Source organism: Heterodontus francisci, chromosome 4 (genome assembly GCF_036365525.1).
Source record: "Heterodontus francisci isolate sHetFra1 chromosome 4, sHetFra1.hap1, whole genome shotgun sequence".
Classification (NCBI taxonomy): domain Eukaryota; kingdom Metazoa; phylum Chordata; class Chondrichthyes; order Heterodontiformes; family Heterodontidae; genus Heterodontus; species Heterodontus francisci.
In genome coordinates, this window is record NC_090374.1 from 167,117,776 (window position 1) to 167,239,671 (window position 121,896).

Below are 121,896 nucleotides of genomic sequence, written 5' to 3' on the forward strand. Positions count from 1 at the left end.
GTTCAACCTCTAAAACAGAGTTGTTTTATGAGGTTGGGATCACTTTCTACCAAAGTGCGCCAGCGGACCTATCAGCAGGCTGTGGCTAAAGTTCGCAGTGCAAAGCAACATAGTCAAGAGGCAGTTTCTCAGCTCTGCCATACCATCGATCTGGTGAGTATGCAAGTCACCAGTCACTGAACACTTTGACCAAGGCACGCACGATGGGCAAATGACTTTTTTTTTTGATTCTACATTCATTTCTAGGTTTATGGTAACATTTTAATTTTAAATTAACTGTAGTGTAGAATGTTGCGTTTCTCTAACTTAAAATAGATTTCAATTGCTGTTTCCTATATTCATTTTTTGTGTACCCTACTATATACTACAAGGCATAGCAATATCCAAATTCAGTTGTGCACCTAACTGCAGATGCAGTGTGCACATACACTGGAAAAAGGTGCTAAACTGTCCTTCATGTTCCAGATAGAGTACACGAGAGGAAACTTGGGCACAGCAAACCAAAAAATCCATGATGTCCAGGATAAGCTGTACCAGACATGGGTAGAATGGAGAAAATCTAATTTGGAATGTGAAGACGACGAATCTCATGCAGCGGAGGTGAGTTTGAATGATGTTGCAGTCTTATGTTTGTGGTGTTAGTCTTCTGTTGAGGGCCAGTCATTCGTTCGTTCGGTTTTGGCCTTATTGAGAAGGGAGAGCTAGAAGGGGAAAATGCAGTGAGGAAGAGACAGGCAAAGGGCTTTTGAACATAGCAAGGTTAAATGGCAAAACTGATGTTGGAATTCAAGGGCTGTAGACTCCATCAATTATGCAGCAGTGCTCGAGAACTGGGTCTGTTTTGGAGCACAAAGTTGGATCTATAGTTGGAGGATACCCATGGCAGGCTATTCCATGGAGGGATTTGAAGGTGAAAATGAGAACTGATACTGAGAACTAGCTACATTACATGTTGGATTAGCAGCAATGTGCTATGACTGACTAGATTGGAAGAGAAGACGGGAGGGATTTATGCATTCTAATTCCTATTATTTTGAGGTTATTTCCCCACCCTTCATCACTGTCCATGGGAGAGGTCCTCACTCATGTACTTGTCCCCAAAGTTACTAATTCATTTCACCAGCTGATCAGGATATTCCAAAATCCAGGCTTTTGATAACCTATGGCACTATTGACCGTCCTGCATGCAAATTTAAAAATTACTTTTTTACTACAACCACCTCTTCCACATCTTCATTACATTTTTGTACAATACTCATGTTTCCATATATTAATGACTGGGTTTTATATGGAAAACTTTTTAATAAAGCACTTAAATATACAAGATTGACTAGAAGGAAAAGACCAGCTGATATATCAAACCTACCCCATCTGTTGCTGGAGGAATGTGACTAGACACTTTTCATCCTGCAGCTACCATCAAAACTGCCTATACATAATGGCTGGACCATTTGCGATAGACACTTTTCACCACCCCAGCTGTCGTGTAATCTGGGTATAGGGGGAAATTCCTCAAACATTGGGCGATCTGAACCAGTCCAGGAGATTGCATGCACCAAGTGTTCTCAGACACTCTCCTTTCATATGTGATTTCTGCCTCTGTTCAGCTCCATCATGAAGGCAAAGCTGGTAACACATTCCAGAGGCTCATTGCTATCTGGGAAAAGAATCGCCCAACATCCAGTCTGTTCCTGTTCTTGCACAGTTTAAACTAGTGTCCCCTGTTGCTCAGTAATCTAAGTTGGATTATTCCAATCATTAGGAATGCTGTCCAGCCCTTTAATTTTTTTTTAGTAGGCCTCTTAAGTTTACACTACTGTAAGTAAATAGACAAAGGTTCTCTTTGGAAAAATCCAAGAAGTTAAGGTTCTTAAGCTGGGATTCATTCTTGTGGCTGTCCTCCAGACCTTTTCCAAGGTCACTATTTCCATGGTTGGGGTGGGGGGGTGGTGGGGGTGGTGAAGGAGGAGACTAGAATTGGGCACAAGACTCCAGATACAATCAGATGGGCATAATGAAGATGTTCACTGAACCAGGAATGAACAGACTGAGGGATAACCAAATATTTAAGTATGTTGAGATGGGTAAAGAAGAAAGTTGCTTTTCTAAAGGAGGACTGTAGCAGCTGAAGGCCCAAAGTAATGGTCATGAAAGCCAAGCAGTTGTTGGAGGGGATACAATAGGATGTTTGCAGGCCTCTGGGATTTGTCGATGAATTCAAGCCTTTTGTGAATTCTGCATTGGGTGACTCAAACTCCCATAATTGGGAAGCCAGACCAGGTATGTGCAGCACCTTTTTTAGTTCATGGGGTAGTGACAGGGTGAGGGCTAGAGGTGAGTGTTTATGGTGGGAGTTCAGCATGAAGAGTAAGTGATTGTGGATGTAACCTAGATTCTCCCAACTGAACATTTTAAAGCTGGAACTCCATTCCTAGTCTAAAGCTACTTCTTGTGACAAGCTTAAACCTCCACTTTTATTTTTATGGGTTAGCTTGTATTTGCTAACTGGGTAAAACTGAACCAGTTGAATGTGCTCTCTGGAGAACATGATGTAAAAATATATTTATTCTGGCTAAGTCTAGCAGGAAGATCTGGTCTCTTCAAATATAACTTTTTTTTATGTAGCGAATTGAATCCCGTACTCTAGCCATTGCTCGGAATCTAAGTCAACAACTGCAGACAACCTGTCTCGTGCTTGTAAGCAGCATTCAAGGTTTACCACACAATATTCAAGAACCAATCCACCGCATAAATGTTTTAGCAAGAGAGATGTACTGTACGTTCAAGTCTAAAACATCCTTCAAAGAACTTCCTAGCCACATCCTCTCCACAAGCAAAGATCAACTCACTAAAATGAAGGACTCGCTGGATAGTGTGATGGATTATCTGGTCAATAACACTCCTCTGAATTGGCTGGTAGGTCCCTTTTACCCACAAATGACTGCTTCCCAGCAGGAAGGGGAGACCGAGACCATGGAAGAGAAACAATTTGAGCAATTGCATAATAATCATGATGCTTGACTTTTTTTTTTAGCTTGATTGCAATATCTTTGTTTAACCACTTTCTATGCATGCAAGTTTTTTTTTCTTTTAGTTGGAAATGGTTTGAAATAAAATCCATGATTAATAGTGGCATTTCTCTTGCTATGGACAGCTTTTCAAATTTGTATTTCACTTATGTATGTACTGAATAAATTCTTGAGCAACCATGGTTATCTAACTCTTAATCTTTTTGGATATCAATTGGCCTCTCCTGAACGGGCAGAGCTTATGTTTTTTTTTGCAAGAAATTTAATATTCTAGATTTAAGGCTGAAGATAGAACTGAGATGTTGATCTAAAATAACTGTTAATTAGGGTTTGATATTTGCAAGATGTTAAACCACTAAGAACTGTAAAGACTCCAAGGGAATTTATATTCTGACCAAGGCATTTAAATAGCCTCCAATTGGGTTTAGAAATGTGGTAATGTCTGATAGACCCCCTCTTATTTCGTATCCTGATTGCAACATTGCCCATCTGGTGCTGAACCTCTTACCCATGCTTTCATTACTCTAGATTCTGCTATGCTAATAGCAGCATAACTGGCTGGCCTCTCTTTCCATCTTTTCTAAAGCTGAACTAGTGTTCAATTCTGCTGTTTGTATCTGACTTATAAAGTCCCATTCACCTATCACCTATGCTTGCTGACTTAATATTCAATCCTGGTTCCCTAATGTCTTTTAAATTCTTATCCTTGTGGCCTTTGCCTCTTCCTACCTCTCTAACCTCCTCCAGCTCTTGAATATCCTGGCTCTGGAGAATGACGTGGGTCAAGTGACGGTAGGGAAACATTTAGGGGACAGTGACTGTAGCATGATAAGATTTAACTATGGACAAGGAGCAATCCAGAGTAAAGTTAATTGGGGGACAGACAACTTCAATGGAGTGAGAACCGGTCTGGCCAAACTAAACAGAAATCTGATTGGAAGGTAAAACTAATTTAACAATGGGCTGCTTTTTGAGGAGGTAGGTAGCATATGTTCAAGGTATGTTCCCACAAGGGGAACAGTTAGCAAACCAATCCAGAGCAACTTGGATGATGAGAGTAAAATGAAGCATAAAAGGATGCATATGACAGATGTCAGGTGGATAATACAATTGAGAACCAGGCTGAATATTGAACCTTCAGAGGAGGAAGTGCAGGGGAAAAACAAATGAGAAGCAAAGAGTAGGAGAGGAGATTCATGGCTGACAAAAGGGAATCCAAAAGTCTTCTGTAGGCACATAAATAGTAAAAGGAGGGGTGGGGCTGCTTGGGGACCTAAAAGGGGATTTTTTGCATGGCTGAGGTACTGAAGTATTTTGCATCCCTTTTTAGCAAGGAAGATGATGCTGCCTGGCTCATGGTGAAAGAGGAGGTAATTGAGTTACTGGTTGAGCTAAAAATTATTCAAAAGGAGTGGGATGTATCCAAGGATACTTGGGGAAGGAAGGTTGGAAATTGCAGAGGCACTGGCTGTAATCCTCCAATCCTTAATACTTTTTTAAAGTGCCAGAGGACTGAAGAATTGCAGATGGTGTGCCCTTTTTCAAAAAAAGGTGCAAGGACAACCTCTGCAACTGCAGGCCAGTCAGTTTATCCTCTGCGATAGTTTCTAGAAATTTTGTCCTGGATTAATTGTCACTTAGTCAAATTGGGATTAATTTATTAAGGGCAAATCATGTTTAACGTACTTGAGTATTTTGATGAGGTAACAGAGGGTTGAGGGCAATGCAGTTGATGTGGTGTACACTGACTTCTAAAGCCATTTGATAAAGTGCTACATAACAAAAGAGTCACAAGAATGGTTCTCGGGATGAGGAACTTCAGATATGTGGAGAGGTTGGGTCTGTTCTGCTTGGATAAGAGGAGATTTGGTGGAGGTATTTAAAATGACAAGGGATAGGGCAAAATTGTTCCTATTGGCCAAAGGATCCAGAACCAGCAGACATTGATTTAAGGTGATTGGCAAAAGAAGCAGCAGAACCATGAGGGAAAAACTTTTTTTCACCCAGTGAGTGGTTAGGATCTAGAATTCACTATCTGAATCTACCTCCACCACACTTAATTGGGGCCTTCAAATGAGAACTTGAACTTTAGAGCGGGTGCAGAGGAGATTTACCAGGATGCTGCCTGGACTGGAGGGCATATCCTACGAAGAAAGGTTGAGGGAGCTAGGGCTTTTCTCATTGGAGTGAAGAAGGATGAGAGGTGACTTGATAGAGGGGTACAAGATGATGAGAGGCATAGATAGAGTGGATAGTCAGAGACTTTTTCCCAGGGTGGAAAGGGCTATCACCAGGGGGCATAATTTTAAGGTGATTGGAGGAAGGTTTCGGGGAGATGTCAGAGGTAGGTTCTTTACACAGAGAGTGGTGGGTGCGTGGAATGCGCTGCCAGCGGTGGTAGTAGAAGCAGATACATTAAGGGCATTTAAGCGACTCTTGGATAGGTACATGGATGATAGTAGAATGAAGGGTTGGTAGTTAGTTTGATCTTAGAGTAGGGTAAAGGTTCGGCACAACATCGTGGGCCGAAGGGCCTGTGCTGTACTGTTCTATGTTAACTGGATAATTATCTGAAGATAAATATGCAGGACTGCAGGGAAAAGGCAAGGGAGTGGGATTGGGTGAGTTGCTCTTGCAGAGAGCTGGCACTGACACAGTCGGTTGAATGGTCTGTGCTGCAAAAATTCTCAAATCATAGAATCAGTCCTCTGTTCTACCATTGCTGATTTGTGCTCTTTTGATCTCTATAATAAGTATTTTAAAACCTGCCTGTTTAACCAAGAATTTAACCAAGCTTTTGATCACTAGACCTATCAAATTTTTTCTGCTCGCCTGTGAAGCATCTTGGCATATTTTCCTACATGAAAAACACTATATAAATGCATGTTGTTGCTAGTGATTTCAAATCCCTACAGGTGCAACACTTGCCTAAGCCGCTGAGTTAAACTTCATGTCTAACCACTAACAGTAACCTCTTTACCAGCTTTGTGCTGTATACATTTTAATGGGTTTTTTTTTGTACAAGAAATCTGCACAATACACTCCTAAATGCAAATTTGAGCAACACGTGGAAAATGGCCTGTAGCAGCTCCAATTTTGGACACCTTGGCTGAAGAAACTTTGCTCCATAGCACTACTTGAGCTGGTGCTACAGAAGCCAGAGTTGCTAAAAATGGCCAGGGCACTGCTTTTGCCATTTCTTGCTACATGCCATGCTTGTAATGGAGTTAACATGAGCATGCTGTATGTTCAGTGGAAGCTTTCATAATGGGCAGATTGTGACTTCAACTAGCCTCTTGGGTTAATTTGGACTTTGCTGATCCAAACATGCCTTCAATGCTATAATAGAGCCCCTCCCACCTCTTGGCCCTATTTACCAAGGCTTTTCAGGGAGCATTTCTATCTACCTCCGCCAGGAGCAGTGTGGAAGGTGCCGACAATTCAGCAAGGTGGTGGTTACTGAACTATATCATCACCTTCAACCAAACCTACAGCTGCAGAGCAAGGACAGCACTGCCCTCACCTTCTACCCAAGTGGATCCTTTCACCTGGGATCAGGTAACATAGCCAACATTTCACAGTTTGTTGTCTGTCCCTGGATGAGGTCCTGTACTAAAATAATAGAAAATGCTGGAAATACTCAGCACGTCAGGCAGCATCTGTGAGGGAGAAACTGAGTTAACATTTCACATCAATAACCTTTTATTAGAACCTGTTTTTCATAGAATGGTTACAGCACAGAAGGAGGCCATTTGGCCTGTTGTATCCATGCTGGCTCTGCAAGAGCACCTCACCTAGTCCCACTCTCCTGCCTTTTCACCGTTTTTGTAGATATTTCCATAAATGTTCTAGGCTTTTAAAGAACTTAAGTTTTTTTTAAATCTTTAAATGAACATCCTTCCTAACCATTCTATATAGTAAACATTAATTTGGCTTCTTGATGTGAAAGCTTTCCTCAATTAAGAGCTAGACAGTTAATTTTTCTTCCTATTTGGTTGGTGCATACTGATATCTCACCCAAGTTGCTGCAAACTGCGTACGAGCCTTTGGTTTGGCATTGAATGCCTGCATCACAGCCAACCCCAATCCTGTCACTGCCCAACATTCATGCTCTCATTTCCAGTGTGGATCACGGGCCCTGCATGGACATGACAGGCTGAATGGCCTCCTTCTGTGCTGTAATTTTTCTACGGTTCTATGTTAACAATCTGAAGCAGCCCCTTGCCTAATTAGCCCTATCACTTACCAAGCTGACATCAGCTAATTCACCACAGACTGTGTATCAAACCTGTGACTTGGGGTCTCCGTGGCTGAGAGCTACAACAGGCTGTAGCTTTACCCACTGGCTTGTAAAAGAAACATAGGGCTGTATTTTAACTTATTGACCTACTGGGAGCAGAGGAGAGAAGGTGGTCAGAAAGGCGCGGGGCTAGTTGATCTGAGGGGGAGCAGGGCAATCTCTGTGGGGGGTAGAGGGAAATCTTAAGCCAGAGCAGGTGATTGGAGGCCTGGAGAGGGGGAGGGGGGAAGGTTGAGGCGGATGGTGGTGGTGTCTGATTGCAGGGGTTTGTCCAGGCAGTGTCTCTGTGTTTCTTTCTCTCTTTCTCCCCGCCCCCACACCCAAACTCCAATTGAGGCTGTGGCTAGCTCAACAGAAACAATCAGACTTGAATAATTGCACTGTTAGAAATCTAAAGCAAGTACCTAAGATACAGAATGTACAGGATGGCATTATTCAAATAATTGACTTGTTTGTCCAATAAACCTCATTCCACTATTTTAGCCTAGGTGTTTGCCTATTGTTTTAAACAAGGGGCCAACCTCCACTAAATAACCAAAGGAAAACTTTAGAGGAACGTATTAAACATGTATGCTAGAATTACATGTTGTAATTTCAGGACCATGGTGATTTTAATTTAGAAACCTTTTTTCCTTATCCTTTAGCTAAACTTTAATTTGATGCTTCCAAGCATTTGAGTGTAATAGTCTTTTGTTTCATCAATGGTTTAACCCCTCTCCTATGCTGTATGTTATATTTGTAATCTCTGAAACTGTTAAATAATGGTTCCATCACAATGCCATTTCAACATTATTGAAAAAACATATTCTTTATTGTGAGATTAATTCATAGGACACGTTTGACCTTTATTGATCTCTGTTTGCAGTCAGCCGGCATTTTTTGCATGTTAATAAGGCAATGTTTCCCTGACAACAAACATGGCAACTAGCAAATAGCCAATACAAATGCTGAAACACCAACAACATTGAACTCTCCTAAACTGAGGCCAACTTTCCTTCAAAGCTGTCTAGCTCAAAGGTGCCAACTATTCCTATTCGAAGAAATAGCTCCATGTTTCAGCTGCTGGAATAATTTCATCACACATTTTAAAAGTGATTCTACAACTTGAATTTTCAGAAATCTCACACACACAAACAACCTTGAGGCAATAATCTCAAGGTGGATATTAAATTAATTACCATGCATTTCCCTCTCACTTCTTCAAATCGGGATCAGCCTGGGAATTTTGTAGAGTTTGACTGCATAGATTTAAGATGGAAAGGGAGGAGATAATTTTTAAAAATGAGACAACCTTAGAGAGGATAAAATCCCTGCTCTGGGTGGATTTCATCTGTACAAACTAAAAGTAGCAAGGGTAGAGCTAGCAGGGGCACTATTATAAATAAATAAAATCATTAAAAAAGCACTGCAGGAAGCTAATGCAATTCCTACATTTAAAAAGGGAGATGGAGTATGTTCCAGGAACTATAGACTAGTTAGCTTAATGTAGGAACGGTGATGGTATCCTTACTCAAAGCTGTAATAGGAAAAAAAACCTAGCACATGAAAATACATAAGGAATAGTCAATGCAGATTCCAAAAGGCAAGTAAAAACAAGAAATGCTGGAAATACTCAGCAGGTCTGGCAGCATCTGTGGAGAGAGAAGCAGAGTTAACATTTCGGGTCTTCGGAACTGGCAAATATTACAAATGTCAAAGCTTATAAGCAAGTAAAGCGGGGGTGGGGAAAGAGATAACAAAGGAGAAGGTGTAGATTGGACAAGGCCACTGAATAGCTGACCAAAAGGTCATGGAGCAAAGGCAAAGCATTAGTACAAATAGGGTGTTAACGGACTGAAGATCTTCAGTCGTTAACACCCTATCTGTACTAATGCTTTGTCTTTCAACACACCATTAACATATTGTTTGCCTTTGCTCCATGACCTTTTGGTCAGCTATTCTGTGGCCTTGTCCAATCTACACCTTCTCCTTTGTTATCTCTTGCCCCACCCCCGCTTTACTTGCTTATAACCTTTGATGTTTCTAATATTTGCCAGTTCCGAAGAAGGTTTCACTGACCCGAAATGTTAACTCTGCTTCTCTCCACAGATGCTGCCAGACCAGCTGAGTATTTCCAGCATTTCTTGTTTTTATTTCAGATTTCCAGCATCTGCAGTATTTTGCTTTTATTCCAAAAGGCAAGGTTGTGCTTGGGCAATATTATTGTAGTAGTAATAGAAAGAGTAGATAAGGGCAATGCAGCAGATATAATATATTTTAATTTTCAAAAGGCATTTGATAAGTTGCCACATAAAAGGTTACCATGTTCATGGATTGGGATAATATATTAGCATGGATGGTGTAGGGATGGTGCAGAGAGTAGGGATAAATGGAGCATTTTCAATCAAGGTGGCAGGCTATAACTAGTGGAGTCCTGCAAGGATCAGTGCTGGGGCCTCAGCTATTTACAATCTATATTAATGACTTAGATGAAGGGACCAAGAGTAACGTATCCAAATTTGGTGCGGATACAAAGCTAGTTGGGAATGTAAGCTGTGAGGAGGACACAAAGAGGCTGCAGAGATATAGGTAGGTTAAGTGTTTGGGTAACAAGGTGGCCAACGGTGTATAAAGTGGGAAAGTATGAGGTTATTCACTTTGGTAATAAGTGTTGTTACAATCAAGGCGGGAGGAGTGCACTGTTTATTCTAGTTCCACTTCTCCATACGTCACAACATATATTAAAATTTTTTCCCACTTACCGATACGGTCAGTCATCGACTCAATTTTTATCCCAGAATAAAACACACCAACCAGGTTTCTTTAATAAACAAAATTATTAGTTTATTATAAAACAAGTCTTAACCAGTAATGAAGTAAAATATAAACACACAGATCAAAATATAAAAGTTCTCTTTTTACCTTAGCCCCTCACACACGTAGACACATGAACACACACATACACATACCGACCGGTTAACCGAAAAAATAGAGATTTACTCTTTAGCACTCTAGTACAAAAAAAATACATTGGCCAAAATACTTGCTAATTCTTGAAGAAATAAACATAAGATATGAAAATATGTCAGAAGTCCTTTTTGGTTTGACGTCCCAAATATGTACAGACAGCTGCATTGGGATTTTCCTAGAACAGTTTTTGTCAGGTGACGTTGAAAATCAGTTTTGGCAGGCTTTCCAGGAAAAAAAGCAGCAACAGAGGTTTCAGGCAGTTTCTTACACTTGCTTCTCAGCTTCTCAAGGAGGGAAAACTGGAAGGCTTTTTTCAAAGAACTGGAACAGACGGACGTGTTTTTGCCCCCAGGCAAGTTTTCTCCAACTGTCTTTTCAAACCATTGTCCATATTCCAACTCATTATCCAAGGCGAAAGCAAAACCAATATCACAAGAATCAAGCCTCCTTATCCCTATAAATCTTGACCTGTCACTTCTCTGTAAACATCCTTCCCCAAGTCAAAAACAACTCCTGCAAGGTAATTATTTGAGGACAGGTGCCTTCCAGTAACTGTTTACAGTCCAGACCTCTCAGTGATCCTTGTAAAAGAAAACATCCATGGACTGCTTTTCAGTTTTAAACCACAAATCTTCAAAATTTTTTTTTTTTTAAATTGAAGCATTTGAAATAGAATAGAAAAGCATAATATTGTTTAAAAGGTGTGAAACTTTTGAATGCTGCTGTTCAGGGAGACTTGGATGTACTTGTACAAGGACCACAGAAAGTTAACGTGAAAGTACAGGAAGCCATTAGGAAGTCAAATGGCATGTTGGCCTTTATTGCAAGGGGATTGGAGAACAAGAATAAGGCAGTCTTGCTATAATTGCACAGGGCTTTCACAAAACCACACCTGGAATACTGTGCACAGTTTTGGTCTCCATATCGAAGGAAGAGATACTTGCGTTGGAGGCAGTAAAGCAAAGGTTCACTAGATTAGTTCCTGGGATGAGAGGGCTGTCCTATGATGAAAAGCTCAGTAAATTGGGCCTATACTCTCTGGGGTTTAGAAGAATGGGAGGTATTCTTATTGAGACATACAAGATTCTGAAGGGACTTGACAGGGTAAACACTGAGAGGTTGTTTGCCTTGGCTGGGGAATCTAGAACCGGGGGCACAGTCCCAGGATAAGGGGTTGATTGTTTACGACTGACAGAGAGTTGTGAATCTTTGGAATTCCCTGCTGCAGAGGGTTGTGGATGCTGCATCATTGAGTAAATTCAAAGCTGGGATACATAGATTTTTGATATTGTGGAGAATCAAGGGATATGAGGAGCAGGCAGGAAAGTGGACTTGAGGCAGATAATCTGCCATGATCCTATTGAATGGTGCAGCAGGCTTGAGGGGCCATATGGTCTACTCCCGCTCCGATTTATGTTCCTATATAATCATAGACTGATATGGCACAGAGACTATTCAGTCCAGTGCGCAAGCTATACATTTAGTTTCACTCTCCTATCCCCATAGCTGCAAATTTTCCGTTCAATATTTATCCAACTGCCTTTTGAAAGTTATTATTGAATCTGATTCCATAATTTTTTCAGGCAGCGCATTTCAGATCATAACAATTCACTCAAACCAAAACCAACATAAAATTAAACATGAACCCAGCATACATGGCACCAATTTACAGTCACACAGTTCTTCACAACTCAAGTTCCTGAGGTAGATATTCAGCTCCTTTCTTCAAAGATTTAGCTGCTGTTCTTCTGACAGCAGTTCCCTCAATCTGAACTTCATTGGTGCGGTCTTCACCACAAGGCGCACTTCTCCAGAACCTCCTCAGTTCTGCCCACAACAGTCTTGATGGCGTGGATTTACCAATCTTCCCTATATCTGAGTTCTTTGGTGACAACCTGTGCACTGTATGGCCGGGTCTGGTTAATCGGCTACTTTAAGCAGCGAACAGCTCCTGGATTCAGTGTTCACTTTCTTCTGCCTTGCCGACGCTTCACTCCTGCCTGGTCTGCCTGATCTGGGGAGGACTTTGTCTCCTTTTATCTGGTTCTAACCGGTGTCAGTTTCCCCGGAAACCTGAAGTTGTTTTTCCAGCTTCTGTTTCAGTTCTAGTTTCTGTTTCACTTCTAGTTTTGCTCTCAGGGTGAAAAAACAAACTTTGCAACCACAGATTCTATCACACTTCCCCCACCCCACCCCCTTGGGGTAAATAAAAGCTTTATTGTAGTTTTCTTTACAATAGTCTAGAAATACAGCAAGTTCTTATCATAAACATTTTAACAAATAGCTTATGGCAAACCATACAGGTAACATTTTCATATTCCAAAATTATGCATAACATATTTTCAAAATCATAAGGGCTTAACCAATAATAAAACCCAAATAAATGTGACAATTAGGATTCAAATATCAGAATTATCATAACTCAGAGCCTTCCTTCCCTCTTACACCCCTTCTTTAAACTCTGGATAGAGCATCAGCAATTATATTGCTTTCCCCTGCAACATGCACAATTTTCAAGGTAAATGGCTGTAACAACAAACTCCAATGAATCAGCCAGAGGTTCTTTGTTCTGAAGTTTTCTAGAAACACAAGTGGGTTGTGGTCGGCATAAACTAGTACTTCCCCTTGATTATTGGTTACATATAACTCAAACTATTGAAAAACCAGTACAAGACTGAAAGCCTCTTTCTCAATGTGTAGGGGCTTGAATGTTGCTGCGGAGTCTCACTTAGGTTCGGAGCTATACTCTAGACGTAACAGGAATGAGTGACTCAACAACAAAAAATGTGTTGAAACAGTAATTTTATTGAGTAATTATTATGTAATTATTAAACAATTATTAATGATAAAAAGGAGAGAAAGATAACTTGATTAAAAAGAAAGAAAGGAAAAGAGTATAGAAAGACATAGAAACTTATAGCACACTGCTATAACCCCAAATTAGTCTGTTCACGACAGCTCCCTAAAATGGTACAGTGTTCGCCTTGATTATACACCACCAAGTGGTACCATTCCCCCTTGGTACATACATCACCAAGTATCTGGAGACCCTTGCACAGGGGTGGACTCTCAGGTCAGTAACTCCGTAATCTTCAGTGGTTGACTGGTCCACTCTGGCTGCAGCCCCAATCGTTGAATGCTGTGCCCCTTTAAGTCCAATTTCTGTATCCATTCCAGTTTTCTGAGGCCTTTCTCAAAACAAGAGTCTTACAACCATGAGTCCTTATCAAATTCTTCTCACAGGAACTATGAGGCTGTTCATGCTGTTTGGACATCCTTTGATGGTGTTTCTTACCTGCCATCGATTAGGTTATACTGTCCATCAATTCGACTCCATCTTCTGACATCACACCATAGTGGACTACCCCTTACACATTGCCGTGGCTTGTAGTTCAAGGGTCATCGGATATCGTAAGAACTGGAGTGCTGGGAGAGGCTTCATTGAAAAGAGCGCAGAGAACAGGGAGAGGCTTCATTGAAAAGAGTGAGGAGAGTGGGAAGAGGCTTCATTGAAAAGAGGGAGGAGAGTGGGGAGAGGCTTCATTGAAAAGAGTGGGGAGAGGCTATCCTCTATCCTGTTGGATCGTCTGTTCATGGAATGAGCTCATTCAAGAAAATCAAGTGTGACATCACAGGAAAGCAGGTAGGTGATTGATTGGAGAAGGAGCTATCTATTTGGTGAGTATCTGGTAAGTGGTTAAGGTCTAATCTATTCCTAACGTTCAAAGTAGTGAAGGAACTCATGGTAAACTTAATCAAATAGATTAAAAATAAATAATTGAATAAAGTAATTAAGTAGTTGGTTAAAACACATTAAGGATGGCAGGACAGGTGATGTGTCATGGCTGCAGCATGTGGGAGCTCCTGGATGCCAGTGTGATCCAGGGCAAACACATCTGCAGTAAGTGTATGCAGCACGAAGAGCTTAGGCTCAGAGTCATTGAATTGGAGGCCAAGCTGCAGACACAGTGACACATCAAGGAGGGGGAAAATTACCTGGACACTGTACCAGGAGGCGGTCACAATCCTTAGGATAGGGTCTTCTGATTGGTCAGTGGGCAGAGACAGGAGAGTGTGGCTGCAGCTGAGGCAGGTAAGGGGACCCAGAGCGCAGGAGTGCAGGAGCCGCAGCCTTTGTGATTATCCAACAGGTTTGAGGTTCTTTCAGCTTGTTTGGATAAGAGTGGTGGCTGCAGAGTGGATGAGCAACCTGACCATGGCACCATGGTACAAGAAGCCATTCAAGTGGAGGGAGAAAAAAGGAATGTAGTGATAGTAGGGGACAGTATAGTTAGGAGGATTGACACTGTTCTCTGCAGCAAAGAGCGAGAGTCCAAATGGCTGTCTTGCCTGCCTGGTGACAGGGTTCGGGACATCTGCTCAAGGCTGGAGAGGAACCTACTGTGGGAGGGGGAGGACCCAGTCATTGTGGTCCACGTAGGTACCAATGATATAGGCAGGACAAGGGAAGAGGTTCTGCATAGTAAGTATGAGGAACTCGGCACCAAATCAAGAGGCAGAACTTCAAAGGTAATAATCTCTGGATTATTACCTGAGTCTCATGCAAATTAGCATATGTAAATTAAGATTAGAGAAATTAATGTGTGGCTCAAAGACTGGTGTGGTAGAAGTGGGTTCTGGTTTGTGGGGCACAGGCACCAGTACAGGGAAAGTGGGGGCTGTACCGTTGGGACGGTCTGCACCTGAACTGTGCTGGGGCCAGTGTTCTAGTGAGCCACGTAACTAGAGAAGTAGAGAGGGTTTTAAACTGAATACTGGGGGTAAGGGATCAAATTTGGGAAGATATGGTAAATCAAGGAGTAGAGACCAGGCAAGAGAGAAAGGTATTAATATGGGAAATGATAAACAGACTATGAGAGGAAGGGACAGAGTGTACAAACCTAAGAATAAATCAACAGATAAGGCTAGAGGTTACAAAAATAATAAAAGGACAAAACTAAAGGCTATGTATTTGAATGCACGTAGCATTCGAAATGAAGCAGATGAACTGAGAGCGCAAATAGAAATAAATAAGTACGATGTGATAGCCATTACAAAGATATGGCTACAGGATGACATAGATTGGGACCTGAATATTGAAAGGTACATTGCATTTAGGAAGGACAGGAAGCTATGAAAAGGTGGAGGGGTAGCTCTGTTAATTAGTGATGGTATTAGTGCAATAGAGAGGGATGACCTAAGTTCAGGAAACCAGAATGTAGAAACAGCTTGGGTAGAGTGGTGTACAGCCACCTAACATTAACCATACTGTAGGATGAGGTATAAAGGAAGAAATAATGGTAGCTTTCAGATAATTATGAGGGATTTTAACCCATATATAGACTGGAGAAATCAGATGGGCAGAGGTAGACTAGACGAGGTGTACATGGAATGCTTTTGGGATAATTTGGAACAGTACATTCTGGAGCCAACCAGAGAACAGACTATACTAGACCTGGTATTGTGCAACGAGATATGATTAATTAATGATCTCATAGTTATGGCACCCCTGGGTAGCAGCAATTATAATATGATTGAATTTTAAATTCAGTTTGAGGGGGAGAAGAGTGGGTGCAAGACTAGTATTTTAAACTTAAATAAGGGTAATTATGAGGGCATGAAAGCAGAGCTAGCTAAGTGAACTGGCAAATTGGGTTAAACGATAGGTCAGTAGAGATGCAGTGGCAGACATTTAAGGAAATATTTCAGAATACACAGAATAGATACATTTCAACGAGAAAGAAAATTTCCAAGGGTAGGAACCGCCATCCGTGGTTAACTAAAACAGTTAAAGATAGTGTCAAACTTAAAGAAAAAGCACAAAGATGGGAGGCAGGTCAGAAATTTGGACAGAATACAAAAAACAGCAAAGAATGACTAAAAGATTGATAAAGAAGGTAAAATTAGAGTACGAGAGAAAGCTAGCTAGAAATATAAAGACAGATAGTAAGAGTTTCTATAGATATTTAATAAAGAGAGTTAACAAATAGGAGCATTGGTCTATAGAAAGTGAGTCTGGGGAATTAATAATGGATAATAAGGAGATGGCAGATGAACTGAACAGGTATTTTTCATTGGTCTTCACTATTGAGGATACAAGTAACATCCCAGTATTAGCTGTAATTCAGGAAATGGGAGTGAGGGAGGAACTCAAGAAAATTACAATCACCAGGAAAGTGGTACTGAACAAGTTGTTGGAGCTGCGGGCTGACAAGTCCCCGGGTCCTAGGGTGTTAAAAGAAGCAGCTAGTGAGATAGTTGATGCATAAGTTTTAATTGTCCAAAACTCCCTAGATTCGGGGAAGGTTCCATTAGATTGAAAAATAGTGAATGTAACTCCTTTATTGAAAAAGGGAGACAGAAAGCAGGAAACTACAGGCCAGTTAACTTATCATCTGTCTTAGGGAAAATGTTAGAAGCTATTATTAAAGACATTATAGCAGGGCGTTTAGAAAAATTCAAGGTAATCAGGGCAGAGTCAACCTGGTTTTGTAAAAGGGAAATCATGTTGAACCAATTTATTGGAGTTCTTTGAGGGAGTTACATGTGCTGTGGATAAAGGGGAACTGGTGGATGTATTGTACTTAGATTTCCAGAAGGCATTTGATAAGGTGCCACATCAAAGGTTATTGTGGAAAATAAAAGCTCATGGTGTAGGGGGTAACATTTTGGCATGGATAGAAGATTGGCTTGCTAACAAGAAACAGAGAGTAGGCAAAGGGTCATTTTCTGGCTGGCAAGATGTAACAAGTGGTGTGCCACAGGGATCTGTGCTGGGGCCTCAACTTTTTACAATTTATATCAATGACTTAGATGAAGGGACCGAAGGCATGGTTGCTAAGTTTGCTGATGACACAAAGATAGGTAGGAAAGTAACTTGTGAAGAGGACATAAGGGGACTACAAAGGGATAAAGATAGGTTAAGTGATTGGGCAAACACTTGGCAAATGGTGTATAATGTAGGAAAGTGTGAAATTGTCCATTTTGGCAGGAAGAATAAAAAGAAGCATATTATCTAAATGGTGAGTGTTACGACCAGGTGAGAAGTCTTTCTAGGAGTTTTTTGCTGTCTTCACCTGATCTTATTGCAACAGGGTTTAATTTTAAACACACTGTGTTTTGAGCATTCCCTTTGTGAATCCTTATTCACAGCTTTCCAATTATAAGGCAAAGAAATGATCACACCAGATTTTCTCAGGTTGAAAGAAGAAAAGATTTAATTTAATGAACCTTAAACTCTAATACAGTTAATGCCTACGGATATACAATGCGCCCATGCTAGCATGCACATGCAATACACACATGCAAATAGGGACAGAAGAGAGGAGGGGAAAGTATAGTAGAGAGAGATTTCAGGCAATTTAAGAAGAGTTTCTTGTTTACTGTGCTTCGAGCTCACTTGATTGTAGGTAGTCTTGCTTTTTGTTAGGGCCCAGTATTCTTAAACCTTGTTCACATAGGAGACTTTTCTCTCTTTGAGGTTCATGTGTTTTCACAAGACTCAGTTCCCTGAGAGATGAGCAGGCAGGAGAGAGGTCTTCTCAAACCAGGAGCTTTCTGAGTTCAAATTCTCTGTTGGAAGTTCAAATTCAAAATCGCCAACAGTCAGTCAGTCATGTGACCAAAACTGATCTGACCACTTCTTCTGTGTATTGGGGAAGCAATGACTGGGTCCCCATTGTTCCAACGCTGTCTGTTACTATTCAAATGTCTTTCCAGTCAGGGGCCGGCAATTTTAATTTTTAATGTTAATGTGGTGAAATAATGCATGCCTCAGTCTTGGTAGGTGGCAGGTTTGCCTGACACCTCCACACCCAGGGGAATGAAATGTGATTTGAGGAAAACCAGCGCATTTCATTGCAGGGTTTGAGAGAAATATAAGATACAGAAAGGAAAACCATACTCTCATTCATTTCCATTCATTCACCAATCTTAATGCTTATTAAAATTGGTCTGTTCTGGGTGCCAGGGCTGCTTTACAAAGACTTTTTACTTCAGGGGATGGGTGGTTCCCTTTTCCTTTGTCTTCAGGGGACGGGTGGTTCCCTTTTCCTTTCTCTTCAGGGGATGGGTGGTTCCCTTTTCCTTTGTCTTCAGGGGATGGGTGGTTCCCTTTTCCTTTGACTGTGGGGGAGGAGTCTTTGTTACTCTCCCCTTTGTTCTCTGGGACACTCCTACATGCAAGTATTTGGGCAGACCTGGCTGCATTTTCCTGTGGCACTTTGATTAGGTGAGGCATCATCTTCACGGTTTCTCTGCGCTCAAGAGATCTCTCTTTGTCTCTGCAGGTTTCAGTAAATGGCGTTAGCAACTCTGGTGGGGTGCTTCTGGAATCTGCATTTATATAGGAGGATGTGGTGTCTAACCTTTCACATTTTTCACATTAAAACAAAAGGTCACTTCGGGAACAGGGCATAGCTTTTCATTTCCATATTATATTCCTTTTCTATTGTGGTAACACAGTACTCCCCTTCTCCTACGTATGCAGTTTTAGGTCAGCTCTAACAGCCTTCATTGTGCAATTTACTCGTGTTTGTTTAAAGCCACATGTTGCTTCAGGATGGTCCCTTATCTTGTACGGGACAAATCTACATTTTGTTTTCGTAAGCTGTTTTTCACTGTCTGCTCTCAAGATATACTGCAAGTAAGCATTTTAAAACTTGACATAATCTCCCAGAATCCCTCTACCTTGACATCTTGTCCATACTGTCCCCTATTTCCTAAGTTTTCCCACTTTATCATACTATAAAGAAGGGTTCTAATAAAGCTAAATGTTAGTTTATAATAGCTAAATACAATTAGTGTTTACCCCTCATTAACTACTTTACTATTTTCAAGAAAAGCCGTGAGCTCTAAGGTTCGTGTCTTGTAACACACTTGTCACAAGTAGCAAATAGCAAAGCATAAAGAGTCCTACTACTAATACTATGGCCTGCGTTAATATCATAAACATGGACAGAGTCCAGAGACATGGGTGTTGGCTTATATTATATACAGTTTCTCACCTAGCTGTTGTATTTCCTGCATTCAATAGTCATTATTCTGCATTATTTTTGCTAAGTGTTTCTGAGTGGTGGTGATCCTTTCTATTTCAGGCTGCAGTGCTGACTGACTGCAACCATTCCCCTTCCTTGGTTCTAACCTGCCTAATCGTGATGGCAACATCCATGGCCCAACCACACTGGTCACAAAAACGTCATATTACATTCATCACAAGTGTTTCTCTACATCCTGCCCATTTGTGTCCTTCTCTCAGATCAATCACTCCGACAACGTCCCTTCCTCCATAATCTTCAGTGATTGACTAGTCCACTCCAGCTGCAGCCCCCAACATTGGATGCTGTGCCCCTTTAAGCCAAATTTCTGGCTCCATTCCACTTTTCCGAGGCCTCCATCAGACTTTCTCAAAACAAGAGTCTGAGAACCAGTGAGATCTTATCAAATTCTTCTCACAGGCGCTACAAGGCTGTTCAGGCTGTTTACACACCCTATGATGGTATCTCTCACCTGCCATCGATTAGATTATACTGTCCATCAATTCGACTCCATCTTCTGACCTTACACCATTGTGGACTACCCCATGTGCAAGGTTGTCCATTGTCCTGGTTCAAGGGTCATCGGATGCCGTAAGAGCTGACTTCTGTTTAAACAATAGGAAACAACCATTATTTACAAGAAGAGAAAAACAGTAGTTTAGACAAAACAACAGCTTGCAAAGCAATAGCATGAAAACAAAAGGAAGGCGTTCTCGGGAAAATACAAGTTCACAATTAATAACATACCATTGATTACATAATTGGTTACATAATTGATTAATTACTTGATTCACACTTAGTTTTAAATCAATGTCATCAAAGTAACCTTTAAAAATTCACTACAGGTTTAATACAGTTATTTAAAAATCAAATGCAAAGCAAAAGCAAGGCAGAAGTAAAATGTGAAAACATTCAAAAGGTAGTGGCTGCAGGCCTCAGGCCTACAGATGGTCGAGTACTTTCTCTGATGCTTATTAAGCTTCCTAGAGAAGTAGCTGATGGGCTGCTCCATAGCAGCACTGCTCCATAGCAGCACTGCTCCTACCCCCTACATCATTGGCGTCAATTGCCACCTTGAAAGGTTTATTAAAATATTTGGGGCGGCACAGTGGCGCAGTGGTTAGCACCGCAGCCTCACAGGTCCAGCACCCAGGTTCAGTTCTGGGTCCTGCTTGTGCGGAGTTTGCAAGTTCTCCCTGCGACCGCGTGGGTTTCCGCCGGGTGCTCCAGTTTCCTCCCACAGCCAAAGTCTTGCGGGATAGGTAAATAGGCCATTGTAAATTGCCCCTAGTGTAGGTAGGTGGTAGGAGAATGGTGGGAATGTGGTAGGGAATATGGGATTAATGTAGGATTAGTATAAATGGGTGGTTGTTGGTCAGCACAGACTTGGTGCGCCAAAGGGCCTGTTTCAGTGCTGTATCTCTAAATAAAAATAAAATAAAAAAATAAATAAAATCTGGGGCTGCAAGAACTGTTTTTTTTTATTAAAATGGCCTTTAACTTCTCAAATGCTGTTTGGCCTGACTCTGACCATTTGAACTTCACGTTCTTCATTAACAGATTTATCAATGGGGTGACCACTGTGCTGAAATTAGGGACACACTTCCTGTAGAACCCACACATACACAGAATCCCTAACATTTCTCTCTTTGTGTTGGGTACAGGAAAATCTATTATCGCCTGAACCTTGGCCTTTCTTGGTAATACTTGACCTCGACCCACAATATGTCCTAAATAAGTAACCTTGACCTTGACAAACTTGCTCTTTGCCAGGTTTAAAACAAGGCTAGCTTTGGCCAGCCTGTCAAATAGAGCTCTTAAATGTCAGATATGATCACTCTAAATGTCGCTGTACACCAAAAGGTCATCGATGTACACAACACAATTACTCAACTTGGCAATCACTTGATTGGTCAATCTTTGAAATGTGGCCATGCAGTTTTCACACCAAAGGACATAACTTTAAACTGGACAGACCATCTAGTGTCACAAAAACAGATATTTCTTTGGCTTGATCAGATAAGGGGACTTGCCAATATCCTTTAAGTAAATCGATCTTGCTAACAAAGGCCAAGTTACCCACCCTATCAATACAATCCTCAAGCCTTGAGATTGGATAGGAGTCTGTCTTAGTTACCGCATTAACCTTTTGGTAATCTATACAAACTCTTTCAGAACCGTCTGGTTTTGGTTCTAAAACAACAGAGCTCCAACTACTTTGACTAAGTTCAATTATATCATTACTGAACATGTATTGAACCTCCTCCCTGACTTTGGCCAATTCATTGGGATTGAGTCTGTAGGTGTTGTGTTTAATTAGTTTAGCTTCCCCTGCATCAACCTCATAAATCGCCAGAGAAATATGACCTGGCTTATCTGCACATACCTGCTTATACTCCCTCAATAGGTCAGCTATGTCTTTTCTCTGGTGCTCAGGTAGATGTTGGAGCATCTCATCCAGACCCTATAATAATTCTGTGTTCACCAGCTTGACTGCAGGAGGCTCAATCTGGGAACACTCAGTCTCAGACTCATCCTCTGGTTTATCACAGGCACCAGTATTACCATTTACATTCTCTACCACCTGTGCCACACCAACTGGCTGACTATGCTCATGGTGATAAAATCTCTTCAGCATAATCACATGACACACCCTTTGAATTTTCCGTCTGTCTGGGGTACTAACCAAATAGTTCACCTCACTGAGTTTCCTTTTGATGAAGTAAGGTCCACTGAACCTAGCTTTCAATGGTTCACAAGGCAAAGGCAGCAAAACTAGCACCTTATCTCCAGGTTGAAAACTGTGCCGTTGCTGTTCTATCTGTTTGGGTTTTCATCACCTGCTGAGAAACCCTCTGGATCTCTTCCCATCTCACAAGCTTTTGCCACACTATGTGTCAGAGTTTTTAGGGAGATTAAGAGGTAGTTTCCTCCTCCTGTGCCAAAAATCTCTCCTTACTGAGTTTAAGAGAACCCCTAACTTCATGCCTATAGATCAATTCAAATGGACTGAAGTCAGTAAACTGATCTGGTGTGTCCCTGGTTGCAAACAATAGAAATGATATTCCTTTATCCCAATCATGGGGATACTCAAAGCAATAAGCCGTAATCATACCCTTCAGGGTTTGGTGATATCTTTCCAAAGCACCTTGACTGCAAATGATAAGCTACACATACCCTCTTGGAATACACCTGACATGAAATTGGACCGCTGGTCCAACTGAATTTCTTCCGGCAACCCATATCGAGTGAAAAACTGAATCAACCCCTCAATCCCAACTTTTGCTGTGATCTTTTTCAAAGATATTGCCTCTGGAAACTGAGTGTACAATTCCATAATGGTAAGGAGATAATTGCGACTTAACATGGTCGTGGCTAAGGGACCAACACAATCCACAAGAACCCTACTAAAAGATTTATTAAATGCAGGTGTCGGTATTAATGGGGCTGGCTTAAATGAAGACTGTGGCTTCCCACTCATCTGACATGGATTACAGAAGTCAACCACATCCCTGTGCAGCTTTGGCCAGTAAAAATGCATCATTAGCCTAGCCTGAGTCTTCCGAATACCCAAATGTCCTGCAACTGGAATCTCATGGGCAATTCTCAAAATTTCACTGAAGGAGTAAGAAGGGACTACAATATGATGATCTACAGCTCAATCCTCATCAGCAGTCTTCTGGGGAGGTCTCCAATTCCTCACCAAAATGTCATTATTCACATAATAACACTCAGGGACCTTTTCAGCCTCTGGCCCAGAACATGCTGTCCGAGACAAGCTTTTTAAGTCAGGGTCTGCCTGTTTATCTGTTAAACAATTCACCATTGCTAGCCATACACCCTTTATCACCAACATCCCCATCTAATTCCTTATGCTAATTACCTTTAACTCCCAAAACATCTCTTTGTTCTGGGAAATCATATGAATAATTTAAACACCTGATTCAGGTCGCTGCAGACACACAGGCCGGACTTTTATGCCATCCCAACGAGCCAGATGGTGGTGGTGGGGTGGTGTAAAATGGAATGGGAGGCTCCGGGAGGCCTTCCCCACCCGTTCCCGCCTCCGCCCCACTTTATGTACACCGTTGGCGGGGGGGGGGGGGGCGAAAAACAGACCGCCTGCCCCAGGCCAATCAAGGCCCTTAAGTTGCCAATTAACGGCCACTTAAGGGCCTTCGCCTGCTTCCACGTGGATTTTACGCATGGCAAGTGGGCGTTCTGGAGCTGGGAAAGGATGGTGGCCTCTCAGTGCCCCAGGGGTGGGCCCTGACAATCGGGCCCCCCTTTGCCACAAATGATCACCCTTGCCTCGCCGGGGCCTGACTGATTACCCCCGGCGAGGCAACCAAAACTCACCTTGGATCCCGGCAACCTGGCATCCTCTTTGGTCAGCTGGGCTGCAGTCCCCGCAGTGGCCACCGGTGGCGTTGTTGGCCCGCTGATTGGCCGGCAGCTCGATGAGCGGGCCTTCCTCCCTCAAGCGGGTGGAAGTCCCGCCTCGGAATAATTAAAGTCTGGGGACCCGTAAAATGGATCCCCAGGCGAGGCGGAAGCGGGTTCGCCATCGACTTTTAAGTCAGTGGCCAGCTCCCATCCGCCCAACGTAAAATCTAGCCCACAGTCTCCATCAAGAAGTTCAGAGAGGTTCCCATTGTTTAGGGTCTCCACACTTCCCATTGCAACCTTATTAAATAAACATGGGCCACCCTTTGATTTGTAACCATCCTAGGTTTGTTTGCCAGCTTCTCAAACCAAGTGTTTTCATTTGTCTTGCATTAAAACAAATCAATTCCCAGATTAAAAGTTACCTCCAGAAAATTTAAAAAAACCATGAACTAGGTGATTGAAACACCTTGCCCCTTGGAAAAAATGAAAATGTGTCACCATGACACGTTTTCATTTACACCATGAATAAAATAACTTATAACATGCTAAACACTTAAACAACTACCTTATCACCTGCAATACCCATAACAATCATCCCCATTGTCCACAAGATAGTCCATCTTGACAATATTCTTTTGCTGACTGCGTAACCAGAAATCATGTCCTTGACCAAAAGATGATGGCAGTTAAATAGATGGAAAGGACACTGTGGTATGCCAATGAACTTTGTAAGTCTCTTCCAGGCCAGTTGTAAGTCATTTAAAAAAACCAATTACACTCTAGATAGAGCATCGACAATTGTGTTCCTCTTCACTGTAACATGAATACATTTTTTTAAGTTAAAAGGCGCAGCATCAAACTCCAGCTAAACAACCCAAGATTCTTCATGTGAGACTTTTCCAAAAACACTAGTGGATTATGATCAGTGTAAATTAATGTTTCTCTGGGATTATTCGAAACATATACTTCACACTGTTGAAGAGCCAAGACAAGACTTAATGTTTCTTTTTGTGCTGTTTCCTGAAAGTTGTCTTCTTCTGTATATGAAAATTTTTACCATGTCCCTGAATAAACAATGATTCTGATAGAGTAAATTAAAAGCAAACTACTGTGGATGCTGGAAATCTGAAATAAAAACAGAAAGTGCTAGAAATACACAGCAGGTCTGGCAGCATCTGTGGAGAAACAGAGTTAATGTCTGTGATCTTTCATGAGAACTGATAGTCCCTTTGCTTTTGCATACCAGTAGACATGAATGCTGTAAGTGAAGATTCCTTATGGTTATCCACATGTGAATTTTTAAACTCAGTCTTTGAATCAGTTTGTATAAATTTCACCGTCTGAACTTTATTCTCTTCCACATTTCCAGATTCTCTATTGTTTAAGTTCGAAAAGAATGTCCCAATTAGTTTCACAGTTAAATCATCTTCCTTCTGCTTAACTGCAGGCGATTCTTATTCTCAAGTCCGTTCCCTAGACTCAAACATTTTGAACTCTCTTTTTGAGATAGCATGTTTAAAATTGCTTCTTTCTGTGTTAACTCATTATTTTGTTGGTCAACATTTTTTTTAGCTCCTTTAAGCAGATTGTTCAAATTGTCCTGATGTTTAAATAAAAATGCATGATATTCCTGTTTATTTTGATCCTTAAACATTTTATAATCTTTCAGTTTTTCTTGATCCCACTCAGAACGAGCCTTATCCAATTTCTTGCGAGCAACAGCGATGGTGTCCTCGTTCTGGGATCTCATTTTCTGCTCTAAAACTGTGATTCTTCCTCTCAACTTCTGAATAATATTATCCTATTCACTTTGGGGTTTCAGTGATCTTTTGTAACCTATCGATTTGCCTGGATTCCTGCTGCTGTACCTTGTGTTGTTACAGCATTGGTAGACACGTTTGATTCAGTGTCAGGCCTCATTAACCCTTCAGGATTAGTCTGAAGTTTCAGTCTTTTTTGGGGAGTACTTTTAATTTGAAATTCTTTCGGTACTTTTGCTGCCTCTGTTAAGTTCATTAGTGGGGTACATACAATGGCATCTTTTACATCAGTATCTTTACTTAATTTACCCTCTGGCCCAAGGAGATTAAAAATAGGTGAGAGATCTTTACCCACAGGAACAGTTCTCGTACTCATGCCCACGTTCCAGAAAATGGCAAAAGCATATTCTCCGCGAGATCATTTCCTAATATAAAATCAACCTGATTAATGGGTAATTTAGGCACAACACCAATAATAACAGATCCCTTCACCAAATCACAGTTTAACTTCACTCTACACAATGGGATGGGGACACAACCCTTCATCCATACCCCGTATCAATACATTTTTATTCGGTGAACTCTTTGAAGAAAAGCCTAAATCTTTTTCTAACGTTAAGCTCTGAGCTGAACCAGTATCTCTCAGGATAACAATCTTTTTGGCTTTTTCCTTAGACAGAAAAGTAGTGACTTCCCCTTCAAATATAAAACCTTCATAAACTTTAACGCCCTTATTTACCCCAACGGTAAGTACACTGGACAGTACTGATTTTTCACCAGCCTCACTCTTTGGTGCAGTATCCATTGGAAAAACATTACCCATGATGCTCACTAAAGCTATGGCTTTTGGTTTTAACTTCCAACACTTTGCTTTCACGTGTCCAACCTTATGACATTGAAAACAAGTTGGTCTTTTTGACTCACTCCTATCCTCTATACAAATTTCTTACCACTTTGGGAGGCATCTGTTTCATCATTTCTGCCATCTCCTTCTTTGTACTCAGAAACTCATTCTGCCTATCTCTCCAACTCTTGTGTGGATTGGCAAATGGAGATCTACTGCCCGCTAGCCGCTTATGGGAAAAATCATAACTATCAGCTAAAACAGCAGCTTGTCTTATATTAGAAATGTTACAGTCTTCTAGGAGTGTCCTAATACCTGCTGGAACACTATTTTTAAATTTCTCCATTAACAGCACCTCTCTCACATTATCAAAATTCTGTTCAAGTTTCATTGAACGATATCAACAATCAAAAATCATTTCTTTTTCTCGAGCAAATTCTTCAAAAGTTTGATTCTGTCTCTTCCTCAAATTTCAAAATTTTAATCAATAAGCTTCTGGAACCAACTCGTCCGCATTAATTACCACATTTTTAACTGTCTCAATCTGCAGACTGTTCCTCGGAAAAACTTGAATAGACAGCCAATGCTTTTCCTATTAAAATACTTTGCAAAAGAAGGGTCCAAGTTTCTCATGGCCAAGCTAACCTTGGAGCAATTTTCTCAAATAAGACAAAATACCTTTCAAACCTTCCTCACTGAATTTAGGCACTAGGCAAATATTCCTCATCAAATCAAAACCAGTTGAACTCAAATCATTGTCCAAACTACCAGTTATTCCCTGTCCACATAAACAAAGCCTTTCTCTTTCCAATTCAAATTGGCTCGCTTCCCTTTCTCATTGAACCTCTAATTCAAGTTTTTGTTTTTCTCTATTTCTTTCCAATTTGAGTTGCTTCATTTCTTTTTCAAATTCAAGTTGCTTGATTTGTAATTGATTCCTAGCTAACTTAATCTGTGTCTTGTCTGGGTCAACCTTTACCTCTTCAAATTCCAAATGCTGTACTAAAGTCTCCACTATTTCTGCTTTTTTAGCCCCTGCTTTTAACTCTATCTTCAACTTTTCTGCTAACGCCATCAACCTAACCTGTGTTGATTGTTGCAAAACACTCAGGAATAAAGCTTCCCATCCCAGAAAAATCTTAGCAATTGACAAAGCCATTCTACTTTTCAATAAATACAGTAAAATTCACCGTGAAATCTTGTTCGCTTAAACTTTAGCAAATCCCAGCATATCTGTCTTAGTCTGTGGATTTAAAATCCCACCAATTTGATATGATCCTATTAGGGACCATTAACTTTTAAAAAGAGGAAGTGGAATTCACAGTAATTACTGAAAGAATTACACCACAAGATTTCACGCTTTAAACAAAAAACTTTGCTGTACAAAAGTTAAACAAAGCAAAACACTATTATCTTAACACTACAACTTGAAACATTTATATATTAAACTTAAAATCTTAACAGAACACTCCTGTTTGACTTTTACTTCCACCCCAAGAGTTCCCCTATACTTTACAGGATCTTGGTGGTTTGTTGACTTCTCCTGCGGCCAATCCAAAGTGTATCACAGCTCTTAGGAATTCACTTTGATTCCTTAGTTTCTCAGCTATCTTCTGAGATGTGATATCTCCTGAATCTGGACTTCGAGATTGAGCACAGGCCTACCTCAAAAGAGAAACACCTCAGGTTCCTGATGGCCTCTTTGCTCCTGAGTTCAACTGACTTCCAAAAGCCAACTGCTTTCTCTGAAGCCAACTGCTTTCCCAAAAGCCAACTGCTTGTCTGTTAGCAGGCACACGGATCAAAACACCAACAGGCACCCACTGCATCGTCTATCTCCATAGCAATGTGGTACATGTGGGATGTCCCAGATAGCAATTTAAGCTAATCACCTCAAACTCCTAAAACATCTCTTTGTTCTGGGAAATCATATTAATTATTTAAACACCTGATTGAGGTAGCTACAGACACACTGTAGAACCCATAGAAAAATTACAGCACAGAAGGAGGCCATTCAGCCCATCATGTCTGTGCCAGCCGAAAACTAGCCGCCCAATCTAATTCCACCTTCCAGCACCTGGTCCATAGCCTTGCAGGTTACAGCACTTCAGGTGCATGTCCAGGTACATTTTAAAAGAATTGAGGGTTTCTGCCTCCACCACCATTCCTGGCAGTGAATTCCAGACACCCACCACCGCCTGGGTGAAAAAGTTTTCCCTCATGTCCTCTCTAATCCTTCTACCAATGATCTTAAATCTCTGCCCCTGGTAATTGACCTCTCTGCTAGGGGAAACAGGTCCTTCTTGTCTACTCTATCGAGGCCCCTCATAATTTTGTACACCTCAATTAATTCACCCCTCAGCCTCCTCTGTTCTAAGGAGACAATCCTGGCCTATCCAATCTTTCCTCATAGCTGCAACTTTCAAGCCCTGGCAACATTCTTGTAAATCTCCTCTGTACTGTCTCCAGAGAAATGATGTCCTTCCTGTAATGTGGTGACCAGAACTGTACACAATACTCCAACTGTGGCCGAACCAGCGTTTTATACTGTTCCAGCATTACATCCCTGCTTTTGTATTCTATACCTCGGCCAATAAAGGAAAGCATTCCATATGCCTTCTTCACCACTTTATCTACCTGTCCTGCCACCTTTAGGGACCTGTGAACATGCACTCCAAGGTCTTTCACTTCTTCTACCCCTCTCAATATCCTCCCGTTTATTGTGTATTCCCTCACTTTATCTGCCTTCCCCAAATGCATTAGCTCACACTTCTCTGGATTGAATTCCATTTGCCACTTTTCCGCCCATTCAACCAAACCATTGATATCATTCTGGAGTCTACAGTCATCCTCTTCACAATCAACTACATGACCAATTTTTGTGTCATCAGCAAATTTCCCAATTATGCCTCCCACATTTAAGTCCAAATCATTAATATATACCACAAACAGCAAGGGATCCAACACTGAGCCCTGTGGAATGCCACTGGAAACCCAGCTTTCCATTCACAAAAACATTCGTTGACTACTACCCTTTGCTTCCTGTCACTGAGCCAATTTTGGATCCAACCTGCCACATTCCCTGTATCCCAGGAGCTTTCATTTTACTGACCAGTCTGCGTAGCGGGATCTTGTCAACTGCCTTACTAAAATCCATATAGACCACATCCACTGCACTACCCTCATCAATCCTCCTTGTTACTTCCTCAAAGAATTCAATTGTTAGTAAGACATGACCTTCCCTTAACAAATCCATGCTGACTATCCCTGATCAGTGCGTGCCTTTCTAAGTGGCAGTTTATCCTGTCCCTCAGAATTGATTCTAATAATTTACCCACCACCGAGCTCGCACCCATTTTAAACAATGGTATAACATTCGCAGACCTCCAATCCTCTGGCACCTCACCCGTATCCAGTGAGGATTTGAAGATGATCCTCAGCGCATCTGCTATTTCCTCCCTGGCTTCCTTTAACAACCTGGGATGCAATCCATCTGGCCCTGGTGATTTATCCACTTTCAAGGATGTCAGACCCTCTAGTACTTCCTCTCTCATTATGCTAATCGTATCTAATATTTCACACTCCTTTTTTACTACAATGTCTGCATCATCCCTCTCCTTTGTGAAGACAGAGGCAAAAACTCATTAAGAACCCTGACCACATCATCGGCATCTGCATGTAAGCTCCCTTGTACATCTCTGATAGGCCCTACCCTTTACTTAGTTATCCTCTTCCTCTTAATGTACGGATAAAACATCTTTGGGTTTTCCTTGATTTTATTTGCCAATATTTTTTCATGTCCTCTCTTGGCTTTTCTAATTTCCTTTTTTACTTCACCCCTGTACTTTCTATACTCCTCTAGGCTTTCTAAAGTATTAAGTTTTTTGTGATCATCATAAGCTTTCTTTTACTGCTTCAACATACCCTGTAAGCCTCTAGATAACCAGGGGGCTCTAGATTTGGCCATACAACCCTTTATCTTTGTGGGGACATGCCTACACTGTGCCTGTACAATCTCGCTTTTGAATGCCTTCCACTGGTTTGCCACTGATTTTCCTTCCAGTAGCTGTGTCCAGTCCACTTTCGCCAGATCACTTCTCAGTTTTGTAAAATTTGCCTTCCCCAATTTAGAACTTTAACTCCTGTCTTATCTTTGTCCTTTTCCATGATTATACTAAAACTAACTGTATTATGATTGCTATCTCCAAAATGGTCACCCACAGCTACTTGTTACGACCAGGTGAGAACTGTGTCTAGGGGTCTTTTGCTATCTTTACCTGGTCTTAGTCTAACAGGGTTTAATTTTAAACACACTGTGGTTTGAGCTCCCCTTTTGTGAATCCTTGTTTACAACTTTCCAATTATTAGGCAAAGAAATGAGCACAAACAGGCTTTCTTTGGTTTAAAGATTATATTTATTAAACCTTAAACTTAAGCTCTAATACGGTTCACGCCTATGAATCTATGACCCGCCCTCACTAGCATGCATACGAGATATACACATACAGATAGGAACAGAAAAGATAAGAGGAAAATATAGCAGAGAGGGGTTTGAGACAATATCTTGTTCCGGTGCTTTGAGCTCACTGTAGTCCTTTCATAAGTAGTCTTGCTTTTCATTGGGGCCCAGTAGTCTTCTTAAAACCTTGTTCACATTGAAAACTTTTCTCTCTTTGATTTTCACGTGTTTTCACAAGATTCAGTTCCATGGGAAGGAGATGAGCAGGCAGACAGGAGAGGCTGTAATTCTTGCTTCAGTTCCAGGAGACATCTTTACTCCACGAGCACATGGCTTTGTCTCCATTCAAATCCTCTGTTGGAAGTTCAAATTCAAAAAAACTCCAGCCAGCTAGTCATGTGACTAAAACTGATTTGACCACTTCTTCTGTGCATTGGGGAAGCAACGACTGGGTCCCTTTTGTTCCAACACTGCTAGTTACTATATAAAAATGTCTTTCCAGTCAGGGGCTTACAATTTTATGTTTTAATGTTCATGTGGCGAAATAATGGGTGCCTCAGTGTTGGCAGGTGGGGGGCTTTCCTGACATATTTCATCTACTTGCCCAGCTTCATTACCGAAGACTAAATATAGAATTGTGCCCCCTCTCGTTGGGCTTGTTACGTGCTGGCTAAAAATGTTCTCTAGAATGCAGTTCAAGAATTTTATGCCCTCTATGCCCTTCACACTGTCTCCATCAAGTTCAGAGAAGTCCCCATTGTTTAGGGTCCACACTTCCCATTATGACCTTACTAAATAAACATGGTCCACCCTTTGATTTGTAACCACCCTAGGTTTGTTTGTCAGCTTCTCAAACCAGGTGTTTTCATTTGTCTTGCTTTAAAAAAATCAAATTCCCAAATTAAAAGTTACCTCCAGAAAATTAATACAAACCATGAACCAGGTGATCATAACACAAGTTAGTCAAAAATGATTTTCCTGCATCAAATGCATGCTGACTTTCATTTAGTAGCCCATATTTTTCCATAAGCCAATTAATTATTGTCTCTAAAACTTTCCCCACCTCTGACATTAGGCAGACTGGCCTAGAATTTCTGGATTTATCCCTCTGCCCTTTTTAAAATTCGGGATGTAATATTTACAATCCTCTAGTCCTCTGGCACCACCCTCATAGCTGAGGAGGATTGAAAGATTGTGGCCAGAGCCTCTGCAGCCACATTTACTGCCCTCAGTAACCTAGGATGCATCCCATTCGAACTGGGTAACTTTTCCATGTTGAGGACTGCCAACCTCTTAAGTACCTCCTCTTTATCATTTTTATCCTATCCAATTTCTCGACAAACTCCTTTACTGTGAGATTGACAGCATTCTTTTCTTTAGTGAGGACAGATGCTAAGTACTCATTTAGTAACTCAGCCTCCACAAGATCTTACTTTTGGTCCTTAATCGGGCTCACTCTTCTTTTGGCTATCCTTTTACTTTATTTATACATTTTTACAACTTTTGGATTCTCTGTTGTGTTAGCTGTTAATTTATTTCATACTCTTTCTTTCCCCCCCTTCTTCCCTTTCTTAGATCTTTTTGTACTTTGGCTATTCACCTCGGTTCCCTACTCAGTAACCTAGGATGCATCTTAAAATGTACCTTACAATTGTTATAAACCTCCTTATTTGGCATCACTTAAATTTCTATATCTTTTATCATCCAGGGAACTCTAGTTTTGGATGTCCTTTCTTTTCCCCTTTACATAAACAATTCTGGACTCAGGTGAGGTGAGAGTGACTGCGTTTGACATCAAGGTAGCATTTGACTGAGTGTGGCATCAAGAAACCCTAGCAAAATTGAAGTCAATGGGAATCAGGGGGAAAATTCCCCACCGGTTGGAGTCATACCCAGCACAAAGGAAGATGACTGTGGTTGTTGGAGGCCAATCATCTCAGCCCCAGGACATCACTGCAGGAGTTCCTCAGGGAAGTGTCCTAGGCCCAACTATCTTCAGCTGCTTCATCAATGATTTTCATAAGGTCAGAAGTTGGGACGTTTGCTGATGATTACAATGTTCAATACCATTCGTATTTCCTCAGATAATGAAGCAGTCCATGCCTGCATGCAGCAAGACCTGGGCAACATTCAGGCTTGGACTGATAAGTGGCAAGCAACATTCGTGCCACACAAGTGCTTGGCAATGACCGTCTCCAACAAGAGAGAATTTAGCCATCTTCCCTTGACATTCAATAGCATTACAATCACTGAATCCCCCACTATCAACATCCTATGGGTTATCATTGACCAGAAACTGAACTGGACCAGCCATATAAATACTGTGGCTACAAGAGCAGGTCAGAGGCTGGGAATTCTGCAGCGAGTAACTCACCTCCTGACTCCCCAAAGCCTGTCCACCATCTACAAGGCACAAGTCAGGCGTGTGATGGAATACTCTCCACTTGCCTGGATGAGTGCAGCATTTGCCCCATATCCCTTATTACCTTTGGTTAACAAAACTCTATCAATCTCAGATTTAAAATTAACAACTGATCTAGCATCAAAAGCCATTTGCAGAAGGCAGTTCCAAATGTCTACCAGCCTTTGTGTGAAGAAGTGTTTCCTAATTTCACTGTTGCTGCTCCTGTTGTTCCTCATCAGAGGGCCATGCTATAGCTGCATAAGCTCCTCTCATGCTGCACTGAAGGCTGGCAACAGGGGAGTTCAGATCAAAATGGACAAAATCCAAGATAAGTGAAATGACTTCCAAAAAGTTGGAAATCACCTATAAAGCAGTGAGATCAGACACTGAGATGAAGTCCTGTGAGTACAAGCCTTCCTCATTGGCAGGGCAGCAGCTATGCAATTTTCACTGTTTAAAGGCTTTCCAGCCTGTCAGTTTCATTGATCAATGACTCCCCACTGTGCTCTCACCTTATTGGTCCTGGCAGGTTCCACACAGCTTGGAAAACCTGTGCACTGTCTGTTAAAGCTGGAATCCTGGGTTAAAGCCACAATAAATTAATTGGTTGACCGGGGGTTTTCCTGCTTGCCGCTGAACGCGCTGCACCGAAACCCAGAAGTGGGCGGGATCATGTTGGCTTCCAACATGCCAACGTTGTTCGAGGAACTAATTCCCGCCCGCATCCTAACCCACCCCTCATGCCAGTTAAAATTCTGTCTAGAGGGAGAGAGATAGACACAGATAAATTGGATGAATCAGATTCGCAAAGGTATCCTGGAAGATGAGTTCATAGAGTGTATTCGGAACAATTTCTTAGAGCGGTACATTCTAGTGCCAACCAGGGAGCATGCCATTCTAGACCTTGTAATGTGCAATGAGACAGAATTAATTAATGACCTCACAGTAAAGGAGCTTTGTGGCAACAGTGTTCATAATAGAATTTCACATTCAGTTTGAAAGTGAGAAGTGTGGGTCTAAGACTAGTGTTTTAAACTTAAATAAAGGCAACTACAAGGGTATGAAGACAGAGTTGGCCAAAGTGAACTGTGAAATTAAGTTAAAAGATAGGACAGTAGAGAAGCACTGGCAGACATTGAAGGAGATATCTCACATCTCTCAACAAAGATATGTTCCATTGAGAAAGAAAGATTCTAGGAGAAGGGTGCACCATCCATTGCTAACTAAGGAAGTTAAAGATAGTATCAAATTGAAAGAAAAAGTGCACAATTCTGTGAAGATTAGTGGTAGATCAGAAGATTGGACAGATTTTAAAAAACAGCGAAGAGTGACTAAAAAAATAAGAAGGGAGAAATTAGAGTGAGAGAGAAAGCTAGGTAGAAATATAAAAACAGATCGTAAGAGTTTCTACAAGTATTTAAAAAGGAAAAGAATAACTAAAGTCAGCATTAGTCCTCTAGAGAGTGAGTCTGAGGAATTAACATGGGTAACAAGAATAACGGAAGCGTTGAACAAGAATTTTGTGTTGTTCTTCACTGTCGAAGACACAAAAAACATTCCAAAGATACTTGAAAAACAAGAGATAAAAGGGAGGGAAAAACTTAAAACAATCACAACCACCAGGAAAAAGATACTTGGATAACTATTAGAGCTAAAGGCTGACAAGTCTCCAGGATCTCTAGGCCTGTATCCTAGAATCTTAAACCAAGTGTCTACAGAGATCGTATATGCATTTGTTGTGATCTTCCAAAGTTCTCTATATTCTGTAAAGGACTCAGTGGACTGGAAATAGCTAATGTAACATCTCTATTCAGAAAGGAGGGAGTCAGAAAGCAGGAAACAATAGGCCAGCTAGTCTAACATCTGTCATAGGGAAAATGCTACAATCCACTATTAAGGAAGTTATAGCAGGACATTTAGAAAATCACAATGTGATCAGGCAAAGTCAACATGGTTTTGTGAAAAGGAAATTGTGTTTGACTAATTTATTGGTCAATTTATTACAAAGACTCATGGCCTGTCTCTCCTGTGCCTGTAACTTGTTCTCCTTGACTATAAGTGTCAAGAAAAATGTGGTCATGGGACACGATGTTGCATCTCTGCCCTGATCGCATTAAATAACACTCCATTGGAAGTGGTTAGCAAATTCTGCTACCTTGGGTCCACGGTGACAGACAGTCTGTCCCTTGATGCAAAGCTCGATACAGCTAAGGGAAAGCAGCTACCACCTTTGGCCTACTTGCGAAATGCGCATGGAATAACACCATGCTGACCCTTAGGACCAAGTTCACGGTTTATAAGGCCTGTGTTCTCAGCACCTTGCTGTATGGTTGTGAAACATGGGTGACTACCAGGAAAAGAAGCTCAATAATTTCCTTCTTCGCTGTCTGTGGCGCATGAGGGTATATTCCGGCAGGACAAAATCACAAATGTGGCAGTTCTCTTAAAGGCAGAGCTCCCAAGGGTGTTGGCACTAATCAAAGGCGGCTTCGGTGGATCGGACATATCCACAAGATGGAAGATGGTCGCATGCCCAAGGACCTTCTGTACGATGAGGTAGCCGGGGCTGGACAAACAGTGGGTCGCCCAAAGTTCCGCTTCAAGATGCTTGCAAGAGTGACATGAAGGCCCTAAATGTCAACTATCGCACTTATGAGTCACGAGCTGGCCAAAGAGGGAAATGGCAACATATCCTGTGAACTGGTGTGCACTAACACGATGGCCAGTTGCTACAGCAGCTTGGCAACAGGTGCCAAAGTCAAAAACAACAACTCACAGCGTCACTTGGCAGCTTCACGTGCAGCACTTGTGGCACAACCTGCCTCTCAAGGATTGGTCTTCACAGCCACCAGCAAAGGTGCACCAAGAGAAGACACTCCACTTAAATGATTGTTTGCTGCATGTCTATCATCTTTCATAGATGTAAGGATGCCAACCAACCATAATTTAAGTGCCTTCTTTGAGGAAGTAACAAGCAACGTGAAGGGGAATCTGGAGATGTGGTGTATTTGGATTTCAGAAAGGCATTTGATAATGTGCCCTTTCAAAGGGGCAAAATAAGAATTCATGGTGTAGGGGGTAACATATTAGTGTCAGAGAATTATGCAGCACAGAAACTGGTCCTTTGGTCCATCGTGTCCATGCCGGCCATCAAGCACCTATCTATTCTAATCCCATTTTCCAGCACTTGGCCCTTAGCCTTGTATGCTATGGCGTTTCAAGTGCTCATCTAAATACTTATTAAATGTGGTGAGGGTTCCTGCCTCTACCACCCCTTCAAGCATGTGTGTTCCAGATTCCAACCACACTTGGGGTGAAATTCTTTTTCCTCAAATCCTCTCTAAACCTCCTGCCCCTTACCTTAAATCTCATGGAAAGAGGATTGGTTAGTAAACAGGAAGCAGAGAGTAGGGATAAATGGGTCATTTTTGGGTTGGCAGGATGTAACTAGTGGAGTGCCACAGGGAGTGCCACAGGGAGCAGTACCGGAGCCTCAACTATTTGCAGTCTACATCAATGACTTCGATGAAGGGACCGAATGTATTGTAGCTACATTTGCAGATGACACAAAGATAGGTAGGAAGGTAAGTTGTCAAGAGGACATAAAGAATCTACAAAGGGATATAGATAGGTTAAGTGAGTGGGAAAACATTTGGCAGGTGGAGTATAATGTGGGAAAATGTGAACTGTCTACTTTGGCAGGAAGAATGGAAAAGCAAAATATTGTTTTAACAGAGAGTCTGCAGAGTACAGAGAGCAGTCTGGGTGTCCTGGTACATGAATCATAAAAAGTTAGTATGCAGGTACAGCAAGTGATTAGGAAGGCAAATGGAATGTTGTCATTTACTGCAAAGGAAATAGGATGTAAAAATAGGGAGGTTTTGCTACAGCTGTACAGGGCCTTAGTGAGACCATATCTGGAGTACTATGTACAGTTTTGGTCTCCTTCCTTAAGAAAGGATAAAATTGCATTAGCAGTTCAGAGAAGGATCACTAGACAGATTCCTGGGATGAAGAAGTTATCTTGTGAGGAAAGGTTGAAGAGGTTGGGGCTATACCAATTGGAGTTTAGAAGAATGAGAGGTGATCTTATGGAAACATACAAGATCCTGAAGGGACTTGACAGGGTGGATGCTTTTAGATTTAGATTTAGAGATACAGCACTGAAACAGGCCCTTCGGCCCACCGAGTCTGTGCCGACCATTAACCACCCATTTATACTAATCCTACACTAATCCCATATTTCTACCACATCCTCACCTGTTCCTATATTCCCCTACCACCTACCTATACTAGGGGCAATTTATAATGGCCAATTTACCTGTCAACCTGCAAGTCTTTTGGCTGTGGGAGGAAACCGGAGCACCCAGAGAAAACCCACGCAGTCACAGGGAGAACTTGCAAACTCCACACAGGCAGTACCCAGAATTGAACCTGGGTCGCTGGAGCTGTGAGGCTGCGGTGCTAACCACTGCGCCACTGTGCTGGAAGGATGCTTCCACATATGGGCGAAACTAGAACTAGGGGATAGAGATGAGGAGAAATTTCTACTCTGAGGGTCATTCGTCTGTGGAATTCACCTCCTCAGAGAGCAGTAGACACTGGGATTGTTGAATATATTCCAAGGCTGAGTTAGATAGGTTCTTGATAGACAAGGAAGTCAAGGATTATGGGGGGGGTGCAGACAGGAAAGTGGAGTTGAAGCCACATTCAGGTCAGCCATGATGTAACTAAATGGTGGAGCAGGATTGTCCGAATGGCCTACTCCTGCTCCTAATTCACATGCTTGTATGTCCGCAGCAGGAGAGCGGGGCAGCCTCAGAGTCAGGCAAAGCAATAGAGAGAGATCGAGAGACAAAGAGAGACTGAGTGGCAGATACAGATTTAATGGGTGGCACAGTGGCGCAGTGGTTAGGACTGCAGCCTCACAGCTCCAGCGACCCGGGTTCGATTCTGGGTACTGCCTGTGTGGAGTTTGCAAGTTCTCCCTGTGACTGCGTGGGTTTTCGCCGGGTGCTCCGGTTTCCTCCCACAGCCAAAGACTTGCAGGTTGATAGGTAAATTGGCCATTATAAATTGCCCCTAGTATAGGTAGGTGGTAGGGGAATATAGAGGTGGGGATGTGGTAGGAATATGGGATTAGTGTAGGGTCAGCGAGGCCTGGACAACGTATGTCAGCCAAGAGCGACGTCTCAATTCATTCCATCTTCGCTGCCTCCGGAGAATACTTGGCATCAGGTGGCAGGACCGTATCTCCAACACAGAAGTCCTCGAGGCAGCCAACATCCCCAGCTTGTACACACTACTGAGTCAGCAGCGCCTGAGATGGCTTGGCCATGTGAGCCGCATGGAAGATGGCAGGATCCCCAAAGACACATTGTACAGCGAGCTCGCCACTGGTATCAGATCCACCGGCCGTCCATGTCTCCGCTTTAAAGACGTCTGCAAACGCGACATGAAATCCTGTGACATTGATCACAAGTCGTGGGAGTCAGTTGCCAGCGTTCGCCAGAGCTGGCGGGCAGCCATAAAGGCGGGGCTAAAGTGTAGCGAGTCAAAGAGACTTAGTGGTTGGCAGGAAAAACGACAGAGGCGCAAGGGGAGAGCCAACTGTGTAACAGCCCCGACAAACAAATTTCTCTGCAGCACCTGTGGAAGAGCCTGTCACTCTAGAATTGGCCTTTATAGCCACTCCAGGCGCTGCTCCACAAACCACTGACCACCTCCAGGCGCTTACCCATTGTCTCTCGAGATAAGGAGGCCAAACAGTAGGGTTAGTATAAATGGGTGGCTGATGGTCCTGTTTCAGTGCTGTATCTCTAAATAAAAAAAATATAGAAAAAGAGACACCAACTCAGAGACACAAACTCTGTCTCCTCACTGCCCCCACTCACCATCTTTGCCCCACCCTGTCAGCCTTACAGCCAATCAGATCAGCAGAGTTCTGGCGCGCTCCTGCGGCCGGGCACTGACTTGTGATTGGCTGCGCCGTGGACTGGGTTTGTGATTGGCTGCGCGGAGAGCTTGTTTGTGATTGGCTGTGTGGGGGAGCTGGCTTGTGATTGGCTGCGCGGAGAGCCGGGCGGTTACTGCTACGAATCGCGGTGGAAACAGTTCAAACGTCGGAGGCGGGAGCGGCGGCGGCAAAAAGAGAAAGAGAGACTGGTGTGGAGACAGGGGGAGCGTGTGGGCCGAGGTGGTGTGGCGAGCAGCACGGGAGGGCCTGTGAGTCGGGTCTATGGTAATGGCGGGGCCCGGGAGTTGGAGGAAGGAGCGGTTCTGGAGCGCGCTGCTGGCGCTGGGCTTCACCCCGCCCGGGGCCGACAATCGCGCCGCGGAGGCTGGGAGCAGCGGCGGGAGAAGCCGCACCGTCTTCAGCAGGTGCGAAACTTTAATCCCCGGTCCCGGAGCTCGACCTGTCACTAAAAACCGCTGTCCAGTCGGGGATCTCCATCCCGACCCCACCGGAACCCCCTTCCGCCCTTCTTTCTCGCCACGTTTTTGAAGGTCTTGATTGAATCTGCTTCCATCATCCTTTCAAGCAATGTATTCCAACCCCTAATCGTTTACATAATAATAAAAGCAAAATACTGCGGATGCTGGAAATCTGAAACAAAAACAAGAAATGCTGGATTCACTCAGCAGGTCTGGCAGCATCTGTGGAAAGAGAAGCAGAGTTAACGTTTCGGGTCAGTGACCCTTCTTCGGAACAACCCCTAATCGTTTACTGTGTTTAAAAAAAAAAAGTTTTTTCTCATGTCGCTGTTGCTTCTTTTGCCAATCACCTTAAATTGATGTCCGCTGATTCTGGATCTTTTGGTCAATGGGGACAATTTCTCCCTGTCTACTCTTCTGTCCCTCGTGATTTTTTGAACACCTCTGTCAAATTTTGGCAATTTGATAGAAGCTTTGTACCATGAAACCTTTTGTAACTTTATCTCTCCTGCTCTCCACCCTATCCCTTTTGTTCTTTCCCACCTTGCTATCACTTGTTCAAAACTTGTTACAGGTTAATCAAGGATAGTCAGCATGGATTTGTTAAGGGAAGATCTTGTTTGACCAACTTGATTGAATTTTTTTGATGTAACAAGGAAGGTAGATGAAGGTAGGGCAGTTGATGTGGTCTACATGGATGTTAGCATAGCTTTTGACAAGGTCCCACATGGCAAACTGGTTAAAAAAAAAGTCCTGTGGGATCCAGGGAAATGCAGCAAGGTGGATATAAGTTTGGATCAATGGCAGGAAACTAAAGATAATTGTTGATGGGTGTTTTAGTGACTGGAGGGCTGTTCCCAGTGGCGTTCTGCAGGGCTCTGTACTGGGTCCCCTTTTTGTGGTATAAACAATTTGGATGTAAATATGGGGGGAAATGATCAAGAAGTTTGCAGACAACACAAGATGGCAAGGAGGATAGCTGTAGGCTGCAGGAAGATATTGATGGTCTGGTCAGATGGGCAGAAAAGTCACAAATGGAATTCAACCTGGAGAAGTGTGAGGTGATGCATTTAGGGAGATCAAACAAGGCAAAGGAAGACACGATTGATGAGAAAGTACTGAGGTGTGGAGGAAGTGAGGGACCTTGTAGTGAATGTCCACAGATACCTGAAGGTAGCAATACAGGTCGATAAGGTGGTTAAGAAGGCATATGGAATCCTTTTCATTTATTAGCTGAAGTATAGAATATAAGAGCAGGGAGGTTATGCTGGAACTGTATAACTCATTGGTTAGGCCACAACTCTGAGTAGTGTGTGCAGTTCTGATCACCTCATTACAGAAAGGATGTAATTGCGCGAGAGAGGGTACAGAGGAGATTTATGAGAATGTTGCCAGGACTGGAAAATGCAGCTGAGGAAAGATTGGATAGGCTGGGATTGTTCTCCTTGGAACAGAGAAGACTGAGGGGAGATCTGATTGAAATGTATAAAATTTTGAGGGGCCTGGATAGAGTGGAGGTGAAGAGTTTATTCACCTTAGCAGAGAGGTCAGTGTCAAGGGGACATAGATTTAAAGTGATTGGTAGAAAAATTAGAGAGGAGATGAGGAAAAACTTTTTCACCCAGAGGGTGGTGGGGGTAGTTGAGGCAGAAACCCTCACCTCATTCAGAAGGAGTCTGTTTATGTACCTCAAGTGCAGTAATCTACAGGGCTACGGACCAAATGCTGGAAGGTAGGATTAGAATAGGTGGATTGTTTTTTGGCCGGCACAGACACTATGGGCCAAATGGCCTCTTTCTGTGCCTTAAACATTCTATGATCATTTCTAACTTTTGACAGTTCTGATGAAAGGTCACGGACCTGAAATGTTAACTCTGTTTTTCTCTCCACAGATGCTGTCTGACCTGAGTATTTCCAGAATTTTCTGTTTTCGTTCACCACTGTCTCTGCTTTCTGTCCCTTAGCTAATGCTGTATTCACATTGCCCATGGGGTTCAGTTTTGCTAGCCAGTCTATTATGTGGTAGTTTGTCAGGCACCTTTTTAAAGTCCATATGTGCATTAACCATCACCTTTACTTAAAAGAATATGATTTGCCTTTAACAATCTATACTGGCTGTCATTGTTTAACCCGTGTTTTTCCAACTGACAATTTTGTCCCAGACTGTTGCTTCTAAAAGATTTCCCACCATGCCTGTTGGGCTGACTGGCCTGCAGTTGCCAGGTTTATCCTTTTTTTTTGCACAGGGGTCTAAAATTTCTAACTTTCCAGTTCTCTGGCACCACGCCCATATCTAAGGATCAGAAGATTGTTGTTAGCACCTCTATTTCCACCTGTACGTCTCTCGGCAACCCAGGATGCATCCCATTTAGATTGGGTGACTTTTCTACTTTGTGGGTTGACAACCTTTTAAGTATCTCTATTTTTATTCTTTTCAATTTCTTGACTGCCTCCTTTACTGTGGCAGCATCCTCCAGTGAAGACATGCAAAATACTCTTTCAGTACCTCAACCATTCCTTCTGCATCCAGAAGAACATCCCCTGTTTGGTCCCTAATTGACCTCACCTTTCCTCTGAGTGTCCTTTTACTATTTATATGTTTATTTCATACTTTAGTGTTCCTTTTTAGGTTCGGGAGTCACAGACCACCCAGAATAGGTGGTTGAGAACTCAAGTAATTTTAAAGTAGTTTATTAAGAAACAACAGTTTACATATGCATAAGCTAAATAGAGAAAGTATACGACCTGTGACAGATGATTTTTAAACCAATCTCTGCAGCTGGAAGGGCAGTCTTTGCGTGCACGCTCTCGCGCTTTCTCACTTTCTTGCTTGATTTCTTTTTACGTCCTCCAGTTACCCAAGATGTCAGGAAGCTCCCTCTCTTCTGCCAGACGGGGGCTGCAGTCTCTGCTCCTCCAAATATCCATTGATGTACCTTATCTTTGGGGACTGTTAGTTCACCCTAATGGCAATCACTTGTTCGAAACCTTGTAACCAACGAACGTAGGATAGGTATCCAAATCTGTCAGGGTGGTCACCTACTCCTTGGCCATCACTTCAGCTATGGTCATCTTTCAGTTTACTTCATACTGGAAGTCAAATGTTAGCTTTCATTAGACACTTGTACAGATAGGAGGGTGCACAAGGTGCTCGAAGACGCCTTCGTATCAGCCTTGGAATGTCTGTGGTGTCTAGTGGCTTCTATTTGACCCCCTTGGGAATTTCATACTCCTTTGCCCTTATCTTGCTTACACCAGAAATGACCCTAGTGCTAGGAACTGCTTGTGTCCCTTTTGAAAGAGAGGGAGGAAAAGGGCTTCTCTGTGGTCTGTTTCATACTATGCCTACTGTTTCTATAAGAAGTTTGTATTACTCTGAGAAGTATAATTTATTAAAGGGTCCCATTTTTTACAATCTTATCTGCTCATCTGTTCTAATACACACTCTTTTTAGGGTGGAAGCAGTATCTTTAATCAGTACTCCGGCTCCCAGCTCTTTTCCAAATAGACTGTAGCTAGGAATATTAAGTTCCCTATTCCTCATTTGATCCCGATCTCAGCAATTGCTACTATATCATACTGTTTCAGGTTCAGTCCTCAAAATATAATTTCTTTGCTTCCTTGTTTTCAGTCTACATCAAGAACTGAAAAGTAAAGGAAAATTTAATTCAGTTACAGTTTAAGCTTTCAATATGTGTGTTAGGAATCTGATGTATTGAGGAGGATCTGTTCTGGCATAGAATCATTTTGAAAATGTCAAGATATGATCTGTAGGACATGCCTGAAATTTCAATATACTGTAGCCTATAATAAAGATCACTACCTATTTCTTCAAATGCAGGGATATGTTTGACAAACCAAACGTGGAAGCATTTCAAGTAGTCGTGCACTACTTGTTTCTGCAATTGGATCAAACTCGTGCCAATTCTCTCTTCAGGTAAGCTTTTTTTTTATTATGCCAACTGACTTCAACGTTTTGTTCACCTAGGTTTTATGATTTTGTCATCTTATAGTTTAGCATAAAGATGTATATAATGCAACGGTGAAATTATCATTGAATTGGGTAACTTGTTATGTAACACTCAAAAGTTGACTAGGATATTCACATTGCAGCAATGGGGAATCTATTTTTCTTGTGTCTTCTGAGGCATTAACCCATGCTGTAAAGTGCAGTGTAATAGGTGGTGGATGTTAAGTAGCTTGTCCTAGAGGCAGGTTATGTGAACCATACAGTAATTATTTGTCAGGCTAGTCAGCTATGGTGGACGTAGCACTCAAGTCTGATCCTTGCCTTTTCCTGAAGTCCTCATTGACTGAGGTCATGCAAGAGCCTGGGGGCCTTTCTATTCTTCCTTGTTCAGTTCCAAACTGAGTAGTGAGTTTATATTGGGGAGCAATTTTTCTTGAATTGATTCTTCTTCTATTCTGCAGCTGAAAGTGTGGATAGACAATCTGCTTAACTGGTTTATGCTTCTTTCAAAGCTTAAAAAGGCATACACTATATATAGTAGCATAAGTAGCTTTCTGTACAATAATCCTTTTGCTGACCGCTCAGTTGAGATTGTGGCTGTAAAGTAGCATCATAAAACATCGAGATACCGTTGGTGAAAAATATCACATTTACGTGTGAGGCTTGAAAAGATAATTTGCAACCATGGGGTGCCTTAGGGCTTTTCCACTGTACTACTGTAACTTCAGGAGATGTTTGGAAGTCCTGTTCACATGGCCTTCTGCCAAACTTGTGCACGAGGAGAAGCCTCGAGGAAATTTATCCCCACTGTGTTTCTGTGATGGAACTAAGTAATCGTGGTTCAAGTGTTAAGGTTGTGCTGTGCCTGTAAAAGGTCCTTTTTTAAATTATTTGGATGTAAACTGCAATTAGTCTCCATCCATGCTGCCCCAGAGAAGATGATGATGGTTGTTGGTTATTAGACTTCAAAGGGAATCAAGAATCAACCACATATTCTGGATCTGGAGGCAAATCATGGCAATCTATATTGGAGTGCAGTTTCCTTTTTATACTTTGATAATTTTAGGTGTTAAAAAGGATAAATAAAATTTAAAATTTCAGACTTTTCTATCTTTTTGAGTTAATGTTTAAGGCTGCTGGTAAAATTTTGTTTTGTACTTCATGTAACAATCTTTTAATTTTCATATTTAGTTTAAACTCAAAACAGTATTTTTCTTTTCAGGCGCTCATTTTACGCGATTTTCCATTTACTTGTCAGTGCATTCATAGAAACATAGAAAATAGGAGCAAGAGTAGGCCATTCGGCCCTTCGAGCCTGCTCTGCCATTCATTATGATCATGGCAGATCATCCAACTCAGTAACATGTTCCTGCTTTCGTCCCATACGCTTTGATCCCTTTAGACCCAAGAGCTATATCTAACTCCTTGAAAACATACAATGTTTTGACCTCAACTGCTTTCTGTGGTAGTAAATTCCACAGGCCCGCCACTCTCTGGGTGAACAAATTTCTCCTCATCTCAGTCGTGAAAGGTTTACCCCGTATCCTTAGACTATGACCCCTGGTTCTGGACTCCTCCACCATCGGGAACATCCTTCCTGTATCTACCCTGTCAAGTCCTGTTAGAATTTTATAGGTCTCTATTAGATCCCCCCTCACTCTTCTGAACTCCAGCAAATATAATCCTAACCGACTCAATTTCTCCTCATATGTCAGTCCTGCCATCCCAGAAATCAGTCTGGTAAACCTTTGCTGCACTCCCTCTATAGCAAGAACATCCTTCCTCAGATAAGGAGACCAAAGCTGCACACAATATTCCAGGTTTGGCCTCACCAAAGCCCTGTATAATTGTAGCAAGACATCCCTGCTTCTGTATTCGAATCCTCTCGTTATGAAGGCCAACATACCATTTGCCTTTTTTACCGCCTGTTGCACCTGCATGCTTACCTTCAGCGACTGCTGTACGAGAATGCCAAGGTCTCGCTGCATATTCCCCTCTCTGTTTGTAGCTGTTCAGAGAATAATCTGCCTTCCTGTTTTTGCTACCAAAGTGGATAACCTCACATTTATCCACATTATACTGCATTTGCCATGCATTAGTCCACTCACTCAACTTGTCCAAATCACCCTGAAGCCTCTCTGCATCCTCCTCACAACTCACCCTCCCACCGAGTTTTGTGTCATCTGCAAATTTAGAGATATTACATTTAGTTCCCTCATCTAAATCATTAATATATATTGTGAATAGCTGGGGTCCTAGCACCGATCCCTGCGGTACCCCACTGGTCACTGCCTGCCATTTGGAAAAAGACCCATTTATCCCTACTCTTTGTTTCCTGTCCACCAACCAGTTTTCGCTCCATCACAATACACTACCCCCCAAACCCATGCATTTTAATTTTACATGCTAATCTCTTATGTGGGACTTTGTCGAAAACCTTTTTGCAAATCCAAATAAACCACATCCACTGGCTCCCCCTCATCAACTCTACTAGTTACATCCTCGAAGAATTCTAGTAGATTTGTCAAGCATGATTTCCCTTTCGTAAATCCATGCTGACTCTGCCCGATTCTACCACTCTTCTCCAAGTGCTCTGCTATAAAATCTTTGATAATGGACTCTAGAATTTTCCCCACTACCGACGTCAGGCTGACTGGTCTATAATTCCCTGCTTTCTCTCTACCTCCCTTTTTAAATAGTGGGGTTACATTAGCTACCCTCCAATCTGTAGGAACTGTTCCAGAGTCTATAGAATCTTCGAAGATGACCACCAATGCATCCAATTTTTCTAAGGCCACTTCCTTAAGTACTCTGGGATGCATATCAGGCATTGGGGATTTATCGGCCTTCAATCCTATCAATTTCCCCAACACCATTTCTCTACACATACTGATTTCCTTCAGTTCCTCTCTCTCTCACTAAGCCCTGTGTTCCCCAACATTTCTGGTATGATATTTGTGTTTTCCTTTGTGAAGACAGAACCAAAGTATGCATTTAGTTGGTCAGTCATTTCTTTGTTCCCCACAATAAATTCCCCTGTTTCTGACTGTAAGGGACCTACATTTGTCTTCAATCTTTTTCTCTTATAGAAGCTTTTACAGTCAGTTTTTATGTTCCCCGCAAGCTTGCTTTGGTACTCTATTTTCCCCTTCTTAATCAATTCCTTGGTCCTCCTTTGCTGAATTCTAAACTGCTCCCAATCCTCAGGTCTGTTGTTTTTTCCTGGCAAATTTATATGCCTGTTCCTTGGATCTAATGCTATCTCTAATTCCCTTGTAAGCCATGGTTTGGCTACCTTCCCCATTTTACTTTTGCGCCAGACAGGGATAAACAATTGTTGCAGTTCATCCATGTGCTCTTTAAATGTTTGCCATTGCCTATCCACTGTTATCCCTTTAAGTAATGTTTCCCAGTCTTTCATGGCCAACTCGCACCTCATACCTTCGTAGTTTCCTTTACTAAGATTCAGGACCCTAGTCTCAGAATCGTCTACTTCACTCTCCATCTTGATGAAGAATTCTATCAGATTATGGTCGCTTGTCCCCAAGGTGTCTCAAACCACTAGATTGTCAATTATTCCTCTCATTACACAATACCCAATCTAGGATGCCCTATTCTGTAGTTGGTTCCTCAACGTTTTGGTCCAGAAAACCATCCTGTAAACACTCCAAGATTTCCTCCTCTATGGTATTGTGACTAATTTGATTTGCCCAAATTATGTGCAGATTAAAGTCACCCATAATTACAGATGTTCCTTTATCGCATGTGTCTCTAATTTCCTGTTTACTGCCATTTCCAACATCACCACTACAGTTTGGGGGTCTATATACAACCCCCACTAACGTTTTTTGCCCCTTAGTGTTTCTCAGCTCTACAAAATACAGATTCCACATTGTCAGCTAATATCTTTCCTCACTATTGTGTTAATTTCCTCTTTAACCAGCGATGCAACTCCACCGCGTTTTGCTTTTTGTCTGTCCTTCCTAAATACTGAATATCCCTGGATGTTCATTTCCCATCCCTGGTCACCTTGCAGTCATATCTCCGTAGTCCCGACTATATCATACCTGTTTAAATCTATTTGCGCGATTAATTCATCCACTTTATTGCGAATGCTCCGTGCGTTAAGGCACAAAGCCTTAAGGCTTGTCTTTTTAACATTACTTGTCCCCTTCCCACTATTTTTCACTGTGGCCCTGTTTGATTCTGGTCCTTGACTTCTCTGCCTATCACTTTTCTTATTCCCCTTACTGTCTTTTGTTCTTGTCTTTGATCCCCCCTCCTCTGACTTCTTGCAAAGGTTCCCATCCCCCTGCCATTTTAGTTTAAACCCTCCCCAACCATTCTTTGGGCTTCTAGGCAATTGTAACTTGAAGCGGTGAAAGGTTGTAACTTTAAATTTTTCAGGAAAAGTCATAAGAAATGCTATTAAGCTAACCATTTTATTGACTGGTTTTCAGGATGAAAAACAAGGTTTAATTAAATAGATTTATTTTTAGACTTTGAAATTTGAGCCTCGTCACTCAAGTCCATCTATTTAGAAAAAAAAAATCAGCTGTCAGGAAGAAATACAGTAAGTCACTTAGTTTGGTGTATGTCTTTTAGTCTGCTGGAAAGAATGGCAAAATATTACTGTGACTTATCTGGCTCCTAAACAAGCATAGATGATTGTAGTTGTTTCCTGGGCATGTACCACTTCCAGACAAGAGTAGGGAGCAAGGTTGGCTATTTGCTAATGCTGCCCACACTGGGTACTGGAGGATGAATGGGTGTTCAATTGTACCCTTGTTCTGCTCCCTCTAATGTACCTCTGCTTGAAGCCAGTCTGTTCAGGATTCCAAACATCAGATTTTCCCTACACTTCAATAGTGCAGTTACTTATTTTCTAGTGTTTTTTGATTGGATGTGTTTAAAACTAAGCTTAGCATTTTTCAGTTCTTCCACTTTATTTTACTTCAACATGTTTTAAGCATGCAGAGTTTAGTTTCAGTGTATACATCAGTTATTATTGGAAATCCTCATTTGGATTTATAGTAAATATAGATAACTTTGCATAGTATTTTATGTCTGAATAAGTTTTTAACATCTGTTTATCTGTCAAGGGATTGCTGGCCTATTTATGACAAGAAAAGGGCTGCAAGCTTTAGGAAAGTGTGCTTCGAGTGGATGAAGAAAATTGCAGTAAGTAAACAATAGTTGAGTTGCAAGAGGTGAGATTTATTGTATATGGTTGAGTCCAAGTTAATGTGGTGGTGGGTGGACTTTATGATAAAGGCAGTATGGCTGGGTCAGACTTGAAAGACTAGCTGATCTTTTCATGTCTAGCAATTTTGTATGCTGTCGACTTCCTCCCTTTATTCTCCAGTCGTTGAATGGGTTGTTGCTTCCCACATCCATGCCCATTTTTTCCCACTACTGTTTGAACCTCTCCAATCAGATTTCCATCTTTGCTACAGCACTTAAATGGACCTTTTATAAAAGCCATAGATGATAATTCTTTACTTTGCCACCACCTTACTTGACCCCTCCACTGTCTTTGACTTAGTATGCCACTTGTCTGGCATCCAGTATTGGATGAGCAGAAATTTCCTCTAATTAAATATTTGGAACACCAAATTGTCTTTGGTGTCCAATTTGATAGAGATTACCTTCAGATCTCGTATCTGCTCCATGAATAAGATCGTCTATGCCCCCATCATTAATCTGCTTCTCAAATATTCACCCATGGCTTTGTTACATCTGGACTATTTCAGTGCTCTCCTGGCCAGCTTGCACCTTCTGTAACTTGAGCTCATCCAAAACTCTGCTGCCCATTTCCTAACTCTCTCCAAGTTTTGTTCACCCAACACTCCTGTGCTCGCTAACCTACACTGGCTCCTCGTTAAGCATAAGCTTGATTTTTAAAATTCTCAGTATTGTTTTCAAATCCCTCCATGGCCTTGCTTCTCCTGATCTCTCCAACCTCCTCCAGCCTTGTAGCCCTCCACGATCTCTTTGATTGACCATTTTCTTCACACCACTGGTAACTAGGTATTCAGCTGGCTAGAGCCGAAGTGCGCTCATACCCTCCCTGCCTATCTACCCCTCTGTCTCCTTTTTAAGATTCTCCTTAAAACCTACCTCTGATCAAGTTTTTGATTACCAGTCTTACTGTATCTCTAGCTCGGTGTCAAGTTTTGTTTGATCTCTCCCACGATGTGCCATGGGACATTTTACTATGTTGAAGGTGCAATAAAACAGAGTTTTTGTTGAATGGACTGTTATATTTGAAACGCTAGAAAATATGAAGCTTAGTTTAAATACAAACGTAACTGTATTGTGTTGAATCTCAAACTCCTAATGTGCTAGACTTCCTGAATCATATTGTCTTGCCCAATGTGTTTTTATAAATGTTTTTCTGTTTAATATTAAAAAAAGCATTAGCACATTAAAGTACACAACTTAAATCATTTTATTTTTTCCTTTTAGCAAGTATGCCCATCATTCTGACACAACTCCTAATTTTTCAACTAGTATTTAGAAGAAAAAAATGACATGAAGGAAGTTGAAGAAAGATCCAGAAATATTTGCATTCACTTTGACAACTGTACTTAACATGCTGTATTGCAATTTGCAATAATCTTATTATCTGAGTGTTTAATAAGATGAGTGTGGTACAACTTTGTGAATCTCTTCTCAATATGCAAACTATAAAGTTCTCCTTCCTCAGTTAACAAGAGGGACATCATCTGGGACATGGTCCTTATGCAACAGATACTTTTTGTGTGCCATTATTGCAGCCCTGTGAACTGGTTTTAATTCCATTTCCCTCATTAACGTGAGACAAGTTGACAAGTCTGATTTTTATTTTAAAACCATATAGGATCCTTGATTTAGAAACTACAACAGAGAATACAAAAACAAGGATGTTGGGCTAAGCCTTTATCAATCACTAGTTAGGCTGCAGCTGGAGTATTGTCCAGTTCTGAGCACCAGACTTTAGAAAGGAGGTTGAGGCCTTGGAGAAGGTGTAGAGGAGATTTACTATAATGGCAGCAGGGACGATGGATTTCAGCTACGAGGAGAGACTAGAGAAGCTTGGACCTTTCTCTTTGGAGTCGTTAAGGGGGAGATGTGTTACATCATAAGGATTTTGTTGGCAGAAGGGTAGGTAATGGGAGGTCACAGGTTTAAGGTTATTGGCAAAAACACCTGAGTTAAGATGATGAGAAATGCTTCTGCAGAACAGGTTTATGATTTTGAATGCTCTTTCTCAAACAGTAGTAGAAACACTTTCAAAAAGGGAATTGGTAAGTAGTTGAAGGGGGCGAAAACAGGAGAGTAGCACAAATTGCGTAGCTCTTTCAAAGATCCAATAAAGGAATGATGGGCTGAATGGCAGCTGCCTTAGTTGTATGCTCTATGATTCTATTTTATGCAGCTTCTATATCGATGCACACTTTTTCCTTGTGTTCACTTTTTGTGGTGTAGTTTGTTTTTCAGGAGTTTTGTAAAAGCTTTATTGTGCTTTCAATTACCATTTTCCCTCCCTTTTCTTCTCTCTTCTGAAGATATTAACTCCTTGTTGGAGTTAGAATCTCTGTATGCTGAATCCCTTCTGGTACATTGCCCAAAAGACCATGCGTGATGTGAATCAAGACAGTGGTTCTTGATGTGCGAGATGCCCACAGGGAGTATTGCAGTCAAAACAAGTCCTCACCCAGTGTCCACACATGCACTTCTAGCATGTGTTGCTCTAAAGCAGTGGTGTAATGACCTCCGTGAGACGGTTATCATGAAAATATGAACCCCCAGACCAATTTAAAGAACTACAAGACAAGATTTCACATTTTAAGTATTTTATTATAACCACTAAACTAAAATAAATCTCTATTAACTAAATAGTATTTTTTAAGTAATAAAAGCAGGAAGTGTTGGAAATATTCAGCAGGTCAGGCAGCTTCTGTGGAGAGAGGACTGGAGTCGGTTAGGGAATGGAGTTTGTAATGTGGACCAAAGACAGTGGCTTCCCTCTACCCAATATTTACTTGAAGGACATTTCTGCTCATCTAGTACTATTTGTCGGCCAAGCAGTCTGACAAGACAATTTAGAGGTAATGAAGGGGTGACAGGAGGTGTTGGTGAGGTTGAGCTGCATGTTGTCAGCATACATGTTGAACCTGATGCTGTGTTTTCCTGTCGGGGGACACCATACATAGTGTTGAACAAGGGCAGTGGTCAAGCCTTTCAGTGCTGTTCGGGATAGCGTTCTTGGATTTATTGCCCAATGGGAGGTTGATGTGAAATTGAACTGTATTCTTAGAATGGGGACGTTCATTCCTATGAACATAATGTAATATCTTTAATTAGTGTTTTTGTCTTTATCTCTCCTTAAGGATGATGTTGGAAGTGAGTTTCCTCAAGTCATGGCATCGTTATTCCTATCTCCCGGAGGCCCTAAATTTGCTAACCTAATGTACCATTTTATAAAATATGTGCTTATGCACAAGTTTAATGAAGCTGAAAGTAAGTGATTTTTAACTATTGATTGATATTAATGGATTGTAATATTTTGTTAGCGGGAGTGTTCTTAGTGTGCGTTTTATGGAATGGAATTTAAAATCACATTCCCAATTAAGACCATAGTACCATAGATTAGTGCAGTACGGAAGGAGGCCATTTGGCCTATTGAGTCTGCACCAACTTTTTGGAAGAGTAATCCGTTATACTGACTCCACTGTCCCTCCCCATATCTCTGCAGTTTTTTTTCTCAGTTTCAGTTCCATTCCCTTTTGAAGGCTGTTAGTGACTCAGTGTTACGAACCAGGTGAGAAAGGGGTCTAGGGTTCCCTCTCAGCCTTCACCTGGTCTTACCGTAACGGTTTGATTTTAAACGCACGGTTTGTTTTTAGCTCCTCCTTAGTGAATCCTTGTTCACTAACTTCCAATTATAAGGCAAAGAAACTAGCCAAACAGGTTTTCTTAGGCTTAAAGAAAAAAGGTTGAACTTTATTAAACTTAAACTCTAATTCGGTTAATGCCTACGGATACGCGACGCATTCACGCTAGCATGCATACGTGATTCAAGCATGCAGAAGGGGACAGTAAAGAGTAGAAGAAATAAAGTGGAAAAGTTTGAGGCAATATCTGAAGAGGGTTTTGGTTATGGTTCTTTGAGCTCGCTGTAGAATCCTTGATTGCTTTTCGTTGGGGCCCAGTATTCTTCTTAAACCTTGTTGGATGTAGGAGACTTTTCTTTCTTGAAGTTTGTGGGTCCAGAGGCTTGTGAGAAAGAGATGGAGTAGACAGGAGAGGTCTTCTCACTTCAAGAGCAAACCGTCTTTTCAAAGTTCAAATTCTTTGTACAATTCAGAAATAACCCAGGTTGCCAAGCAAGTTAGTCATGTGACTAGCTGGTCTGACCATGCCTGTTTGTCCCTGAAGTAGTTAACAAAATAATCTACACAAGTGTTTTACTCAAGAACCTTTCTTGTAAACAAAAAATGATTTTATTTTTTGTGCAGAACTGTTTTCAGTATGGGCTTTTTCAAGTGGTAACTTTTTGGGCTGTTCGTTCTAGCACCCAGAAATGTATCTTTCTGTTTGGGAGCTGAAACTTGTAAGAGGACATTTTTTTCAGTACTGCAGATTAAAGTTTGATGGCGAGTAACCTTTGAGCTGTCTGAACTAAAATTTAATTCTATGACTGGATGAGAGCAAATTGTTGAAAAGCCTTTGTAGAGTGCAAAAATCCTTTGTTTGGATTGTATGATAGTTTCAGGAATAAGGGTGCCCCCTAATCCCTTTTTGTAATTTTTATGGATTGTTCATGCTACTTTTTGTTTTTCAAGCTACAGTACTTGCTAAGAGTGATGGTGGGGTGAGGGACAGATTTTTAGGTATGTACTTATAAGGTTGAGAAGTATTGTAGGGAATTTGCTTATCTGAAATTAGTTGAATAAAGGTTGCAAAAAAGGTGGAGGGCAAGTTTTTAACACATTGTACGACTTTGACATTTTAATCACTTCTCCCACAGTTGTAGCAGGAAATGAGGTGGGGGGATGAGAGCATTATTATAGATGGTAACAGATTTCAAAACTTAAGCTCAATTCAGCATGAGTTTCTGATAGTAGTCCTTGAAGTAACAAGCAAGGTGGATAAAGGGTTAACCTGTGGATGTGGTGTACTCAGATTTCCAAAAGGCATTTGATAAGGTGCCACATCAAAAATTACTGCACAAGATAAGAGCACACGGTGTAGGGGTAACATATTAGCATGCATACAGGATTGGTTAGCTAACAGGAAGCAGAGAGTAGGGATAGTTGGGTCTTTTTCGGGTTGGCAAGCTGTAACTAGAAGAGTGCCACAGTGATCAGTGCTAAGGCCGCGACTATTTACAATTTATATCAATGACTTGGATGAACAGACTGAATGTATGATCGCTAAATTTGCTGATGGCACCAAGATAGGTAGGAGAGTAAGTTGTCAAGAGGAGGTAAAGCGTCAACAAAGAGATGATGGGTTGAGTGGGCAAAAATTTGGCAGGTGGAATATAATGTGGGAAAATGTGAACTTGTCCACTTTGACAGGAAGAATAGGAAAGCTGTATACTATTTTAAATGGAGAGAGTTTGCAGAACTTAGTGGTACAGAGGGATCTGGGTGTCCTGCTACATGAATCACAAAATGTTAGTATGCAGGTACAGCAAGTGATTAAAAAGGCAAATGGAATGTTGGCGTTTATTGCAAGGGGAATGGGGGAAAAAGGTCAGGAAATTTTACTGCAGTTGTATAGGACCTTGGTGAGACTGCATCTGGAATACTGTGTACAGTTTTGGTCTCCTTATTTGAAAAATTATATAATTGTGTTAGAAGCACTCAACTAATTCCAGGGATGAAAGGCTTATCTTATGAAGAAAGGTTGAACAGGTTGGGGCTTTACCCTTTGGAGTTTAGAAGAATGAAAGGTGATCTTATTGAAACATAACATCCTGATGGGACTTAGTAAAGTGGATGCCAGGAGGGGGTTTCCTCTTGAGGGGGAGACTAGAACTAGGGGGCACAGATTAAGAATAATAGATCTCCCTTTTAAGACTGAGATGAGGAGCAATATTTTTCTGAGGGTTGTTAGTCTGTGGAATTCTGTTCCCCAGAAAGCAGTGAAGGCTGGGTCATTGAATTTATTCAAGGCTGTGTTAGATTTTTGATAGACAAGGAAGTCAAGGGTTATGGGGGGCAGACAGAAAGTGGAGTTGAGACCCTAACAGATCAGCCATAATCTTATCAAATGGCAGGGCAGGCTTGAAGGGCCGAATGGTCTGCTCCTCATTCCTATATTCCCATGAAAGAAACCGGTGATAATGCATTTAGAAAATATCTCTTGTGATATATGTTCAGGATTTGTCACTAAGTTCGGGAAGAAGTAAAGCTGTATGTTCAAAAAACTGTAGTAATGAGGTGCTGTAATCTTCAAGATAAATAAGCCTTGTTGATTGGGAATTTCATCTTTAATTTGCAGAGATTAAAAATTAGTGTAGCACTTGTTTCCCGAGGCTAGAGTTAAGTATATTGATAGTAAATTGAAAGGATATTTGCAATGTGCAAAAGACTTAATTGCTAGGAAATTTGACAAAGGCAACTTAAATTGTCTACCATATAATTTAATGTAGGTCTAGTTTGGACTCTTGTGATTTATGGCCTGACATATCTTAAGGAAGTGAATGTGGGATTCCCTTCCAGGATAGTTGTTGGCTTAAATTGAGAGTAACATAACATGAGATTATAACTAAGGTTAATGGACTTGATGTGCTGTTTAACCTAATCTGTTCCGAAATGGCATCTCCTGTATTTGACTTACAAATGAGAAAATATCGAAAAAGCATTGTATCCTTTTTTTTTAAGCAAGCTCCAATTCTGGAATGACTTGTTTCAAGACTCTGAAGCTGTTGCATTGATGCAATATGTCTTGTACAGTATTACAAAAGCTTACAGTATTTATAAATAGGTTTAGCCTTATTTGTCAGAAATATGTAGTAGACAGTGCAATTTGCATACCTTGATCATAACATAAGAAATGGGAGTAGGTGTAGACCATATGGTTGCTCAAGCCTGTTCTGCTATTCAGTACAGTCATGGCTGATCTCCCTCAGTTCCACTTCCCCTCCCCCTGCTCCCCATATCCCTTGATTTCCTGAGACCAAAAATCTGTGTCTTTCTCTTAAATGTATTCAATGATGGAGCATCCACAACCCTCCGGAGTGGACAATTCCAAAGATTCTCAACCTACTGAATGAAGAAATTTCTCCTCATCTCAGTCTTATATGATTGACCCCTTATCCTAAGACTGCGCCCCTGAAATATGAACATCATTGAAGTTTTCCATGTCCTTTAAATCTTAATGCATTGACATCCTTATTAAATTTGATATAGCTGTGAAGGTTTACAGATTATGACCTCTAAGAGGAGCTGCGAATAGTGTATGCAATGATATTTTTGGCACTTATTCTACTTTTGAAGGGGAGTTTACTGTGCATGTGTGGGAATTTTCTACTTCTGTCAATTTTAGAGCCAAGCCTCTGGCATTAAGTGAGTCTACTACAATGTTTGTAATCTTTTTTACTTCCTGCACTGTTAACAACAGAAGATAGTACCTGGAAACCAATGACATTCAGAGGGCGACAACAAGATCCCCACTTAATGGCAGTGAGAAGTTGTATTGCAGCCAACTGTTTTTTAGAAGGAATTCAGAAGGAAGCTTTTGTTGTTGCAGAATATAAAAGAAGGGAAGAGTGAGTATATTTATGTCTGAATTTTACAATCTGCAAATCCTTGTATTTACACTCTGAAGCTTAAGGGTGCACCAGAGATCTCTGCTTCCCTAGGGAAGCTGTTCTAGTACAGATACGACACTAGAATCTAACAGAAAATGTGGAACTTTGCCCAGATATTTAAAAAAAAAACACACTAAATTTTAATCAAGTCCCTGCAGCCATCTGATCTTCACTAAAAAATCAATCCTGGTACCTTTCCATTACAGCATCAACTGGAGTCCATTGCAATGACCTCAGCTACCCATTTATGTAACCAGTTTCACTAATTCATCGACAATGTAGGAAAAAAAGCTTCCAATACTAAAAGTTTTTTCAGTCTTGGTGTGAAAAGAATTGTTTTGGGAAAGTGATAAACATGGGAAGAATTTGAATTTGTAAATATAACTGTCGAGTAAGATTGCAGGTGTTCTGGAAGTATGGTAAATGAAGGTGCATTATTATCCTGTTCTTGTTGAACTCCACTGGCTCCTGGTCCCTGGCACCTCCAATTCCAAATTTGTATCCTTGAGTTTAAAACCCTTACTCTTTCACATCTCCAACCTCCTTTTAGGCCCACCCCCAGAACATTGGTCTCTTGCATGTTCTCCCCACCACTCTACCTTCCTTTCCTCCATTTCTACTTTGGCCACCTCATTTTCTTTAGTTCTGCATTTATTTTTGTTTGATTATGCTTCTGTGAAGCCCCTTGGAGAATTTTCTACATTAAAGATGCCATATAAATGCCAGTTGTATTTCTTCAGTGGGATCAGTAGACACATGACATTGACTTAATTATTCATTTGTAATTCAATTAAATATATATTTATTTTTGATTTATCTCTAGATTACTGGTTAAAGAAAATTCAATCTTGAAGAAACCGTATGCAGAAATGAAGGGTCGCCTGGAAAAGTAAGATATCATCAGTGCTATTTTGGTTTTAGCTCCATTGGTGAATCTAGATTAGATTAGATTAGATTTTAGATTTAGATTAGAGATACAGCACTGAAACAGGCCCTTCGGCCCACCGAGTCTGTGCCGAACATCAGCCACCCATTTATACTAATCCTACACTAATCCCATATTCCTACCAAACATCCCCACCTGTTCCTATATTTCCCTACCACCTACCTATACTAGTGACAATTTATAATGGCCAATTTACCTATCAACCTGCAAGTCTTTTGGCTTGTGGGAGGAAACCGGAGCACCCGGAGAAAACCCACGCAGACACAGGGAGAACTTGCAAACTCCACACAGGCAGTACCAGGAATCGAACCCGGGTCCCTGGAGCTGTGAGGCTGCGGTGCTAACCACGACAATCTGTAGCAGATCATGCAACTGGTTTTCAAGTACAGCTACTCCAGTGGTTGTCAATCTGCATACTTAGAAAACAACATTGATATTTCATCTGGCCACGTCTTGTGACCTGTATCAATCTTCAAAACAAGTCTCAATTGGCTGTTCCTATTTCCCTGAATTGCCTGATATCCAAACTGAAGTGGGGCATAGTAAGAACATAATAAATAGCAAGAGTAGGCCATTTGACCCCTTGAGCCTGCTCCACCGTTCAATAAGATCATGGCTGATCTGATTGTAGCCTTAACTTTACTTTCCTGCCTGCCCCCATATCCCTTGACTCCCTTGTAGATCAAAAATCTGTCTAACTCAGCCTTGAATATAGTCAATGACCCAGCTTCCACTGCTCTCTGGGGAACAGAAGTCCAAAGATTAACGACCCTCAGAAGAAATTCCTTTTCATCTCTGTCTTAAATGGGAGACCTCTTATTTTGAAACTAGTTCTAGATTTCCCCACAAGGGGCAACATCTTCTCAGCATCTACCCTGTCAAGCCCCCTCAGAATCTTCTATGTTTCAATAAGATCACCTCTCATTCTTCTAAACTCCAGTGAGTATAGGCTCAACCTTTCCTCATAAGACAACCCAGGCGGGACAGTGGTTAGCACCGCAGCCTCACAGCTCCAGCGACCCGGGTTCGGTTCTGGGTACTGCCTGTGTGGAGTTTGCAAGTTCTCCCTGTGACCGCGTGGGTTTCCGCCGGGTGCTCCGGTTTCCTCCCAAAGACTTGGAGGTTGATAAGTAATTTGGCCATTGTAAATTGCCCCTTGTGTAGGTAGGTGGTAGGAGAATGGTGGGGATGTGGTAGGGAATATGGGATTAAGTAGGATTAATATAAATGGGTGGTTGTTGGTCAGCACAGACTCGGTGGGCCGAAGGGACCGTTTCAGTGCTGTATCTCTCTGACTCTATAACCCCTTCAGCCCAGGAATCAATCTAGTGAACCTTTTCTGAACTGCTTTCAATGCAAGTATATCCCTCCTTAAGTAAGGAGACTGGATACAGTACAGTTGTAGCAAGACTTCCTACTTTTATACTCCATCCCCCTTGCAATAAGTGCTAACATTCCATTTGCCTTCCTAATTACTTGCTGTGATTCGTGTACAAGGACACCCAGATCCCTCTGTCTCGCAGACATTCTGAAGGGGGAGGGCGAGCAGTCAGAGGTCTTAGTACACATTGGTACCAATGACATAGGTAGAAAGAGGGATAAGGTCCTGCAACAAGAATTTAGGAGCTAGGTAGCAGATTAAAAAGCAGGACCTCAAAGGTTGTAATCTCTGGATTACTCTTGGTGCCATATGCTAGTGAGTATAGGAATAGGAGGATAGAGCAGATGAATGCGTGGCTGAGGCGATGGTGCAGGAGGGAGGGCTTTAGTTTCCTGGATCACTGGGTCTGTTTCTGGCAAAGGTGGGACCTGTACAAGTTGGACGGGTTGCACCTGAATCGGAACTGGACCAACATCCTTGCTGGGAGGTTTGCTCGTGCTGTTGGCAGAGGGGTGGGTTTAAAACTAATTTGGCAGGGGGATGAGATACAGAGTGGAGGTATAGTAGGGGGTGATGCACAGTCACATATAGAAGAGAAACTGAGTTATTCTGGAAGGCAGAGCAAATATAGATCTGTTGAGGCACAAGTGAAAAATGCAAGGCTGGATTGCATCTATTTTAATGCAAGGAGTCTTACTAGTAAGGCAGATAAATTGAGGGCGTTCGTTTGCACATGGGATTATGTTATTATTGCTATCACAGAGACATGGTTGAGGGACTAGTTGAGTCATGATACATGGTTGAGACATGGCAGCTCAATATTCCAGGGTATAGAATCTTCAGATGTGACAGGGGAGGGGATAAAAGAGGAGGTGGCATTGTACTGTTGATCAAGGAGTCAATTACTGCAGTAAGGAGGGCTGAGATATTGGAAGGTTGCTCAAATGAGGCCATATGGGTAGAACTTATAAACAAAAAGGGGGCAATCACTAGGCTGGGTGTGTACTACAGGCCTCCAAACAGTCAGGAAGAGATAGAGCAGCAGATTTGTAGGCAAAATCTCAGAGGTGTAAAAATAATAGGGTAATAATAGTAGGGGATTTCAACTTCCCTAATATCAACTGGGATAGTCTGTGTAAAAGGCTTAACGGGGGCCGAATTCTTAAAAAGCATCCAGGAGAGCTTTTTGAGCCAGTACGTAGAAAGCCCTACAAGAGAAGGGGCAGTACTGGACCTAATCCTAGGGAATGAAGCTGGACAAGTGGTAGAAGTGTCAGTGGGGGAGCATTTCAGGGAGAGTGACCATAGCTCTAATATTTAAGGTAGTTATGGAAAAGGACAAAGACGGACCGGAAATAAAGGTACAGAATTGGGGGAAGGCTGATTTCAGAATGATAAAACAGGATCTGGCCAAAGTGGATTGGGAGCAGCTACTTGCAGGAGAGTCTACATCAGACCAGTGGGAGTCATTCAAAGAAGAAATAGTGAGAGTTCAGAGCCAACATGTACCTGTTGAGGTGAAGGGTAGGACCAACAAGTCCAGGGAACCCTGGATGTCAAGGGATATAGAGGATTGGATCAGGAAAAAAAGAGGCTTATGGCAGAATCAGAGAAAACAGCAGAGGTACTAGAGGAGTATTGAAAGTGTAGGGGGTACTTAAAAAAAAAAGTAATCAGGAGAGCGAAGTGGGGACATGAAAAAACACTGGGCAAGATAACGGAAAATCCCGAGGCGTTTTATAAGTATATTAAGGGCAAGAGGATAACCAGGCAAAGAGTAGGGCACATTAGGAACCAAAGTGGCAATCTGTTTGTGGAGCTGTAGGATATAGGTGAAGTTTTAAATGATTACTTTTCATCTGTGTTCACTATGGAGAAGGATGATGTCAGTGTAGAGCTCAGAGGGGAATTGTGATATATATTAGCATTGAAAGGGAGGAAGTATTAGCTGTTTTGGCGGGTTCAAAAGTGGATAAATCCCCAGGCCTGGATGAGTTGTATCCCAGGCTGTTATGTGAGGCAAGGGAGGAGATAGCAGGGGCTCTGACACAAATTTTCAAATCCTCTCGGACTACAGGAGAGGTACTGGAGGACAGCGAATGTGGTACCATTATTCAAGAAGGGTAGCATGGATAAACCAGGTAATTACAGGCAGGTGAGTCTAAAATCAGTGGTTGGGAAGCTATTGGAAAAAATTTTGAGGGACAGGATTTATCTCCACTTGGAGAGGCAGGGATTAATCGAGGATAGTCAGCATGGCTTTGTCAGGGGGAGGTGGTGTCTAACTTGATTGAATTTTTCGAGGCGGTGACTAGATGTGTAAATGAGGGTAAAGAAATTGATGTAGTCTACATGGACTTCAGTAAGGCTTTTGATTAGGTCCCGCATGGGAGATTGGTTAAGAAGTAAGAGTCCGTGCGATCCAGGGCAATTTGGCAAATTGGATCCAAAATTGGCTTAGTGGCAGGGGGCAGAGGGTAATGGTTGAGGGCTGTTTTTGCAAGTGGAAGCCTGTGATCAGTGGTGTACCACAGGGATCGGTGCTGGGTCCCTTGCTGTTTGTAGTGTGCATTAATGATTTAGATGAGAATATAGGAGGTATGATCAGTAAGTTTGCAGATGACATGAAAATTGGTGGTGTCGTAAATAGTGAGGAGGAAAGTCTTGGGTTACAGGTCGATATAGATGGGCTGGTAAGATGGATGGAGCAGTGGCAAATGGAATTTAATCCTGAGAAGTGTGAGGTGATGCATTTTGGGAGGACTAACAAGGCAAGGGAATATACAATGGATAATAAAAAGCAAAATGCTGTGGATATTGGAAACCTGAAATAAAAACAAGAAATGCTGGAACCACTCAGCAGGTCTGGCAGCATCTGTGGAAAGAGAAGCACCGTTAACGTTTCGGGTCAGAGACCCTTCTTAGGAACTGAATATACAATTGATGGTAGGACCATAAAGAAGTAGAGAAGGGCAGAGGGGCCTTGGTATACTTGTCCATAGATCACAGAAGGCAGCAGCACAGGTAGATAAGGTGGTTAGGAAAGCATATGGGATACTTGCCTTTATTAGCCGAGGCATAGAATATAAGAGCGGGGAGGTTATGATGGAGCTGCGTAAAATGCTGGTTAGGCCACAGCTGGAGTACTGTGCACAGTTCTGGTTGCCACACTATAGGAAGGATGTGATTGCACTGGAGAGGGTGCAGAGGAGATTCACCAGGATGTTGCCTGGGCTGGAACATTTCAGCTATGAAGAGAGACTGAAAAGGTTAGGGTTGTTTTCCTTAGAGCAGAGAAGCTGAGGGCGTACATGATTGAGGTTTACAAAATTGAGGGGCGTTGATAGGTTAGATAGGAAGAAACTTTTTCCGTTAGCAGAGGGGTCAATAACCAGGGGGCATAGATTTAAGGTAAGGGGCAGGAGGTTTAGAGGGGATTTGAGGAAAAATGTTTTCACCCAGAAGGTGGTTGGAATCTGGAACACAATGCCTGAAGAGGTGGTTGAGGCAGGAACCCTCACAACATTCAAGCAGTATTTAGATGAGCACTTGAAAAGCCATGGCCTACAAGGCTATGGGCCAAGTGCTGGAAAATGGGATTAGAATAGCTAGATTCTTGATGGCCACCACAGACACAATGGGCAGGAGGGCCTGTTTCTGTGCTGTATGACTCTGAGAATGGAGTTTGTCAGTTTTGTACCTTTTTAAGAGTAAATGGTTAGAATTTTTTGCTTCTTTCACGGGATGTGAGCATCACTGGCATTTGTTGCCCATCCCTAATTGCCATTGACAACTGAGTAGCTTGCTAGGCCATTTCAGAGGGCAGTTCAAAGTCAATCACATTGCTGTGTGTCTGGAATCACATGTAGGCCAGATTTCCTTCCTTAAAGGACATTAGTGAACCAGATGTGTTTTTGCAACAAGCAATAGTTTCATGGCACCATTACTGAGACTAGCTTTCAATTCCAGATTTTTATTAATTAAATGCATTTAAATTCCACCAGCTGCCATGGTGGGATTCAAACCCACATCCTCAGGGCATTAACTTTGGCCTTGAGATTACTAGTCCAGTGACATTACCACTACTACAAAACCACCTCCCCTGCGGGATATATAGTAGGTAAAAATTAGTTGTGAGGATACAGTAAATATAGAAAGTTGAAGTGTTGGATAGGGTTAATTTTGCACAAATAAAGTTACTTGTGGCTTTTGTGTAGCTCTAGTACCACAGTACTTATTTCAGTGTCAGCATAGAACTGAAACTGTGATGTGGTTGACCCAAGGAATTCTCTAAACTTGGTAGTTTAAGGGATTGCTTTTTTGACATGCATTGCTTGATGGGTTACATGTTTAAAGTTAATTGACCTCTTATGGTATTCATAGTCTGGAGATGGTTGTAATGTCTAACTGCTCATCTGTCCTGTTACTTTAAAGCCACTGCTCAAATTCTTGTAACTGACCCATTTGAATTGATTCCCCTCAAGTTAATAGCTTTTGGAGAGCTTTACAGGTTGCCAGGTGCTTGTTACTTATCACCAACAGAAAATAACCTGTAATTGTGCTTGGGATGAAATCAAGAGTCGAATGTGACATGCTGTCAAAAGTTTTGCTGTGTAACATGTAACATCATAAAGTGCAAAATTTCTTTATATAACCTTTGGGGAAAGGAGAGAGAGAGAGTGTTTACAGTGCTTGCAGCTTCGACTAGTTTGAAACCGTTGTAAATGTGTTTAGAGGCAAATAGCTGGCATTTTATTCCTTGACCTGATTTTTCCCCAGTCACTGCTGAAGTCCCAAGTAATTACTAGTCAAAAGTCTGAAATAATTCACTTGTTGGAGTAGAATAGAAACAATGGATGACAAATGGCCTGAGATTTCTGGCTGCATCTGAAATTTCTTACTCTTTTATCTGAGATATTATGATTAAAAATTGTCCTGTGCACTTGAATCCATTTAGCAAAATTCTTACAATTTGACTTATTTTGCTAGAGGTATTTGTGGCTTCGCAGGAGCACGTATTCAGAAACAGAAAGAGGTATGTACAGAATCTTTATTTAACACCAAATATTCGATATTATCTTTTCACTATATACGGAATGCAATTTACCTTTTCTCTAGCGTTTAAAAGACTGTTAACAGAAATTGTTCTGATCTAGTTTATTAGACAAGCCACACTGATCTATGGATATTTTTGAATTATTGATAACTTGCAGCTAAAATTGAAGAAAGCCGAAAGAGTTTTTTTCTTGAGCGTGTTCAGCCTTTTCTAAAAGTATGCCTTTACAGAAGTTTCTGTTGGTTTAAAAATGTTGCTATTTTTATTGCTAATTGGGTGTGTGGCCTTCCTGCTGCCAGGCTAATCCAGTGACTTTTTTGTAATGTATGTCTTGGAGTGACTCTTGAAACACCAGGGGTTGCACTCAAAACTCTGATCTGAGAAGTACTGTGGAAATACAGAAAACATTTTGCATTTTGGAAATTTGCCTGTATTTCATATTCAAATTTTAAAAATATTTCAAGGTCACAAACCTCTACATTTTTATGTCCAGTTGCATTTAAAAAAAAAGTTTGATCCTTTCACTAGCTTTTGTTAGGTTTATTTTCAACTCTTGTACAGCTTTGAAGGCACTGATTCCCCTTTAATATAAGTTCATGTGATATCAGCCAAGGAGACTTTTTTTTAACCTTGCCATCTGAGACGTCGGTCACTTTTTCCCCAGATTGCCCTAAACCCTTGGGATCAAAGAAACTGTTCCTGTTGAGGTTTTTAATGAGATTATTTCAATTAAGTGTTGAATTGTAGTAACTATGAAAAGAAAAACTTGCATTTATATAGCATCTTTCATGACCACTGGATGTCCCAAAGCGCTTTACAACTAATGAAGTACTTTTGAAGTGTAGTCACTGTTCTAATGTAGGAAACATGGGAGCCAATTTGCGCACAGCGCGCTTCCACAAATAGCAGTGGGATAACAACCCTATCTGTTTTTTGTGGTAAATTAGAAAAAGTACATCAGTGGTCACTCAGTTAAGATATTGTGCAAGGAAAGATTTTTTTTTTTTTTTGGAACATGATGTTAAAGTTAGTGCTGCTGAGACTTTATTTAATATATTGTACCTCAAACCTCTTTCTTTCAGCTCCGTGAGATGTGGAATCTAGTAATGGACGCCTTGTCTGAATTGGAGAAAGAAAAGGAAGTCATTGATTCGTTAGTGGAGGGGCGAGTGGATCTATACACCCTTGATGGAACAGATGTCACATTAAAAGTCCCAAGACAATTAATAATTAGGATTGAAGATGAGGCAGATCAGGTCATTACAGTTCATAGTATATCAAATGCTTGTTCATGAAGTTTTCCGTTGCATAAAGATACCAGATTATCAGGCAGAATAAAAAGTGAAGCTTGAGTGTTTCCAATTGCTTAATATGGAAAATTTATATCCATGAATGTAGGAAAGGAACTTAAATTTTGAAAGTTTCCCACCCCTTTTTTGTTTCCCTCTTAAATGAGTACTGGAAACCCTCAAGTACCTCAAATGGGCATTGTTTGTAAGTATGTCTGATCTATTTTGAGAATGAAGAACATCTGATGTAGTTCTCATCTGACATCCACCCAACACTCTACAAAAGGGTTTTTTTTTTATTTGTTCGTGGGATGTGGGTGTCACTCGCTAGGTCAGCAATTATTGCCCATCCTTAATTGCCGTTGAGAAGGTGGTGGTGAGCTGCCTTCTTGAACCGCTGAACTCCTTGGGGTGTAGCTACATGAACAGTGCTGTTCGGAAGGGAGTTCCAGAATTTTAACCCAGCGACAGTGCAGGAACGGCAATATAGTTCTAAGTCAGGATGGTGTGTGGCTTGGGGGGGGACATGCAGGTGGTGGTCCCATGGCATGTGCTGCTTTTGTCGTTCTAGGTGGTAGAGGTCACGGGTTTGGAAGGTGCTGTTGAAGGAACCTTGGTGAGTTGTTGTACTGAATCTTGTAGATGGTATACATGGCTGCCATTGTGCGTTGGTGATGGAGGGAGTGAGTGTTGAAGTTGGTGGATGGGGTGACAATCAAGCAGGCTGCTTTGTCCTGGATGGTGTTGAGCTTCTTGAGTGTTGTTGGAGCTGCACCCATCCAGACAAGTGGAGAGTATTCCATCACACGTCTGATTCGTACCTTGTAGATGGTGGACAGGCATTGGGGAGACAGAAGGTGAGTTACTCGCTGCAGAATTCCTAGCCTCTGACCTGCTCTTGTAGTCACAACATTTATGTGGCTACTCCAGTTTGGTTTCTGGTCAATGATAACCCCCCAGGATGTTGATAGTGGGGATTCAGCGATGGTAATGCCATTGAACATCATGGGGAGATGGTAAGATTCCCTCTTGTTTAAGATGGTCATTGTCTGGCACTTGTTTAGCATGAATGTTACTTGTCACTTATCAGCCCAAGCCTGGATGTTGTCTGGGTCTTGCTGCATATTTTGAGTGTGGATTCTGGTTGTCATTGCCAATTGTAGCGCTGCAACTGCTGTCCTGGTTGAGATTCATTAACTTGAGTACAGGATCAAGCCTGGGTCTTTGAGTTGCAGGCTGTGTCACAGTGCAGCCTTTACCCCTAGATCATTTGGAAGGTTGCATTAAAATTCTGTTGCTGTTCTTAGCAAAAGTAGAGCAACTACAAGTGATAATCTGTTGAATTTGCTTGCCTTGATTAGTTTATTTGTAAGTTTTGAATGGGCTCATGGGATTTTGGCGCAAGCCCCCAGATATTAGGAGGATCTTGCAGGGTCGAAGGCTGGGTTTGCTGTTGTCGTTTTCAGTGCCGAGGTCGACGTTGGGTGGTCTGTCTAGTTTTATTCCTTTTCAACTTTTATGTGGCAGTTTTGTAGAGCCCATTTCAGAGGGCAGTTAAGAGTCAACCACATCGCTGAGTCTGAAGTCGCATGTAGGCCAGACCAGGTAAGGACAGCAGATTTCCTTCCCTAAAGGACACTAGTGAACCAGATGGTTTTTTTATGACAATTGATGGCAGTTTCATGGTCACCACTACTGAGTGTAGCTTTAATTTCCAGATTTTTTAATTCATTGAATTTAAATTTCACCAGCTGCCGTTGTGGGATTTGCACCCATGTCCCCAGGGTATTAGTCTGGGTCTCTGGATTGCTAGTCCAGTGATATAATCACTACACCACCGTGCCAATGGATGACTGCCAGGCAATCGAGGAGGCCCCAGCAAGTAGTGCAGGTGTGTGCTGAGTGCAATCCTGCTTTCCAGCTACTATTCAGTTCTGAATGCTGATGAGAGTGATGTTCCTCGAGGGAGTGCAGCCAGATCCAAGGCACCGAGGGTGGGCAGGAGGAAGTTTGGGAAAGCAGTAGTGATCGGGGACTCTGTAATTAGAGGAACAGACGGGCACTTCTGCAGCAGTAGATGTGACTCCAGGATGTCATGCTGCCTCCCTGATGCCAGAGTCAAGGATGTCACTGAGCAGCTGCTCTTTAGAGAAAGGGTGAACAGTCAGAGGTCATGGCCCATATTGGTGCCAATGCCATGGAGGAAGAAAGAGGGACGAGGTCCTGCATGCTGATTTGAGGGAACAAGGAAGAAGACTAGCAAACAGGACCTCAAAGGTAGTAATCTCTGGATTACTCCTGGTGCTATGTGCCTGTGAGTATAGAAGTAGAGAAGGAATGAAAGGAGGAGTGGTGGCAGTATTGGTTAAGCAGATAGTACAGTGCTGGAGAGAGAAATTGTCCTGGAGGGGTCAAGAACAGAATCTATTTGGTTAGAGTTAAGAAACAGTCGCAGTGCCATTACTCTACTACTAGTGGGAAAGAAATAGAGGAGTACATTTGCAAGGAAATTACAGAGAGGTTCACAAACTATAGAGTAGTGATAATGGGGGACTTCAATTATCCTAATATAAACTGGTTTAATGCTAGGGTAAAGGGCAGCGAGAGAAAAGTTTTTAAAAGTATGTTCAGGAGAATTTTCTATGTCAGTATGTTTCTGGCCCAATGAGGAAGGAGGCATTGTTGGATCTAGTTCTGGGAAATAAGGTGGATCAAGTGTCAGTGGGGGAGCATTTTGGGAACAGCGATCATGGTGTTATAAGATTTAGGTTAGCTATGGAAAAGGGCAAGGAGCAATCCAGAGTAAAAATAATTCATTGGAGGAGGGTCAATTTCAGTGGGGTGTGAACAAATCTGATGCAGGTAAATTGGAATTAAAGGTTGGAGGCAAAACCGTGAAGGAACAATGGGCTGCCTTTTGACGATAAGGTGGTTTGGTATAGTCAAGGTACATTCCCATGAGGGGGAAAAGTAGGACAACCAAAGTCCATTGATGAGGTAACAGAAGAAGGTTGATATGGTGTACATTAACTTCCAAAAAACATTTGATGAAGTGCCACATAACAGGTTTGTCAGCAAAGTTGAAGCCCATGGAATAAAAAGGACGGTGGCAGCATGGATACGAAGCTGGCAGAATGACAGGAAACAGTAGTGGCGAACTGTTTTTCGGACTGGAGGTAGGTATACAGGAGGGTTCCCCAGGTGTTGGTCCTAGGACCACTACTGTTCCTGATCTATATTAATGATCTAGACTTGGATGTACTGGCCACAATTTCAAAATTTGCAGATGAGACAAAACTTGAAAGTGTTGTGAACTGTGAGGAGGATAATGATAGACTTCAGGAGGACATGGACAGGCTGGTGGAATGGACAAACAAGTGGCAAATGGCATTTAATGCAGAGAAATGTGAGGTGATACATTTATGTAGGAAAACTGAGGAGGGGCAATATAAATTAAAAGGTACAATTCTACAGGAGGTGCAGGAACAGAGAAATCTCTGGGTATATGTACACAAATCATTGAAGGTGGCATGATGGCTTGAGAAAGTGGTTGTAAAGGCATGTTTGACCTTGGGCTTTATAAATAGCGGCATAGAGTATAAAAGCAAGGAAGTTATGATGAGCCTTTAGAAAACACTCGTTCGGCCTCAACTGGAATATTGTGTCCAGTTTGAGGCACTGGACTTTAGGAATGATGTCTGCACCTTCTTTAAAGCCTTCACACGATTTTATGAGAATGATTCCGGAGATGAGACTTCAGTATCGTGGATAAATTGGAGAAGCTGGGGTTGTTCTCTTTGGAGAAGAGAAGATTAAGAGGAGTGTCATGCAGGCCCCCACCTGCCAAGAATGAGGTGCACACTATTTCGCCACATGAACATTAAAACTTAAAATTGGTGCTGGGAAGAAAAGAGGGTCTATTACAAGGAATTGCCAGGCCCCATGCCGGAAAGACCTTTTTTGCATACTGGCAGACAGTGTTGGAACAAAGGACCTAGACTCTGCTTCTCCAATACACAGAGACCTGGTCAGGCCAGTTTAGTCACATGACTAACTGGCTGTTTGAGTTTGCCACAGTGTGTTTGAGCAGAAAGCTCTTCTCTCCTGGACTGAGAACACCTCTCTCCTGACTGCTCCCATCTCTTTCTCATGGAACTGAAAACCAATGAAGACATATGAACCCCAAGAGAGAAAAGTCTCCTACAGCGAACAAGGTTTAAGAATAATACTGGGCCCCAACAAAAAGCAAGATGACCTACAATCAAGGACTGCTGCGAGTTCGAAGCACAGTATTAAAAAAAAAAAACCCTCTTCAGAGATTGCCCCAAACCCCTCCATTTTATTTTTCTTTTCTGTCCCTATTTGCATGTGCATATCGTATTCGTAGGCGTTAACCGAATTAGAGTTTAAGTTTAAGGTGTGATAAATTTCACTTCTTTAAACCTAAGAAAACCTGGTGTGCTTATTTCTTTGCCTTATAATTGGAAAGTGGTGAACAAGGATTCACCAAGGGGGAGCTCAAAACAGTATGTTTAAAACTAAACCCTGTTGCAATAAGATCAGGTGAAGACAGTAAAAGAGCCCTAGACACCTTTCTCACCTGGTTGTAACAGGATATTTGATAAAGGTGTTCAAAATCATGAAGGGTCCAGACAGAGTAGATAGGGAGAAACTATTCTCATTGGCAGAATGATCGAGAACCAGAGAACACCAAATTCAGGTGATTGGGAAAAAAAAGCAACAAAGACATGAGAAAAAACTATTTTTTAACAGTGAGTGGTTAGGATCTGGAATGCACTAAAGAGTGTGGTGGAGGCAAACTTAATTGTGGCTTTCAAAGAAGAATTGGATAAGCACATGAAGAGAAAATATTTGCCGGGCTGCAGGGAAAAGGCGGAGGAGTGGGACTAACTGAGTTGCTCATGCCGAGAGCTGGCACAGACTTGATGGGCCGAATGGCCTCCTGTGCTGTAACCATTCTATGATTCAGAGACTCACTCCAAACACAGCTGGAAAATATGAAGATTTTATTACAATATATAGGCTAAAATACAGTTGGATCTTCAAAGCTGGCCTGTTTATCTCATATTTATTGAAAAGGTGGGCGGTTGAAATTTTAGTTGTGACTTAAATACTTCAAACCCTAGAGTTCTACTTGATTGGAATCCTTTCCTAATGTATATAATGTTTATTTACAGATTGGTGACCTATACAAAGCTGGTAAACTTAATCTTGCAGCAATAATCCAACTATGCAATTGGTGTCTCAGACTTCATGGTGACCAGCACAATCAAGTGGGCCCAGCAGAACTGGATCATCATACCCTGGAAAGACTGGCAGAGTTCCTAAAAAATGAACTAATTGAAATGAAGGAAAAAAGGTAAATTTATAATTTAACCAATTGGGGGTGAGTTATTTTCTCAGTGCTGCTTAGTAAGATGTATTTCATATGCTTTATTGAAAGTTGCTAAATATGACTTACCAATTACTTAAAACGCTTGGAAGCTATGTGCAATAAATATAGCTTTTAAGAAAATAATGGTTTCATGTCAAATACAAGTGGACAGCATCTGTCCGTTAAATATTTTACATGTCAGAAAGATAAAACAAGCGTTTAATAAACCTGAGCAAAAACCTAAGGGTGATTGGGAAGGAAGTGGGATGATGGGTGAATGTTCCAATAGTTTTAATGCTTTTTATTCATTCGTGGAATGTGGGCTTCACCAGTTAGGCCAGCATTTATTGCCCATCCCTAATCGCCCTTGAGAAGGTGGTGGTGAGCTGCTGCCTTGAACTGCTGCAGTCCTTGGGGTGTAGGTACACCAACAGTGCTGTTAGGGAGTTCTAGGATTTTGACCCAGTGACACTAAAGGAACAGCGATACAGTTCCAAGTCAGGATGATGTGTAGCTTGGAGGGGAACTTGCAGGTGGTGGTGTTCCCATGGCATCTGCTGCTCTTGTCCTACTAGGTTGTAGAGGTTGCGGGTTTGGAAGGTGCTGTCGAAGGAGCCTTGGTGAGTTGCTGCAGTGCATCTTGTATATGGTACACACTGCTGTCACTGCATCGGTGGTGGAGGGAGTGAATGTTGAAGTTGGTGGATTGGGTGTCATTCAAGTGGGCTGCTTTGTCTGGGATGGTGTCGAGCTTCTTGAGCGTTTTTGGAGCTGCACCCATCCAGGCAAGTGGAGAATGTTCCATCTCACTCCTGACTTGTGCCTTGTAGATGATGGACCAGCATTGGGGAGACAGGAGGTGAGTTACTCGCTGCAGAATTCCCAGCCTCTGACCTATTCTTGTAGCTACAGCATTTATGTGGCTGGTCCAGTTCAGTTTCTGGTCATTGGTGACCCACAGGATGGTGATAGTGGGGGATACAGCAGTGGCAATGCCATTGAAAATCAAAGGGAGATGGTTAGATTCCCTCTCATTCAAGATAGTCATTGCCTGGCACATGTGTGGCACGAATGTTACTTGCCACTTATCAGCCCAAGCCTTGATGATGTCCACATCTTGCTGCTTGTGGACATGGACTGCTTCAGTATCTGAGGAGTTGTGAATGGTGCTGAACATGTGCAGTCATCAGCAAACATCCCCACTTCTGACCTTTATGATGGAGGGAAGGTCATTGATGAAGCAGCTGAAGATGGTTGGGCCTAGGACACTACCCTGAGGAACTCCTGCAGTGATGTCCTGGGAATGAGATGATTGACCTCCAGCAGCCACAAAGATTTTCCTTACTGCTAGGTATGACTCCAACCAGTGTAGAGTTTTCCCCTGGATTCCCATTGACTCTGGTTTTGCTAGGGCTCCTTGATGTCCTACTCGGTCAACTGCCTTGATGTCGAGGGCAATTCAGGTCTTTTGTCCATGTTTGGACCAAGACTGTAATGAGGTCAGGAGCTGAGTGGCCCTGGCGGAACCCAAACTGAGCGTGTGTCGTTTGATAGCACTGTTGACGACCCCTGCCATCACTTTGCTGATGATTGGGAGTAGACTGATAGGGCGGTAATTGGCTGGTTTGGATTTGTCCTGCTTTCTTGTGTACAGGACATATCTGGGCAATTTTCCACATTGCTGGGTAGATGCCAGTGATGTAGCTGTACTGGAACAGCTTGGCTAGAGGTGCAACTAGTTATGGAGCACAAGTCTTCAGTACTAATGCCGGAATGTTAGGGATGGGCAATAAATGCTGGCCTAGCCAGCGATGCCCACATCTCGTGAACGAATAAAAAAAACAAGTTGTCAGGGCCCGTGGCCTTTGCAGTATCCAGTGTCTTCAGCTATTTCTTGATATCACTTGGAGTGAATTGAACTGGCTGAAGACTAGCATCTATGATAAGGACCTCAGGAGGAGGCAGAGATGGATCATCCACTTGGCACCTCTGGCTGAAAATGGATGCAAATGCTTCAGCCTTGTCTTTTGCACTGCGCTGGGCTTGCCCATCATTGAGGATTGGGATAATTTGTGGAGCCGCCTCCTCTTGTCAGTTATTTAATTGTCCACCACCATTCACGACTGTGGCAGGACTGCAGAGCTTAGATCTGGTCCCTTGGTTGTGGGGTCGCTTAGTCCTGTCTATTGCATGTTTTTTTGCATGCAAGTAGTCCTATGTTGTATCGACACCAGGCTGACTCCTCATTTTTAGGCATGCCTGGTGCTGCTCCTGGCATACCCTCCTACACTCTTTGAACCAGGGTTGGTCCCCCGGCTTGATGGTAATGGTAGAGTGGGGGATATGCTGGGCCATGAGGTTACAGATTGTGGTTGAAACAATTCTACTGCTGATGGCCTACTGCATCTCACAGATGCCCAGTTTTGAGTTGCTCGATCTGTTTGAAATCTATCCCATTTAGCATAGTGGTAGTGCCATACAACATAATGGTGGGTACCCTCAGTGTCACTCCTACCAGTATGGTCATGGACAGGTGCATCTACAACAGGTAGATGAGGACGAGATCATGTAGGTTTTTCCTTCTTGGTTTCCTCACCCGCCTGCCGTAGACCCAGTCTAGCAGCTATGTCCTTTAGGACACGACCAGCTCAGTTGTAGTGGTCCTACTGAGCCACTTATGGTGATGGACATTCAGGTCCCCCAACCAGAGTACATTTTGTGCCCTTGCTACCCTCAGTGCTTCTTCCAAACATGGAAAAGACTGATTCATCAGCCAAGGGGAGGCAGTAAGTGGTAATCAGCAGGAGGTTTCCTTGCCCATGTTTGACCTAATACCATGAGACTTCATGGGGTCAGGAGTCAATGTTGAGGATTCCCAGGGCAACTCCCTTCCGACTCTATACTACTGTGCCGCCACCTCTGGTGGGTCAGCCCTACCGGTTGGACAGGACATACCCAGGTATGGTGGCGTCTGGGACATTGTCTGCAAGGTATGATTCCGTGACTCTGACTGTCAGGCTGTTGCTTGACCAGTCTGGGACAGCTCTCTCAATTTTGGCACAAGCCCCCCAGATGTTGCTAAGGAGGATTTTGCAATGTTGACAGGGCTAGGTTTGCCATTGTCGTTTCTGCTGCCTAAAGGAATGTAGAGGTGGAGGTGTATTAAATTGTGAAGGGATTCAAGAACAATTAGAAAAATGGCCAATGACAAAAAAAAAAGCATATTACAGGGCAAACTGAAATGAAAGACAATGTTGAGAAGCAGAAATAGAGTATCTGGGTTTGAATGAGTGTTCAGATTAGAATGTACAGGAGAAAGTTGAAGTTTTATCTGTAAAGCATATATGATCACACACTTAGTTTTCACTAAATGATTTGTTTTATCTTCCAGTTCTGGTGACTGACACACTCTGACATGTTATCTTGTCTTTCAGCTTTATAGATGCTGACTGATCCTGCTGTGTATTTACAGCATTTGTTATTTGATTTCTAGTCTTTGCCAAATTTACTGACCTTTTAACATTTAAAAAATGAGGCTTTACTTGTACTTGAGTCACTGTTCCAGTTGGCCATGTGTCACTGTTGCTCTTCAAAGTGCTCACCCTAATTATTTCCTTGCTTATTGCTGAAATCAAATCATCCACAAGCTCTTTTTCCCCCATCTACAATCTTTTCATAAATACATCTCAGCCTTGCTCGAACACTCTTAAATTGCTGTTGGTTTATTCCAATCTCTCCACCTCTACCTCCACCAGGACATTCTGAGGGCACTCTGATACTTTCGTGAATGGATGCAGAACCAGTCTCCACCATCCACCTGCTCCGCCTGGCTGAACTTATTTTTGTGTTGACAACTTCTTCTTTAACTCCACTCACTTCCGCCAAATAAAAGGTGTTGGTAGTGGTACCCAAATGGGTTCCAGCTACACCTGCCTTTTTGTGGAATATGGAACATTCCATGTTCCAGGCCTACTTGGGCCCTCGTCCTCACCCCTTTTTCGGCACATTGATGACTATCTGTACCATTTTCTGCCTTGAACTGAAAAATCTCATCAATTTTACTTCTGATTTCCACCCTTCTCTCTCTTTTGCATGGTCCATTCTAACTCTTCCTTCCCTCCTTCGACTTCTCGGCCTATCCCCGGAAATGGAGAGAATCAATGAATATTCGTAATCCCACTGACTTCCACAGCTTCCTCAACTACACTTCCTCACATCCAGCTTCCTGTAAGGACTCTATTCTATTTTCTGTTTCTCCCTCTCTGTCACATCTGTTCTGAGGATGCAACCTTCCATACCAGTGCATTTCTGATGTCTTCCTGTTTAATCAACCAACGATACTTGCATCCTCCACTGTGGTTGTCAGGGCCATCGATGTGTCTGTCCCATTTCCTGCACTACTTCTCTCACCCCTTCTCCTCCCTCTGTGAACCATGGTAAGATTTCTCTTGTCCTCACCTTTCACCCCACCAGCCTCCATATTCAACAGATCATTTTCTGTCATGGCCACTGTGACACCACTTCCTTAACACATCTTTTTCCCCCCATTTCTGAAGGGACTGTTCCCTCCATGACACCCTGGTCCTCTCCTCAGTCACCCCCTCCCCTTCTCTTGGCACCTTTCCATACAGACGTAGGAGATGCAACACCTGCCCTTTAATTCCTTTATCCTCGCCATCCAAGGCCCCATACATTCCTTCCAGATGAAGCAGCAATTTACATCTATTTTCAATTAGGTGTACGGTATTAGTTGCTCACAATGTGGTTTGCTCGGCATTGCTGAAACCAAATTCAGATTGGGCGACCACTTTGTGGAAAAGCTCCCATTTAGTCTGTAAGAGTGACCCCAAGCCTGTTATTTTAATTCTCCATCTTGCACCCACTCTGACCTTTCTGTCCTCAGCCTCCTGCAATGTTCCAATGAAGCTCAATGCAAGCTTGAACAGCACCTCATCTCTCAAAGGCACATTACAGCCTTCTGGACTCAACAATGAGTTCCACAATTTCAGATTGTAATCTGTGCCCCAGTTTCTGTTTCCTTTTTCTTTGCAGGTTTCAGACTGAGACTAAAAAATTCCCTTCAAATCCCCTCTAAACCTATCACCCTAAATCTATGTCCCTTGGATATAGACCCCTCATGCAAGGGAGTAGGGCCTTCCTATCCATTCTATCTAGACCCCTCAATTTTATACACTTCAAGGGGCGATGGTGGCAGAGTGGTAATGTCACTGGACCAGTAATCAGGGGTCCATGCTAATGCCTTGGGGACATGGGTTCAAATCCCACCATGGTAGCTGCTGGAATTTTAATCAAATTAATTGTGTTAATAGAAATCTGGAATTGCAAGCTAGTCTCAGTAATGGTGCCATGAAACAATCACTGTCATAAAAACCCATCTGGTTCACTAATGTCCTTTTTAGGGAAGGAAATCTGCTGTCCTTACCTGGTCTGGCCTATATGTAACTCCAGATCCACAGCAATGTGGTTGACTCTTAACTGCCTTCTGAAATGGCCTAGCAAGCTACTCAGTCCAGGGATGGGCAACAAATGCTGACCTTGACAGCGACGCCCACATCCCATGAAGGGGGGGAAAAAGGTCTCCTCTCAGCCTCCTCTGTTCCAAAGACAACACTAGCCTATCCAAATTTTCCTCATAACTGAAATTCTCCGGTCCAGGCAACATCTTTTTAAATCTCCTCTACTCTCTCTGGTGCAATCACATCTTTCATATTGTGAAGTGACCTGAACTGCATGCAGTACTCCAGCTGTGACCTATACAGTTCCAGCATAAACTCACAGCTCTCATATTCTGTGCCTCGGCTAATAAAGGCAAGTAACCCGTATGCCTTCTTGACCACCTTATCTACCTGCCCTGTCACCTTCAGGGATCTGTGGACATGCATGCCAAAGTCCCTCTGTTTCTCTTTTCATCTGCCTTCACTATGGAAAAGGACGATGGAGGTGTAGAGATTGGGGAGGGGGATTGTGATATACTTGAACAAATTAGCATTGAAAGGGAGGAGCTATTAGCTGTTTTCGTGGGCTTAAAAGTGGATAAATCCCCAGGCCCAGATGAGATGCATCCCAGGCTGCTATTTGAGGCAAGGAAGGAGATTGCAGGGACTCTGACACAAATTTTCAAATCCTCTCTCACCACAGGAGAAGTGCCAGAAGACTGGAGGACAGCGAATATAGTACCATTATTCAAGAAAGGTAGTAGGGATAAACCAGGTAATTACAGGCCAGTGAGTCTAACGTCAGTGGTAGGGAAACTATTGGAAAAAATTCTGAGGGACAGGATTGATCTCCACTTGGAGAGGCAGGGATTAATCAGGGATAGTCAGCATGGTTTTGACAGGGGGAGATCATGTCTAACTAATTTGCTTGAATTTTTCGAGGAGGTGACTAGATGTGTGGATGAGGGTAAAGCAGTTGATGTAGTCTACTTGGACTTCAGTAAGGCTTTTGATAAGGTCCCACATGGGAGATTGGTCAAGAAGATAAGAGCCCATGGGATCCAGGGCAATTTGGCATATTGGATCCAAAATTGGCTTGGTGGCAGGAGGCAGAGGGTGATGGTCAAGGGTTTTTTTTTTTTGCAATTGGAAGCCTGTGATCAGTGGTGTACCACATGGATCGGTGCTGGGACCTTTGCTGTTTGTAGTGTACATTAATGATTTAGACATGTGTATAGGAGGTATGATCAGTAAGTTTGCAGATGACACAAAATTTGGTGGTGTCGTAAATATTGAAGAGGAAAGCCTTAGATTACAGGATGATATAGATGGGCTGGTAAGATAGAGCAGTGGCAAATGGAATTTAATCCTGAGAAGTGTGAGGTGATGCATTTTCGGAGGACTAACAAGGCAAGGGAATATACAGTGGATGGTAGGACCATAGGAAGTACAGAAGGGTAGAGGGACCTTGGTATACCTGTCCATAGATGACTGAAGGCAGCAGCACAGGTAGATAAGGTGGTTAGGAAGGCATGTGGGGTAATTGCCTTTATTAGCCGAGGCATAAAATATAAGAGCAGGGAGGTTATGATGAAGCTGTATAAAATGCTAGTTAGGCCACAGCTGGAGTACTGTGCACAGTTCTGGTCGCCACACTATAGGAAGGATGCATGGGAGAGGGTGCAGAGGAGATTCACCAGGATGTTGCCTGGGCTTAAGCATTTCAGCTATGAAGACAGACTGAATAGGCTAGGGTTGTTTTCCTTAGAGCAGAGAAGGTTGAGGGAGGACCTGATTGAGGTATACAACATTAGGGGCGTTGATAGGGTAGATAGGAAGAAACTTTTTACCTTAACGGAGGTGTCAATAACCAGGGGGCATAGATTTAAGGTAAGGGGGGCAGGAGGTTTGGAGGGAATTTGAGGAAAAGTTTTTTTTCACCCAGAGGGTGGTTGGAATCTGGAACACACTGCCAGAAGGGGTGGTAGAGGCAGGAACCCTTACAACATTTAAGAAGTGTTTAGATGAGCACTTGAAATACCATAGCATACACGGCTATGGGCCAAGTGCTGGAAAATGGGATTAGAATAGATAGGCTTGATGGCCGGTGTGGACATGGTGCGCCGAAGGGCCTGTTTTAGTGCTGTATAACTCTGACTCCTCTACACCTCTCTATATCCTACCATTTATTGTGTATTCCCTTGCCTTGTTAGTCTTCCCGACATGCATTACCTCACACTTCTCCGGATTGAACTCCATTTGCCACTGATTCACCCACCTGACTAGTCCATTGATATCTTCCTGCAGTCTACTGCTTTCTTCCTCATTGTCAGCCACACGGTCAATTTTTGTATTGTTTGCAAACTTCTTAATTATGCATCCTACATTCAAGTCCAGATCATTGAGATATACCACAAAACGTAAGAGACCTAGTACTGAGCATTGTGGGACCCCACTGGAATCAACCTTCCAGTCACAAAAACACCCTTAACCGTAACTTTTTGCTTCTTGCCACTGAGCCAATTTTGGATTCAACTTGCCCCTTTGCCTTGCCATGGGCTTTTACTTTCATGACCAGTCTACCATGTGGGACAAAACTTAAAGCTTTGCTAAAATCCATATAGACTACATTAAATGCACAACCCTCATCAACCCTCCTTGCTACTACCACAAAACAAATTTGTTAGTTATTCAGACAAGACCTTTGCTTACCAAATCAGTACTGACTGTCTTTGATTAATTGGTTTTTCTAAATGAGCATTGATTCTGGCGCTCAGAATTTTTTCCAATAATTTTGCCACCGCTGAGATTAGGCTGACTGACCTGTAATTACTTGATTTGTCCCTTTCTCCCTTTTTAAACAATGGTACAACGTTAGCTGTCCTCCAATCCTTTGGCACCACACCTGTAGCTGGAGAGGGTTGGAAAGTTTCTCTGGGCTTAACCATCTTTCTTCATAGTTTCTTTAGAAAATTAATATTGCTCAAAATGTCTTTTAGCTGAAGCAAGTAGATAGAATTTAAGCTTTAACATTTTTCTTGCAGTTTTATTTACACAACAGTAAAATCCATCAAACAGTTATTTGCCAGCATTGACTTGCTAAGACTGAAATTCTAGATTTGGTGTTAAATAATTACGTTAGTCTCAAAAAAAAAATTAGCTTTTGTAAAACCACTTCCATTAATATGCTTAGTGGAGCAGTGCTACTTGGTAAGTGGTTAGCAAGGAACTTGCTTTGAGACTATAATTGTATGTAATGATTGTGGTGGTCACCAGTAGTGCATTGTTATTTCATATAGCTGATGTGAGATAAATGATGCATTGAAATCGCTTCCTAATTTGTGTGATAATGTATAAGAATTCTTGGAAAGGTAATCAGCATATGAAGGAACATGTTATTTTTCAGTAATACTCAGCTGCTGGACTTCAGGTTGGATTTAATCATACTCTTTTCACAGCCAGCAGATAATGCAAGAAGTTATCCCTTCTGTGAAAACATCAACAGTCAAAATGGAAAATGCATGGGATAAGAAATGGGAACAGTACTCGAGCAGAACTGGTTATTCCCCAGTGAGGAGAAAATATCCTGTAAGTAGTAAACAGGGAATGCTTCCCCCATATCGATACTGTCAAAACACTTTTTTTTCAATTTTTGACCATATAATTAGATTTCCTGTATGTGCTTTATGATTGAGCACTTTAACAATCTCCTGAACCAAGAATCCAGAGTGTGTAATGCACCATTGAATCACTTTCACAGCATTGCGTTCTGGATGAGCTTGCCCTTGATCCATCTCTAGCTGAAGTCGCCAGGGGCCATGTCTGTCTGTGGGTCAGTGTCCGGGAGCCGATGACATCCAGCTTGAAGTATTCAAGTTTGGAGGCGCTCACATGGTTAGGAGACTCATTAGCTTCTTCTGCCTAATCTGGAACCAGGGCATTGCACCCCAACATTATAAGGACGCTTCCATAACTTGCCTGTACAAACAAAAGGGAAGCAAGCTGTGGCAATCATCGCGGTATTTCACTTTTCTCCACAGTGGGAAAAATTCTTGCAAGGGTTATTTTCAATAGGGTACTCACTCAGCATACAGACTCTGTGTACCCAGAATCACAGTATGGCTTTCATGCTGGAGGAGGAAGAGTTGACATTATCTTTGCAAGGCATCAAATTAAAGAACAACCTGAATAAGGACCTCCACATGGCGTTTGTTGACCTAAACAAGATCTTTGATGCAGTAAACTGAAGGCATATGGAAGGTGCAGTACAAATATGGTTGCCCTGAAAAGATGATCAGAGTCATTAACTTATTTCATGGTGCGGGATGGCCAGTGTGATGCAGAATGGTGCCTTATCAGATGCCTTTCCTTTCCCCAGTGGCAACAAGCAAGACTGCGTAATGGTTCCAGTTCTGTTTGCCATCTATTTTTCAGCCATTTATATGCACTCAAAGATCTCTATGTAGGAGTACACAGTTCAGGACAGAAAGCGACCTCTTCAGTCTGCAAAGGCTGAAGATTCGCACAAAGATCAAAGAACTGATACTAAGTGGGCTCATGTTTGCTGATGACTGCTGTCATAGCACACACACCAGAGGCCACCCAGCTGCTTGTTGGCCACCTTGCCCAAGCCTCGGAATGCTTCAGCCTTTAAGTCTGAAAAAGACAGATCTTGTGCCAAACTGTCCTTGTCCACAAAAGGCAAGACCCCATAGTCACAATTAAAAATACACCCCTCAACTCAGTTCAGAAGTTCTGCAATCTTGGGAGTATCCTCTCTAACAACAGCACGTTGGATGGTGAAATTGGTTATTGCCTGGCAAAAACGAGCGCAACATGCAACAGGCTCGCCCACAGGCTTTGGAAAGAGCATGGAGTCTCAAAATACAGATCAAAGTCCACCAGACAGTGGTTGTCACATCACTTCTCTATGGCTGAGTGATATGGACAATGTATCGGCATCACATAAAGCAACTAGATGCATTTTGCAGTCCGTGTCGCATTTTTCCGGACATGAATTTGTTACGGCCCTATGAGGTGACGCCAATCTACAATGAACATCCAGTCTCCTTGCTGAATGCATCTGTCAAAGTGACAGGAGAATCCATCATGTGTTTCATAATTGAATCCAAATATAAAATGTGTATGAAGTGTTGATGTGAGGAAAGATTGAGCAAATTCAAATTAGTAGCCTAGAAAGATGTGCGAGAAGGGACATCGCCTGCAGGATATAAAAACTTTGGCATTTAAGACTCATGTTAATAGGGCCAGATGTAGTGCTCTTTTTTTTTGCTCAAAGGGTGATATCTGGGAGATTATTCAAAATAGTTGTTAAGTAGAGAGAGATATTGCGAATACAGAATGCAGTTGGACATGTACTTGAGTAATCTGCAGGGCTGTGGGGAAATGGTTAGGACGTTGGACTAAATCGGACAGCTTTCAAAGAGCCAATACATGCATGATGAGACAAATGGCTGCCTGCGCTGTAAGTTTCAGTGCTAGGCTAAGCAAGTTGAAGTCTTGAGACAAGCTTGATGGATTTAGTGGTCTTTTCTCATTCTTGACTGTTACGACCAGGTGAGAAAGATGTCTAGGTGTCCCCCTCAGCCTTCATCTAGTCTTACTGTAACAGGGTTTTATTTTAAACACACCATGTTTTGCGTGCCCCCTTGGTGAATCCTTGTTCACTGCTTTCCAATTATAAGGCAAATAAATGAGCACAAACAGGCTTTCTTGGGTTTAAAGAAGAAAAATGATATTTATTAAAATTTCAACTCTAATTCGGTTAACGCCTATGGATACGTGCTGCACCCTATGCTAGCATGCATATGCGATAGGCACATGCAAACAGACAGAAAAGAGCAGAAGAAAAAATAAAGTGGAGAGATTTGAGGCAATATCTGAAGAGTCTGTTACAGTTCTTCGAGCTCACTGTAGAGTCCTTGCTTGTAGGTAATTCTTGCTTTCTGTTGGGGCCCAGTATTCTTCTTAAACCTTGTTCACAGTAGGACAGTTTTCTCTCTTGGGGTTCATGTGTCTTCAGTGGATTCCAAAGCTGGTGAGAAAGAGATTGGAGCAGACAGGAGAAAGATGTTCTCAAGCCTGCAGCTTTTGGTCTTCAAACACCTATTTCTCCAATTTAAAACTCAGTTCAAAACTTTGCAACAGCCAGTTAGTCATCTGACTAAACCGGTCTGACCACGTCTGTTCTGTGTATTGGAAGCAAGGACTGGTTCCTTTTGCTCCAACACTGTCTTCTGGTATGCAAAAATGTTTTTCCGGCTAGGGGCCTGGTATTTCTTTGTAATAGGCCCTCTTTTCTTCCCAGCAACAAGTTGAAGTTTAATGTCCATGTGGTGAAATTAATGTGCCTCATTCTTGGCAGGTGGAGGCCTGCATGACATTGACTCTTCCAGAAGTGATGGACAAGTTTAAGAAAAACAGATCTAAACTGGAATGCTTCCTCCTCCTCCAAATTACACTTTTTTGACACCCTATTATATTGACATAGAATAAAATGAGTGAAATAAGACAGCTGGACAAGGCAAAAAATGAATCATGAATTGAAGACGACGTTACTTGCCATCTAGTAATCTTAACAGGACTATTGTGATCTATTCAAGCCTGTCAGTTCATCTGTTATATTGCCTTCACCTAATTCATAAGGGTCTCTTCATGTAGTTGTGATTTACTGTGATTCAGAAGCATTGTCAATTTCTACTCCCCTTCACCAAAAAAGAAAATTGCTTGGTTTTTTAATTAATGAGAATGTATTGCATTTTTATAGGTCCTTGATCTTCTACCAACTATGCCACCGTTGTCTTTTGAACCAGCTTCAGAAGAAGCTTATAAAAGCAGCATATTTTACACTCACTCTGCAGCACTACCAGGTAGGTTCAGAAAAGATGCAGATTACACCAGGCAGCAATTCCTGTAATTTGCCTCTAATGTAAAAGCAAAATACTGCAGATTCTGGAATTCTGTAATAAAACTGAAAATGCTGGAAATATTCAGATCTGGCAGCATCTGTGGAAAGAGAAATAGTTTAAGTTTCGGAACTTGATTTCTGATGAAAGGTCATCGACCTGAAACATGAACTCTGTTTCCCTCTGCCTAGATGCTGTCAGAACTTGCTGAGCATTTCCAGCATTTTGTATTTATTCCTGTAAGTTTCTTTTTTCTCACTGTCTAGAATTGAGATTTGTTGCACTTGTTTCCAAATCCCTCATTGGCCTTTGCCCCTCCTATCTCTAATCTCCAGACCTACAACTTTCTGAGATATCTGTATTGCTCTAATTCTAGCCTCTTGAGCATCCTGACTTTGAACCCCTCCACCATTGGTGGGTTGTGCCTTCAGCTGCTAAGGGCCTAAGCTTTGGAATTTCCTCCATAAGCCTCTCCATCTCCACCTCTCTTCCTCTCTTTTAAGATGCTCATTTAAAACAACCTCTTTGACCAAGCTTTTGGTGATTGACACCATGTCACATAGAGATATTAGGGCAAAGTTAATACTTGTTGGCAGGAATTATGTTTTTGTGTTCATATTTTGTATTTTTATTCTGAAAAGTTAATTTACAAAAAGATTTAGTTTGCTTGAACTTTTATTTTTGATAAGTATTTTCTTTAAACAAAAAAATCAGTGACCTTTCTATTCCCTGACCACATTTTAATTTGCTTGTCTTTTTGCATTTGAAAGTAGTTTTGTTACTTAAGGCATAATTATTATCTTTGCTTCTTGAGGAGACAAATTGCATAGGCTTACAATGGACAGCACAAAAATAATAGGCCATTCGGCCCAACAGGTCCAAGCTGGTCTTCATGTTCTACACCAGCATCCTCCTCTCTCCCGCCCCATGACAAACTCTTCTATGCCTTTCTTATGATTATCCAGCTTCCTTTTAAAGGTATTTACACAAGTCACCTCAACCACTCCTTGTGGTAGTGAGTTTCACATTCTAATCACTCTGAATAAAGCAGTTTCTTCAGAATTCCCTGTTAGTTAGTGGCAATCTTGTATTTATGAGCACTAGTTGTGGTCTGATCCATGTCAGTCATTATAGTACAGAAGGAGGCCATTTGGCCCATTGAGTCCATGCACTCCAGAGCAATCCAGTTGGTCCCACTTCCCTGCTCTATCCCCATAGCCCTGCAAGTTTATTTCCTTCAAGTGCTCCTACAGTTTCCTTTTGAAATCATTGTTTCTGATTCCACCACCTTCGTAGGCAGCGAGTTCCAGGTCATTACCACTCACCATGTAATAAGCTCTTACTCACATTCCCCCTCATCCCTGGAACCATTTTGGTAAATCTCCTCTGCACCTTCTCAAGGACCCTCACATCCTTCCTAAAGTGTGGTGAGCAGAATGGAACACAGTACTCTAGTTGTGGTCTAGCCAGAGCTTTATAAAAGTTCTGTGTAACGACTGAAGGCACTGGATACTGCAAAGCCTATGGGCCCTGACAACATTCCAGCCATAGTATTGAAAACTTGTGCTCCAAAATGTGCTGCGCCCCTAGCCAAACTGTTCCATTACAGCTACAATATTGGCATCTACCTGGCAATGTGGAAAATTGCCCAAGTATGTCCTGTACACACAAAGCAGGACAAATCTGACCCGGCCAATTACTGGCCCATCAGTATACTTTCGATCATCAGTAAAGTGATGGAAGGTGTCGTCAACAGCACAATTAAGTGGCACTTGCTTAGCAATAACCTCACTGACGCTCAGTTTGGGTTCCACCAAGGCCACTTAGTTCCTGACCTCGTTACAGCCTTGGTTTAAACATGGACAAAAGAGCTGAACTCGAGGTGAGGTGAGAATGACTGCCCTTGACATCAAGGCAGCATTTGACTGAGTATGGCATCAAGGAGCCCTAGCAAAACTCAGGTCAATGGGAATCAGGGGGGAAACTCTCCGCTGGTTGGAGTCATACCTAATGCAAAGAAAGATGGTTGTGGTTGTTGGAGGTCAATCATCTCAGCTCCAGGACATCACGGCAGGAGTTCCTCAGGGTAGTGTCCCAGGCCCAACCATCTTCAGCTGCTTCATCAATGACCTTCCTTCAATCATAAGGTCAGAAGTGGGCATGTTTGCTGATGATTGCACAATGTTCACCATTCGCAACTCCTCAGATACTGAAGCAGTCCGTGTAGAAATGCAGCAAGACCAGGACAATATCCAGGCTTGGGCTGATAAGTGGCTAGTAACATTCGCGCCACATAAGTGCCAGGCAATGACCATCTCCAACAAGAGAGAATCTAACCATCTCCCCTTGACATTCAATGGCATTACGATCACTGAATCCCCCACTATCAACATCCTAGGGGCTACCATTGACCAAAAACTGAACTGGAGTAGCCATATAAATACCGTGGCTACAAGAGCCGGTCAGAGGCTAGGAATCCTGAGGCGAGTAACTCACCTCCTGACTCACCAAAGCCTGTCCACTATCTATAAGGCACTGGTCAGGAGTGTAATGGAATACTCTCCACTTGCCTGGATGGGTGCAGCTCCAACAACACTCAAGAAGCTCGACACCATCCAGGACAAAGCAGCCTGCTTGATTGGCACCCTATCTACAAACATTCACTCGCTCCACTACCGACGCACAGTGGCAGCAGTGTGTACCATCGACAAGATGCACTGCAGCAACGCACCAAGGCGCCTTAGACAGCACCTTCCAAACCCGCGACCTCTACCAACTAGAAGGATAAGGGCAGCAAATACATGGGAACACCACCACCTGCAAGTTCCCCTCCAAGTCACACACCATCTTGACTTGGAACTATATCGCCGTTCCTTCAGTGTCACTGGGTCAAAATCCTGGAACTCCCTTCCTAACCACTGTGGCTTTACCTACCCCAAATGGACTGCAGCGGTTCAAGAAGGCAGCTCAGCACCACCACCTCAAGGGCAATTAGGGATGGGCAATAAATGCTGGCCTGGCCAGCGACGCCTCCATCCCATGAATGAATAAAAAAAAATGTTCTTGATGTTTCAGGGAATTGTTAATCTAAAGCTGTAATTAAATAGACCTACCACAACATCTTGCTTTGCTATATTTTCCATGTTGTCTTTCATTTCAGTTGATTGCAGACCAGCATTGGAGGAAGGCTGTCTGCCAATTGCATGCTCCCTTAGCACGGAGTACAGTATGCATTTATCTTAAAAAAAAAAAGAAAAATTGAATGCAAGAAAGCACAAATTTTAATACTCAATGTGTAACTTGAAATTAGCTCCTTTTTATATAAGCACATGAAAAATGTCCTATGCCTGGCGAGTTTGGTTTAATTTGTTACTTTGACTGGAATAATCCATTCTGCAATGAGCAAGGATTTGAAGCATAACTTTTCTTTCTGTATTTTTGATAGGGCCTGAAGAACTATGTACAAGAAGTTCAGAAAAAGGTGACAGTGGTATAGGGAGCATTACAAGAAGCTTTAATGATCCAAGTACATCAAAACTGCAGTGTACTGGAAGGTATGTTATTTTTCCAGTCAAATAATATCCTTGCATCCAATGATAATTGCACATCTTGCATATTTTAGTTAATGGAACCTTCATCTTACAACATTTTGAAACAAAAGGATGTAGTCTAGATTGGTTGTGTTTTGCACAAGATTTATCTTGGCAAGCCTGAATTTGCATTTGGCTGCTTTCTTGATTTAGTGGCTTAATTGGTGCTCTTTATTGTATTTTGAGATTGCTTTTTTTCTCAGAACAGAAAGCAACCTTTTTTTATTTCAAAATCTAATTCTGAAACAGTTTTGATTCTGTTTGTTGTATATTTTGTCAGCTTTTTCTGTCACCTTTCTTCTTTCAACCCTTATTGGGGGCACATTTCAACAGGTGCCTTGCCCAAGAAAGCATTATTCATGTGTAATGAATACATCTTGAAGGTAGAACCTTCAAATTTTGTTTTGAACAGTAATGGTAAACATCAACCAATGTAGACTACCGTTCCAACCGAGGCTGGAAGAGTACACTGTCTTTCTCTAGATCCACTTCTCCACGGATCACAACATATATTTAATTGTTTTACCCAGTTACTGATACAGCCAATTATATACTTCATTTATTTTGATTTCAGAATAAAATCCACCAACCAGGTTTCTTTAATGAACAACAAAATTATTAATTTATTAGAAAACTAGACTTATAAAGATGCAAAGCTTATTAACACACAGGTTAAAATATGAAAGCTCCCTTCTAAATTAACCCAACACGCATACCGGTTAAAGAAAAAATAAATAAGTTTTCTCTGCAGAGATCTCTTTTGCAAAAAAGACAAAACAAAAATACTTTGGCCAAATACTTGTTAATTCTTGAAGGAAAAAGGATAAGATATGGAATTTTCCCAAATGACCCTTTTGTAATCTGGCGTCCAAATATGCATAGACAGCTGCCACTGGGATCTTTTTGGAGTAGTTCTTTTCAGGCGACGTTGAGGATTATTCTGGCAGGCTTTCCAGGAGAATCACTGCATCAGGGGTTTCGGCTATCAAACGGGATTCTAAGCGTTTCTCAGAGGTGGAAAAAGAATGAGCTGGTGGCTTCTCTGTTAGCAGGCATACCCCCAACTGATCCAAAACTAAACCAACTCTTGACCACCATAAATCTTGACATGTCACTTCTCCGTAAACAACTCCCCTGGTCACCAAGGCTCCTGATGTTTACTTAGCGTAAGTCATAAAACTTCAGTAAGGACTTGTTTTTAAACCAAGTGCCAAGTTCTTCCAGTTACCTTTTTTTTTAAGTCCAGCATCTATGGAATCTCATCAGTCTTCCAAATGAATCAATTTCCGCAATTTTTAAACACGAGTCCTAAAAAAAAGTTTTTTTAAATGGATGCACTTTCATAACACTACATCCTGCTTTTTTTTTTTAAAAAGCATCAATTCTAAAAGTGTATGTCAAAAGTAATGATGGAAGTTACATTAGCTAGAGCCTACAAGATGTGCAATGCTCAAGATATTTGAACAATGTTCAAATTGAAGTCATTAAATGGAGGGAAATTGTGCAACGGTTGGTTAACAATTGCATCTATTCCCAAGTGATTTGTTCAAATAAGACCATCTTAAAATTGTACCAGATGCACAGAGTTCTCTTTGAATAGTCATTTACGCAAACTGATTCTGTTTATAGTCAATTAACTGAACAAAAGAAAAGTGACTCAAATTGGAGTCCTCCTGCACTATTTTTTTTGTGTGATTTTTAACAAATACAACTCTGGAAAAGCCAGTCTCCTGATGTCAGTTTAAAAAAAATTTTATTTTGGTTTATTTGATGCTTAATTGATATTTAGGATACAGCTTTCTGATTTTCTTCTTGCATTTATGTGACACCTTTAACTTAGTAAAATGAATCCACGTTTCACGAGTGCTTAATCAAATAAATCGGGCTACATGAGATATTAGGATAGATAATCAAAAGCTTGGTTAGAGGTAGGTTTTAAGGGGAGAGAGAGGTACAGAGGTTGAGAAGGAACGTCAGAGCTTTGGGCCTTGGCAGTTGAAGGGACAGCCGCCAATGGTGGAGCCTTTAAGCTTGGTGCTGTGCAAGAGGTCGAAATTGGAGGAGTGCAGAGGTCTCAGAAGGTTTTCGGAATGGGGAGGGGCGAAGTCATGGAGGGAATTGAAGAGTTTGGATGAACTTGAGTTTTAGTGTGGAAAATGGAAGGTCAGCCAGGAGAACATTGGGATAGTCAAGTCTAGAGGTAGTATTTGAAAATTATAAACCATGCAACAGATTGCTGACATGGAAAATAAATTGCTGATTTTAATCATTACCCATTTTGATTCAAATACAATTGATTAGATGCAGCATGCAATTTATTGAAAGGTACTCCTGATAAATACTGTAAACATTGAGGCTAACATGCAATATGTTGCATGGAAAATTAGTGGAACTTGGCAATGTTCTCATCAGTCATGCATCTTAAACCTGGGGAAAAATATGACTTGGTTAATAAGGTTTGTAGTACTTAAATTTAACATGTTGAAAATACTCATTTTAACTTGCAATCTCAAATAATATTTTCTTAGCAATATATGAATCACCTTTCTAAAACTTTACTTCAAAATGAGCATTTTGTATCCACACAACAGGTAATCAGCTTGATTGGCTCACTCCTGTTGTATATTCCTAATCCCCTGGGAGGTTGATACACAACTAGAGCCAAATTTTCTCTAGTTGCCACCAATATCTCCCTAGAATAAAATGAGCCTTTTGATGACCGAGCCGACTTGAGAGAAATCGGAGCGGACAGGTACGGGGCAAACAAAAAAAATGAATTACAATCAGCGGCACAATGAGCCTTGCATAAGATCCCTGTAAATCCAATGACTAAAATAATTGTGTATGCAAAATAATTTCAGTAGTAAGTGCAGCTGTATGAAAGTTAAATTGATATTGAAATATTCATTTTGATATTTTGGTGGTAGTGGGAGAGATGAGAGATTTCTACTTGAAGTGGTGAAACCGAGGTGGCCGCTATCTCGGATGCTGTTCTTGATGAAAGTGAGTGGAGGTAATAGGCCAGTGTAGAGGTCAGCTGGATAACAGCAGCAGAGATAGGACAAGAGATCTAATGTATCGGGGAACCTTTATGGCATAAAAAACCATCTGGCAGCAGCAGAAGAACTTGTTTTGAGCTCTGAATTAATTTGGAGTGCAAGTGTAGACAGGCAAAGAGGACTTGCTGAAGGCAGGCCATTTGGATTGGTCTGAATAGTGAAAATCTGTCTGGGATGCAATTGGGAGGAATTTGATTAGAAAATAAGGGGGAGAGTGAATTGAAAGGTTTTGTCTTTCTACCCCTTGTTACTAGAAAAGATTGGTTTTTTTTTTTACTTAAATGACCCAATATGATGGGCAAAGATGTGGAACTGAGGACCAGAATATTTCCAAGATTATGTGAGTCAGTGCTACTGAAGAGGGTTGGAGAGCATGCATGTGGTGACACGGGTAGAGAAGAGTGGATTTACTAAAATTGAGAACAGTAGTTCAAGGACAGTTGAATATCTGATCGGTGTTCATGGGTAGATGCAAAGTGAAGGATGAAATTTGAGCTGGAATCCAAGTGGAATGAACTGGAGTCAGTTACTGAGAAGAGGTCACTGTAAATGTTAACTTGCCCAAAGTACTGTAAGCTTGAACATTGGGAGTTTGTTCACATTTTATTTAATTTCTGATTTCACTTTCACTTAAGGTTCAATTCAACCTGGAGAACTAGGAGTAGAAATCGTCCCTTAATTCAAGCGACAAAGGCAAAGGGAGTGTTAATGTTAGTGGTGAAAGACAAAGAAATAGTCCAGAGAGAGTGTTAATGGCAGAATAATGAGCAGCTCTGTCCAAAAGCACATGAAAAACCAAGTTTAAGGCAGGCACATGGTTAAAAAAAATGATAAAAAAGGAAAAAAAAAATGGCCAGTCACACTCTGAAATTGTTGACCTCAATGTTGGGCCTGGAAGGCTGTAGACTGCCTAATCGAAAGATTAGGTAATATTCACTGGAACACTGCAGCAGGCCAAGGACAGAAATGTGGGCATGAGAGCAGGGTGGTGAGCTGAAATGGCAAGTAACCGGAAGCTCGGGGTCATGCTTTGAGAATGAGCAGAGGTGTTCCGCGAAGTGGTCACCCAATCTGCGTTTGGTCTCCCCATTGCAGAGGCGACCGCATTGTGAGCAGCGAATGATGTTAGGATGCAACCTTCCATAACAGCGCTTCTTACATGTCTTCCCTTTTCCTAAACCGAGGATTTCCCCCCACGGTGGTTGACAGAGCCCTTAACTGTGTCTGACCTATTTCCTGCACTTCTGCTCTCACCCCTTCCCCTCTCTCCCAGAACTGTGACAGGGTTCCCCTTGTCCTGACTTTCCACCCCACCAGCTTCCACATCCAAAGGATCATCCTCAGCCATTTCCACCACCTCCAATACATCTTCTCCTCCCTTGTCAGCATTCGAAGGGATTGTTCCCTCCGTGACATCCTGATCCACTCCTCCATTACCCCGGCACACTCCTCCATTATCTCTGGCACATTCCTATGCAATCACAGGAGGTGTAATACCTGCCCTTTTACCTCCTCACCATCCAAGACCCCAAACACTCCTTCCAGGTGAAGCAGTGATTTACTTGTACTTTCTTCAATTTAGTATACTGTGTTTGTTGCTCACAATGCGGTCACTTCTACATTGGGGATAACAAACGCAGACTGGGTGACCGCTTTGTGGAATACCTCTGCTCAGTATGAAAGCATGACCCCCGAGCTTCTGGTTGCTTGCCAATTCATCTCACCACCCTGCTCTCATGCCCACATTTCTGTCCTTGGCCTGCTGCAGTGTTCTAGTGGGCATCAACGTAAGCTTGAGGAAGCAGCGCCTCATCTTTCGATTAGACACTCTACAGTCTTCTGGACTCAACATTGAGTTCAACAATTTCAGAGCATGAGTGGCCTTTTTAATTTTTTAAAATTTTATTTAAATTTAATTTAATTTTTTAACCATGTGCCTGCCTTAAACTTGGTTTTTCATGTTGTGCTTTTGGACAGAGCTGCTCATTATTCTGCCATTAATGCTCTCTGGATTAATACTTTGTCTTTCACCACTATCATTAACACACTCTTTTTGTCTTTGTCCCATGTCATCTTTGTCATTTAATCTTTCCTGCCCTCTGCCCTATCACACACCTTCCCTTTTGTTCTCTTCCCCACCAGCCTCCCCCTTCACTTGCTTTAAACCTAATACATTTCTACCCTTTGCCAGTTCTGATGAAAGGTCACGGACCTGAAACATTAACTCTGCTTCTTTCCCCACAGATGCTGCCTGACCTGAGTATTTCTAGCACATTGTTTTTATTTCAGATTTCAGCATCAGCAGTATTTTGCTTTTGCTTTAATTTAAGCGTTTTGATCTTGCAGGTTCAGCACTCCAGTTAGAGATCCAACTGAGGAAACACATTTTTCATCACTTGGAGAGGTAAGAAATCTTTTTTTAATCACATTTGTGAAGGATAGTAATTAGAATTAGTTGTATTATATTAATAAATACACTAGAATAGTGTCTCGCTAATGATGCAAATGGTATCTTCATAGTTAGCAGTATTAACCCAAGATAAAAATGTTTATTCTCAGGAATCAGCTGAAATGCCATTGATAAATAGGCGTCTTCTTGAAAGTAAGTTGCAGACTCCATATATGCATATGGGAGGACAGCAAAAGGACAAAGCTCAAAGTGCAGCACTTCTGAATAAACAGAGTGTCTCTAAGAAAAAAGAACCGCTTCAGAAGGCTGTTGATCAGTTGGCAGAAGAAGTTAGTAAACATAATTTTTTTTAATAATCATTGAATCATACAGTACAGAATGGCCATTTGGCCCATCATGTTTGCCGGCTGTTAGCAGAATTATTCAGTTAATCCCACTTTCCCCATAGCCCTGCAGATTTCTTCCTTTTCAAGTACTTAACTAATTCACTTTTGAAAGTTACTATTGAATCTGTTTCCAGTGCCCTTTCAGGCAACAAATTCCAGACCACAACTCCCTGCATGTGAAAAAAATTCTTTTCCCCCTCCTTCTGGCTTTTTTGCCAGTTATCTTTGAATCTGTGTCCTCTGGTCACCAGCCCTCCAAGTTTCTCCCTTTCCAGTCTTAGCCAACTGCTAATAATTTTGAGTACCTCCTACTAAATGTCACCTGAACCTCTGCTCTAAGGAGAACTATCCCAACTTCTCTAGTCTATCCTCAAGATTCTTATCCCTGGTACCATTTTGGTAAATCTTCTCTGCATCCTCTCAAGCCTTGACATCCTTTTTAAAGTATGTTCAGTGTGTGTCTAGAATTGGACACACTGCTCCAGTTGGGGCCGAATCTGTGATTTATAAAGGTTTGCCATATCTTCCTTGCTTTTGCACTCTATACCCCTTTATAAAGATAAGGATCCATTGTAGGTCCTCATCAACTTGCCCTGCTGCCGTCAAAAATTTGTGCATAGGAACCACCAAGTCTCCTTGTTCCTGCACCCCTATTAAAATTGTACCATTTAACTTGCATTGCCTCTCCTCATTGTTTCTTCCAAAAACAGACCACTTCACACTTCTTTGCATTAAATTTCTTGCATGCGTTTTTCCATTTCTCAAGTCTGTGTCCTCCTGAAGTCTGCTACTATCCTCACTGTTTAATACATTTCTAAGCTTTGTGTCAGCTGAAAGCTTAAAAATTATGCCATCTATACCCAAGTCAAGGTCATTACTATATTAATGAGCACTGGTCCTAATGTCCCTGTAGGTCATTACTATATATTTCCCTCCAGCATGAAATATCGATTTACCACTACTCTCTGCTTTCTCTACCAATTTTGTATCTACACTGCCCTAGTAATTCCATGAGCTTCAACTTTGTGCACAAGCATATTTTGTGGCACTTTTATCAACTTCTGAAATTTCATATACACACTAATGACACTACCTTCATCGACCCTTTCTGTTACGTCATCAAAAACTTGTGTCTGGCACACACTTTGCCCTTAACATCCATGTTAGCTGTCATTTGTTAACCTATATTCTTTCAAGTGACGATTTTGTCCCAGATTATCTCAAAGTTTCCCCATCACAGATGTGAAGGCAGATGAACTTGGAGCTTGGGTTAGTACTTGGAAATATGATGTTGCTATTACAGAGACTTGGTTGAGGGAAGGGCAGGATTGGCAGCTAAATGTTCCAGGCTTTAGAACCTTCAGGCGGGATAGAGGGGGATGTAAAAGGAGTGGGGGAGTTGCATTACTGGTTAAGGAGAATATCACAGCTGTATTGCGGGAGGACACCTCTGAGGGGTCATGCAGCGAGGCAATATGGGTGGAGCTCAGGAATAGGAAGGGTGCAGTCACGATGTTGGGAGTTTACTACAAGCCTCCCAACAGCCAGCAGGGGGTAGAGGAGCAGATATGTAGACAGATTTTGGAAAGATGTAAAGGTAACAGGGTTGTGGTGGTGGGTGATTTTAACTTCCCCTGTATTGACTGGGACTCACTTAGTGCTAGGGGCTTGGATGGTGCAGAATTTGTGAGGAGCATCCAGGAGGGCTTCTTGAAACAGTATGCAGATAGTCCAGCTAGGGGTGGGGCCATTCTGGACCTGGTATTGGGGCATAAGCCCGGCCAGGTGGTCGAAGTTTCAGTGGGGGGGCATTTCGGGAGCAGTGACCATAATTCCATAAGTTTTAAGGTACTTGTGGATAAGGATAAGAGTAGTCCTCGGGTGAAGGTGCTAAATTGGGGGAAGGCTAATTATAACAATATTAGGCAGGAACTGAAGAATTTAGATTGGGGGCGGCTGTTTGAGGGTAAATCAACATCTGACATGTGGGAGTCTTTCAAATGTCAGCTGATTAGAATCCAGGACCAGCATGTTCCTGTGAGGAAGAAAGACAAGTTTGGCAAGTTTCGGGAAGCTTGGATAACACGGGATATTGTGAGCCTAATCAAAAAGAAAAAGGAAGCATTTGTAAGGGCTGGAAGGCCAGGAACAGATGAAGCACTTGAGGAATATAAAGACAGTAGGAAGGAACTTAAGCAAGGAGTTAGGAGGGCTAAAAGGGGTTATGAAAAGTCATTGGCAAACAGGATTAAGGAAAATCCCAAGGCTTTTTATACATATATAAAGAGCAAGAGGGTAACCAGGGGAAGGGCTGGCCCACTCAAGGACAGAGATGGGAATCTATGTGTGGAGCCAGAGGAAATGGGCGAGGTGCTAAATGAGTACTTTGCATCAGTATTCACTAAAGAGAAGGACTTGGTGGATGATGAGCCTAGGGAAGGGAGTGCAGATAGTCTCAGTCATATCATTATCAAAAAGGAGGAGGTGTTGGGTGTCTTGCAAAGCATTAAGGTAGATAAGTCCCCAGGGCCTGATGGGATCTACCCTAGAATACTGAGGGAGGCAAGGGAAAAAATTGCTGGGGCCTTGACAGAAATCTTTGCATCCTCATTGGCGACAGGTGAGGTCCCAGAGGACTGGAAAATAGCCAATGTTGTGCCTTTGTTCAAGAAGGGTGGCAAGGATAATCCAGGAAATTATAGGCCGGTGAGCCTTACGTCAGTGGTAGGGAAACTATTAGAGAGGATTATTCGGGACAGGATTTACTCCCATTTGGAAACAAACAAACTTATTAGCGAGAGACAGCATGGTTTTGTGAAGGGGAGGTCGTGTCTTACTAATTTGATTGAGTTTTTTGAGGAAGTGACAAAGATGATTGATGAAGGAAGGGCAGTGGATGTTATCTATATGGACTTTAGCAAAGCCTTTGACAAGGTCCCGCATGGCAGACTGGTACAAAAGGTGAAGTCACACGGGATCAGAGGTGAGCTGGCAAGATGGATACAGAACTGGCTCGTTCATAGAAGGCAGAGGGTATCAGTGGATGGGTGTTTTTCTGAATGGAGGGATGTGACTAGTTGTGTTCCGCAGGGATCAGTGCTGGGACCTTTGCTGCTTGTCGTATATATAAATGATTTGGAGGAAAATGTAGCTGGTCTGATTAGTAGGTTGAAGGCGACACAAAGGTTGGTGGAGTTGCAGATAATGATGAGGATTGTCAGAGGATACAGCAGGATATAGATCGGTTGGAGACTTGGGTGGAGAAATGGCAGATGGAGTTTAATCCGAACAAATGTGAGGTAATGCATTTTGGAAGGTCTAATGCAGGTGGGAGGTATACAGTAAATGGCAGAACCCTTGGGAGTATTGACAGGCAGAGAGATCTGGGCGTACAGGTCCACAGGTCACAAAGTGGCAACGCAGGTGGATGAGGTAGTCAAGAAGGCATACGGCATGCTTGCCTTCATCGGTCGGGGCATAGAGTATAAAAATTGGCAAGTCGTGCTGCAGCTGTACAGAACCTTAATTAGGCCACACTTAGAATATTGCGTGCAATTCTGGTCGTCACACTACCAGAAGGACGTGGAGGCTTTGGAGAGGGTACAGAGGAGGTTTACCAGGATGTTGCCTGGTCTGGAGGGCATTAGTTATGAGGAGAGGTTGGAAAAACTCGGATTGTTTTCACTGGAACGACAGAGGTGGAGGGGCGACATGATAGAGGTTTACAAAGTTATGAGCGGCATGGACAGAGTGGATAGTCAGAAGCTTTTTCCCAGGATGGAAGAGTCAGTTACTAGGGGACATGGGTTTAAGGTGCGAGGGGCAAAGTTTAGAGGGGATGTGCAAGGCTAGTTCTTTACACAGAGGGTGGTGAGTGCCTGGAACTGGCTGCCAGGGGAGGTGGTGGAAGCAGATACGATAGCGATGTTTAAGAGGCATCTTGACAAATACATGAATAGGAAGGGAATAGAGGGATACGGGCCCCGGAAGTGCAGAAGGTGTTAGTTTAGGCAGGCATCAAGATCGGCGCAGGCTTGGCGGGCCGAATGGCCTGTTCCTGTGCTGTATTGTTCTTTGAAGCTGACTGGCCTGTAGTTACCTGCTTTATCCAAGGAGGATTGAAAGATTGTAGTCAAAGCCTTCACTATTTGTATTCTTCCCTCAGCAGCCTTGGATACAGTCCAATCTATCTCTGGGGATAGGTTGTCTACTAATATCCATTATAAGCCCACCGACTCCCACAGCTACCTCGACTACGCTTCTTCACACCCGACCTCCTGTAAGGACTCCATTCCATTCTCCCAGTTTCTCTGTCACTAACGCATCTGCTCTGATGGTGCTACCTTCCATGACGGTGCTTCTGATATGACCTCCTTTTTCCTCAACCGAGGATTGCCCCCCACTGTGGTTGACAGGGCCCTCAACCGTGTCCGGCCCATTTCCCGCACTTCTGCCCTCACCCCTTCCCTCCCAGAGCCGTGACAGGGTTCCCCTTGTCCTCACTTTCCACCCCATCAGCCTCCATATCCCAAGGATCATCCTCCGCCATTTCCGCCACCTCCAGCGTGATGCCACTTCTGGTTGCATCTTCCCCTCCCTTCCCGTCAGCATTCCGAAGGGATAGTTCCCTCCGCGACACCCTGGTCCACTCCTCCATTACCCCCACCACCTCGTCCCCGTCCCATGGCACCTTCCCCTGCAATCGCAGGAGGTGTACTACCTGCCCATTTACCTCCCCTCTCCTCACTATCCCAGGCCCCAAACACTCCTTTCAGGTGAAGCGGCGATTTACTTGTACTTCTTTCAATGTAGTATACTGTATTCGCTGCTCACAATGTGATCTGCTCTACATTGGGGAGACCAAGCGCAGACTGGGTGACTGCTTTGCAGAACATCTCCGCTCAGTCCGCAGGCAGGACCCTGAGCTTCCGCTTGCTTGCCATTTCAACACTTCCCCCGCCCCCCCCACCCCGTGCTCTCTTGCTCACATCTCTGTCCTGGGATTGCTGCAGTATTCCAGTGAACATCAACGCAAGCTCAAGGAACAGCATCTCATCTACCAATTGGGCACACTACAGCCTGCCGGACTAAACATTGAGTTCAATAATTTCAGAGCATGACAGCTCCCCATTTTCTTTCATTTTTTGTTTTTTCTTTTTTACGTTTTTTACAATCTTTTTTTTTTTTGCATTTATTTCATTTCATCTTAGTTTGTTCAGTTTGCTTAACCACTGTTTTTTTTCAGGTTTGCACTTGCTGCTGTTCAATATTCAGTCCGTTAACACCTAATCTTTACTAATGCTTTGTCTTTCAACACACCATTAACATATTGTTTGCCTTAGCTGACCAAAAGGTCATGGAGCAATGTGGCCTGGTCCAATCTACACCTCCTTTGTTATCTCTTGCCCCACCCCACCTCACTTGCTTATAACCTGTGACTTTTCTAATATTTGTCAGTTCCGAAGAGGGTCACTGACCCAAAACGTTAACTCTGCTTCTCTTTTCACAGATGCTGCCAGACCTGCTGAGTGGTTCCAGCATTTCTTGTTTTTTTTTTGGATACAGTCCATATGGGCTAAGTGACTTTTCTACTTTGTGCACTGCTGGCATTTAAGTACCTCCCCTTTTTTAATCTGCTTTCATCCTATCCAATTTCTACTCCACTTCCTTTACTGTGATGAGGTGCAAAATACTCATTCAATGCTCCAGTCATGCCTTCTGCTTTTCGATCACTAATTAACCCCACCCTTCTTCCCGACCACCTTTTTACTATTTGTTTAAAGAAGACTTCCCATTTGTGTTATCTGCTAGTCTTGTCATTTTCCTCTTACTTCCCTGTTCAGCGCTCTGCACTTTTTTTTAAGCTTGGTTCTTTACTGTGTTATGAGCCTAACATTTTTCTGTTTAATTTTTTTTTTAGTCAATCAGGAAGCTCTGACATTGGATGCCCTTCCTTTATCCCCCTTGAGCAAATGTGTGCGGTCTGTGCCCAAGCTATTGCCTCCTTGAAGGCTTCTCATTGCTGATGTACATAATCGGATAGATTAGCCAAAACATTTACACCAAATCTCTCCTGAACGTGCACCTTATGTGGAAAGGGCATTTATTTGGGGCAAGTGAGTTAACTGTAATTCAGATTATGTATTTTAGCTCCATAGAGGAGTATTATCCATTACAATGCACAACTTGTCTAAGGCTCCAACTGGCTTCACTCGCTCACTGAGGACCAAATGCATATTTATTGGTGAATGATTTTCTTCTGCAGGTAGCAGATACTGTCACCAAAAATTCACCTGGAATATCCCAAAAGCAAGATCTGGCTCTAGATGACCTATTTGTCTCACTGGCGAACAATCCCTTCACTGCTCAATCAGAGCTATCAAGAACACCTGAAAACTTGAGTGAGTTTTATGTAATAGTCTTCACTTTGTAGTTTGATTTAAAATTTAGCCAATTTGGGTAATGCTGAGGTGTGAAAACTAAATTACTAATTTTCCTGTGTCCGTAGACTTGAGTTTTTTTTTTTGCAGCTCACTACTGTTTTAAATTATGGTTAAAATAGCCAAGAATTTGAATTAGTGATGTGGAAGGCAATGTCAGCTTTAATACCTCAAAGTAGCTTCAAATTACATGGGTACAGAGAGAAGAAACTTGCATTCATATGCTATCTTTGAGGCATTGTCACTAATGTGAAGAATTATGGCTGAAGATTGCATGCAGTAGTGTCTTAAAAGCAAAAGTGAGATAAATTACTAATTGTTCTGCTTCAGTAGTGTTGATTGAAGGATAAATGTTGGTCAGGCTGTGTCTGAAGTATTGGGGAATCTTCTATAAGCAGGCAGATTTGACTTCCATTTAATATATCATCTGAATGCAGCATTGCTCATTGCACTGAAAAATAATTCAATTAACCTATATGTACAAAAGTATATTGCCCACTCTTCATGTGAGCGAATGAGAGAAGCTTATTGTCCAAGCTTCGTCATTTCTTTCAACAATCAAGTTTGTCAATTTATTTTCCATATTCAAACATGCAACCGTATCGAGGGAACCCCCTTTATTTTCCACATTTGTTGCCTTGAAAAAGCAGTGGTGGGCCATTTCTAAACCGCAGCACATGACCTAATGGGCAAGGTGTATGAATCATAAGATTATCTGACGATTGCAAGTGTAATTACTGCCACATGTTGGATGAGAACACATCCTACACGGGCTGAAACTTTAGCCGGGACAGGCATAATGGGCCAAATGTCGGCCTCCTATGCAGATCATTCTATGTCCATTTGTAACTTAAAAACAGAAATGCTGGAAAGACTGAGCAGGTTTGGCAGCATCTGTGGAGAGAGAAACAGTGAACCGTTCAGGTCTGTGACCTTTCATCAGAACTGGGGAAAGTTAGAAATGTAATAGGTTTTGAGAAAGTGAAAGGTGGAGGCTGGGAAAAAGTAACAAAAGGGAATGTCTGTGATAGGGTGGAGGGCAGGAGAGATTAAATGACAAAAGAATTCATGGTGCAAGGCCAAAGGGAGTGGTAAATGGGACAAGTAAAGAAACAAAGGTGTCCAGAGGCGGTATGAATGGCAGGATCCTATCTTGCTGCTGTGCGAAAGAAATGAGAGTGGGGAGAAAAACAAACCAGCAAAGATAAAAGAAACAAAATCAGAACAGAAATTATGACCTAAAATTGCTGAACTCAATGTAGAGTCTGGAAGGCTGTAAAGTGCCTAATCAAAAGATGAGGTGCTGTTCCTCAAGCTTGTGTTGAGCTTCATTGGAACACTCAGAAGGCTGAGGACAGAAAGGTCAGAGTGGGAGGAAGGTGGAGAATTAAATTGACAGGCAACTGGAAGCTCGGGGTCACACTTGTGGACTGAACAGAGGTGTTCTGCAAAGTGGTTACCCAGTCTGCTTGGCCTCCCCGTTGTAGAGGGTGGTTTCAGAACGGGAAGTTCTTGCCTGGGCAATCTCCTTGACTTTCTTTTTAATGACCTTGTGGACATTAGAATACCGTAACATTCATTCTATCTAAACTTCAAGGATGACCTTGATAAAGTTGCATGAGAGGCTGGTACAACAACAATTTGCATTTATATAGTGCTTCAGATGTATAGTCAAAAGAATTTGAGCCAAAGGAGCTATTTGGAAAGGGGACCAAAAGCTTCACCAGAGGTTAGATTAGAGATACAGCACTGAAACAGGCCCTTCGGCCCACCGAGTCTGTGCCGAACATCAACCACCCATTTATACTAATCCTACACTAATCCCATATTCCTACCAAACATCCCCACCGTCCCTATATTTCCCTACCACCTACCTATACTAGTGACAATTTATAATGGCCAATTTACCTATCAACCTGCAAGTCTTTTGGCTTGTGGGAGGAAACCGGAGCACCCGGAGAAAACCCACGCAGACACAGGGAGAACTTGCAAACTCCACACAGGCAGTACCCGGAATCGAACCCGGGTCCCTGGAGCTGTGAGGCTGCGGTGCTAACCACTGCGCCACTGTGCCGCCCACTATAAAACAGGTGTGTTTTATAGCAAAGGAGTTTCAGGAAGATATTGCAGAGCATGGAATGTAGATGTCTGAAGGCCATCCCTCCAACAATGGGAGAATGCAGAAAACGTTGGTGTTAGAGGAGCAATAGCCTAGCATATGCAGCAAAAATAATGTTTAAAAGCCCAGCAATTTGATGAGGAAGAGATGTGCCATGAGTTCTGAATCACTGCAAATTGCTGGATGATTTGTGGTGTTGGCCTCGCACAAACAGGAGCTCGCTGACAACTGAGTGTAAGAATTTGCTGCTTTTGCACTGCAAATATAAATTAAACTTGTAGCAGAAAGTTCGGGCTGCTGTTTCATGGGGTGTTTCATGTTCCTGAGGCCTTCTACTTTGAAATTAGTTATTAATGAATTGTCAGCACACAAATACATAACGTACAAATCAAGATACAAGTTAAACTGGGGAAGTAAATTCTTTGCTGGAATTGGAGGGAATGCATTAGTGAATACATCCAAATGAAAAGTGAAAGGTAACAGAACACTGCTCCATGGAGAGCCGGCGTGGACTTGATGCGTTGGATGGCTGCCTTCTGTGCGGCACAGTGGCGCAGTGGTTAGAACCGCAGACTCTCAGCTTCAGGGACCCGGGTTCAATTCTGGGTACTGTCTGTGCGGAGTTTGCAAGTTCTCCCTGTGACCGCGTGGGTTTTCTCATGGCTGATCTCTGGCTCATCATATCCCTTGATTCCGAGACACCAAAAAGCTATCTGTCCCAACCTTAAATGCATCAATGACGGAGCATCCACATCCCTCTGAGGTAGAGAATTCCAACCCTTTGAGTGAAGTAATTTCTCCTCATCAGTCCTAAATGGTCGCCCCATTATCCTGAGACTATGCTCTCGTGTTTTAGCTTCCCCAACCAGTGGAAACGATCTCTGCGTATACCCTATCCAGCCCCTTCAGACTCTTGTATGTTTCAATGAAATTGCCTCTCGTTCTTCTAAACTCCAGAGAGGATAGGCCCAATTTACTCAACCTCTCATCTTCGGACAACCCCTCATCCCAGGGCCCCAATTTAGTGAACCTTCACTGTCCTCCCCTCCACTGCAAGTATATTGTTACGCCCGAGGCAGGAGGAGTGCACTGTTTATTCTAGTCCCACTTCTCCACAGGTCACAACATATATTTTTACATTTTCCCACTTACTGGTATGGTCAATCATATACTCTATTTTTCCTAGAATGGTACATACTAACCAGGTTTCTTTTAATGAACAACAAAATTATCAGTTTATTATAAAATAAGTCTTATCCAATAATGAAGTAAAGTGTAAACACACAGATTGAAATTTTAAAGTCCCCTTTTTACCTTAGCCCCACACACACTTTTTATTATTTTAGAGATGCAGCACTGAAACAGGCCCTTCGGCCCACCGAGTCTGTGCCGACCAAGAACCATCCATTTATACTAACCCTACAGTAATCCCATATTTCCTACCACCTACCTACACTAGGGGCAATTTACAACGGCCAATTTACCTGTCACCTGCAAGTCTTTGGCTGTGGGAGGAAACTGGAGCACCCGGCGAAAACCCACGCGGTAACAGGGAGAACTTGCAAACTCCGCACAGGCAGTACCCAGAATCGAACCCGGGTCCCTGGAGCTGTGAGGCTGCGGTGCTAACCACTGTGCCACCCTATATACACACACACACCTGTTAACTGGAAAAAAAGAGGGATTTTTAAAAATTCAGAGCTCTGTTGCAGACCAAAAAAAAAACACTTGGACTGATTACTTGCTCATTTTTGAAGAAGGAAGCAGATGAGATGAGGGGGGGGGACTGGTTCAACATTTCTTCACTTTGACTATGAATTCCTCAAAAAAAAAGTCTTTTAACAAAAAAACAAACACCTTCAGCACACTTCCACCCTTGGTGGAATGAAACATCATTTTTAAATGCATTTCATTACAAAGTGTGGGAAAAACAGAAGATAAAACATTTTAAAACACATTTTCACACTCTTACTCATTCACCCTTAAGTGATAAAGGTTATAATAGTAAACTCCATCGGAATAGTCTGGCATTTTGGTTTTTAAATTCTATCACAAAGTTTATCACCAAATCAGCCGACTGCAACCTTCTGAACTAAGACCCCCAGTTGTTCCAAGTGTGCAATTGGGTAGGAGTTTGTCTTTGTTTACTGTATTAACTTTTCTGTAGTCTATATAGAGTCTAATTGAACTGTCCGGTTTAGGCACTAATACTACTGGTGAACTCCAGCTGCTTTGACTGGGTTCTATTAGTTGGTTCTCCAGCATATATTAGATTTCTGCTTTTACCTGGGCCTGTTTCTCTGGACTTGAGCAGTAAGTAGATTGTTTTATAGGAACGGGTTCCCCTATATCCACATCATATTTGGTTAAGGTTGTACATCCTGGCTTATCCATACAGACTCTCTCAAATGCTGTGAGTAGCCTTGTTAGGTCATCTTGTTGGTCTGCGTCTAAATATGAAAGCATAATGTCCAATCGCCCTAGCAATTCAGTGTTAGCTAACCAGATAGTAGGAGGTTCAATTTGAGAATGGCCAAGGCTTCCTTCTGCCTCATCCTCACTCTCCCTTTTATCTTTCACTGTCCCTACTACCTGACATACCTGTGCTTGCTTATCCTCCTCCAGGAATGATAATGTTTTAACATATTGATATAACACAGCCGATTCTTTTTCTGGGGTATCAATCAAATAATTCACTTTGCCAATTCTCTTGACTACTTTAAATGGACCACTGAACCTTGCTTTCAGCGGTTCACCCTGTAAAGGCAGTAATACTAACACCTCATCCCCTGGTTGAAATGTTCAGGTCTTAGTATGCTTGTCTGCCCATTTCTTCATAGTTATTTGGGAAGCTTTGGTGTTCCTGAGCCACTTTTTAGGCTCTTGTGAGCCGTTCCTGGAACACAGATACACAATCTAGCACAGAAGATTCGTCCCTCTGTTCCAAAAACCTCTTATCTCATGTCCGTAAACTAATTCAAAAGGACTAAAACCTGTTGACTCATTAGGTGAATCCCAGCGGCAAACAAAAGAAATTCTAGCCCTTTATCCAAATCATGGGGATATTCATGACGCTATCAGCCACTACCTTAGCAGTAGTTGTCCTCAAGGGAATGCCTCTGGGAACTGAGTGGCCATATCTATGATAGTGAGTATATATTGGTATCCCGCTTTTGTTTTTGGGCGGCGCAGTGGTTAGCACCGCAGCCTCACAGCTCCAGTGACCCGGGTTCAATTCTGGGTACTGCCTGTGTGGAGTTTGCAAGTTCTCCCTGTGTCTGCGTGGGTTTTCTCCGGGTGTTCCGGTTTCCTCCCACAAGCCAAAAGACTTGCAGGTTGGTAGGTAAATTGGCCATTATAAATTGCCCCTAGTATAGGTAGGTGGTAGGGAAATATAGGGACAGGTGGGGATGTGGTAGGAATATTGGATTAGTATAAATGGGTGGTTGATGGTTGGCACAGACTCGGTGGGCCGAAGGGCCTGTTTCAGTGCTGTACCTCCTAAACTAAACTAAAGCTATGCCCTGATCATTGTTTTGAGGGTCTGATGGTACCTTTCTAAAGCTCTTTGTCTATGTGGGTGGTATGCTGAAGACTTTAATTGTTAAACCCTGGTTATCCATAACTTACTGAAAAATTTTAGACATAAAATTGGAACCTTGATCTGACTGAACCTCAATCGGTAATCCATATCGAGTGAAGAACTGGGTTAACTTCTCTGCCACTACCTGAGCAGTAGTTGTCCTCACGGGAATGCCTCTGGGAACTGAGTGGCCATATCTATGATAGTGAGTATATATTGGTGTCCCGCTTTTGTTTTTGGTAAAGGCCCTACACAGTCTATCAATGCCCTACTAAATGGTTCCCCAAAAACTGGTATGGGAATTAGAGGTGCCGGTTTTATGGCAGGTTGCAGTTTTCCCACAATTTGGCACGTATGGCATGTTTTATAAAACTGCACCACGTCCTTGGAAAGATCTGGTCAGAAAAAATGTTGACCCAGAACGTGATTGAGTCTTCCATATCCCCACATGTCCCGCTATTGGAATTTCATGCGCTATTCCTTAATAGTTCCCGGCGATACTTTGGCAGTACCACTATCTGATGAACTACCATCCATTCTTTGTCCGCAGGTCTGTGAGGGGGTCTCCACTTACTCATCAGAATCCCATTTTTAATATAATAGTCTTCTGGAACTCCTTTTGCCTTAGCTTCTGTTAGAGCTGATTGTGCCACTTTAACTCTAGATCAGCCTGCTGAGCTGTGATCAGAGAAGACTTATTGAATATTTCCTTTGGATTATCCAAATCCCCAAAGTTTCAGATATTTGACTATCTGACAATGGAACTTGTTTAGCCATTGTTCGGGTTACTACACATGAAGGAAAAATTCCTGGAACCTTTTCCTGTCACAGTTCTCTCTTTAACTTTACTTGGTTTTTCCGTGACTACTGGAGAAGCTACTACTTTCGCTCTGGCCAAATCATTCCCCAGGAGTAGGTCAACTCTGTCTACAGGCAAAATATGGACAACTTCTACAGTTATCATTCCAGACATTAGGTCACACTCTAGGTGCACCCGATATAAGGGTACGGGTATATACGCCCCACCAATACCATTCAATAAAAATTTAGCATTCAGTGTGCTCTCTGGAAATGTTATGCTTTTCCCCTGCAAAAGAGTTTGGGTGGCTCCAGTATTCCTAAGTATAACTATATAGGCTTGCCTGCCTCACTTGAGGGACAAGGAATTACTTTTCCTTTCAACAAGAATTCCTTATAACTCTCTGGTATCTTGTTCACAACCCCTGCACTCGCAGTGGTTTTTCTACTTGGCCTTACCACTGCAGTCAGAGCTACAGCCTGATCTGTCATACTTCCAATCAGGCCCATTTCACTGCATTGGCTTTGTGTACCCCTATAAGTCCCATGGTTTTGCCCCGCAACTTCCAGCATTCTGCACGAAGATGTCCCACCTCGTGACAATGGTAACATTTCTGCTTGCGGACCTCACTTCCACCTTCAGCACCTTACTTTCTGGCCTGAGGAGGCGATCCCAGGGCTTTCCTATCTTTCCCTTCTTGTCCCTGGCTACTTGCCTTCCTTTCACCCTCCCACCTCCTGTCCTCAGGTTTGTGCGGGTGACAGACAAAGGGTTAAGGCTTATACACAAGCTCATAATCATCAACAATTTCCGCTGCCTGTCTGGCTGTTGAAATCTTCTGGTTCTCTACATGTGTTCTTACGAATCCAGGGTGTGAATTTTTAAATTCTTCCAGGAGAATTAATTCCCTATGGCTTCCATCTTCTGTGCCTATATCCAACGATCAAAATTAATTTGCTTTATCCTCTCAAATTCTATACAAGTCTGCCCAGACAATCTCCGGAGGTTCTGAAATTTTTCACTAAGCTTCAGGGACTAACTTGTACGCAGCAAGAATAGCCTTTTTGCCATCTCATAATCTGCAGAAGCCTCCTCAGAAAGCATAGCATAAACTTCATGAACTCTGCCCATCAAACTGCTTTGCAGCTTTCCTTTGGCCACTGCATCTGTTTGGCTATCTTTTCAAATGAAATGAAAAATGCCTCTACGTCCCTTTCCTCCAACTTAGGGAGGGCTTGCACAAATTTAAACAGCTGTTCACTGGGCTGGAGCCAGATCTTTCCGCACCAGAACTTTCACTGGAGTCAAGATCACTCTTGTGTCTTATTCCACCTTTTTTAATTTGAATTTCTTCCTTTTCTTTGTCCCTTTCCTTTTCCTCAAGTTCAAGTCTTTTCATTGTCAATTCTTTTTCAAGCTCAAGTTTTTTAAAATTATTTTTCTTTGTCAAGTTCAAGCTGCCTCATCTGTACCCAGATTTTAGCTAATTCAACTGCACTACCCTTTGGTTTGCTTTCTTCCAATTTCAAATGGTGTGCTATTACTTCAATTATGTTTGCTTTCTTAGCTCTTTGTTTTAACTCTAACACCAACAGTTCTGCCAGATCTTTTAGTTAAACCTTGATTAAGTTTCTCAAATCACTCAAGGATACATCCTCCCTCCTGAAAAAAGTTGTAGCAACTATTGAAGACATTCTGGTGGTGTAAACTTTACTCTATTACACAAGAAACCTGGTTTTTTTATTTTTCCTTTTTCAATTATTATTAGCCCACTTACAATTGTACATTGTCAGTGTTGGGTTTATCCCAGCAAGAGAGCACTCAATTAATACATTACAACTGAGGCAGGAGGAATGCACAGTTCTATTCCCACATCTTCACAGGTCACAACATAAATTTTTAAATTTTTCCACTTACCAGTATGGTCAATCATATAACTCTATTTTTCCCTGAATAGAACACACTTAGCAGGTTTCTTTAATGAACAACAAAATTATCAGTTTATTATAAAACAAGTCTTAACCAATAATGAAGTAAAGCATAAACGCACAGATTGAAATTTTAAAGTGCCCTTTTTACCTTAGCCCCTCTCTCACTCTCACACACACACATATCTACACAGGTTAACCTAAAAAATAAAAGGAATTTTTTTCAGGTGGCATTGAGAATTAATGTAGCAGGCTTTTCTTCAAAGACAGGAGGCCAGATGAATTGACACAGTGGACTTCTCAGGGTCTTTGAGAGTTGTTGAAAAGGGAGCTAGGTTGTGGTTTTCTCTCTTTCCTTGACACTTCAGCAGCTGGCTAACTTTATCTCAGTCCACACTGACACAATAACCAAAAGCTTGTGAATTTGCTGCCCTCTCAGGTGCACGTTACTGCTCCCGGGCTTGTCCTATCATGGGGTGCATGTTACTTCTTCCCCTGTTACCAGGGTTTCTGTTCTATTTTTAATGAGTCATGTGATAACCAGGAAACATTGTTGCCAAACCAGTTCTTTCAGTGTCCCCTTGATGACACACACAAAAAAAAAACTGGTCCAAATTTCTTCAGTTTGACTGAATTCCTCAAAGAAACTAAAAAAAAACAGAAGCACCTTCATAACTATATCCTTTTTTAAATGTGGAGACCAAAACTGTACACACCACTCCAAGTGTGGTCTCACCAAAACCCTATACAATTAGAGCAAGACTGCCTTATTCCTGTGCTCCAATCCCCTTGCAATAAAGGCCAACATGCCATTTGTCTTCCTAATTGCTTGCTGTACCTAAATGCTAACTTTGTGTTCCTTGTATGTGCTCACCCAAGTCTCTTTGAATATCAACACTTTCAAGTTTTGCACTTTTAAAAAAAAATTCTGCTTTTCTATTCTTACCACCATAGAGTATACTGTCACACATCCCTACATTATACTCCATCTGCCATCTTGTTAACCTGTCTATCTCTTTGCAGCCTCTGTGTCCTCTCCTCAGCTTACCTTTTCATCATCAGCAAACATAGATACATTTCTCTGTCTCTTCAAATGTCATTAGTAGAGATTGTAATGTAAATAGAATCACAGAATTGTTACAGCACAGAAAGCAGCCATTCGGCCCTTCGTGTCTGCACCAGTTCTCCGAATGAGCAATTTACCTAATGCTATTTCCCCTTAACCCTACGCATTCTTCCTTTTCAGATAACAGTCTCATTCCCTTCTGAATGCCTTATTTGAACTGTCACCTAAATGTTCTCATATTGACACATCTCCAGGACCTGATGGCCTACACCCTAGGGTTCTAAAAGAGATAGCTGCAGAGTTAGTGGATGCGCTAGCTGATTTTCCAAAATTCCTTAGATTCGGGAGCGGTCTCATCGGTTTGGAAGTTGGCAAATGTTAGACCACTTTTCAAGCAAGGAAGGGGAGAGTAAACTGGAAACTACAAGCCAGTTAGCTGAACATCGGTCGTTCGGTAAATGCTGTAATCTAGTAAGGAAGTTTTAACAATGCATTTAGAAAAGCGCAGTATGATTAGAACAAGTCAACATGGTTTTACTAAAGGGAAATCCTGTTTGACAAATTTATTCGTTTTTTGAGGATGTAAGTAGTAGGGCTTGATGAAGGGAAACCAGTAGATGTAGTATACCTGGATTTCCAAAAGGCATTTGATAAGTGGCACACAAAAGGTTAATAGGCAAAATGAGGGCTTATGGAGTTGGGGGTAATAGCATGGATAGATGATTGGTTAATGGACAGGAAGCAACGAGTTGGCACAAACGGGGCATTTTCAAATTGGCAGACAGTGAACAGTGGAGTGACGCAAGGGTCAGTGCTGGGGCCTCAGCTATTTACAAAAGTTTATTAATGACTTAGATGAAGGGACAGAGTACTGTATCTAAGTTTATGGATGATACAAAGATAGGTGGAAAGGTAAGCTGTGGAGAGGAACTAGAGAGGCTGCGAAGAGAGATATAGACAGGTTGAGTGGGTGGGCAACAAGATGGCAGATGGAATATATTGTAGGGAAGTGTGAAGTTATTCATTTTGATAGAAAAGCAGAATATTTTTTAAAAGGTGTGAAACTTGTAAGTGTTGATGTTCAAAGACTTGGGTACAAGGAATGCAGAAAGTTAATATGCAGGTACAGCAAGTAATTAGGAAGGCAAATGGCATGTTGGCCTTTATTGCAAGGGGCTTGGAGTACAGGAATAAGGAAGTCTTGCTACAATTATACAGGGTTTTGGTGAGACCACACCTGGAGTACTGTATGCAGTTTTGGTCTCCACATTTAAGAAAGGATATACTTGCATTGGGGGTGGTACAGTGACGGTTCACTAGATTGGTCCCTGGGATAAGGGGGTTGTCCTATGATATGCTAAGTAAATTGGTCCTGTATTCTCTGGTGTTTAGAAGAATGAGAGGTGATCTCATTGAAACACACAAAGTTTTAAAGGGGCTGGATAAGGTAGACACAGATTATTTCTGCTGGTCAGGGAATCTAAAACACGGGGGCCACAGTCTCTGGATAATGGGTCGATCATTTCGGACTGAGATGAGGAGAAATTACTTCACTCAAAGGGTTGTGAATCTTTGGAATTCTCTACCCTAGAGGGTTGTGGATGCTTCATCGTTGAATACATTTAAGGCTGAGACAGACAGATTTTTGGTCCCTTGGAATCAAGGACTATGACAAATAGGTGGGAAAGTGGAGTTGAATCCTAAGATCAGACATGATTCGTTTTGAATGGCAGGCAGGCTCGATGACCATATGGTCTACTCCTGCTCTTAATTCTTGCATTCTTGTGATATTTGATCCAGTTGACTCACCTCATTCCCAAGAACCAGATCCAGCAGTGCCTCCCCTCTCCTTGGATGGAAACATACTGCTGTGGAAAACTTTCCTGAACACACTGCAGGAATTCTACTCCCCTTCTGCCCTTTACACTATTATCCCAGTCTATATTTGGATAATTAGTTATAATTATAACTACTCTATAATTCTTGCATCTTTCTGTAACTTCTTTGGAAATTTGTTCCTCTTCATCCTTTCCACGTGTTGGTGGCCTATAGACTACACGGTGCAACTGCATTGCTCATTTTTGCTGCTTGGCTCTGGTCAAATAAATTCCATCCTTGACCCCCCCCCCCCCCCCAAAAGGGATATCCCCTCTCTCCAGCACTGCAATGCTCACCTTAATCAATACTGCCACTCCTCCCCCTTTTCTTCCTTTCCTGAACACCATCTTGTATCCAGGAAAATTTAACACCCAGTCCTGCCCTCATTTGAGCCAGGACTCTGTTATCGCCAGATCATATTTTCACATGTCAGTCTGCCCTTGTAACACACCAGTCTCATTAACAACACTGTGCATTCACATACATGCACATTAACCTTGATTTATACTTTATTACCATCTTTCTTTCTCTGACTCCACCTAATAACTTACTATTCCCTACTCTAGTACTATCTATCTCTCCCATAGTTTTGTGCAGCTTGGTATTCCTCTCTGATATTTTCTTCTGGTTCCCACATCCCTGCCAAGTTAGTTTAAACCCTTCCCAAAAGTACTAGCAAATTGCCCCACAAGGAAATTTGTCCCAGCTCTGTTCAGGTGCCCCCCCCCAGTCTGGCCTGTACATGTCCCACCTTCTCCAGAACTGGTCCCAGGAATCTAAAGCTCAGGCCCTAGCACTGATCCTTGTGGCATTCCACTATTCACTACCTGCCAATTTGTAAATTCCCCCCTTTATGCCCGCCCATTGCTTCCTGTCTGTTAACCAATTCTCTTTCCATGCTAATATATTACGCCCAACTCCATAAGCCCTTATCTTGCCTGTTAACCTTTTGTGTGGCACTTTATCAAATGCCTTATGGAAATCCAAGTATACTACATCTACAGGTTCCCCTTTCTCTACCCTAGTATTTATATCTTCAAAAAACTGTAATAAATTTGTTAAACACTATTTCCCTTTAGTAAAACCATGTTGATTTGTTCAAATCATACTGTGCTTTTCTAAATGCACTGTTAAGACTTCCTTAATGATGGATTCTAGCATTTTCCCAATGACTGAAGTTAGGCTAACTGGCCTGTAGTTCCCTGTTTTCTCTCTCCCACCTTTTTTGAAAAGCAGTGTAACATTTGCCAACTTCCAGTCTGATGGGACTGTTCCCGAATCTAAGGAAGTTTAGAAAATCATAGCTAGTGCATCCAATATCTCTGCAGCTATTTCTTTTAAAACTCTGGGGCTATCCGGTCCCAGAGATTTGTCAGATTTTAGTCCCTCAAGTTTCTCCAATATCTTTTCGCAGCTGATATTAATTTCCTTAATTTCCTCACTCTTTTTAGCCCCTAGATTACCATCTATTTCTGACATGAAATTTGTGTCTTCTACTGTGAAGACAGACACAAAATATTTCTGCCATTTCCTCATTCCCCGTGATAATTTCTCCTGTCCCTGCTTCTAAGGGACCAACAGTTACTTTAGCTACTCTTTTCCTTTTTTATGTATTTATAAAAGGTCTTGCAATTTTTTTTTATGTTACTGGCTAGTTTACACTCATTCTATTTTTTTTCCCCCCTCTTTCAACCTTTTGGTGGCCCTTTGCTGGTTTTTAAAACACTGCAATCCTCAGACTTGCTACTCTTTTTTTCAATGTTGTAAACTTTTAATCTGATACTATCCTTAACTTCCTAAGTGAGCCACGGATGGGTCTTTCTTGCTGAGATTTTGTTTTTCAAATGGAGTGTATTTTTATTGAACATTTTGAATTGTTTCTTTAAAGGTTTCCCACTGTGCTCATTTACTGCCATACATATATATTTATAATAACATATAAATAGCTTTCATATACAGGCAGCGGTGATTTTCAGTTCCTGAATTCATAAGTTGAATCCTGGGCAAGGGGTCTTATTGATGTTTGTCATGTTCCATAGGCAAAAATCTTAAAACTACATATTTTCCTGCATATAATTTGGTGATATTTTATAATCTGTTTAATCAGATGTTCAAACTACTTCTAAAGAGCTTTATTAACCATTCAACACATTATATTTCATTGGTTAAAGGTAATAGACCATTGCTCCCAGATGTCCCATTGGCCTAATTTGTGACACTATTTGAACTTTCAGGTGAGGAAAGAAATCCAACATAGGGCACTTGCTGCGAGATGCCCCGCTCTCGGAAATTCTGGGCCAGTTATTTCTGGGATTGCAGCACAGTTGGAGATTGGGGCTGTGGAGGGGCAAGGCCATGAAGGGATTTAAGCACAAGAATGAGAATTTTACATTTGATAGGAGACCATGTCAGCCAGTGAAGATGAGGGTCACGAGACTTGGTGCAGGATAGGATATGGCAGCAGAGTTTGAGGAGCTGAAGTTATTGGAGTGTGGAAGATGGGAGGTTGGTTGGATGAGTACCTTCAGAAATATGTAAATGGAATTTGCAAGTGGTCCAAACTATTATCGATGAAATTCAGTTGAAGTGTTGCACATTTCTTCCTGTTGTTTATCTTAATGTTGAGAGCTGTGACCTACAGATCTGTTGACACCTTCTGCAGATTGTTTCAGTACTTACCATGTCTGTTCCTTGCAGAGGACCAATCAAAAGTTTAAAACTCACTGTGGAGCTATATTGCTACATCAGTGCAAGTCTGAGGCAGCTATGCTGGCGCTGTCCAGTGTTCTGCTGAGGCCTTGTCTTAAATACAGAATTTGGTCCTGATTGCTGAGCCCTGAAAGTGCTGCAAAAGAAAAGGCATGAAACTAACCTTCAGTGTCTGAAGACAGATTTTCCTTGTAATTCAGTTTTTAAAAAAACACATTTTCGAACCTTGCAAGTAAGCAAACGAATGGAAGCAAGTTGGAGATATACAAGATAAGTGAAATCAGCAAGGTTAATCCAGAGTCCTATTTCAAATTAAATCATAGCTATATAGGCAAGAGAACATGGAAACAAACATAAAAGGCAAGATTGGGGTAGGTGTTAAGGAACCCCTATACATTGAATATTTTGGTTTGAATAAGATGAGTTTTGCTAAAATTCACATCCTTTACCTTGTAAATTTTTATTTTTTATCTCCAAGGTTCACTTTTATTGAGTCTAATTTTTCTTTTTTAAAACTAATTTGTTACAGTCACAGATATTAGGAACTCCTGGAGGTGTGCTGTTCAAGAATCTGAGCTTGCGCAAAGGAAACACCAAGAAGAGTCTGTATCAACCCATCTAAAATACAGAAACTGTACCAATGACCAAGTTCGATTAGAGCCTGAAGAATCGTCATCTGTTGCATGTATAAACCTGTCTGGATCTGTGAATGAGAATACTCCCCCAGATGCTACTGCTCATTGCTTTGGTGAAACACAGGAAAGCTGGATTGTGTCAGCTGCTAGAGAACCATTGCCATCTGTCAGAGGAAGGACCTGTTGGAGGGAAAATGCTTCCAATCCTGATACAGAACCAACTAGCTCAAACTTTCAATCCATCAGCAATGAAAAGAGGAACGAGTTTCCTAAACCTGATGCCCTGTGGGAAAAATACATTTACAGACACCGTAATTGGAAGGGATCAGGAATGGGTTGCTCAGATGTTGGATCTGAGGATGAACCACATCACTTCAGTAGTAAAATAACTGATACAGGTGATGCATTGATCAGTAAAATTCCCTCTCCGTCTTCAGATTCCCAAAATTTAGGTTTCGGTGAAGATTGTCTCACTAACAATGCAACTTTAACGGATGAGGCTGATTCTGATCACTGTCTACAATTTTTGACACTCGACGAATTAAGTCCCAAGACTCCAATTAAGAAGGAGAAACTGTCTAAAAGTTTCGTAATGGAAATGTGCAAAGATGAGAGAACTTTGGCAAATTCTGAGACTTTTTCTTTGTTTGATGCTGAATGTGACTTGGACCATACATTACCTTGGAATGAATCTCAGAATTTCATTGTTAATCTCTCCAACTCAACAAAGCCTCCAAGGGTTGGAATTTTGCAGGAGACTATTCCCGATATGCTTGGTAATGACAGTTTGAACAGTTCCAAAAGCACAGAGGTCGATCAACTAGATGATTCCTTTTTGAACATGCAGAATTTGCGCAGTAGATTGGAGCAACTGCGCAAGGGTATGGGCATCACCAAGAATGGTGGAAGTGAAAATAAAGATTTAATTGAGCATATGGGACCTTCTGATGTCCATAGTAACGGTGATGGTAAAGATCAACATAAGCCAGAACTTCATGGTGAAATGGATTATATGAATGAGGAAATTGATGCAAATAAACTGTTTTCTCTGGAATCTCAATTTTTGACAGCTCTTTCACCAGTGTCCTTAGAATCTGAAAAGCTTGGTTTATTTCCTGCTTCTTTGGGTGACTCACCATTGAATGACCCAGTACTTGAAGATAACCTTTTTGGCATTTCTAAGCTCAGTCCTTCAAAGAGCAAGTGTACGTATTTGATTACTCACATATAATGTCAGCAGATAAACAGTTGTGATCTAGCTTAGATTAATGGAAGTTTATTCCTTGATATTGGTTAATTGTCCAGTGCCCATTTTAATTAGTTTGAGGATAATGTGATCCATTTGGTATAACATAGGAGCAGGGGAAGGCCATGTAGCCCCTTCAGCCTATTCCACCAAATGAAATCATGGCTGATCTGTGGCCTAACTCCATATACCTGCCTTTGCCCCATATCCGTTAATAGCTTTGGCTAACAATCTATCAGTGTCAGATTTAAAGTTAACAATTGATCTTGCATCAATTGCCATTTGTGGAAGAAAGTTGCAAACTTTTACCACCCTTTGTATGAATAACTGTTTCCCACTTTCACTCCTGAAAGGTCTGGCTCTTAATTTTTTGACTACTCCCTAGCCCTAGACTCCAAATAGCAGAAATAGTTTTTCCCAATTTACTCTCTCTCTTCCCCTTAATATCTTAAAACTTCGATCAAATTGTCCCTTAATCATCTAAATTCCAGGAAATACAATCCTAATTTGTGTAATCTCTCATTGTGGCTTGACACTTGGAGACCAGGCACCATCCTGGTAAATCTGCTGCACTTCCACCAATAATGTAACCTTCCTAAAGTGTGGTGTCCAGAGTTCCTTGCAGTATTCTCGGTGTTCTCTAACCAGGGCTTTGTACAGCTGAAGCATGACTTCTACCGACCCTTGTATTCTGTTCTTCTAGATATAAAGGCCAGCATTCCATTAACCTTTTTGATTATTTTCTGGATCTGTTTGACAGTTTAATCTGTGCCTGGACCCCTCACTTTTTGGAATTTTCACCATTTAGAAAGTATTCCTATTCTATCCTTTTAAGATTCAAAATGGGTGGCCTTAGATTTGTTGGAGTTTTGTCCATTCACTTAGTCTAACAATGTCTCTCATTTTATGCTTCCATTTACACTGCTTACAATACTGCCCATCTTTGTGACATTGGCATTTTTGGATATGTGGCTTTCTATCCCATTATTTAAGTCATTAATGAAAACTTGAGGCCCTAACATAGATCCTTGCTGGGCACCACTAGTCATATCCTACTAATTAGAGTACTTGCTCTCTGTCTCCTGCTCAGCCAATTTCCTAACTAGATCAATAGTTTGCTTTCAATTCCATGAGCTTCAACTTTAGCTAACAGTCTCTTATAACTTTATCACTTTGTCAGATGCCTTCTGGAAGTCCATATAATTAAAATCCATAGATATTCCCCTGTTCACTACTTTAATCACCTCTTCAAAGCATTCAATCAGATTTGTCAGGCATAACCTACCCTTTACAAATCCATGCTAGCTTTCTGATCAGCTGAATATTAAGGAGTTCAGTCACCCTATCCTTACAGTTAGAGACTCTAGCAATTTCCCTACAGCAGATGTTAAACTTAGAGGGTTGTGGGTTATGTCTCAGTTTTAACAAGAGCCAAATGATCAACCCCCTGTAAAACAAGAACTGTGATCCTGAGCTAACTTTACTTACTCTATCAACAGCAGTGTTTTTCAATTATTCACAGAAAATGTTTAATCTATTTTTGTTCAGAAGTTAATTATCAAATCTCTTGTATTGGCATCTTCTGTATAAGTTAGTTAAGTGAGTATGAAAACACATTTATTTATCCATGGTTTAGTGCTTGCTTTGATTCAAATTGTAGATGCAGGTGGTTGCTGAATATCTGTCCTCACTTCCAATATCTGAAAGTGGCATTGAACACCCCAAAAACACAAAATCAGAAAGATGTGGTAGTTAACTCATGTATTTTGAACTGTGCTGCTTGTGCAAATGGGAATTCCTGGTGCCTGTTTACCTGGTGACTAACTAGTGACGATCGTTTTTTTTTGAAGAATGGTGCAGGTAAACATTGGCAAATCTCTTTGCGGTTAAATTGGCACCAATGATGTCAGACAGTGGAAAATGGAAACTGTTGATCCTTTGGTCTTTGTAATTCAATCCCCTTGCCAAACAAGTCCATGTTATTCCAGTTTATTACTTGAGCAACCTGGCTGGCTCACTGATGGAAATTGGAAGATTTGTTACTGCCAGCTGTATTTTTTCCTCTTGAATCCACAAGCAAATCATTTAGCTGATGAGGTCCAAGCTGGACAAGCAGCAGGAAATGCACTAATATTCACTGCTGTTAAGGTGTACAATTTCAGTAGATTAAACTTCCATCTACACTTGGAGATCCTTAACTCTTGACTAGTCTACACCCAGGTTACATTAGTGAAGTACACCCTAACCCTTCCCTCAGGAATGCACACATGTTGAGAATGAGTCTCTATAACTGTTTCCTGTTTGGTTTGGAAGCTCTAGCTTGATGGGTTCTTGCATGTCAGACATGCAGTTGACCAAATGAGCTAATCCTGGCATATTTTGCAGATCGACCTATAGAACTTCTTTGCATAGGAAATTGTTACTATGGGAACAGCTTATTGGTGCTTAAGTGTTCCTTGATCCCAAACAGTTCCCAAACATGGTGCTTTTGGAGGTAGATCGAGGAAGAACCAACTTCTAAACTGAATTGTTTCCAAGCTCTTATTGACATGCATTCCTTTAGCTTTCCCATTTTGAAAGATTTGTGTATGAATCCTTAAGTGTCTCTTCCCCTCCATTCCTCTTATAGTTTCCCTATTTTAGTCCTGTCTGTCCAACTGAAATAGTTTACATATGATCATACATACGAATTAGGAGCAGGAGTAGGCCACTCGGCTGTTCGAGCCTGCTCCGCCATTCAATATGATCATGGCTGATCTGATTGTAACCTCGACTCCACATTCCCGCCTATCCCTGATAACCTTTCACCCCCTTGCTTATTAAGAACCTATCTACCTCTGCCTTAAAAATATTCAAAGACTCTGCTTTCACCGCTTTTTGAGGAAGAGAGTTCCAAAGACTCACGACCCTCAGAGAAACCTCTCTGCTCATTTCTGCCTTAAATGGGAGACCCCTTATTTTTAAACAGTGTCCTCTAGTTCTAGATTCTCTCAAGTGGAAACATCCTTTCCACATCCACCCTGTCAAGACCCCTTAGGATCTATGTTTCAATCAAATCTTTACTCTTCTAAACTCCAGCAGATACAAGTCTAGCCTGTCCAACCTTTCCTCGTAAGACAGCCCGCTCATTCCAGGTATTAGTGTAGTAAACCTTCTCTGAACTGCTTCCAACGCATCTATATCCTTCCTTAAATAAGGAGAACAATACTGTACAAAGTACTCCAGATACCAATGCCCTGTAAAGCTGAAGCATATATCCTTTTGAAGGGCACAATATGAACTATTTCATCTGTGACCTCACCGATCTACACAATGTTAGAGAACTGAACTTTTTTTAATATCCTTCATACTGTATCTAGTTAACCTAAAGCTCACAATGCCCACATTACACCTTTTCAAAGTAAAAGCAAAATACTGCAGATGCTGGAAATCTGAAATAAAAACAAGAAATGCTGGAACCACTCAGCAGGTCAGGCAGCATCTGTGGAAAGAGAAGCAGAGTTAACGTTTCGGGTCAGTGAAGAAGGGTCACTGACCCGAAACGTTAACTCTGCTGCTCTTTCCACAGATGCTGCCAGACCTGCTGAGTGGTTCCAGCATTTCTTCTTCTTAGACCTTTTCAAAATATGGTGATTTACTCCAAATTCCTTTCCATTTTTGACAAATAGATATGCTTCCTTTTGGAATGCTCAATGTTTTTTTTATATTGTCACCTTACCACCGTTTACTGTCACCAATAATTCTTGTTTGAACAGTGGTACTACCTCTACCTCCACAAATTATTGAAGTTAATAGCAAAATACCCGGACTACTGTGAAGCTCCACTCATTCGTGTATTTGTCAAACCCACATCCAGTCCATCAAGATAGGCTACTTGCATCTGTGTCCATATTTCGACCCCTCTGCCATCATAGAGTCATACAGCACAGAAACAGGTCCTTCGGCCCATCGTGTCTGTGCCGGCCATCAAGCACCTATCTATTCTGATCCCATTTTTCAGCACTTGGCCCGTGGCCTTGCATGCTATGGCGTTTCAAGTGCTCATCTAAATACTTCAATCTTACAATGGTTCCTGCCTCTATCACCTTTTCAGGCAGTGCGTTCCAGATTCCTCAAATCCCCTCTAAACCTCCTGCCCCTTACCTTAAATCTATGCCCCCTGGTTATTGATCCCTCCGCTAAGGGAAAAAGTTTCTTCCTATCTAATCTATCAATGCCCCTCATAATTTTGTACACCTCAATCATGTCCCCCATCAGCCTTCTCTGCTCTAAGGAAAACAACCCTAGCCTTTTCAGTCTCTCTTCATAGCTGAAATGCTCCAGCCCAGGCAACAGCCTGGTGAATCCCCTCTGCACCCTCTCCAGCACAATCACATCCTTCCTATGGTGTGGTGCCCGGTACTGTACACAGTAATTCAGCTGTGGCCTAACTAACGTTTTATACAGCTCCATTATAACCTCCCTGATCTTAAATTCTATGCCTCAGCTAATAAAGGCAAGTATCCCACATGCCTTCCTAACCACCTTATCTACCTGTGCTGCTGCTGCCTTCAGTGATCTATGGACAAGTATACCAAGGTCCCTCTGACCCTCTGTACTTCCTAGGGTCAAAACATCCATGGTATATTCCCTTGCCTTGTTGGTCCTTCCACAATGCATCACCTCACACTTCTCGGGATTAAATTCCATTTGCCACTGCTCCGTCCATCTTACCAGCCCATCTATATCGTCCTGTAATCTAAGGCTTTCCTCCTCACTATTTACGACACGTGTCATCTGCAAACTTACTGATCATACCTCCATGATTCACATCTAAATCATTGAAACTCTTCATGTTTTTGGCATTCTTCTGGCCAGCCTTCAGAGCTCTAATGCATAAATTGCAACCCATCCAGAACACTTCTGTTCTACATCAACCCTATTATTGACCTCCATTGGTTTCCAGTGCATTGATTTTGAAGTCCTACTTACAAATTCCTCCACTGCATTGGCTATCTACAGATTCCTTTTGCAGTATCCACTCTTCTGACTCTGGTTTTCCTCTCGCTGCACTGTTGTTTGCAGAGTCTTTAACCACCTCGCCTCCATACTAACATTTTCTTCTCAAAACATTCCATTTTGCCCCATTTCTCTACTTTCAAAAGCAGCTTTGGTAATCTGCCCAACACTTCTCCCTACCCCCAGTATAGTACACACCTTTCTATGCAGCACCTTGAGGCATTTTTGATTTGAAAGGGCTGTATGTAAATAATACTTGCCTATTTCTGTAAATTCTGTTTACCTGTAGCTTTGGTTCCAGGCCTGACACTCTTGTTCAACTGAATCATGAACTTATGGGTTTGACATTGGGCATGTATGGTTTGTGTCCAGTGTGTTCACTTTAACTGAAAATATTCTAGATTTTCTGTCTTGGATTAAGTTGTCTGACGAAGAGCATTTTGAGCCAAATAACATTGTTGTCTAATGCTCTATTATATAATTGGTGGATAGTATTGGAAGGAACTGGAAATGCCAGATTCGGAGTTGCACAGAAATGAATTGAGTCCCTTTTTTTTGTTCCTGTAGTGATTTTCTTTTTTATGGCAGAGACTGATGCGGATTGAAAGGTGCAGCTTATCCTCTACGAGGCATTAGCCTTCTTTATAAATAGGATAGTCAGTTGTTTCCTCTGGAAAATCTCATTTAATAGTGGAGTGCATCTCTTCAGGATTGCTCCATGCTGAGGCAAGACCCTCGAGGAAATTTAGACTGTGCTGCAAATGGTTCATAGGTGAGCCACTTATGATAGAGATGCAAACTAGTGCATGCAGTACAGTAGTTTTATCAAACTGCAACACTTACTTCAAATTGGTCTAACCACTAGTAACTGATCTGTAAGCAGCATATACTGTTTTTATAGCTTCACTGCTTACGGTGATAGTGCTTTTAAATGATTTTTTTTTTAAGTACTGGTTTTAATTCTCTCTCTCTAATTTTCAGATGAAGAACCTCAAAGTGCTACTGATTGTGAACAATCCTCTACTGATATGGGACAGTTAATAAGCTTCTAGCAAGGACTAAATGTTGCAATAAGAACATAAATAGGAGTAGGAATAGACCATATGGCCCCTCAAGCCTGCTGCGCCATACAATATGATCATGGCTGATCTGCCTCATTCCACTTTCCTGCCGGCTTTCCATATCCCTTGATAACCTAAGATCAGAAAGCTATCTATTCCAGCCTTGAATATACTCAATGATGGCGCATCCCCAATGCTCTGGGGTAGACAATTCCAAAGATTCACGATCCTCAGTGAAGAAATTTCTCCTCATCAGTCCTAAATGATGGACCTTATGCTGAGGCTGTATCCCCATGTTGTAGGTTGCCCAGCTAGGGGAAACAACCTCTGTGTCAAGCCCATTCAGAATCCTGTCTCTCATCATAGGACAACCCTCTCATCCCAGGAACCAACCTAGTGAACCTTCACTGTACTGCCTTCAAAACATATATCCTTCCTTAGATATGGAGACCAAAACTCTGCACATTAGTCCAGCTGTGGTCTCACCAAAGCTCCTTACAATTGTGACAAGACTTCCTTGTTGTGCTCCAGTCCCCTCGCAACAAAAGCCAACATGCCATTTGCCTTCGTAACGCAATTTCCCTTACATAAAACCATGTTGACTCTCTGATCATACTATGGACTTCTCAGTGCATTGTTAAGATTTCCTTTATAGATTCCAGCATTTTCCCAGTGACTGGTCCCAGGCTCACTGACCTGTAGTTCCCTGTTTTCTCTCTCTCCTTTCATGAATAGTGTTAAATTTCCAATCTGCTGGGACCATGGTAGAATCTAGGAAATTCTGGAAAATCAACCAGTGCATCCATTATCTCTGCAGTTAGCCCTTAGGTGGGTTAAACACTAATCTTTCACCTTGGACCAGGAATCCAAACCAACCCAGGCTGTTGGGATGAAAGGGAAATAACTTTGGACAGCCTCAACAGTTTTCAGCAGAGGCCATTCATCTGGTGTTGAAAGTAGAGCAGAGGTAATTTTACTCTGCATGTTTCGTTTGACTTGAGCATTTGTTGATGGCTGGATATCTGAAATGGAAAATAATTGTTGACCAGTAGATATTGCTTGCTTTTATCAAAACAAAATTTCAAATTTAAACTTTTTTTATGCACTTGCTACATATTGTACACATTTTATGCATTGAAGTTTAAAAAAAAAAATTAC

At 41.9% G+C, this 121,896-nt stretch overlaps 2 protein-coding genes and 1 non-coding gene across 7 annotated transcripts in view; all 3 read left to right on the forward strand.

Moving 5' to 3' along the window:
• Positions 1 to 3,207, forward strand: part of LOC137369370 (perilipin-2-like) — an 11,339-nt gene extending 8,132 nt beyond the window's left edge. For all 3 annotated transcript variants that reach the window (XM_068030482.1, XM_068030481.1, XM_068030483.1), the window contains 3 exons: positions 1 to 153; positions 466 to 600; positions 2,626 to 3,207. The exon at positions 1 to 153 is cut by the window's left edge and continues 32 nt beyond it. In XM_068030482.1, coding sequence (XP_067886583.1) covers positions 1 to 153; positions 466 to 600; positions 2,626 to 3,021 — 684 coding nt within the window. In that variant the 3' untranslated portion in view covers positions 3,022 to 3,207. The remainder of the gene's footprint in view (positions 154 to 465; positions 601 to 2,625) is intronic.
• A 36,073-nt stretch (positions 3,208 to 39,280) lies between these two features.
• On the forward strand, positions 39,281 to 120,800 carry haus6 (HAUS augmin-like complex, subunit 6). 3 transcript variants are annotated; one of them, XM_068030484.1, is made up of 17 exons: positions 39,281 to 39,550; positions 43,446 to 43,541; positions 48,677 to 48,755; positions 51,950 to 52,079; positions 56,193 to 56,340; positions 57,206 to 57,271; positions 63,699 to 63,744; positions 64,848 to 65,021; positions 70,253 to 70,434; positions 79,364 to 79,493; positions 82,693 to 82,795; positions 86,277 to 86,385; positions 91,827 to 91,884; positions 92,040 to 92,219; positions 98,542 to 98,677; positions 113,328 to 114,638; positions 120,659 to 120,800. In XM_068030484.1, the coding sequence occupies exons 1-17, from the start codon at positions 39,408 to 39,410 to the stop codon at positions 120,727 to 120,729; spliced, it is 3,162 nt and encodes a 1,053-aa protein (XP_067886585.1). In that variant the 5' UTR covers positions 39,281 to 39,407; the 3' UTR covers positions 120,730 to 120,800. The 3 variants fall into 3 exon arrangements, with proteins under 3 accessions (XP_067886585.1, XP_067886587.1, XP_067886586.1); XM_068030486.1 differs by lacking the exon at positions 113,328 to 114,638; XM_068030485.1 differs by lacking the exons at positions 39,281 to 39,550; positions 43,446 to 43,541 and adding an exon at positions 48,069 to 48,147.
• On the forward strand, positions 89,059 to 89,190 carry LOC137369503 (small Cajal body-specific RNA 8). Its single transcript, XR_010974956.1, has one exon. It is a non-coding gene; the product is annotated as a small Cajal body-specific RNA 8 (non-coding RNA).
• Positions 120,801 to 121,896: the final 1,096 nt, after the last annotated feature.

Bases quoted from the DNA above. Each gene is read 5' to 3' on its own strand.
- haus6 (XM_068030484.1), top strand. From the start codon at position 39,408: ATGGTAATGGCGGGGCCCGGGAGTTGGAGGAAGGAGCGGTTCTGGAGC. The intron at 57,272-63,698 runs GTAAGATATCAT...TTATTTTGCTAG, and splicing joins ATGAAGGGTCGCCTGGAAAA to AGGTATTTGTGGCTTCGCAG. The intron at 86,386-91,826 runs GTATGTTATTTT...TTGATCTTGCAG, and splicing joins AAACTGCAGTGTACTGGAAG to GTTCAGCACTCCAGTTAGAG.